The sequence below is a fragment of the Pelobates fuscus genome, chromosome 6 (genome assembly GCF_036172605.1).
Source record: "Pelobates fuscus isolate aPelFus1 chromosome 6, aPelFus1.pri, whole genome shotgun sequence".
NCBI lineage: Eukaryota > Metazoa > Chordata > Amphibia > Anura > Pelobatidae > Pelobates > Pelobates fuscus.
In genome coordinates, this window is record NC_086322.1 from 144,480,103 (window position 1) to 144,624,281 (window position 144,179).

The 144,179-nt window shown below is 38.9% G+C and overlaps 1 protein-coding gene across 3 annotated transcripts; it reads left to right on the top strand.

The window, feature by feature from the left end:
- The first annotated feature begins 2,730 nt into the window (after positions 1 to 2,730).
- CXXC4 (CXXC finger protein 4) lies at positions 2,731 to 113,051 on the top strand. 3 transcript variants are annotated; one of them, XM_063458392.1, is made up of 3 exons: positions 2,731 to 2,776; positions 3,393 to 3,518; positions 5,898 to 7,530. In XM_063458392.1, exon 3 carries the CDS (start codon positions 6,151 to 6,153, stop codon positions 7,093 to 7,095), a length of 945 nt encoding a protein of 314 aa, XP_063314462.1. In that variant the 5' UTR covers positions 2,731 to 2,776; positions 3,393 to 3,518; positions 5,898 to 6,150; the 3' UTR covers positions 7,096 to 7,530. The 3 variants fall into 3 exon arrangements, with proteins under 3 accessions (XP_063314462.1, XP_063314464.1, XP_063314463.1); XM_063458394.1 differs by lacking the exon at positions 2,731 to 2,776 and adding an exon at positions 110,739 to 113,051 and having other exon boundaries at positions 3,318 to 3,518; positions 5,898 to 6,978; XM_063458393.1 differs by lacking the exons at positions 2,731 to 2,776; positions 3,393 to 3,518 and adding an exon at positions 5,670 to 5,708.
- The last annotated feature ends 31,128 nt before the right edge of the window (positions 113,052 to 144,179 follow it).

Here is a 144,179-nt window from a genome sequence, read left to right on the forward strand (position 1 = left end):
TCAATGGTGAGATCCAGGAGTCTTGGTTCAGGTAGGAGTATGTCTATAAACAGAGAGAACTCCAATGGTATAATACAATAGGTAAAATTGGAAATATTAAGGAAAATATCCTAGTTACAATACCCAGAGCATGGACCAGCTCTTCTATAATCAGGCTTGGGTGGAATAATCCCCACCTATGGATATACTAGATGTCCATGGAGCCAATATAAAAATTCAATAAAATTCCAAGGACTGGATATATAAAATTAAAAAAGTACTTTATTTAACAATGAATATAAAAAAGTGATAAAATTAGATAAAAAGTATCAGTCCACAATGGAATTGAGTAGTCTCTGGCTTCAGGTCCTCACTTTAAGCATTTCAATGTGGCTTTCTCAAAAGTCATCCCTAGACGGGGATTATACCGTCTATGCCTACAGAAATAGAGCTATATTGGCTCTGGAAAATGTGAATGTCCCATTGGCATTGCTAATATTATCTGCATATATTATCTAACTGTATTGCACTATTATGTTTTTTTGTTCTTTTTACTAAGACATATTGTACAGAATTTTCTTCAATCAACTTTATGTAATTATATACTTTCTTCATTACCTTTTGTATAACTTCAGCGCAGTCCACCACCATCACTTTTTTCTTTGCACCTACAAGCATTGAAGATGTTTTGGTTGCTTGGCAGTGATAGTCTCTATGACATATCTGGTGGGCATGGGGGACACATCCTACAAATGTATTTATTTATATATAAAAAAAAATCCCCCTGCCTAGGGGCCCGACTTCAGTGATATTAAGGGTGACTGGCGTTATTATTATTTAATTGTTCCAATGTGGGAAGCTGAGTGTCTATTATTGTTTTGATACAAGTTCAGGAATCAGGTCCTGCGAGACTGAAATTTCAACAATTGATAGAGACCTGTGTGTCTCATTATGTACTATTAAACAACTTTTCAGACATAAACAATAAAGACCAATATTCATACATGGAAGGCCTAAATGGAAAACAAAGTTACTTGTTTCAACTAATTTTTGCCTGGCTTCTTTGTTCTGAAATCTGTAATTATTTTGTAATGTTTGCACAATTTGCTGTGGGATAAAAGCTCTAGAAATCTGGACATATGATCCTGTAAGACAGGGGTAGCATTAAAAGTCAGACCCTTATGAATAATAGTATATATGTATGCCCTTAAGCAGCTACCACTGTTGAACTTATTGATCTACGATCACAGTAATTTAGATTTGATTTATACTGTAACATTTTTAACATTAGGGGATGTCCGTAATTTTAGCCCCAGAAAACACGATTAGTTGCCATAGCATTATTAGTGGGGTTAATAATGGCATTATGGTTTATTTTACAGAGAATCATCAATTCACTTGCTAGGAATGCATTGCTGGAAATTCAGCATCTTTCTGAGACAGGAGATAATCAGAAGGACGTGATGATCCAGAGCTAATTCATGTTGCATCAGAAACCACAGACGATCCTTTTTTCCTGTTTACTAAATGGTTAAAAACGGCAGACAACCTTTGAAATCTGCCTTTATACCTTTATACGCCACCTCTCTCTGGAAATAGGTTAAATCCTATATTAATAGGTAGGATTTGACAACCAATTTTAGTATGATCACGGATCTCATTACTCATGTTTACATACAGTAAGTATCTTCTTGTAAAGTCTCCTAACTTGGTAAAGTAACTGCAATACAAAAAAAAAAAAAAAATCTGGAAAAAAAATGTGCACTGCGTATTAATTGCATCTAGAAAAGAGGAGGATTTGGTGAGAAAGTGTGCGTTCTCAAATTGGAATGTGCATTAGCTGACCCATTCTGCCATGGTCAGAATGTTGCTATTATGTATCCTGGGTGACTAATTTTCTGCTCCAGTCTGTCAGGTCAATGCACTGAGATCTTCTATATATCTGTGCAGCAAGCATCAGGTTAGGAAGACCCAGCACACAAAGGCTAGTTAGTGCCTTTAGGTACTGTGCGTTTAATATTATGGCTACAGTGTTATTACAATCAAAGTCAGGCATTATTATCTAACATTTCCTCTAAAATAGCCGGTTATCACACTGGTCTAAGAGGATGCAACATGTATACGTTGTATTCAAGCACTCCGAACAAGAAAATTAGATCCTTTTTAACCCCTACCCCATGGATCATAACAGAATTAAAATGTAAAAAAAATCCTATCCAATAGATCAATTGTATATGTCTACCGAATTTTATTTTATTCATTTTTGTATGTGCCCAGCAGCATCATATAGCCCTTTGCACGTCATCTGTCATAAAGCAAATGCTTATTTATCTATAGGAAATACAATATCCTCCATCGACACCTCTGTAATAAGAATAGGGAGGTCGGATTAAATACATGTCATCAAGTGAGTAACTTGCTGGCAAGGCGAATGACCAGTGTGGGGAAGCTGGAAAGTTTATTATTATTATTTTTTATTATTATTATTATGATTGCGTGGTGGCTGCTTGGTTGGTATAAGGCAGTGTACCACCACCGCAGGACAAGGCAGTGTCACTCCCCTAATAATAATAAACATGCCAGCCGTGTCCCTGTGGAGGGCTGCAGGGGGAGCAGGAGACGTGGCTGCTGCCTCTGTGAAGCTGAGCAGAGGATTTGCTCTGGGAAGAGAAGGCAGAGCTTGGAGGGGGGTAAGGGGGATGTAATGGGAGGAGGAGGAGGAGGAGGGAAGGCTACAGAGAGAGCAGTGCCCGTGTGTGTGCCTCTGATTCCCGGTGTAATTTGCAGCCAATCATCAGTAGGTGTCCACATCCCTGCATCCTCCTCACCTCGGCGCCAATAACTCTCCACCTCTCCTCCTGCCTCCCTCCCTCCTCCTTTCTCTCTTTTCCTCACCCCATCCCCCCTCTTGCTCTCCCCCTCCGCCCCCCCTCACTTCTCACACAGCCCCCCCATGCCTCTCAGCCACACGCAGAGAAAGAGAGAGAGAGACTGACTGACTCCCAGGCTGCCTGCCTCCCTCCCTCACACACACACATCGACTGGAAACTGACTGGAGAGCAGCACAGGGAGAGAGAGACAGCTACAGACACACACACACAGCTACCTACCCACAGAGGGGAGATCAGGGACCACCGAGGGACCACAGCACAATCCACTCCCTCTCCCCCTCCTCCCTGCCTCTATTCTTTCTACCTCTACAGCCAGCATTTTACACTCAACATACCTACAAATCTGTCCCTATATAATATATATAATATTAAAAAAACAACATTTTGGTTTATTCTTTATTTTTTTTATTGTTATAATGTATTTAGATTAATTTTTTCAGTTTTTTATTATTATTATTATTATTTTTTTGTATGCAGGATTACAGTTATTTTATTTTTTATTTTTTTTACAACTATTTATAGTGGGTATCCCTGGACCTGTCACAGGGCTTTTGGACCTTGGACCTTTCTTTCTATGTAGGCTGTAATGTGTGAGTAATAAATGCAAGACCAAGCTGGGTGAAATCTTGTTTCATTCATCATATAGTGGTAAGTACAAATATTTTGGTGTTACCCTTGTCCTGTGCCCCCTCATCCCTCTCCCCCTTTGCCCTTAATAAGACTATGGAGATGATTTGCTGTAATGTGACTAATGTGAATTGGTGGCTGATTTCATTTATTAATTAATCTGCTCCCTCCCCTCCCCCTGGATGTTAAATATGACCTTTGATCTCCAGTAGCTGGAGCAGACATGAAATATTGAACAATTCACAGCCACATTAGGCTTGGAGTGTAATAACTGTGCTTGGGATAATTGTAGGAGGGCATCAACTGCTGATAGCATCTCATGTCAAGGTTTCTGTATTTGATACATATTTTATTTTAATTTTCTCAGCTGTTACATTTTTTTGTAGTGCCACTTTTAATATTCTTTGTCCTGTTTTGTTTTTTTCCCCCCCATTTTTCAGAAAGTACAATATTTAATCTTGGATAGTTATTTTCCTGCTTGTGTGGTTAAGGGTTACATGATGGATGATGATCTGGTGTGGTCTAGTTTCCATTAACATGGTAATATGCAGTTGTATTATTCAGTACACATGATTTTGACATAACTAGTTTTGTGTTTGCATGTGCAAGTTGTTGCTTTTGATTTGCTGCTTTATTTGTGGGAATGGAGAATGTCCCATATAATACCCCACTACTCGCCCCCCCCCCCCCCCCCCCCCCCCCAGCTTCTCTCTCTCGGATGCATTTAGCCTGGAGCCTTTTGGGGCAGCCTTTGTACTGCTATCAGACCTATGACTGTTAAGAGTCTCGCTTTCCTTGATAGAGGGCAGAATCAGTGATGCTTCCTTTTGGCAGAGAGAGTAGGGTCTTACTGGGATTTAAAATACGCATCAGTATACTCACATAATACGTGAAAGAAAAAGAAAAAAAACATGTGGTTTACAGATTTCTCCAAATCGCCTTTCTAGATGTATTTTCAGAAAACCATCTTTCTAAGCATTTTAGCATCTGCAGAAGATAGTCTTGTAAGTTGGACTCTAAACGGTTCATTAATGTAATTATGGTTCTAATTACTGTAATTGATATCCATTTCGAACTCTGAATATTAGAGACTGCAATTGCACTTGGCCTCATTCTTGTACCTGTGTCTAAAAATACATGGCCATATTCTAAGACAGGTAAATCTAGAATATAATTATTTATATTTTATCCCTTTTTTTGTGGCATATGATATCCGAATAAGAGAGTGGTAGCTTCATTCAGTCAGATCACCGTCCTATGCAAAACTTTCAACATATTTGGATTCATTGAACTAAACAAACAAAGATTAGCCCTTTGGGGGTCAGAACAGGAATGTTCTGAACATTCACCTCTTGCCCAGAGGGTTAACGGAGTACCTAAGTTTACCTGTCTCCAGGTTTCCACTGGCCAGCTATATAGGAAGACAATAAACCATCTTTATTTCCAACCATGTCCTGTTTGTGCAGGTGCCTTGCATTCACAATATGTGCTGCCACCAGGGTTCAGGGATGCAGAGGGCTCCTTATACTGTGATTGTAAAGAGCTCAGCCTCAGTACAGCTGCTGGCTCTTAGATAACACCAGACGAATATGAAATTGCCTGACTTATTTTTATCTGGCCCCTTTCTCATCCCTCTCCCCTTCCTTCCTTCCTCTCTCTCTCTCTCTCTCTCTCTTTCTCTCCCTCCCTTCCAGTGCAGGGGCCCACCTCCCCACTCCCCACCATTTAAATGGCTGCTCCAATTGAGACCTGTCCTTGGTACATTGAATTAAGACCCTAGCCGAGCCAGCTGTGCTGGGATTCAAACTAATGACCGTCAGACACAGAAGGACACTGTGGCAGCTGGTAGATCCTATTTTTCCTGCCTTTTTACTTCAAATTGTACACAGCCAAGGCACTCAGTTGCATTGTGCTTGCACACAGTTTATACTCTGATGCATTGTCGACTTTCTCAGCACTTAATTTGCTAATTTCCTGTTCATTTCTTTTTTTATTATTTTGCTCAAGACCATTCTGCTCTGAGGCTGCCCGCATTTCCCGTGCCTTGACAAGACTTTGTTCATGCATTCCTAATGTTAACTGCCCTCTAGTCAGAAGTACCATAACCCTTTCCCATCTCTGATTTACATGTCTTTAAATCTCCACTTTATCTCTCTCAGCCCTGGCATTTGCCAACACCCCCAATTTCATACTCCCCCCTGACACCTTCAGGTATTCCAACCAGCTATTAATGCTATTATGCAATTCAATTATGTATGGGGAGGAGGAGGAGGGGTGGGAGGGAAACCGTATTTATTAATGTGATAGAAATGATCTTGACAGTAAATTTATTTTTCTTTTTTTCCCCCCTCTTCTTCCTGCACCTTTTCGGAATGATTCCCTTTGTTTTACTTGGAACAGTTGGCATTTGTGACAATGCACAAGAAGATGCTCCATGACAAATTGCTGTCTGCTGAAAAATCATTGAAAAAGAAATAAAAAAACCAAAAAAAGAAAACAACACACCTCTCCTTCAAAACAAACACAATAAAGCAGCCAAATTTGATTGCACATAGAGGGGTTCATCCAATATACAAAGGTGACTGAGTTACCGTGCTTCAGTGCTTTCCCCTCCATCTCTCCCCCCACCCCCTTCCACCTGCCCTCCTCAGATATGTCCAATATGAACACTAATGTTTGTGTGGAGAATGGACAGAACCCAGAGGCTTCTGTCCTCCCTAAGGATAACCTGGTGGAGGGGGCTCTAAACAGCCTCATGGATTACAACTCGGAAATGGAAAGGTATAGGTCCTTTGCAACCTTTTACAAAACCAATGGAGGCTTCCCCCAAGCTGCTAAGATTGCCAGGATCACCACCCCTATTTTCCCCAGTGCCCGGATCGGCATGTCCCCTTGGAACTGCGATAATGCAATGCTCTGGGGCAGGAAATCAGCCCCTATCAATCCTAATAGGACCAGCATGCACAGAAACGACTCCCAGAGGCTGGGGAAGCCTGGCGGGGCGCCAGAGTCGTTGCAAATGGCAAATAATAATTTCCTTTCCACCTTATCCCCTGAACACTGCAGACCTTTGGCAGGGGAATGCATGAACAAGCTCAAATGCGGCGCCGCTGAAGCAGAGATAATGAATCTCCCTGAACGCGTTGGAACTTTTTCCGCTATTCCGGCTCTAGGGGGCATCTCATTACCTCCAGGGGTCATCGTCATGACAGCACTTCACTCCCCCGCAGCAGCCTCGGCAGCCGTCACAGACAGTGCGTTTCAAATTGCCAATCTGGCAGACTGCCCGCAGAATAATTCCTCGGGAGCCAGCGGGAACCCAGCCAAGAAGAAGAGGAAAAGGTGTGGGGTCTGTGTCCCTTGCAAGAGGCTCATCAACTGTGGAGTCTGCAGCAGTTGCAGGAACCGCAAAACAGGACACCAGATCTGCAAATTTAGGAAATGCGAAGAACTTAAGAAAAAACCTGGCACTTCACTAGAGGTCAGAGGAGATGAATCTTTTTTTCCCTGCCTTCCCCCAGTCCCTCCACCCCTCCAAAGCGTCTTGTCTGCCTTCAAGATGCAATATCCTTTTACTGACACCTCATTAGGGTGGTGAGGTTGTGGTGATGGTTAAATGTCTGGCCCTCCAGCTGTTGTGGACTACGTTTATCTTGGTGTTTGTGTGGACTGCTTTAACCATGATGCTCAGCCAGCTCTAAGGATGGCTAAGCGTCATGGTAAACATAATCCTCAAGAGCTGGAGCTGCAAAGGTTAGCCTATCACTGTCCAGAGCACTCATTTGTATGCACACCGTGGGAAAGCATGTGTGTGTGCGTGTAGTTGACACTGATATAGCTTCTACTAACACATATCAAATGTTAACCCTTTATTCTCATTTTAGAAAAAAAAAGAGGGATAGGATCTTTTGTGCATTTGTTAATGCTGATATTGTACAGGCTACAAATCTGAATATTTCTCATTGTATACAGAATAAATTTTTTAAGTGTTTTGGGGTTTGTGTTTTAACATGCTGTATCTTTAATTCTTGAAAATGGGCCCAATTAAATTGTACATTTGAAGGTTTGCTGAAATTATATTTATTGTCTGACAAAAATACACAACTCTATGGAGAGTCTTTACCACATGACAAAATAATATATATATATACACACACACACACACACACACACGAAGGTAAAAACAGGAGCACTCACTTGGATTTTTCAAACGTGTATTAACAGTCTTAACACAAATCTACATCAACGTTTCGACCCTGAAGGGTCGAAACGTTGATGTAGATTTGTGTTAAGACTGTTAATACACGTTTGAAAAATCCAAGTGAGTGCTCCTGTTTTTACCTTCATATCTACTGGCCTGGAGGCACCCTGGTAATATACTCATACACTATATATACTTTTTTTTGTGTTGAGTGCCAGAGTCTGGACTGTTATATATATCAAGGTAAGAGGACACATGGCTTTTAATTTATATTTATCAGCTTTTGTACACTGGTATACGAAAGATTTTGATTTATGACTTACAGGGCTAGCCACTAAACTCCTAATTAAAGCAAACTAAAAGCCAACTTGACAAATTAAGGCTCAAGTAATCTAGCTGTCATTGTAGTTGAGTTGGAATTTTTTTCCAGAACTGCTATTTTTACCTCAATTTTGCCATTCAGATTGCAATTCACTGTAATTTTGGAGTTTAGTGAACAAGCCCCTGCAGGTGAGGTTGGGGAGGTTATATTGATTATATTTTGTAGCACCTCAGAGCAAGGTCTAGATAACTTTTGGAATGACAACCAGTAACTTGCTTCAGTATGGACTTATGGTGGCAGACTTTACCTGGAACAGCAGCAGGGTTAGTCACTAAAGTGAGAATTGCTGGGAATTAAAAAATAATTTAAACATTTATGCCAAAATAGCCAAATTAGAAACATTATAAAAAAATGTTTTGGCTATTTTGACCTTAAATTTGAAATTCACCCTAAATTCCTGGCAATTCTAACTTTCTAACTCAAGAATAACCCTTCCTGTATTAATGTTACAGGCAGGGTAAAAAAAAAAAAAAATAATCTAGGGTTACCACTTTTCTTTGAAATCGGTTGAAGAAACATTATAGAATGTGATTGTTAAGTTTGCTAAAAGTGGGCAAACTGCTTGCTTGTTGTTTTAAGTGGGGTTTATTCGCTAAATTGCAGTACGTTGACAATAACTACATGGTAACAAGTAAGCCAAAGTAGCAGAGTTAGAACAATTTTTCAAGTCAGTCAGATTTGACATTTAATCTAACTTGGCTGTTTTAGATTACAAAGTTTATTCATAAAACAGTTGGAGTATTTTGTGAACCGACGTGCAAAATGTAGGTTGTAATACTAGAGTTTGAAAATCTCCATTCAGCCTAGATTTATTGTTTTTTTTTCGTTCCAACTCTGCATTTTTAGCTTTAATTTGACAAATTAGTCACCAGAGCTCCACTGCTTAGTGAACAGACCCCTAATGTTTGCAAGTCAGATTCCAACTCACCACAACTTGCTGTTTAATGACCCAATATGCAACATCTCTCCTCCTCAAAAGTTCCAACAGGTTGACCTACAAAATATAGAAACTTTTTACATGTAGCTTCTTAACCCTTAGACACACTGCTAGTACTCAAAGTTCTTGACAATTCAAGTGTTATTTGTCTTTGTTTTGTTTTAATCATCATTCATAAACCATTAAATGAGCAAACAGTCTATGTGATCATAACGATGTGTTCAGTGTAGACTATTCTGATGCAGAATATCCTTATCATTAAGTATTTGTTGGGACCTATAGTGCTGCTGATGCTAATAGTATGGTTTGTCACAGAACCTTAATGGGTTATTCCTCCTGTTTCTGGAGGCTGCACGCTCCAATGGTGATATTGAATGGAGGCACTGTATGTTCTTCCATAAAAGCTTTACACTAGAGAAATAGAGAAAATGTTTTATTAAATGCAGCGAAAATTGTGAAATATTGTTTAAAGCAAAAAAGAAATATGAAAACGTATGAAAAGAAAAAAGTTCCATTTGACTTTTGAATGTATCCTGGGAGGTTTGAGATTTGTTGCATTAATTCATTCATCCATTCATTCATAAATTAGCTGCCTTAGACTCATTCACTGAATCTAGATGATGGACATGTCTATTCCCTTTTCTTTTTACCTACTGTTTAAGAAGGTTGTTATTTAACCTTTTCAGGACCAATCCCAGGGCAGATCACCATAACAAAGAGATTTGCCTAACCTTGGACATGAAAGGGTTAGATAAAGTGGACCCAAAGGCCCAGTCCCTTAGGGATATGTCTTGTCTGCCATCATAGATCATTGATGTTTAATGGTTTTTGATATAATAGTGTGCAAATGGTAAATGCATTCTGATGCCAAAGCATGTACATGGTTAAATAACACGCTTCCCATATCATCTATTTAATGTGCAGAAAGCTGGATGAATTGAGATGAAAAAAAAAAAAAATTAAATAAATAAAACCGACTTTGCTTTTAATGTTTTAAACTAAGTGAACTGGTAATTGTTTTATTGATATTAATAAAGCCATTGAACTGCTTGAAATTTCATCTTTTCCCCACCCCACAAAATCAATATACAGTTGACAGGATGATTTATTGATAGTGGCCCTAGTTTAGTTTCTTTTCTTTTATTGTTTGAGCTGGTTTATTCACCGGAAATTTCACCTCAGCTGAAGCAATGTCCGTATGATTTGAGTTTGCTGTAGTTGTGAAAAAGTGATAAGCATATTAAAATGGTATTACGTTCACACATCCAAATAGCTGTTTAGAGAAGCCATGTTTTTTAGACCTCTGGTTTCACTTGACTTACACTGAAACTACAATACCACAGAATTTTTTTTTACAAACGTCCAGTCAAATGACTATAGTCTTCTGACTGGATCTTTGGGGAAAAAAAAAGCTCTAATGGTATCCGTGCCAAAATATATATTTTTTTTAAATCACAAAATTATACTTCAGATTTTTTTTTTACATTAAGGGGACACTCCAAATGCCATCATCATTTTGTATGATTGCAAATTTTATAATGCGTGAGTACCCAAAGCCAATTCAGCCCTGAAAGTGGCTTAGAACTGCATCTTTTTTTTTTTTTTTTTAAATCACTGTGGCGCTAAGTTGCTTGTCAGAGCTGTCAGTCAGTCAGCCAGGAACTAAAGTTTTGTGTTGCTTTTATTTATTTTGCCAATTTGTGCATGTGGCATACATCACACGTGCATGCATGGATCAGGGATTGCTATTAGCATCATATAGTGCAGTTGAATAACTGTGAATTCAATTATGTTAACACTGTTCCACAGTTTGTCTGTCATAAGTTTTCAGAACATTTCCACTGACCTTATGTGATGAGTAAAGCTACTTTTGGGGTATAAATGACAGAGGTTTATTTGATAAGGAAAGACTAAGGCCATATGCCACAATAATTAAAGTGTCCCTAGCTGGGGTTTATGAGAAGTTTGGAGACGTTAATATTTAAAAAAATATTTTTATTGCATTATCTATGTAAGGTAATCAATAAATGGGGTCAATTTCACCTGATAATATATATGGTTTTGTGTATAGAAAGTGGTGATTTATTCTAAAATGAGAGTTAATAGGAAAGCTTTATTGTATCAAGGTATTAGAGTGGCCAGATTATCTATATCTTCTAACGAGAATGTACAGAAAACATATTACATATGCCAGTGTTTATACTCTTGCTGTCCTCACAGATGCATGCTACATAATTGTCCTAGTTAAATGGTATGTATGGTTGTCTTTCACATTATTTTAACTTTTTCAGTAAAATGAAACAAAAACGTTATCTATATATTTGTTTTTGTTTCACAAATGCCATTTTAAACTTTTATTTTTTGCTTATTTATTTTACAGCATTAAAGCAGCACTGTCACAACGAACGTACCTGTCTCCTACTGTTTCTCTTCCTCTCTTCAGAATCGGTTGTTCTTTTATTTATTCCTGATCTAGTTATCTTTAAAACATAAGAAAAAGTAGGGATTATTTTGTCTGATGTATTTTTTTCCTACGCCTGACATTGTCTGACACAAGGAGTCAGCTCCATTTCCTGTGTCAGATAAAGTTTTCCCACAATACTTACCTTCCTCCTTGACTCAGGAAATAGATTTGACTTAAGCTCCTCCTTTGGTCAAAAAAAGCCAGGCTTCGAAAAATACACAAGACAAAGTAGTCCCTACTTTATCTTATGTTTTAAATAAAACTAGATCAGAAATGAAGATAAGACGTTCAGATTTTGAGAGAGGAAGTGAAGAAGAAACAATAAGTTCAGTGTGACAGTGCCACTTTAAGAATATAATATCCTAACAATCTTTTATACTCTATTCTGAAACAGAACACGTATATATTAGCTTGCATTTGTAAATACCCTTATAGCTCGCCATTCAGGCCATGTGGGCCTCTCTAATATTAATAAAGACTTTTCTTAGACAGTATTATGAACAGTATTCATTAGGTACTTATGCACAATATCTAATAAAAATTAATTTACTAAAATATTGTGTTGACCAGATTTCAACGAAATATTAAGCTCTATATTTTATTGATTTCCAATAAGTTATTAATTAAAATTACTGATGCTGTATAATTACATTATAAGACTTCTGAATACCAGTTAATTTGAAGGGATAGTGTCACTTCTGTGTAATTGTGTTGTCCATTATCCAGTAAAATGTGTTTTACTTATGTTATAGTGATAATTACTGCTATATGAATTCATAAGATGAGGTCATGTACACAATACTTAACTGTATGTATATATATTTTTTTTTATTATTTTCTTTACCATTATATTACTATTAGTCTTCTATTTTGTTTCTGAGTAATAGCCAAGTGTGAATTTGATATTATGGGTTATAAATCAAGCATTTGGGTAAAAACTACTGAAATGGCCTTTTTATTTGTATTTTTGGCCTGATCATTGAAAGCTATTAGCTCACTATAGCTGTTCTTTTAGTTGACAGATGTTGGGAAAATGGTGAGTCCATAATGATTTGTAAAATGTTTAGGTTAAACCTGTCATGGAAAAAATTGACAAGTTGGACAATATTTTCCACTTGGCTTTTTGTTCTTTTTTTAGGATCCGTTTTGTTCATTTTTTTTTGGATTGTCAATTCATGCCAATTTAATCATCTTCAGACCTTGCAGAATAATAGGGAAGTAAAGATCCATAATGAGGCTTGCAGGAAAATCTGTGTAACCATTGCAAAAACAAATATTACAATGGTAATATTTTACCTTTGTTTTCTGAGATTTGGATTCTGTAGACAATTTACTTTTCAGTAAATTTAGGTTTACCTGCAATAGTGAAAAATTAGTCAGACAGCATGTTCAAACCAGCGCACATCCTGCCTCCCAGACTGCGCCGATGTGATGTGTAACCCAGATGTTAAGTCTGCCCGGGTGGTCTTCAGCCATTTAGGGGTTGTTGTTTAAAGAAAACAGTTGTCCATGTGAAAAGGATTTTTACAACATTATTATGTGGCTTTAATACCTTATGGTGAGATGTCTTTTTATTTGTCTTTTTAAACATTGTGTGGGGTTTGTTACAATAAATTATGGAAATATATATTTTACTACTGAATGTTGTATGGTGTATAAGTAATTTTAATGTGTTCTTATGTAACAGAACTTTCAAAACATACAGTTATTCATTATGGCATCAGTCTTTCTATGACCAAAGTTTACATTGTAAACAAAGCAGTTTTTTTTTCTGATATAGTGTCTGTTTTGTTGTTTTTAGTAGTAAGAGTGTCTCTATGGTTATAGTATGTAAAGCTCTTATTAAAATCCCCGCATATATAGCAGAATACGCATTCTGTCTGTCGTGGCAAAATCTCTATCTGTGTGCCTGTCTATCATCATCATGTTTGTTGTTATCATATATTGTACTATTAGGGTGTATTTGTCAGCAAGATACTTATTATTAGTTTTGGCATTCATATAGTGCCAACTTATTCTGCAATTACAATATTATAAAGGGGGAATTTTAACAATAAATGAGACAATTACAGAGTGTAACAGGAATAATAGGTTAATGAGGACCCTTCTCAAATTAACTTAAAATCTAGAGCAGGTGGGATAAAAAAAATCACAAGAATGTTAAAAAATGTCCCCATTTTCTAAAGCGCTGCGGTATTTGTTGGCACTATATAAATGCTAATAGTAATAGTTAACATTTATGTATCTACAGAGACTTGTCATTGTACACCTACAGGTAGCTGTGTAAATATGTACGATGTTTTTCTCTCTACACACACACTTTATTTTTGATATATAGGCATCTACAGAGACTCATTGTACACTTGTAGAAAGCTATGTGACTTTTTCTATACATATGAAGGTGTCTTAATAAGCCCTTACTTTCACCGTAAGATCACAGGATCCTCCATAGACGATGTTTTTTTCTCTTCAGCCGGCGGAGATGACAAAACTTGACAGAGGTAGGTCCGCCATTTGTCAAGTTTTGTCAGGCATAGAGAACATACTAATGCATAGTGAAGACCACCCGGTCCTTTATATTGTGAGAATCACAAGACCCAGACATAGTATGTCTCTGAAATATTAACAATGAAGGCACAGTCGCAGTTTAGAAATTGCTCTTCAAATTTGAGGTGGCTAGAGTGGAGTTTCAATGAATGTCAATGGACGGCGTAAGTTGCAAACAAATGGTCATATTGTGAAAACTATCAGGACTATGGCTTAGCCGTGGACATTTCTAGTGGCAGCAGGGATAGCTGAATGTTTTGGTATAAGATTTGTGTAGGTGGGCTTGACAATGAGGGAGTGGTGGCAGTTTAGAAATCATGTCCTCATTTTTCAGCTTTTGCCAGCTCCCACTCTAGTTTTGAACATTTTGCCATTCATTCCTATGGGACCAATTTCGCCACAAAGACAATGATACTTCGTGAACCATTCGGCAAAACGTTCCACAAAGTAATAGCAATCCAATCGGGAACAATCCGCACGTTTTGGTATATTACTGTCTATGTAGTGTACAAACTGTGGGAGGAGTTAGGGTGGTAAACACTTAACAATTTTTATTCTTGGCGTTACTTCATATTTTGTTTTTTCATTTCTAACTTTGGCTCGATTTAATAAGCTTTCCAATTGATTCAATACTGTTAGGAAAACCAAATTCCAAATCAGTTGACTACAAAAATTCCCATAGACTTTAATGATGAATTCTGTAGATAGGGTTATTTCTGTAGATAAGTAATAATCAATCGTGGCATTTGTGGAAATCACCCAATAGAATGCTTCTTATTTGAAAGCATTTACTAATGCTTCCCAATAGAAGATCGCACCGTTCAAGCGGAATGAATTTGGAAGCCTGATTGACTGCCAGGGGTTGTTTCCAAATTAATTTATAAACATGCAAATTTATTTTGAAATTGGCACTTTAATGATTGAGTAAAAAAGGGGGCCAGACTATTAACCCCTATAGTACTTCCTCATGCTTAAATGCGTTATGGGTCTGGAGTGTCCCTTTAACTTACAAAGATATATTGTTGCATTAAATATCCAAAAACAATTGAAGGAACTTATTGTACTTAATGTATTGAACTTATTGTAATTGTCTTTCTTAGAATGAGTCAATTATGCATGAAGTGGTTTCACTAACTTGCTGACTGTCAAAATAAATTGCTTCCATTTTCTATATGTTTATGGAGTTCGTGTTTATTAACTACTTGTTTATGTGGTAGGCTAAATAAGGAATCTTAAAACCATATAGGCAGATATCTGGCAATGTGACTACACCAAATTGTATCAAGGTTTCCAAAACCCTATCTAATGGAAATTGTATTTTAACACATAGCAAAAGAAGCAAAACTGGTTATCCTGGATTTAAAAAATAGCTATAGCCCTTCAATTTTTCATCAAACTATGAACATCAATTTTGGAACACCAATTTTATTTTAAATAATGTCATGCATATATGTTTTTTCCCCTGCATCATGACATTTAATCATCTGAACTATGTATGCTGACCACATAAGAGCAGACATTAAAGGGACAGTGTTGGCACCAAAACTAGTACATAATGATGTAGTGGTTATTGTACCATTAGGCTACAGGTGCCATAACCAATTCGTGTTACAACTAATTTTGAGCAGTTTGACCAAAACCACAGGTCTCAACGTACCTACTGGTCTGCTGTTGTTAATGCAGAGGTTACACTTCCACAATAGAAATAGCAGTTTCACGTATATTTTAGGTCAGTTGATGTGATCAACCAATGAATGGCTTTAGAATATGGATGACATTAATGTTGCTAATGCAGAAATGGAACTGACGAAGTGGGACAACAGTGGGAGCATTTGCTGAAAGGAGATCTTGGAAGGAGTCACTCAGGGAGACTTGTTGGTGCATTGAACCACGGAATTAACCTTGGTGTGACAGAGATGCTTCACAGCAGCAGTGCAAGTAGATAAGTGCTTTGTCTTGCATGATTGTTTGTGAGTGCATTTTGTGTTTTATATGCCTTTCATGTAATAATTAGTAATTCACTATTAGAGGCTCCTATATGCCAGCTTATCTTGAAGTGTGAAGATTTCACAATAGCTATAAGGACACCGGGACATCCCACTCCCTATGCAATGGTACTGAGCCACTGGGGGAAGAAATGAGTCAGAGATTTGTACTGTTTTAATGTTATACACAAACCACCAAAAATGTATTTTACTTTAATAAAACCAGTATTAAAATGTAACATTATTTATTACATTCTTTATTAATTCATTATATTTTATTATACTATTGCTTCCTAAGTTCCTCTGCCTCTTTAAATCTCTTTCTCTTTCCTAATCTATGTGATCTAAAAATTGTGTATGCGACAATGATACTGTATCAATATGCAGGTGGAAAGAAATACATTTAGTATGGTACCTCTTATGGCAGGGCATTCCAAGCTGGCTATGACTATTTGTATCTGTTTTTTTTTTGTTGTTTTTTTTTTAAAACCCATTTATTTATTTATTTATTTTTATACGATGTGTTTATTTTGGTTTCCTTACTATATTTTTCTGGGTTTTTGTATTGTTTTATTTTTTTGGTATTATTTTTAAGGCTAATAACATGCAAATAGTATTGTTTCTTTTACTGGGACCATTCCCCAATGGGAACAGGAAGATGCTTGATCCTTGGAGACAAAGGGGTATTCCTGCACATAAAATTTTAACTTACTAAGACTGAGTTGGGGACATGTTTGGATCCTAAATATCTAGCTTTGCCTCCATCAGTCATTTTTTTTTTCAGATGTATGATGCTTCCACTAAGCACATTTGATGGGCATCTGAACAAAGAAGGACATGGAATAAGCCAACATGCTCTACTATACTAGTCCTGTGCTAAGCAGTCATTCAAGGAATGAATGAATGGCAGCATAGCACAGGACTAGCACTGTAGAGTGTTTGCTGACCTTTAGAATTGCACTTTTTGTGGATTGAGTTCTCTTTGGACAATGTATTGATCAGGCCATTGACAGGTGTAAACAAGGGCTAGTGGGACTTTATACAAAATATTAAAATATAAAATAATTAAATAGTCCAAATATCTCTTGAGTATTATATGGAAGGTGTAATAAAATGCAATTAGACCACAATTGCAAATCAACAGTGTTAGGTAATGTAAGATTGCAAGACCTAGGTTCGTGTCCACACTCTGCATAGAGACACTGTACAATACCCATAGAGATGCATTAATATCCAGAGGCCCGGAAGAGGTAGTATAATACTGAAGCATTAGGTATACATGTTTGTAATCTTAACGCTAGAGTATTCTTTTAGAATAGCTATAAAATACAGCAAGGCTATTGCTAGATAAACATGCATTCTCAAGAAATTTTCTCTTAGGATAAATACTAACAAAAGAAAAACTTTCCTTTTCAGTAGCTTAGGTTTGATAATTTAGCTATGATGAATCAATCAATGGGACTACAAAGAATAAAAACAAAAAAATATACAGTGTTTATGTTGTAAAAGTGTTTATGTTGTAGTCCCATACGAAATATGGGATGTGCAACTAGCACATACATGTTGGATAGAACAAAAACTTATTATAAAATATATAAAATATATATAAAATCTGCCAAATCATATAATATTTTATAAAAGCATGCAAGTAGAGGCTATCAATCTTTTCTCCCTCCTTACTGGCTGCCAGAAGGCAACTATCAATTTTGACCATAAAAGTGTGCAGAGCGTGTGGTGTGAAAAGAGAGGAGATTCCATTTACAGTCCCTCTGCAGAGATGTAGATAGCAAAAATTGGATCCTGACATATATTATTTTTTTGCAGTTTGAAATGCAGTGCTGTAGAATAGAGGAAAATAAGCTGGACTTTATTTTCATTTATTGTGCATTAGTGAGCATTGCGAATGTTGACGATGTCAGCCTTGATTGATTGATTGATTGCTGTTGAGAATGGGAGGGATGAGCAGCTGGAAAGGGTTGGAGAGCTTTTTGTTTGAAATAGCTATAATTTAGGCAAAATTGGCACACGTTTACGTTTTAATATAGAGTTCCATTTTATGAAAATCTTACAGATAATAGGCCCACTTTATGTAGATTTGTAGTTATGAGAACTCAAGGAATCAAATAATCTTATATTCATTTTCAAATGTTGCCTTTGTTCTTGAGATATGGTCTTACTTGTTTTAGAACTGGAGGACTGTAATATACTTTAGCAAACTGTATGTATTAGAACAGAGTTAAATCACCAGAAAACTTGTCAAGTTGCCAATGTGTCCAAGGGTAAAAATAGTTGTTGATTACTGTTGTAAATATTACTGGGATTTAAAAAGCACCAACATATTCTGCTGTGGTATACAATTGGGGAAATATTAAAATACTATATGTACATACTAGTTGAAGAAAGAAGGTCCGGGCACTCAAATACTTAAGGGCAAGCTTGACAAAGACCCAATTTTGGGTCGAAATGTTGCTATACTCAACTGGTTTCAATAAATGTGCCCTTAAGCATTGGATTGTCTGGACTTTCGTTCTTCATCTAGTATCTATGTTCTGATGGGTTAGTGCTGGCCCATGGTCTAGTTAAGTACCTGACTGGCTTGTGGATTGAGTGTAATTCCTGTTACCTGCTTGTGAAATTGAGTATAATATATACAAACCAATGCAAAATGTATTGAGAACCCTGCCTGTGAGCCAGAATCTATCATTTATACTTCTAATATACAAAGTGCTAAGCTAGAAGGCATGTGAGCCTACAATTTATAGGCAAAGCTAGCTAACATTACTCCCAGGCACATCCCTTAAGATGGATTTTTATTATTTTGCCGTAAAGAGCAATCTAATCAGAATAGTAGTTATCCTCTATGAATAGAAATATGTTTGGCAGGGGGATCTACATACAAATAGCTGAACAGTTTTAACACAGCTCTCAGTTTTTATGATTTACCGTATTTATCGGCGTATAACACGCACTTTTTTCCACTGAAAATAGGGGGAAAATCGTGGGTGCGTGTTATACGCCGATATCCCATAATTACTTACCTGTCCTGAAGCGTGGGCCGGCTTCACAGCTTGCACCGCGGTACAGGAACTTTAATTTCATGTTCCGGTTTCCGGCGGGACTGAAAGGAAGTGTGCACAATAGTGTGCACACTTCCTTTCAGTCCCGCCGGAAACCGGAACATGAAATTAAAGTTCCTGTACCGCGGTGCAAGCTGTGAAGCCGGCCCACGCTTCAGGACAGGTAAGTAATTATGGGAGGGGAAGTACACTATGGGAGGGGAGGGGGAAGTACACTATGGGAGGGGAAGTACACTATGGGAGGGGATGTACACTATGGGAGGGGAGGGGGGGAAGTACACTATGGGAGGGGAGGGGGGGAAGTACACTATGGGAGGGGAGGAGGGGGGAAGTACACTATGGGAGGGGAGGGGGGGAAGTACACTATGGGAGGGGAGGGGGGGAAGTACACTATGGGAGGGGAGGGGAGGGGGGGGAAGTACACTAGGGGAGGGGAGGGAGCGAAGTACACTATGGGAGGGGAGGGGGGAGAATACTATGGGAGGGGGGGAGAATGGGAGGGGAGGGGGAGAATACTATGGGAGGGGAGGGGGAAAATACTATGGGAGGGGAGGGGGGAGAATACTATGGGGGGGGAGAATGGGAGGGGAGGGGGAGAATACTATGGGAGGGGAGGGGAAAATACTATGGGAGGGGAGGGGGGGAGAATACTATGGGAGGGGAGGGGGGGAGAATACTATGGGAGGGGAGGGGGGGAGAATACTATGGGAGGGGAGGGGGGGAGAATACTATGGGAGGGGAGGGGGGAGATTACTATGGGAGGGGAGGGGGGAGAATACTATGGGAGGGGAGGGGGGAGAATACTATGGGAGGGGAGGGGGAGAATACTATGGGAGGGGAGGGGGAGAATACTATGGGAGGGGGGGAGAATACTATGGGAGGGGAAGGGAGAATACTATGGGAGGGGAGGGGGGGAGAATACTATGGGAGGTGGGGGAACACTATGGGATGAGGGGGGAATACTATGGGATGATGAGGGGGGAATACTATGGGATGAGGGGGGGGGGAATACTATGGGAAGGGGGGAAATTTCCTGGAATTTCTTTCTAAAAATGAGGTGCGTGTTATACGCCGGTGCGTGTTATACGCCGATAAATACGGTATTTTAATCTGACCTACACAAAAAAATAATATATATATATATATATATATATACATAAATATGTCAACTATTCCAAAACCTTGTTATAGAAAGTATATTGTCATATTAATAGTATTAATAGTAAAATGCTAAGCAGAAAAATGCATAGATATAAGCTTCATAGTGAACAAAGTTGGATAGATTGTTTATATATTTATTGCACCCCTATTCACTTTCACTTGCTGAATTGCTTTATGTGTGAAGAGTGTGTCCTCTTTTTCCATTTTACAAAAGAGCAGATTTCAATATAAATTGGCACTTTTATAAATTAACTTGGTTACACCCTCTTGTCTTTCAAGCAGAGAACAGGTCCTGTTGCTTCCTGATTTGGTTAGCTCAGTGGAGCTAAACTCAAGAGGCAGCAGCAATTGCCCAGATCATATGCCCTACAAAGACTTCTCATTGAGCTGCATTATGAAGTCTATGATTGGACAGCCACAGAATGTCTCGCCTGAAGAACAGGGCACATTTGTAGTTTATAACTAAAATAAGAAGAATGTAAAAGCTATTTACCTGTCAAATAAAACCACAAATCTTATAGTGGTAGAAAAAACACAAATTTTTGCACCTCTTTTTATACATTCGGAATTACAAATTTGTGAGAAAACAGAAGTGTAACAAAAAAATAAGGAAAGGCACAGGAATATTTTAATGCAAATATGTAAATAAATAGGCACAAACAGGAAAAGTGCCCCAAAAAAACAAAAAATAAGAGAACAAGATGCTTTTTATACAAAATCCTCATACACTAGACTAGACAACCTTCTGCTAGGTGCTATACCCAAAAGGCTACAGGTCAGGTCTTCATCCTGTGAAACATCAAAGCCCAGTTTCGTTGTAGAAAAAGAAGGAATGTTGAAAATATATAAATTATTATTATTATATTATTTATAAAGCGCCGTCAAATTCCACAGCGCTTTACAATGGGTGGACGAACAGACATGTAGTTGTAACCAGACAAGTTGGACACACAGGAACAGAGGGGTTAAGAGCCCTGCTCAATTACATGCTAGAGGGAGTGGGGTAAAATGACACAAAAGGTAAGGATAGTATTAGACTAGTAACAGTTGCAGAAGAGGAATCAGTTGGGAGCTATTAAGAGTTTAATTGATATGCTTTTATGAAGAAGTGGGTTTTTAATAATTGTTTGAAGGAGTGGAGACTGGATGAGCATCTAACGGAGGAGGGAAGCGAGTTCCACAGGAACGGTGCAGCCCTCGAGAAGTCTTGAAGGCGAGCATCAGAGGTGGGAGTACGGACAGAAGATAGATGTAAGTCTTCAGCAGATCATAAGGGCCTAGACGGGACATACTTGTGTATAAGGGAGGATAGATAGGTGGGAGCAGCATTATGTAGAGATTTGAAAGCAAGAACCAGAATTTTAAATTGAGCTCTATATTTCTCCTTTTTCATAGATAGATTTATCTATAAATCTCCTTTTTTCATGCGCAATGCATGCTGGAATGGTTACCAGGGATGGTACCCCCAGAAACATTCCCAGTATGAACTGGAGATGAAGAAATTAAGGTGATTTATATATTTTCAACATTCTGTTTCAGGTCTCCTTTTTTCACAAGGAAACCAGTTAAATGAATGTGTGCTTTGATGACGTACTACACTCTTTTTATATATGTCCATGTACTCTGGAGTTAAAGGGACACTCTACTGCCCAAATAAAAAAAAATAATAACTGTTTAGTAGATATACACTAAATGAAACACATGCATGCATTTAATTACACATATTTTTTTTTCATTGCGGCATAGCTAGAAACAGCTTAAAAAAAAGCTACAGTTCTTTTGTCTGCAGCATTTTTTTATGCAAAGCATTATGGAAGTTGTAGTTCTGCAACATCTAAGGATTTAAGTTTTGGGCATCCCTGATGCTTGCACCATACATACACTTGTACGGTCATGGGGAAGCATGTTGAAAGACTTATGAATAGAGTGTAGATGCTGGTAATTTGCTTTAATGCAGGATATATATATATATATATATATATATTTTGTCAGGTCTATGTGTAGTGTGGAAATCAGTGTAGTAAAATAGTTGTGTGAGAGTTATGTCTTCATAAGCCCTTTTCAGAACTCAATTTCTTTCTGAGGGCTAAATCACATGTTATTGAAAGAATCTTTAATGTCTTGCATTAAAGTATTCTTGTCTATAGCAAATTCTTAAGAGGATGGGACGAAACAGGGCTGATTCATTAAACCAGGAATTATTGTAAAATGACAAAGTATTTGCAAATTTTCGACCAAAGTAGCCGCTTGGAATAATAGCTAAGCTTTTTGTAGCTTCAATAAGAAGTGATCTTCAAAGGAATAATATCTTTAAACCACTGTAAAAAAAAGTACCCATTATTTTTTTTTTAATGCAGTTTCTAGATAATGCATTTAAATGACAAAAAGAAATACTCAACTGCAAAGATCATGTATCTGAACAGTTGAGAGAAGCTGACTAAAGCTTTAGATAGACCTCTCCTACACCTGGAAGGTGCTTCTCTAATTAGGAGCCTCCCTTACTGCTCTCTGGGTTTTGAAATCATCCCATAAAACCTGACCAGCACTTAGACTGCCTCTTCAAATGTATGCATGTGCTGGCCATTTCACCTGCACAATGTACAGATGAAATGTGCACCAATCCAAAAGTAAACTTGCCATCTACACAATTTGGAATGAGAGGTTTACTTAAAGGGACACTATAGATACCCAGACCATTTCATCTTATTGAAGTTGTCTGGGTGCAGTGTCCCTGTACCCAGAGGCGTAACTAGAAACTACAGGGCTCCGGTGCAAAAATTGCCCTGGGCGCCCACAGATACAAAGAATGACACTTCTACATACAGATACACATGCGGATACACAGACACACATACAGACAGATACACAAATAGACTCATGCAGATACACATACACATAATGACACACATACAGATACAAATAGTGACACACATACAGATACATAGGGGCACACACTGACAAACAGATACACATACAGACATGTGCAGAAAAACATACACATACAGACAAACAGACACACATACAGACACAGATACACATACAGACATACAGAACACAAAGACACACATGCAGATACACAGACAGACACAGAGACACAAATGCAGAGAAACACAAACACACTTAATGACAAACATTCAGATACACAGAATGACACGCATAAAAATATAAACTGTGACACACATACAGATACATAAAAATGTTAGTCACCCTCCTGTTTCCTACCTTTAAGTGCAGGAGACTTCCCTGGGGTCCAGTGGCTGCCTTCATCTGATGAGTGTCAGAGCTCCCACTCTGACTCTCTCCTCTCCTCCCCGGCGCTCTCTACCTGCGTGGCTCTCTTAGCTGGGAGGAAGTGACGGCTTCCTCCCAGCACCAGCGGGCGTTCTGACGTTATCGTGCTCTTAAAGCGCCCCAGCGCTGACCGGGCCCCAGGTAATTCATTGCCATATGGTGGCCCCTTCAGTGCAGCCCTGCGGTTGTTCTGCGTGACCGGGGCAGCACCACAATCTTGGCTGAGCCCCCCGGAGTGACGGACTGGTTGCAGCTGCGACCCTTGCGACCGCGGTAGTTACACCACTGCCTGAGAAACTACAATATGACAGCCAATCCAGCTCAGAGAAATCTCTGTGCTAGAAAGAGATAATTGGAAAAAAGTGTTTTTAGCACTTGTATCACCAGGTGTGGGAGCCGCATAGGCAGAGGGACACTATAGCGTTAGGAATATTATTCCTCACGCTATACTGTTCCATTACCTTGGAAATAGTTACAAGTCATAGCCCCCAGATCCTGTGATTTGTAAAGCCCTTTACTAGGGTATATGTAGGGTCATGGTGATTGGGGCGTTGGGTGGGAGAATAAATAAAATATGTTAATATTGACAAGTCTGTTAAACCTGACAGTAGAAGGTGTGTTTTTATTTTGTAATGACATCAGTCGAGTATGTGATCGATCATATACAGACCAAAAATAAATGTGCACAGTTGATATTGACAATGAAAAGGCAATTTTAAAGAGCAAAAAAATAATAAATCGTTGACTGTAAATTGAACGTCGGTTTCCAGATTGTCTGGGGGGTTATTCTCTTGTTTTATACTTTCCACCCAATTAGCCAAGTGCCTAAATTCTGTGACTGGGGACAGAAGCCTTTCCCTTTCTCCTGTAGCTGCAGACAGCTGTTAATTGCTCTGCAGAGATGAGCCTCGTTTTTCCACAGTCAGCTTCAAGCTGTCTTGCAAACCGAGAGCAAGGGAAAAAGGAACTTTCTCTGCAGGCTCACAAGAGGCATGAAAGAAGGTCAAGGCTGTAATCACAAGGCAAAACATGCTGTGTCAATGAGGAATACGCTTGACAAGATAATAAAAATGAATACAAATAAAGCTCCGTTTACCTTTCTCTTATTGAGATCCTACTAAGCCAATTTCTTAACATTGATTAAAACATTTTAATAAGGGTATTTGTATTTCCATTTTCTTTAGGGCTTAGAATTGTACTGGTGATTTGTTAAATTGAAAGAAATTTAAGTGTCACTGACTAGCCCAATTAGTTCCAATGTGAATTATTTTTTATTTGGACAATAATAAATACTTAATATGTACTTAGGAATCTCTAATAATTTTGTATATGCAGTTATTAATAATATAGATTACAATTTGATATATTACGCTTTATTAACCATTTAATTTTAAATCTGTGTACACAACTCCATCATTTAATGTTGCTAGGCCAAACCTGTGTAGATATTGGACTCTCCCCCATTCAATGTCAAAGGGGCAACTCGTTTTTATGTTATAAATTATGTTTATATTATTAGATCTTCCTGTCTTTACTGAGCATTGGATTCATTGTTGTGGTTTTTAGTCGTCACTTAATGACATTAAATTATCCCAACTCATAACTTCCAACTCCTTACATCCAAATTTCCTTTTGTAAATACCCAAATTAGATTTTGTTTATCCATTTATTTACTATTATATCCAAATTTTGCAATTGAAGTGCACATTTCTGGCTAAACAAATAGCCTGCTATGACTATTCACCACAGGAAATTTACTAAAATGTACACAGCCCCAGTTTGACAGCCATTCAAATATTCGTTTTATGGAATATGGTACTCTGCTATTTGATAATCCACTGTTCTGTGTTACTGAATTTGCAGAAAACTTAATGTTAACGTGGGGCTTGAAACACTGCACATAATGATATATTGGCAATTGTGTGCTCGGGCAAGTTGCACCCGTTGGCACACGTGTGCTGGCACACATGACTTTGGCAGTCTAAAACTCTGCTCCAGTCTGCCATATATCAATTCTGTGCATAAAATATTTCTGTCGTCAGCGTGCACTGCACTCTGCTAACAGACGTATTGAGTTGTGCCTGCAAGTTAAAGCCTGGATTTCTCCTCCTTCCCACCCTTCTTTTGTGTATCTATTTCTAGCAATAGGGAAGGGGTGGACCTAAAGAGTAATACAGGGTTGGAGTAACCCTTTAAGCATTACTTTGTAATGTAAAGTAAATGAAATCCATACTTACCTCCGGCATTGCTTTAATATTTGCTGTGAAACAAACTCTTGCCAGTCCATATGCATGATGGAGAACATCTGTAGAATATGTTTCCCTCACATCTTACAAATTTTAAGATCCTGTTAAAAGTTTACTGTTGCTAAATAGTAGATAGGGATAAAAAGAAAGTATAGGACATGTGACGCAAAGACAATTACAAGGCATATTCTTATTTTCCAGGAGCTGACTGTAATGTTCTTAGAAATGCAGATGCCCAGTATTACACATGCATAATAACCACTACAGCCCATAATGGGTCCCCGCTGTGTGTTAGGGCCCTCCAGTGGCCAGTGACAACATCCTACTGCTGCAGAAGCCAGAAGTTGATTCCAATGGCCAGTGAATGCAATTATGTGCATTGGAATATTCCGAGCTGGCTATGCCTTAATGATACTTCTGGAAGTAGAGCAACACCTTTGGCAGGAAAGGGTTAAACTCCTTATGTGCTGCGTTTCTAAGTAAAACACACACTGCACATTCAGATGGCAGGCACCATGACCACCTGAAGTGCTTGGAATAAACCTTTAATTTGTATGTAAAGTGTTTATATAATTACTTTGCTTTTATTGCATTAGCCAGAATATTATTCCTGGTCAATCCAAACAAAGCATTTTAATAGGGTTATCTCTGCCCAGTGCCCACTGAGCTGTTTAGGACAGGAAATCAGGAAATCTTTGTTCACCGACTCATTGTGAGGCCCATGTCCATTCTGTCAAGCCTTCCTTTGACTTAGAAAGGACTTTGAAAGGATCAAGAAGCAGAAGGTATTATTTTTGACAATAATACCAAATTGGCCAAGATGGCCGTGGTATTCTCTGTTTTGCAGATTCTCCATTGCTCCACCTTTGAGACTTGCACTAATTCCAAATCTTCTGTCTCATTGTGTATCAAGAGCTGCAGAAACTGCATTTGATAAGTTAGAAACTAAGAGGAAGTCAGGGCTAAGGGGAAAAGGTTCTTTGTTTCTTTCCCCCTCCATTGGTGAAGTTTTGAAATTCCTCCAGTCAGGTTTGGACAAGGGCCTTAGCCTGAGTATGTTAAGATTTCCAGTCTCTGCTTTATCGGCATTGAAAGGAGTACGTTGGGCAAATTATCCTATGGTTAAAATAATCTTTACATCTGTTAAGAAGGTTTTTATAGATAATTTATTTTAGCTTTTTGAGTCCAGCTTTTATATTCTGCTGACCTAGAAGAGTCTCCTTCTTGTGGCCATTACCTTGGGAAGGAGACTTCCATGGCCTTTTTGGGAACAAATCTTTGACTGTGTTTTATGCTGACAAAGTAATTCTTAGGACTATTCTGGAATTTTATTCTAAGATCATTTCTAGCTTTCTTCACAAATCTATCCTTTCCTGAAGAACACAGGTGGCATAATTTAGATGTGATGAGATGCTTGGAACATCTCTCAGCATTTGTTCCTTTTTCCAGCTGGTGGAAGAAAGGACAAGCTAAATCTATACAGACTTATATCATGTTTGCCAAGGCTCATGTCCCAGGGTCTTCAGATCCCAGGGTCTTCAGTTTTCAGAGCAGGTTGTAAGCCCACTCCACACGGTCGTGGCAGCGAATACCTGATCGACACCATTAGCTAGGTCATCATCGGCTAACACTTTTATTAAACATTATGCTTTGGATATTACAGTAACATTCTGTCAATTTGAGCATAACATTCTCTCTTCTGTTTCACTGTAACATATATGTGTTTGAATGTATTAAAACTTTGTATTGGGCATTTATTTTGTGGTTTCTTTGTCAGTTATTTCTCCTCCTTCGTTTTTTACCATGAGTATTAACCTATTGTAATGATGCTTGGAATGATCAGGAATTAAGAAAATGTACTTGTAATTTCTGGTGGATCCATGGCAGCATTGCATTTCCCACCGTATGATTGCTAAGATCATGTTACTAAGACTGAAGAGAGAGGTCCTTTAGTGGTGAATTTATAGTTATATTTCCTGTCCTTAACAGCCAAGTGGTCAGAGATAACCCTATTGTAATGCTGCCACACATCAACCAGGAGAAGAAAATTATGGGAAAATTGTGAAATTTTCCTTATTTTCTGATGACAAAATATTTAAAAACACTGTTTGTTAATAATTGATTGAACAACAATTAGAACACTATGACGTATAACAATGAAATTATCAACCAATCACTGTTTAGGGCAGGGGCCTAGAAAAGTACAAATGATTTGTATTGGGGTATTTATTCACTAAATGTTACATTCTTGTGAATAGCCAAAGGTTATAAAATACGATCTAAAATAGCCAACACTGAAAGTGTACTGGCTTGTAGATTTTTTGGTTTCTTTCTCCTCTATTTTGGCATTGATTTCACAATTCCCTTGTAAATTCACTACGTTTGCCTATTGAGGGAATGACTAATTTGGGGCATTAATTACTACATAGTGAATTGCGGTGAATGAAAGAATAGAAATGCAATATTTATACCGAAATAGCTGAGTTTTAAAAATTCTTTATTTCATCGAGTTTTCCAACTTGGCTGTTTCATCCTAGTTTGTGCAATTTGGTTTTCAATTCACATTAAAATGGTTTCGATCAGAAAAGGTGTATTTCATATTTCAGCAGTTCAACATCTTCAGTGCCTTTATCTAGCTTAAATTGTAATTTCATTTCCATTTGAGATTTCTTTGATTATATCAGAGAGCTAGAGTTCCGTCCATGTCACTAATAATTCCATGGAATCCCATGGATACAATACCATGACCTGCTATTTATTTTCCTCCTTCTGTATCCTAGTGATTTGCAGATTTATTTTTGACACTCAAGCGATTGGCACGGTTTTACTGCTGGTTCCCATTTACAGCTTTTTATTGATATACTTTTTTCTATATTGTAGAAAACATAACATTGATTTCTAATTAACTCTGTCAGGCTGTTATAATTATTATAAAAATGCATGCTCTCTACTGATATTTTGTATTTGGATATAGATATATTTTTTAATTAAATGGATACTATAATGAAGCAGTCTAGGTGTAAAAATTATGCCCCAGCAGCCTCACTTCTCAATTTTCTGCCATTTAGGAGTTAAATCACTTTTTTTAGAATTTTATACCCCCTGCTCTGTTAAAAGCCTGCAGGAGCCTCTTGTGTGTTATTAAAGTTTGATTTACAGAGAGTAAAGTAAGTTAAGATATGATTAAACATGAAACAATCTTTTTTAATGCAGACTATGTGAGTCACCGTCAGGGGAGGTTTGGCTAGGGCTGTATATATGGCAGAAAATTGAGCAGTGAGACTGCAGGGGCATGATCTATACACCCAAACTGCTATATTAAGTTAAAGACTATATTTAAAAGAAGAAAAACTACCACAACAAGAGGACATGGTCTTAAATTAGAGAGGCAAAGGTTTAAAAATTATATCAGGAAGTATTACTTTACTGAGAGGGTAGTGGATGCATGGAATAGCCTTCCAGCTGAAGTGCTAGTGGTTAACACAGTTAAGGAGCTTAAGAATGTGTGGGATAGGCATAAGGCTACCCTAACTATAAGATAAAGCCAGGGACTAATGAAATTATTTAGAAAATTGGGCAGACTAGATGGACCAAAGGGTTCTTATCTGCTGTCACATTCTATGTTTCTATGTTAAGTTGTTTTAATGTCTATAGTATTCCTTTAATAACATTGCTGGATCACAATGTTACAATGGCTTTAAAGCTAGGATCCATTCTTTTAACATCAGCATTCATTTGCCATGCCTTTTCACTTGTTTTGCAAAGCAGTGCAGCAGTAGGAAACTGTGGTGCAGATATATATTGCTAGAGGGCCTTTTTGCACATTAATCTATACCAGGCCTGCACAACCCGTAGTCCCCCATGTGTATTGAACTACAACTCCCATGATTCCCTGGCTATCAGTCGTGATTCTCTGGCTGTTTCATTCAAAGGAACTTGGGCGTTGCAGTTCAAAACATCTGGGGGGCCCGCAGGTTCTGCAGACCTGATCTTTACAATTCAGGTACAGTGATTTTTATGATATCTGGAGTTCTATTTAAAATGTAGTGTTAAGACCACTACATGCATGAAAAGGTAATAGATGCAAGGGCAATCAACTTTCTGTAATCTCAAACGTTTTTCATGCCTGCTTGTAATCTGTACCAAGGGATCAATTTAGCGCTAATTTTCACATGTAGATAAATGTAGTTGTGATTATTTTAAAAAGCTGTAAAATGCACAGCTCATTAAACAATTCGCTCGTTGAGACTCATGGTTGTGCTTCTGAACAATTACAAATTAAGGAATACATATATGTGCTTTGATAGTATCTAAAACATAACTCTAGTAGCTATGTAACTATCCAAGCACTAGATGATTCAATAGGACCTTTTTTAAATATGCACTGCAGTAAAGAGTTTGCTCACTAACTTTTTGGGAGAATGCATAACGGAATGAAATATATTGGCAAAACAGAGAAGCTGAAGAAGTATCTTAATTTAAGAACTTTTGTGTTTCAACTATTTTTTTTTTTAGCAATTTTGAAATGAAAATTTGTGGAACTCATTGTATTATATCACTGATAAACCAACTAGTAATGTGCAACATTTACCCAGGAGGCTACAGGTAGAATAGCTAATTGACAGATCTCTGGGACTAGTCTAGGGCAGTTCTCTGGGTGGAGTAAATGGCATTTAATGTGTGTACCACAGAGAAAAAAAGTCTATATATTTTTTTTCTTATGAACATCTAATTGTGTTGAAATTTCAATTTTCAAGAATGCTCCAATGCAGTCTACCTTTATGAAAAAAACTCAAAAGTGCAGTTTAAGCCACTTTATGTCTAAACTGCTCTATTTTGAACTATCCCTACTTTCAGGCCATCTTCCCTTACAGGAAAAAAAATGGGTGATCAATTTCCTCTTCCTTGTTTCTCTGTGCATATCATGCTTAGGGAAATTACTATTGACTTATAACATACCCACTAGGGGAAGCTTGCTTTCAGCACTTATAATGTGTCTTTTTGTGTTTAAATAGGCTGATGGGAAGAGGCAAGTACTTGGAGCTTTGGCCAGTGTCCTCTGTAGTCCAGTAAGCCTTCATAGCAAAGCTATAGGACTAGTTTTAGAGGGAACAAAACACAGTGCTGTCCTGCAACTGTCATCAATCTGACTCGTCTACAGAAAATATAGGAGATCGAGTATTTTGCAAATAAACATTCAAACTCCAATCAGTGGTAAATATGGAAGACAGATAAAACAAGAAAAGCATGATATATTTATTTTGCAGAGTCTTCTAAAAACATTGATCATAAAATGGATTAACGAGTTGCTGGTAACCTTTCATCCCTTAGGGATTTTGGATCATGCGAAGCGGTTTGTAGCATTAATGGGAATGGAACCAGGGGACTCTTGGCATCATAACCACTACAGTGGGTTGTAGTCATCATGATGCTTGGGGTAACCTTTTAAGGCTAAAATAGTCAAGCCAATCTATAACTATAGGTGAGTTAGCAAACTTCTTCAAGCCAGCTATTTTAGCTTAAAATGTGTCATTCCCATTTCAATTCTCAACAGTTAGTATGGTGAGTAACTCTGTAGATACTTTCATTTCAAATGAGAATTACTGGGAATTAAAATTGACTTTCAACATTTAGGCCAAAATAGTCAAATTAGAAACACTTTCCAAGCCGATTCTTTTGCCAGCTTTGCTATTTTTGGCCTTAAATTTTATTTCCCAACAATTCTCACTTTAGTGCAGGCCCGGACTGGCCATCGGGCACACCGGGCAAATGCCCGGTGGGCCGCGGTGGCCAGGGGCCGAGGCCGGCAGGGAGATCACAGGATCTCCCCTGCCGGTCTATGCAGGGCCGGCACTATCCTATCGCCGGCCCTGCAGTAGTCCATGGCGGGCCGGTGGGGAGATCAAAGATCTCCCTCACCGGCCCACCTGCAGTCCAACGCGGCCGCCAGCTGGGGAGAGAGAGGGAAGGAGCCAGCCTGCCAGCAGAGGAACCCGGCGGAGCTCTAACTTGCAGCTCCGCCGGGTTCCTCTCGCGAGATCCGGAGCGTTGCCATGGCAACGACCGGATCTCGCGAGAGTGAACTCTAGCCCGAAGGCTAGAGTTCACTCACCACTGGACCACCAGGGATGAAAGAGTGCCGGTCCCCCCCTCCCAGATACCACAATGCCGGTCCCCCCTCCCAGGCTAAAAGGTAAGAAGGGAGGGACATAATGCATGTTATTTTATTTGTTTATTTACCCCCCCACACACACAATCCATTCTAACATTTATACAAAGCAGCATTCTCACACACATCACACTCAGCACTCTCACACACATCACACTCAGCACTCTCACACACATCACACTCAGCACTCGCACACACATCACACTCGGCACTCTCACACCCATCACACTCGGCACTCTCACACCCATCACACTCGGCACTCTCACACCCATCACACTCGGCACTCTAACACCCATCACACTCGGCACTCTGACACACATCACACTCAGCACTCTAACACCCATCACACTCAGCACTCTCACACGCAGCACACTCAGCACTCTGACACACATCACACTCAGCACTCTCACACGCAGCACACTCAGCACTCTCACACGCAGCACACACAGCACTCTCACACACCCATCACACTCAGCACTCTCACACACACATCACACACAGCACTCTCACACACACATCACACACAGCACTGTCACACGCAGCACACACAGCACTCTCACACACAGCACACACAGCACACACAGCACTCTCACACACCCATCACACTCAGCACTCTCACACACACATCACACTCAGCACTCTCACACACAGCACTGTCACACGCAGCACACACAGCACTGTCACACACATCATACACAGCACTCTCACACACAGCACTCTCACACACAGCACTCTCACACACAGCACTCACACAGACTGCACCGTCACACACCGCACATACAGCATCCATCACACACACATACTGCACCCCTTACATACACACTACTTCCAAATATATCTATATATATATATATATATATATATATATATATATATATATATATATATATATATATACACACATACATACATACATACATACATACACACGCACACAGCACCCCTCACACACATACTGCACCCCAAACACATTACATTCCAGACACACACTAGATCCCTTACCCAACTCTGGATCATATACACACACTAGATCCCTATATACACTCTGAATCCGTTATAAATACACACTCACTAGATCTCCTATACACATTCTGGGTCCTTCAAACACACACTAGACTATATATATACACACACACACACTACACTCTTAACACACACACTCTGGATCCCCTATACACACACTAGATTCCTTGTAAGCAAAGACATACTACACCCCTAAACACATACTTTCTACAAACACTACATCACCTATACACACACACACACTATAGCCTGTATGCACACACTTGCTATATCCCCTATACACACACACACACACATTCTCTACAGCCCCTAGCTACATATGCATCACATTACACCACAAACACAACATGACTAAAACCAACCTTATTACACAATACCACACCACAATCCGCTCACTCTACACACACGCAATACCACAAGCAGGCTCCAAACACATGCACAGTACTCTTTAATGGCATTTTTGTCTCCTGGTATCCATTTATAGAGACACCAGAGACAAATTGCAAGGAAACACAGTGCAAGCATGTTATTAAATTTGCTTGCGCTGTGCAGAACAAATACAGGGCTTTTTTTCTCCTGCTAGAGCTCTTCAGCAGAGCTCTGTGCATGGTCTGCCCTGGAAGAGCATTGAACCAACATGCTCACTTTGAGAGGGGGCGTGTTTGTCATTGGTGATGACAAAACACACCTCCTCTGCCCCGCCCCCTTCTTAGTGGGCCGCTGTGCTAAAAAATGCCCGGGCCGAATTTTTCTCCCAGTCCGGCCCTGCTTTAGTGAATACATGTTTGTTGCATTGAAATGATGCCTGGTCAGTTTGTAAAAAACTGGAATCACCCCGTCTAATAACAATATAAATACTGTGGGCGAAGTTGTCTAGATCACCAGTAGTTATTCTAATAAATGGTCATATAACAACTGCAACTTCGGACCTTGTCTGTATGCTTAATATACTGAGTTGCAGCACCATTATTCACAGTTTGGCTTTCGATTTAACAAGCACATGCATGTAGTTACATATAAACACTAACAAATTAAAAGCCAATTTTGTAATTTTTAAATTTTTACTGTGTAAAATAATTAAAGCAGGGGGGCGTGGCCGACTGAGAGACCGAGCGGACGTATCTCTGCAAGGCTCCGTAACAGAAACGGGATAAACATAATTTTGGCGGCAAATATAAGAGACTTTCCCAACAGAAAGTTCACCCCCCACCAGAGAATACAATGGGGCGCAAGATTAAAAAGACTCAGCGCCCGGAAACCCCTCACTTGCAAGATATCCGGCTCTCCTTTGAAAGGCCTGTGTCGGACGACTCCCCTGAGGAGGAAGAACCTCTCATGTCGCAACAGTCGGGCAGTAAGTGCAACTCAGCGGAATCAGAGAAGGATTCAGCCCCCTCCACGAATGGAGATATAAAGAAAGTCCTGCTGGACCTCAGAAGAGTGTGGAAAACGGACCTTCAGGTGGTCCAGGTTGAAGTGGGGATAGTCCACAAAAAATGCAAGCTGTGGAGGCGAATGAGGCTGTCAGGGATACCCAGCTACTGGAGGCCAAGACCCAAATAGAAGGACTGGCCTCGCAAGTACAGAGGCTAAACCGAACAGTGACAGCGCTGGAAACACGCCACAGGTGCAGGAACGTACATCTCGGTGGGATCCCTGCGATAATTGGAAAAAAGAGGCTACTACACTTCACACAGAGCCTTATCAATGGGAATCAGAGGAGGGTCTACCCCACCACAGATTGCCTCGGTATTCAGAGTCCGCGAGTCCACGGCGGCACCAGAGTGAGCTACCAGGGACATCATAGCTGTGACACGCGATGTGACAGTAAGAAACGCCATAATGAGCTTCTCTAGAACACAAGGGACTATAACCTTTGAGGGATGTAAAGTGGCTATATATGGAAACATTCCGTTTTCAGTGCTGGTGGAAAAAAGAAAATATGCACCGTGTGGCTAGGAAACTCAGAGACTGTTCTATGAACTATCGATGGGGAATGGAAGGGTCCCTTGAGGTGACCGTTGGAGACACATCCCACACCCTGACTTTGGCAGAGGACCCCCGAAGAGTTTTACAAGCACCTTGGCATGCAACCCCAGACCCCGCCGGAGTCATCCTCCAGGCTGCATCAAGCGGGCAGATCGAAGACCGGCACCAACACGGTGCAGAGACTGACCAGGTTATCGGGAGGATCTGCCTCCTGGCGCAGAATCCCAGAGCACAACACACAATCCCGAACCCAAGTTGAGACCCACCCAGCCCAAATGAACAGGGATTGGACAGCTCCAGAGTCAGACTGAGACTAGACATTCACCCCAGTACGTAGAGATGAATACCGTTAGCAATTAGACACCGACAGTTTCCCACTGATTTATCTCTGCATAATGGCCTTATGCTAGTGGTTGTTAAATGTCCGTATGTATATTACTTATATATATTTGAAAAGTTGTGCATTAATCACAATAACTCAAATAAAATACAAATTTAAATAAATTAATTAAAAAATAAAATAATTAAAGCAACAATCAATACTGTATACAACTATTAAAATAATAGAAAATTTCACTTCTAAAAAAGTGCATGAGCTTCTAGGAATAGCATACTGCAGCTTAAATTAATAATGCTAAGCACAATAAAATAAGTAATGATAAGAATAACAAATGATTGCTGCTTACATCACAGAAACTCTGATCATGAGACAGCGATCATGAAACATCCACAGGCATCTGCCCTACATTGCTTGTCAAGTACATTATAAGGATCTTTGTTAAATGTTCCTGACCCGAGGGGAGGAACTCAGTAGTCTGCTATGATTAAATGTTAAACTCATTGACTAATTATTTCATGTTGGCATAGTGCAGGTGTAGACCACGTGTGGGTTATCGCCTTTACTGTTACTTGGCCCTGGGATGTGTTTAATATAATTTCTGCTTTTCCATATGTCAAATCAGGACATCCTTCTTTAAATGCAAATGCAGTTTAGAAGAAAAATAGATGTAGTTAAGAGGCATTTAGTTAAAGTGGCACCGTCACTTTACCAATCTAATTTTTTTATAAAAATATATTTTTTGTCCTTCTTTTTACTCTTGTGTATATATACATAAGCAAGGGTAAAAAGCACAGCTGATATATATAAATAAATATATATATATATATAAATAAATAAATAAATAAATACATATATATATATATATATATATATATATATATATATATATATATATATATATATATATATATATATATTTATTTTTTGTAATTTTTAAATGCACATTAACTAGATATATATGTATGTAAGATCTTGTGGGGGCATGATCTTTGGCAATTTGTGACAATGGCTGGAGCATGAGTACTATAGCCACTACAGTGAATTGTAATATTTATTGTGCTTGCAGTGTTCATTTAGGATGCATGTGGCATAAAGAAAGGAAAGCTATGCAGCTTAAATATAACCTTTTAAAACATATTTCATGAAAAATGTTGTTAATCTCATAATGCCTTTTTAGTGCCTTACAGAAAACCTGTTTTAATGCATTACATAAATAGAGCCTTGAAAATATAATTATATATATATCATGTGCAAAAGATTTACATTCGAAGTTCCTGCGTTTACTACAAATCTGCAATATTTGCACCCTCTGCAGTGACTTACCAAACCAGGAAGTGGCTCATGGTAGTCACTTAAAGGTCCACTAAAAGTACCCAGAAAGCATTATGTCAATGAAGTGGTCTGGGTGCAGTGGCCCTTTAGTTTTAACCCTGCAATCTAGAACATTGCCATTTAGAAGATAAGGCAATGTTATGATTGCAGCATTAACACACCTCTCTAATGGCTATTTTCGTGACAGCCACTAGAGAGTGCTTCCGCTGGATAGCTGAATCAGACTCTGTAGTTCAATCAAATGACTCTCACAGCGAGCATTTGATTGGCGCAGCGTGGCTTTTTGCTGCGCATGCTCACCAGCTTTCCAATAATTCCTTATATTCACATAAAAGAACACTATAGCATTAGCAATACAAACCTGTATTCCTAACACATTTTTGTCCATGTCCCTAGTTTTGTAGATCTATCGCCTCCTTTGGTGATTAAAGTGTTAAAAAAAATTACCAATGGTTTACTTACCTCTTACCATTGCAGTGGCTAGGTTGCCTTTTCCTGTGAAGTTATGCCGGTGATGAGATGTAATGCGCATGGGCTTTCTTACCTTTGTTTCCAGTGCCAAGTCCCCTTCGGCTCTGCTGACTTCTCCTCCCTGCCGACATCACAGAGGAGGCCATCACAGATAGAGACCTAATGCGCATGCGCTGCATTCACATTTAGACTTTCCCATAGGAAAGCATTGACTGTTTTTTTTACTTGATCTGTGCCGTGGAAGCACCTCAGTAACAGCAACTAGAGGAAGAGATGACCTCAAAAAACATTAAATTTCAGAGTTAAGGGGACAGGGACAATGTACAATGAGGGACATTGAGATGAAGTGGGAAACTGGGTTACTATAGTGTTCCTCTAACTTTCTATAGCATTGCTGAGTTTATCCTTTAAGCTGTACTTTATAGGCAAATCAGTTTGTTTCTGGATGTTGTAACTGTCTCCTGTAGGAAGCTAACAGCTGAAATAGAACTTTCAAAATCTTAAATTGTGATGTCATACACAGCAGTATTTTTGGAGAAACAAAGATAGGAGCAGAAAGGTGGGCTAATTTGGGAGAACTAATAATGAAAAAAAAAAAAAGCAAACAAGTCAATAAATAAATATTGAATATTAATAATAAAGCACCCACAATAACTAAATGTAAGTTAATACACACATTGCACCTAAAATACTTTGTTGCCAAAAGAGCCATTTTATTTGCTTATTCTTACAAATTTCCATATAATGCCATTTATGTAGTTTGAATATTGTCTTGGATATATTTGCTATTATTAGCCAGTGGTGCACGGGTGACCACATGCATTTGTATAGCTGATGAGAATCTCAAAATGGAAATATAAGATGTTCAATGAACACTAAGCAGAATGCTAAATGATTTACTTTACTGCAGGATTTGGATTCTAGTGTCTTTCTTATTCTTGATTTTTAAAGTGCACTTTTCATCCACCAAATGTCTTCAGTCAATTGCAGTTGGTCACTTTGCATGCAAGTTGCCAACTTGCTATAAAGTGGAACTGTCACTAGTGAGATATTTGCTCAAGCCTCAATCAAATAGCTTGCTAAAGTTAAGTGATCTTTTTAAAATTCTCATTGATTTCTATTGTTTTAACTTGCATTGGCTTGCCCTGATGTTGGCAGAGGAGCTTACACTTTGACTATCACAGTTTTCTAAGACTGTGCATTGTTTTTTTTTGGTTAGAGCTAAGTAAACCTTTTTGTTTGTTTTGGTTTTACATATTGTACACCAGGCTTTTCTAGCACTTGAAGAGCATACCATGTAAATCAATTCAGCCCCAAGTGCTGCACATGTGAGCAAATGTACAGGTATACCACCATAAAATAAATGTTTGAGCACTAAGGTTATATAGCATGTATTTGTATTCTGTGTCTCTTTCACCCCCAGCCCCTTTGTATTTCCACCACCAGGTCCTTCTATGTGTTGCTTTCATCCCCAGCCCCTCTGTACATCTTTCTAATCCCCAGGCCCATCTGTGTGTCTTTCTCCCCCCTCATTTCCCTCTGTGTGTCTTTCTCCCCACTCAGGCCCCCCTGTGTGCCACTCTCCCCTCCCTGTCCCTTAGTGTTCCTCTCTCCTCTCCTCCATGTCCATTAGTGGTCCTCTCCTCTCCCCTCCCCTTCCTGTCCATTAGTGGTCCTCTTCTCTTTTCCTTTAGTGTTCCTCTACCCCCCTCCACTGTCCTTTAGTGTTCCTCTCACCTCCCTTCCCTGTCCCTTAGTGATCCTCTCCCCTCCTTCCCGTGTCTCTTAGTGCCCCCCCATTCCTCTTAATGTTCCTCCCCCCTTCTCTTAGTGTTCCTCTCCTTTCTCTTTTAGTGGTCTTTTTATTTTACCTTCCCTCCCCTGTACCTTAGTCCCCCCCTTAATGTTCCTCTCTCTCCTCCCCTAGTGCCCCCTCTCCCCTTTCCCATAGTGTTCTTTCTCTCCCCCTAAGTGTCCCCATGTGTGTCTGTGTCCCCATGTCTCAGTGTCCCCATGTGTGTCTGTTTCCTCGTGTATCCAAGTGTCTGAGCGTCCCCAGAGGTCTCCCTGTGTCTCCATGTCTCACAGTGTCCCCTACTGTCTCAGTGTTCCCATGTCTCCCTGCAGCCTTTACCCCATCCCTCACTTCCCTGAACTGTAGGCTGTCTCTGCAGGCTGGGAGCTGCTGTCTGCACTCTCTGTAATGTGTAGCTGCTCCCCCGTGGATCAGTGAGTAGAGAGATGCCTGAGATGTGTGGAGAGATTCCCTGCCTCTCTCCACACATACACACACAGCGACCCCTACTGGCCGGTGATGGTATTTCAGAGTAATCTCTGTTTATACTGAGAAAAATACTGGCATTTAATTTATTATTACTGCATATCAATGGGCCTATTCCATGGGCCTGGGCCTGGAGCTGCAGCTCCATCAGCCCCTATGCTAATCTGGCCCTGGGTGAGACACTTAAGGCAATTCGCAAAACTCAGAATTTTTGCAGAATAAATACATTTTATAAATACCCTCATTTTATATTGTCCAAAATCCCCAAAATAAAATACTTGTTATCCGTGAGTGTGGGATGGATGGGCCACCGGGGCGAGGACAAAAAATGGGCATGTTCACTTTGCATGCATGCTCACCATGGTGACTAGCGGGTTTTGTGACTGACTCCACTCAGGGTCACCTTAGAGTGGTTCTTAAGCACTCTAGATGTGCTTAATGCCTTGAGTTTAAATAGAGTAGTGTATCTAATGATGAGTTTGCATTGCACTGAATGGAGACAGTTCTCTGGTGTCCACAGCACAGCAGGACCCTGATTTCAGGACAGTCCCTCCAGAACTGAGATAATTCGGAGTTATGACATCTTACTTCACCTTTGTGAATCTCATGTTGTTGTTAGTCAAATTTCCATAATTATCAGCATCCTAGTGACTGAAATGTACAGATTTATTTAATGCTGCTTAGTGAATTTCAAATCACTATTCACATCAATTAGAAGATACTGAAGAGTGCATGAAACATTTTGCCCCTCTTATTACGAGACTACTGCAGTCTTTAATAAATGCATTCTTTTTTTAGCTTGTAAAGTCGTAACTTTGTTGCCAAAGGCAGAGGCTTAACTAGAAACCAATAATTACCCTGGAGCCCCTCCATGTGTCTCATCCCCACCCAGTCCTTCCATGTGTCTCATTCATCCACCCCCACAGTCCCTCCATGTGTCAGTTTTACCCCCAGACCCTTCTATGTGTCAATTTACCCCCAGCCCCTCCATGTATCTTAATTTCCCTCTATCCCTTCAATCTATCAATTTCCCCTCATTCCAACCAGGTGTCTCCATATCCCCCACGGTCCAGTCTTTTGTGTCAATTTCCCAGAGTCCCTCCATATGACTCAATTCCACCTCTGTCCCTTCCATGTGTCAATTTCCACCTCTGTCCCTTCCATGTGTCTCAATTTTTTCCCGTCCCTTCCATGTGTCAAATTCACCCCCAGTCCCTCCGCATGTCTCAATCCCCCCGAGTCCCTTCCACTTGTGACAATTCTCCCCCAGTCTCTTCCATGTGTCTCAGTTCCCCTCTCCTATCCCTTCCATGTGTCAGTCCCTTCATATGTCAATTCTTCACAGTCCCTCCATGTGTCAATTCTCTCCCCCGTCCCTTCCAGGTGTCTCAATTAACCCCCCCAGTCCCTTCCATGTGTTGCAATTTCCCCTCCAGCACCCCCTAGTGCCTCCATGTGTCAATTCCCCCCCCCATGTGTCAATCCCACCCTCAGTCCCTCCATGTGTTAAACCCCCCCATCCATGTGTCAATCTCCCCTAAGTCCCTCCAGGTGTCAATTCTATCCTCCCCATCCCTCCATGTGTCAATTCCATCCTCCCCATCGCTACATGTGTTAATTCCATCCTCCCCTGTCCCGTCATATGCTAATTCCATCCTCCACCGTTCCTCCATGTGTCAATCCACCACATTGGGCCCAGTCTGACAGGAAATGATCTCTCAGTGAACACTTCCTGTTAGACTTGGTAGAGGGAAACAGAGGCCCCTCTGCCCCAGTTCGGTCACCCACGCTACTTGTTATGACTGGCAGGGAGCGGGAGCAGTGATCTGTATTCTCCCCTCCTGCTGGTCTCCCGGCAACTGTGGGGTCCGGACCGGTGCAGCTGTGCACTGGCCCTGAAAAATGATGGTGACCCATAGTCACAGGGGTCCCCTGAAATGACGGGCCTGGTCATAGCGACCGTGGTAGTTACGCCACTGGCCAAAGGCATAAAATAATTAAGACAAACAATTTGTTTTCCATTTTATTTTTAAAAAGCATTTCTTAATGCTTCATAAATATATTTCTATTATATGCATTCATTCTAACATACACTGCATTAAAAAAACAGATTTGTGAATATTTCACAATTGACAAACTGTTGTTTACCACTAATGACAAATGTGTGGTAAAAATATGTTGAAACTGCATTAAGCTTGTCTGCCAAATGGTGTGTGATCGCACTCACAGTTAAAAGTGTTATATATCAATGAGAGGAAAGCACAGAAAGTAAGCTTTATCCTTTAAATTCATCTGTTTTCACTGTAGGACATTGGAAAAATCCACCCCTTTCAACCATGCAGTTGAAAACGTTGCCATGCTGCAGAAATGACAATGTTTTCTTTACAGTGTTAACCTGCCTATCTTAGCTGTCAATATGACAGACACCATATATGGTTCCATAAAAATAGCATCTGACTGGCGTAGTGCAGTGTTTTGCAGCACATGCGCACTAGCCTTCCAATGCCTTTCTATGGGAAAGCATTGGATTGGCTGAGATCATTTAGTTATGAGCTTGAGCGAGGAGACCGGTGCATATTTGTATTCTTAACGCTACAGTGTTCCTTTAAATCAGTTTTGTTTCTGTCTGTGCAGCACAAAACACTCCTTCCCTGATCGTGATTCATGAAAAAAAAAGGTTTCATTTTCAGCCAGATCTTAACTTACTTTAGAAGTGTTTGTCTACTGCTTTATAAATTGAACTTTAATCACACACACGCTCCTCTAGGGTCTAGAAGGATGTTAACAGAGCAAGGTATAAGACCTGCTAAGTTAAATAAACTGTACAGCAAGTGTTTAGGAAAGCTGAGAAAGTCACATGCAGGAAATTGTGACTAGGGCTGTAAACAAACAAAGTGATTTACCTCCTAAATGACAGAGGATTGAGCAGGGAGACGGTGGCAGTGGCATGATCTATACACCAAAACTGCTTATTATTCGGCATGAGATTATGATGATTTGCTAAAATGCAGTTCTTTTTTTTTTTTTATCTTTAAAAGAAAGTAAGGTGCATCAATTGTTCTACCTGGGGAAAACCTTTTTGCGCATTCACTTTTTCCTTAGTGTCTTTTAGTTTTACAAATTTGCTCAATTAAATTCACATAAATGTGACCTCAAGAATAAATCTTGGGAAAATCAAATGAAGATTAAGTTTTACTTTTTGGTAGTGCAGGAACGTGCATAACTTCCTGGAATTATAACTTGTGCCTCACATGTCCTGTGTTTTAATTATATTTATTAACTTGTTTTGTTTCCCCTTTTTGGGACACTAGAAAGAAAGTAATTTCCAATTCTGCTCTCTTCAGTCGGGATGTCATACACCCTGATGTTGAAACGTATGATGTGGGGATGTTGAATTTTTCTAGGTTGTCCTTTGCAAGCTGCTAAAGGTTACATTTAATCCCTGACAGATTTAGCAGATGACAATTACAAATGGGTGACTCTCCTTTAAGGAAACAATGAGACAGGCAGACAATGGTAATAATGTATAAACATATTTAATAAAAGTTAAATTAAATATAGTACAACATGTATCTTTAGAAATCCTCTGCCTTTTATATGTCTTGCACAATATATGCATGGTATGACATTGTAATTGTTTGCACTTTGGTTCCACAAAAGCATTCATCCATAGATAGACTATGAATTCTGATTATTTAAATTGAAACAGAAAATATCTTCACTCTGTGAATATGTTAAATCTGTTGCAGGCGTATGTCTGTACAAATAGTTAATGTCTTGGATTTTAAAATTCTTTAAAATTAGACCTCTCTGAACTTCTAATGAATTAAAGGATCTCCCTGATTACACAATCATTAGTTATTCCGATCTCAACCTAGGCTTGTCTACTATTTGAGTCTACTAATGGAGTTTTAGAATCCCAGGTTTTAGAAACTAATAACATAAGCAAAATTTCCAACTGACCTTGTCACTATATGAACATGTCCTTTTAAAAATCTTTAATTGACACCTAATTAATAATGTATATTTTGTTTAGTTAATGAAATAATGGATTTTCATGAAAGTGATAGCTGTCATATATAGCTCGAATGACTCAATGTTTCTTTGTTTGTTTTCTACTACACACACATCACATTCACCCCACACACACTGCATCCTTATGGGCATACTCAGGATGGGCCTTGTGAATGGGCTGGAGATGGGTTCCGGGTGGCCAAGACCTTGAACTGTGTAAGGGGTTCCAAATTTTTTGATGGCAGCCCTGGCGGTGACTCTTTTCTAAGAGGATATTTTTCTAGATCACCTGTTTTTGCCTCAGTTTTGCAACTTGCATTTATGAAAATTTGAAGTTTAGGTAATTCCTGAAGGCAAGGACAATTTTATGTGAAATGTACAAAACAGCAAGCATAATGGAACCCGTACCTATAAAGTATGCATTTCATCGGATAAAAAAATAAACTCTAGGGTTTATTTTAGCAAATTGAAAACCGAGTAGCCAGATTTAAGATAAAAAAGGGGAGCTAGAAAAATGATCAAGCTTCACTGGATAAAAAAATAAACTGTAGGGTTTATTCACTAAACACTAAATGGTAGCAAATTCAAAACTGGCCACTGTTCATGCGTCTTTATACATTTCACAATTGTTAAAAATGAAATTTAACTTTCTGTTCATCTTCTGCTTTTGTATACTTACTGTTTCACATTGAATGCCTGTCCTTGTAACCTGACAGCTGATCAGGCAGCCACCACCAATGAGCAATGACTACATCAATGTGCACCAGCCAATCAGTGTCAGTTGTCAGCAAGGTAGTAGGTGGACATTATCTGTCTGTTATTGCAATTGTAGCAAGAGATCTTTTATTTTATTATTAAATCAAAAGCAGAAACCAAGCTAGGGCTACTTTAGGTGATTCCTTATACAAATTTAGATAGTAGTGACTATTGTTTTTGTTTCTCCTCCTCTACTTATGATGTTCAGTTACCTAAATGACAGATTGTATAACAACATGATTGACAGAGAGTCAAGATAAAAGCACTCAGTTTTATGATAGAGCTAAATGTAATGGTGTAGATTTCTACAAATGGTTTTAAATATAAACTTAAAAAATCATATTTGTTAAATATAAGGGATAAGTAAAGCTAATATTAAAAATCCTCTGAGGTGATGGTTCCCTTTTAAAACGTACATGTGGTTTTATCTTTAAACGAAATAAACGTGTTTTTCAACTGTGGCTTCTTATAAAGAAATCAGGATAGAAAAACATATTGCGACACGTTACATGGTTACTCCAAGCATTATGTGTTATAAAAATGAAAAGAGGACTCGACCCTGGTAAACACCAGGTGTACTGGAGCAGGATCCGCAATCCCACAACAACTAGGCACTCAAGTGAAAAGAGCAGCTTGACAAAGACCTCTTAGTAGGTCGAAACGTTGCTGCTCATTCACTTTTTTCCAACCAATAAATCTGCCTGTGGTTTGAACACCTTGAGTGCCTGGAGATTTTCTTTTTAACACCAAACATCATAACCACTGTAGCCTACTGTAGTGGTTATGATGTTAGTAGTACTCTGGCCTCATTCCCTCGGTATTTGGGCAATTGATTTCCTTCTTACCTGGCTCCCCACCATGCCCCAAGCTTCCTTGCTCTTCTATGATGTGCATCTGGTATCTGCTGGTCCTCTATACATTGACTGAGAACATCAGCTGATCTCTCTCCAATGACGGACATTCTATGCAGCAAAAGGGGTTAAACTTAGTATGTGCAGCTTTTCATAGAGAAGAGGTCATAGTGTGTGTAATAATCCTTTAACTTTTGAATGATGTAATAGATTTACCATATCTAATATTTGTTAGACTTAATGCAATCTGTTTGAAAATTAACCTTAGAGATGGCATCACTCTTTCAGCTTGTGCATTATGTGGAGTGTGTTCCAGTTCAATGGTAAATGGTCACTATAGGAAGGATGAAATTCCATAGCTTATAACGCTGATTTAAAACAAACACATTTGGTAGTCCCTACTTTTTAATGTATAACTAAAAAACTAAGATGAGAAGGGATTCATTTAAAAGCAAAATATGCAAGTGGGAGATGCTGTGTTAGAGTGTCAAAATTATTGATATAAGCATCTTGCAGATATGTGAGGTTGTGTAAGTGAGAGTGACAGAGCTGGGGCAGGAAAGGAATGTTGATTTTGATATTTATAATGACCTTTTATATTGTTAAAAATTGTCACTTTCTAATTAATTTAAATAAAATTACTCAAATTTTAGATGTACAAACATGACACAGGCTTTATTACAGGGATGGTAGGAGAAATTATTTTCAATACGTACTAAGGTTTGATTGTATGATTTTTGTTTTACCCCTTACTATGTGAATCATATAACGATTCTCAAGGTATGCATCCATACCCTGGAATAATGTATACTCAATTTGGGCAATTTCACATAACATGCATTTTTTGCAAGCAAATCTTATTTGCAATGATGTCCCCTAAAGATAGCTTGCGCACAGCAGCACTGGGAGCCATGATGATGCAAGTTTTTCTAAAAGCTTTTCTGTCCAATTCAAATTTTCATTTCTATTTCCATTAAATAATGTGTATCATATTCTAATGAAACATTATTTAATCACCACTTTCCAGGACACTCAAAGTACTTCACCACTGGAACACTTTGGGGTTACCATTTTGATCAAGTTGTTATGGTGCCCGGAGTGTTTCTTTACTAGTTTGTTTAGCCATTAAAGTACAGCTTTCCCTCTTTCTTCAATATTGTTTTACAAACTGCAGGGAGACAAATGTATTTGCCATGGTTCAGCTTTGTCCCTCTGCATCAGTGCAGAGGAACAGTAAGCGGCAACCTCTTCTATTCTCTCTACAGGAACTGTTGTAGTTTAAAATTCATGGAAAAGGAAGTAATGTGGGATATGGAAATACTGGGCATTCAACAGGGATTATTTGCACGTTACAACAGTAATGTCTTACATTGTACAAAGGCTTGGTACAGATGTAAGTACCGCTTGTGGATACTATATCTTTGTACAACTTTATTTTTGCATTCTTTTATTAGAAAGCTGCATTCATTGAAATGCCATTGGGATTTTACAAACACCAATACGCATGCTTGACAAGTTACCATTTATATGTATCTATTTTATTCACATCTAATGTATACAAATGTGATGAAACATAGTATTTCTGCCCTTCAGAAAAATTGAAAAATAAGAGATGGTGAAAAAATGAATTTGTGAAAATTTACATAGTTAATTTTTTTTGTATTATCCCCAAATGGCAAGATGTGTGTTTTTTTTTATCAAGCATTTATGAACTAGGTATTTATTCAATCTTTCAAATAGATGCTATTCTGATGTTTTAAAACAAAAATAGCTTGGCAGTGAAAAGGTTAAAACACAATTTATGCAGTTTTGTTAAAGGGACACTTTAGTCACCAGAACAACTACAGCTTATTGTATTTGCTCTGGTGAGTAGAATCATTCAATCATGGACTTGTAGGCGTGCCTTGAGGACTGGTTTGGAAATCACTGCTCTAGCCACATCACCTTTCTTCTTCTGGGAGATCATCACTTCTGTTGATCTCCTGGCCAATACAAAAAGCATTGTGATGCAGGGTGCATGTCGGGCAATTGTCTTGCAGAGCTCACAATTTATTTTCTTAGAGAAGATTTGAAACCAGTACTTCCCTATGAGAGGCATCATTTTTGGGAGGAAACCCCTTAGACAGGAGTGAAGGAGGCCCTTGCACATGTTTATTGATGTTTTTGCACAAATAAGAAGTACTTTAAAATAATTATATAGCGGTTTTGCACTTTAAAGTGAATAACATTTGCATGTATTATATATATATATATATATATATAATAGCATTTTACAATAAGTATTCTAATTCAAGATTATATTAGTGTTTTAATACCTTAAATATAAGCCAAATATAAGTGCTAATTTTTTTCATATATGCTTAACTTGATGGGCAAGTGGGAAATAACACTAGAAGCCAATTCCAGCACTAAGCACTAATCTTAGCAGCACCAGAGCAGGCACTCAGCATCAGATCAATAGAAGCAAGGGTCTACCACACCAGACAGGACCCAAATTATGGTCTGTGCAGAGAGGCCTCCGAGACAATCCAGCACATAGTAGCCAGGTGCAAAATGTTTGCAGGGATAGCATACACTGAGAAGTACATTCAAGTTGTTGGTATTGTGTGCCAAAATATCTGCACAAGTTCAGATGGGAGGCACCACAAATGGTAGTTGAGAATAACAGGACTGAGATCCTGTGGGTCAGACAAGCAACTACAGGCCAACCAACCCAACATTGTGGTGGCAGACAAGGAATAGAAGACTGCCATGGTGGTGGATGTGGCAATACACAGTGACCTAAAGTTTCATGAAAAAAGAAACAAAAGACGGTTGACAAATAACAGGGCTGACAGAAATGCTAAGAACGATGAGGAATATAAAGGCAATAATGGGACTATTCTGATAGGAGCACTTAGGGTTATAACAGAATGGCTTCAACAGATAACAGATCTCTGTCCAGAAGAGTGCAGTTGAAGGAACAACTGAGATACTTTGCATAACCCTCAGACACCCAGGTGCAGGCACGCGTGTGTGAAACAATAATAAAACAAATTATCAGTAAATTAAGGGGTCCCTCAAATATATTATTCCCAAGACCCCATAAATGCAAAGGATTGCCATGCTCATTGCATTCTGGCCTTGGGCTCTCTCCTGGTCATGAATTTTTTTTTTATAGGGTATACATACTTATTTGAATTGCATAATAGCTGTAAAAGTGTTTCACTAGAAAACCAACATTTAGACTTTTTTTCTTACTTTTCATTAAGTCTTAGGTATAAATGTTATTATTACCTTTTATTGACTTATCGGAAGGCAATGTTGAACTTGCAGGTAATAGGCCTAAAACCTGCAGGTTTAATCAGCTACTACAAACATACGTAAACTTCATAGTTCCTTTACATTAACACTGTTGCCCAGACATCTTAACACTGCGCTTAATAAAGTAACCATATCTACTACCATCTTTCCCAAAACTACTGAATATTTGCCAACCTTATGCAATAAATAATAATAACAAAATAAATTATTTACTTATAAATAGACAGAGTGTTGAAATGACAAGTGAATAGAATCACTGTCTTCTGAATTCATGTGTTAAAAAAAACAAAAAAACAGATATGAATGAGCAATAGTTGATACCATTGAACTGGCAGCAGTTTAACGGGGATCCCAGGGTCCCTTACATTTTAACAGCTCCCTCACTTCCCATACTTGCATGTTAAAGCATTTGTGAACCTATCCCTAAATGAATCACATCTAAAAATCAAATTTGGAGGCAGCTTGGTTACTTTTCTATTGATTATAAATATTTTTTAGGAATCTGGATTATAAATTAATTGAAATGACAAATTCATTGGTGTAGCCATCTATATTTTCTACTCCGCATGTGAATGTCTGTAATGATGAGGTTCTTCTCTAGAAAAGTTTATTTGATTTTTTTTTTCCCGAAGAATTCTATAGAACATTCACATTACAGGCTTCCACCCTTCTTGATGATAGTACATGAACCCTGTCAATTGGAAAAGGAGGTCACATTAGCATGTATGCATGAATAAGGTTTATTGTCATTTGAATCAACCAGATTTATTGGTGTGAATAAGCATCACTTTGAGCGGTTGTTCTGAATCATGATTCCTTGTATGTGTTCCCCCTAGACCTGATTAACAGATGTAAAAACGAAGAGAAAGTTACCTGTGCCCTGGCTCAAATCCCTATATACATTTGAACAAAATGGAGGCTCTTTAGTTTCATTCCAATGGCCACTTGAATATAAGCTCACCTGCCGCGTCAAGGCAAGCCTCAAAAGGTGAGTCCTACACTAGCCATTAGATTTGCTGATTTCAGCCAAAAATCTCCAATAAGACAGGAAGGGGTATTTTATAAACCCTATCACTTTTAACCCTTTATAGGGCTTCTACACACACAATAAACTTTGCATAAAGGGGCGATTAACAGAAGCAATATATCAGGGATTGTTTTTAGAAAGGACTGTCTGGTGCAAAACACGCCTTTCAGACCATATTTTTGTCATGTGACAAGTGTAAATGAAGATCTTTTTATTCATTCAGTCATTCTGTGTGCTGCTGCTGCATATATTTGCATATTTATAGTCTTTTGGGATCCCTGGCACAAAGGACCTGGCAGCTTGCACCTTAATTACTCTTAAAGCCACAGACTCAGCTGATGTGTTTGCAAATGCACTGGCATGTTTGAATAATTTTCTGCAGTAAAGCAGTGGCTGGATGGCACTGTGACAGAGTGGTGGTGGTCAGATTTACCAGGCTGGTGGTTGTACTTCAGAACTGTTTCAATAAATAAAAATGCACCCAAAGGCACATTGTGTCAACATTGTTTGCCACCATGCATTATTTAGCTCAGGAAAACTCAAGGTCTCCAACGCTTTTTGGTTTTCAATTTCCATCATTCTTGATACAATCTTCTGTTCTATAGTGTCCAAGGTTTATCACTTTAAGACTAAACCTTGAGACTGTTAACAGAGTTGATCTGTCTGCGATAATTTTATCATGTTCCATTTTAACACTGCGTAATACTGAACCCGCAATTCTGCTTTTTTCTGTCTTCTTATCTTGTTCTACAATAAGCAAACACCGGTCCTGAAACTGAATTATTCTGCAGGCTAATCTACAGGCTCCCCTCTATTCAGCATCATATGCTTTCTGTTGTTTATTGAGTTATGTTGCACCATACTTCAGATGCGACAGACATTTAATAATGTTGAATTCTCAGCTCTGCAGGGGCTTAAAAGATCCCAGCAGGCTTGTTAACTTCTACTCTTGAATATTATGGGAATACTTTTTTTCACTTCCACCTCGACTTCTGCTTAATTTATTTCATAGCTATAAAAAGCTCCTCTATGGTTTCAGTGTTTTGCATTTTCGCATTTGTTCAATACTGTATTTCTCGAGTGAATGACACACAAGGTGCCACTTGGAAACCATTCCAAGCTATTAACTTTGAACCATACTCTGCTAAGCTCGTACTGTGTCATTTTTTTTCTTCAAGATCTGCATTTATATGGTGACATTTTTTTTAAAGGTTTGGCTTGTTCAAAGAGCTTATAGAATCATGTGTATCTTTAAAAAAAAAAAATAATAATAATTTTAATATATCATGTCTGCTGTTTTATTTTGGTATCAATAAAAATTAAAAATCAATTGCAATACCAGGAGGAAGATAATATTGTATCCACAATGATGTGACTAGGATGGGTCTTTTTTGAAAGGGGGGTAGCATCCTTATCTGTCAAGATTCTATACGAAAAGTCCAAAGGAAACTGTGTATAGTGGAAGATGTGCTAATTCATATGCATTTTTAATCTGCATTAAACTTGTTGTGCTATATTCTTAAAGAGACAATGTAATTTAAAATTACTGAACAATTTTCATACTATAATATATAGTTTCACCATACTGTATATAGGTTACTCCAAGCTTCATAACCACTGCAGCTTACTGTACTTGTTATGATGCCCGGAGTACCCTGGCTCCATCACATGGTAAGTTGGCAACGCTTCCAATGCTTTGACACTTTTCTGTTTCTGGTTAAGAGGGCAAACCCCGGTAAAAGCTATATATGGAAAAATAAAATAAAAATCAACATTAGCTGATAAAAGCTGCATACAGCAGCATACAGAAAAACAACACATATAGGGGTTATTGCATCATTACGTCAAAAAACATTGTAGTGGTCATAGTATTTATAAATCAAATTAATAAATGTGTGGAGGTTGAAACATTTTGCAGTATTAAACATTAAACCCAAACCACTATACTTGTCATTTTATGGTATTTCCAAAAGTAATTAGCACTTTAGGTGTCGACTTGTAAAATATTTGTAAGGCAGATCTTAAATATGCACAAATGAAGTCATGTTACTTATTTAAGTGAAGCATAACTTACAATCTATAATATTTCAATGGTAACTTCATTCTTTAATTTATATTACATTTTTTTTTTTTTAAATGGAGGTTTTATAGAAAACTCTGCTATACATTTACAATTAACACAGCCTTTTAATCATTATTCAGAGATGGTTAGCAATTAATACTATTAATTGCACTCTACAAATATTATGAATGATAAAAGTGGGCAAAGGCAATATAAAATGAACTATTATTTGTATACTTTATTTTTAATTACTCTTTTTAAAACTGTAAATTTTTACAAGGCAACAGAAGACAAGGAAGCAGTTAAAATCTACAGCTGATTCCCATATCTGCTGTCTGCACAAGGAACAAGCCCACACACTGTTCTGTAGTCCTTTTCCTGCTATAGCCAAGTAGGAGGTCTAGGTTCTGTTTAGCCACAGGCCATGTTTCAGAAACAAAGGTGTAAATCCTTCTGCTTGATCCCATCTCCTATCAACACATAGAAAGCAGCTGAATGTTTACCTTTCACATTTCCTAGAAGCAGGGGTAGGCAACCTTCGGCACTCCAGATGTTGTGGACTACATCTCCCATAATGCTCTTACATTCATAATGCTGACAAAGCATCATGGGACAAGTAGTCCACAACACCTGGAGTGCCGAAGGTTGCCTATCCCTGTCCTAGAGACTTGTAAACATATTTAAGTAAATTTTCATGTCTAGCTATTGACTTGGTTATAAATGCGAGTTCACATGCTTCCCCTGACTTAAATTCATATGTTATATTTTAGAAGAAACAACACTTTATGTATAAAAAAAAATACTTTTTTTAAATAGGATAATGAATGAATATTGATGAAATAAATCACGTGATTTTATTCATTACACAATGAATTGTTGGGAACTGAAAAAAATCCAGACCTGGAACCCGTGCTCACTGTGCCTAGAGAGATACTGGCTACACCTCACTGACGTGGCCCACACAAGGCCGAAACGATTGTTTGAGGTCGCTGTATCTCTTGTACAGTGAAAGCTGGCCAGCATTTTGGTTCTGGACTGCCCTTATGGGTGGGATTAGTCTGATATGCAAGTAGTATATATATTCTCTTTGTAATGACACAAGTGAGCAAAAAAATTTTTGAGACCTGAGCAGGTACTAACTGAAGGGCAAGCTATTGAGGGTTCTCTGAGTTTTTGCCCATTCTCAGAGTTCTCATATGTTTTGTTTTTGTTGCTGTTTCTTAGTTTGATTAGGCCAAAATATCTTAACCTGAAATACAGTACTAGTAGTAGTAGAGTTGAAGATTTTTTTCCAGTTCAGTATTTTGCCCTAAAATGTGTAACACAATGGTGTTTTCCTAACAATTTCTGGTTAAGTAAATATTCGCGAACGTTTTTATTAAAATATGACCTGTGCTGTAAAGTTCTCATATTCCATTGCTTATATGGCTTAATTGGTCTTTCATCATTTCAAGCTCAATAACATGACAACCATTGAGTTTGTAATTAGTAACATATATTTGTCATCAACCAATTTGAATGAGACTCAAATCGTCCAAGTGGCTTGAGTCTTATTCGATAAAACGTTAATAAACACATAGAGTATCATGATTGTTAATCTACTGATAATTGTTAACGACTAGTTAATTGCTAAAGTATGTTGGATTATATTACCGGGAATATCATGAGAGCTTTAGGAAATACAGTTTTATATATTTAGCAGTTTATTTTTTTTTTTGTATTTCATCAGAACTTTACAAAATTATATTGATCCCCAATATTCTTTTAATTGTTTTTTGTAGTTTACATAAAGAATTACAGCTATTAACAGTGGCTATTATGGATAATTGAACTGTACAAACCAGTCCCCTCATTGGGCATGGACTAATCATAGTAGCAGTACCATTTATTTATTCGTGTGCAACACTTGCTACTAGATGTTAGCATCTTTATCAGAGCCATACCAAACAATACACTCTGCTGGCTATTTGTAAGGATGGAAGCACATTACCCGGCCACTTATGTCTGCAGTTTTCTTTCCCCTGGTTCTCTAACCAATTGCCCTGTTTCCTAGTTTTAAATCTTCCCTAGGCAATGTCTATTTCCATCTAAAATTGAAAAATCCACGAATAAAAGGCTTTAAGTATCTTGCTACTAGATTCAGCACATCTATTAATATTCTAAAATCAATATCACCTCAATTTATTAACATTTCAAATATTCTGCATTGTAGACAAAGGGAGAGGTTGTATCATCCATATTTAAAGGGAAACTATCACAGATTTCTTCTTATTTTTCTTTTCTTTAACCCCTTAAGGACCAAACGTTTGGAATAAAAGGGAATCATGACATGTCAAACATGTCATGTGTCCTTAAGGGGTTAATCACGATTTTTGTTTTTACTTGCCTTCATTACCTGACACTCTTCCCCACTTTTCCCTTGTCTGCACTGACCCAGATCAGCTGTTATCTGACCCATCTCCTCTCTACCTGAGTCCACAGTGGAAGATAATGGAAGCAAATTAGAAATATCAGCATAAGTGAATGCTTTCAATGCTTTCCTATGGACGTTCTGCGTGCTCAATGTGATTTTCACATTGAGCTTCTGGGAAGCGCCTCTAGCGGCTGCCAGGAAGACAGCCACTAGAGGCTGGATTAACCCTGCAATGTAAACATAGCAGTTTCTCTGGGTGACTATAGTGGTCCTTTAAGTTCATCAAAATGCTAAAAAATAAGAGAGAGCAAAATTTGTGACTATTTATGATATAAATAGAATAATAATAATTAAGAACACCTTAATGGTAAACAGTTTAAGCAAACCTGCAGAATCTGCTTCTCCGTAACAGACTATTCAGCCAGTCCTGGTCCTACAGTTGGTTTCAGTAGAAGAACCTTAGGTATATAAACCCCATACTGAAAGTACAAATGTACAACATATGTAGTTACAGGATTGTCGTTCATGAGTAAAATAAATGAATGGAACCTAATACAAGTGGAGAGATTGGGTTTATTGCTCCTGTGCTTTTGTTCAGTGCAGCAGTTGAAAGGCTGGCAAGTGGGGCAGCTGTCCTTTGGGTCACAGAGAACGATTCTTCTGAAAACTAACCTCAATAGCTGAAGTTGTGTTGAGATGTCTACAGGAGAGAAAAAAACAGGTCGCAAGAGTATTCTGAGAACAGACAGCAGCTGAAATAGCCTGCCCTTCGGTGGGTCCCCGCTCAGAACTCAAGCTGGTTTTAGCTCATCTTGTGCCATTACAGAGAGAACATATCTGAAGCATATCAGACTGGTCCCACCCATACGGGCAGTCCAGATCCGAAATGCCAGCAAGTTCTCTCTGCACGAGAGATACAGCAACCCCAGACGATCATTTCAGCCTTGTAAGGCATCATCAGTGAGGCATAGCTGATATCTCTCTAGGCACTGTGAGCAAGGGGTCCACGTCTGGATTACCCTTTAAACTTTTGGAGAGAAAAAAACAGGTCGCAAGAGTATTCTGAGAACGGACAGCAGCTGAAATAGCCTGCCCTTTGGTGGGTCCCCGCTCAGAACTCAAACTGGTTTTAGCTCATCTTGTGTCTACAGGACTTAGACAGCAGGCAGGCATTGTGCAGGGTCTTTGCTAGCCCGATGCTGTGTGGGTTTGTGCATGGGCTGGTGGCGTGTGTTCTCAGTGCTTGCCCAGGCCTGGACTGGTCCCCTGGGATATTTACGGTGGACTGCAGTGCCTGAGGCTGACCAGGCTGGCAGACTATAATGAGAATGTATGATGTCCCTGGAGATGTTTGCCAGTAACCACAGGATGAGATGTAGCAGTCATAAGAAACTTGAGTTGTCGCAAGTGACAAAGGAGTCTGTGGGAAACAATCTGTGTCTCCTAGGCATGCACAGATCTCTGTGAATATTCCTTCAAACTGTACAGGTCATACTGATGGAAGTTATGAGGATATTTGATTGTACACTCTGTAAATCCAGAAGCCTCCATAAAAAAAAAAGCCATTTATTCATACTTGCCTCCCAGTCATCCATTGAGTGCAGCTTTGTATAGAAATTTATTTGCAAGAGCTATTAATCTGGCATCATAATAACTACTGCAGGATAATTTGTAACTTGATAATCTATAAAATGCCTTCTTGCACCTGGAGTGGCTCATTAACTACTGGCGATACCTCAATCCCCCCATTTGCTCACGGGAAAGAATCAGGGGGCGTTACAGTACCAGGAGAAGACTATTCTAAGGCATGGCAATGATCACCAACGCTAGCTGTGCTTTAGCTGCATAGTCATCATTAGTACCGAATTTACATTATTATGTCCTCGGTGCAGACACTTGCACAGATGCGGTGTTTAAATATAAGGCTTCATGGCTGACAGCTAAGCAGGTCTCTATAAGTGCCAGAATTGGAGGTAAATAAGAGGTTGGAGCTGATATCTTAATGGACCCAATAGATTTAGTGACGGGTAGGTGAATGTATAAAACTGTCACTGAGACTGTCAGGGTTCCTTTTGTGAAAATGAGACTGAAACTGCAGTTACAAATGATTGAACTTAATAATGCATATTTTTACTGCAGCTCAACGATACCACCATATGGATATGACGGTTCATTGAGACACAGATGTAAGGGACACAATTAGAGTCTGCGTTAATAAATGGAGCGTGTCATGGCCCAGTGCTTCTCTTCTGATTGTATCCTAATTTTTTTTTTCAATTTTATTGCTACTTGCACAAAAACATTGTAAAACAGAGACTAGAAATGTGTCAATAGTATTTTGTTGTCTTGTTGCGGGCTTAAAGACCACCCACATTCTAGTTACTAAGGATCTATCCACTAAATAGTGCATTACTGGGACATATCTAATTTGTCATCACGTTTGCAAGTTGTCAACCAACCAACAACTAATTTTCCCATCACGTATTGTTTCGATAATGATCACAGAGAACACAAGAGATTGCAACAGATCCTCTAAAATCGCTTATAAGGCAAAGTGGACAAAAAGGTCTTGCTTAACCCCTTAAGGACCAAACTTCTGGAATAAAAGGGAATCATGACATGTCACACACGTCATGTGTCCTTAAGGGGTTAAATTGTGTTGTTTTAAAAATAGACAAATCCTTTATTTTCTAGTTAAAAAGAGAGACCTTTAATATGTATGATGTAATTTCCTAGTTATTAATACTGTTATACACTCCTACTCGTTTTTTTTCATGACGTGTACTATGTATTTTGTATCTAATGTATGCCGCAGATCTTCCAGACTTTCTCTTTTAAATAATTTTTTTTTTTTTTTTTTTTTTAAGATACGAAACCGTAGACCATATAGCAATTAATTCACAGAAGTTAATAAATACAAGGGGAACAGTTAACAATCACCCATGTTATTCAAGGAAAAATCTAGATGATTTATTCCAAAGGTCTGGATCTACCATGTCATTTAAAGAAAGTATCAAACTGTAATGCACTTCTAATTTTACTTTGTTTCTTACTATAGAAATTGTTTATATATGTTTAAATGCACTGAGGAAGTGTTAGCTTGTTCTGGTCAAATCCTAAAATGTATATAAAGGAAATTAAATTAAATATAAGTATGAATTCTCACATTTTGATCTGTAGACTTAGACAGGCTTAATTAATTGACTGACAACTGAACATGAATTCAAAGTAAATTTCAAATTTAAGGCCAAAGTAGCCCAACTTAAAACATATCTGACTCACTTTGTATCTCTTTGAACAACCATTCTTATCTCTTTCTGTAAGCTTATTGTTAGATATCTAAACCATTTATCTGTTCTCCGAGTTAGTGGAATGAAATCTAGCTTTGCCTACATCTTGGTCTGACTCTGCCCCAAACATTTAAATGATCTGTTTATGCCCTCCTATTTCCCTCTCTCCATGTCGGATGGCAACTTGCCTTAGTGGCTGTTGCACCTTTCTAGCATATTCACATTTGCATATTATGCATGATGATTTTAGTGGATACCCAGTAGCTAAATTTACTTTATTTTTTTATTTGTTTCTTTATATAACTCCTCAAGCCAATATTAGCTTTGGATTAAGTAGCAATATTTTCTGTATGTATCCAATGAAATTTACTATTATCCAGTTCATTGTAATATTTGTTTATTTGCTTCATGATGTGCTATTTAAATTAATAGAAGTCAACTGTTTTATCTTGGCTTACGTTTACAAAATAGTTTGAGAACATTACTTTTTATTACATAATTGTTCCTAGTCATGGATGTTTTAAAATAGTAATTTTACATGTTTTTTTGTTGAGGTCTGAAAATGGGCGAAAACCCAATAATTCAGCTGTTATTACTATTATCTATTTAAGCTATTAAAGCTATTAAATGGAGAGCGGTCACATGTCCATCTACAGTAGTCTGTAGTGGCTATGGTTACAGGAAACCCCTTGTGAATCAAACGGAATGTTTAATGCTTGAGGTTCTCTGGGTGCTTAATGTCTGCCTACTCTTCACAGAACAGTTAGTTCCTGTTCGGCATTGGCATATCAATTTCTTCCATCTTTAAATGGAATTAATTGGCTAAACCATCAGCTTGTGCTTTGAGCCAATTAATTGAGTCCTAATAAGGACCAGATTGACATTGCTAAAATGGAAGAAGAACTTACTCTATAGCTATATCTGACACCATGTGAGAATGGTTTTACTATTGACTGTGGGCCAGCGGATTCCTGGCACCATAACCACTACAGAATGCTGGTGCTTTGACAGCCTCTTTGAGTCACATAATAACAAGATGAGATGATTAATTAATGGAAATTATGTGTGTGGTAAGACGTGTGTACCAGTTAAACATGTGGATGACTACTTCCCTTTCAGGTGAGCATAGATTTATCTTTATTACTTAACATATAATCCCTTCATTCACCTCTGTGATGGCATCTAGAAATGATGGCATGCCATTCCAGTATGCACAGCATGAGTGCATTTGATGGAAGATGTTGGATGCAGCTGTTGGAATAGCAATATAATTTATCATAAATAATGAGTGTGAATATGTTTGGCAGAGTGGGCATTAGGTGAAGCTGTAGCAAGCTGTTATGGAAGTTAAAGGAGAAAACTGTTTTTTTTCCATTTCCCCTTTTTTTTTTCTCCTTGATTTGGACTTTGTTTCTGATTTTGTTTGTTATGTTTTGATCTATCTAATGTTTGAGTTTACCAGTAAATATACTATTTAGCGTTCATTTCAGCAAGTGTAACTACCAGCTGTTACAAAACCTCTATTAGGTCTATATTTTAGTGTACTAGAAATTTGACTAATACAAGACAGAGATGAATTATTATTTCATGCATAAGGCTTACCTAGGTTACATGTCACCAAGGATCGAAATCTATTTTGGCGCTCCCCCACCCAGAAATGTCGTTTTTTTTCTTTTTTATGTCTCAATCTGCATCTCCCTTAACCAATTTTTCTAATGAAAATAATATGCATACACTCACCTTCATATACATACACACTCATTTACACACCAACACATACATTGATAAACAAGCATATGCAAAAACACACGCAGACACAGTAACACACACACATACACATTGATATACATACACACATTAATATAAACTGTAACAAACCACCTCTTTTGCAGGTAGGGCTGTCACAGATCTTGCAGTAACCACCGCCTTCTAGGGTATATAAAGTCCAGGACACAGTCAGCTCGATTTTCCTTTTTCTTTATTCAGTAAGAAAACAGGTGCTTTAAATAAAAAACAAACAAAATCCCTTGCTCTTACTTGAGCTCTTACTAGACAGGAAATTGCTATCTGCAATTGGGTGGCTTTCCCACTTACCAATTTCCAAACAAAAGAAATGTCTTTGCAATGAACACAGTTGTCATTCACTCTCCTAGCTGTCTTTTTCTCCCTCCCCTGCAGCAGGCTGCCCTCTTCATTTTAAAGGCCTGTCTACTAATTGACTAGCTACAGGTGAGTGTCAATTAGTTAACTCTTAAGTCAAATCTAAATTGTGGTTTGTTACACAGCAACTAGTGCTGTTGGAGCATTGGCCCATCCTACTCTCCAAATACTCTGCCCCAGGGATCCATACCATGTTTTTCAGAACCTCAGCAATGTAGATTGCAAACGCTAACATCTTTCCTGGGGCATTTAACTGAAAATTCTCAGGTCGCAGTTTAGCAAATCAGGCCTGATGTATCTTCCATCAACCACAATGCCACTTTTACGCTCACATATCCTCCCCCCCAGCTCATACCTATTGGTTTGAGCGACCATGGAAATCAGAGAGTGTACCCTCGACAGCCCATCAGCATTACCCTGTCGCAGACCAGCCCTGTGTTCCACAGTGAAATTAAAAGATTGTAAACTCAAAAACCACCTGGTTACTCTGGAGTTATTTTCTTTGTTCTGATACATCCAGGTCAGAGGTGCATGGTCCGTTATCAAGCGGAACTTTCTTCCCAGCAGGTAGTATTTTAGAGAGTCTAATGCCCACTTAATAGCAAGACACTCTTTCTCAACAATAGAGTAGTTCTTCTCGTGCGGGTTTAACTTCCTGCTCAAATAAAATATAGGGTGTTCTTCACCCTGGTATTCCTGTGAAAGAACAGCCCCCAAGCCAATATCAGAAGCATCTGTCTGAACTATAAAGTCCCTGGAAAAATCTGGGGTCACCAAGACAGGGTGGCTACAGATAGCTTCCTTCAAACTCTTAAAAGACTCTTCCGCCTCAGGGCACCACTTAACTATGACCGGGGATTTGGCTTTAATAAGGTCTGTTAGAGGTGCAGCCATGGTAGCAAAATCTGGGATGAACCGCCTATAATATCCAATCAAACCCAGAAATGCCTTTACTTGTTTCTTTGTAAGGGGCTGTGGCCATTTTTGTATGGCTTCTACTTTGGCTTCCTGTGGTTTAACCAAACCCCTCCCAATAGAATAACCTAAGTACTTTGCTTCCTCTAAACCAATTGTACACTTGGAAGGGTTGGCAGTTAAGCCCGCTGAGCGGACAGCATCAAGCACCGCTTGAACTTTGGGAAGGTGGGATTCCCAGTCTGTACTGTGGATGACGACATCGTCCAAATATGCTGCAGCATAACGAACATGAGGTCTAAGAATTCTGTCCATCATTCGTTGGAATGTGGCAGGTGCCCCATGTAACCCAAATGGCAATACAGTGTACTGAAATAGGCCACTGGGTGTTGAAAAGGCTGTCTTTTCTTTGGCTCTTTCGGTGAGAGGGACCTGCCAGTAACCCTTGGTTAAGTCCAAGGTTGTTAGATAACGAGCTTTACCCAGTCTTTCTATTAACTCATCAACTCTGGGCATTGGGTAGGCATCAAATTTTGAGATGGCATTTAACTTGCGGTAGTCATTACAGAACCTCCATGTGCCATCAGGTTTTGGCACCAATACAATAGGGCTACTCCAGTTACTCTGGGATTCTTCAATGACTCCAAGTTTTAACATGCTCTCAACTTCTAAGTTTATAACCTCCCTCCGGGCCTCAGGAATTCTATAGGGCTTGAGATTAACTCTTTTCCCCGGTTCGGTTATTATATCATGTTTGATCACTTTAGTCTTTCCTGGAACTACCGAGAAAACATCCCTATTTCTTCTGATGAAATCTCTGACCTCATGCTTTTGATGCACAGACAGAGTCTCAGATATGTTCACCTCTGGCTCTGCTATAGGGGGGTCTGTAGGTTTTAAAGCAATCAGGATCTCCCTGTCCTTCCATGGCTTTAACAGATTTATATGATACAACTGTTCAGGCTTCCTTCTCCCTGGTTGTCTAACTTTATAATTGACATCACTCACTTTTTCTATTATTTCATAGGGTCCATGCCAAGTCGCAAGGAACTTATTCTCCACAGTAGGGACCAGAACCAATACCCTGTCTCCAGGTTGGAACACTCTGACTCTAGCATTTCGGTTATAGCTGCTTTTCTGAGCCTGCTGGGCTTCTAGCATGTGTTCCCTGACAATAGGCATGATGGTGGCCATTCTATCCTGCATTTGAGCTATATGCTCAATTACACTCCTGTGGGGAGTAGTCTCCTGTTCCCAGGTCTCCTTAGCAATATCTAATATTCCCCTGGGATGTCTTCCGTATAACAATTCAAAAGGAGAGAAGCCCGTGGAGGCCTGTGGAACTTCCCTAATGGAAAACAGTAGATATGGCAATAAAAAATCCCAGTTCCTTCCATCTGCATCAATTACCTTGCGTAGCATACTCTTAAGGGTTTTGTTGAACCTCTCTACTAAACCATCAGTCTGTGGGTGATATACTGAGGTCTTAAGATGTTTAACCTGTAAGAGCCTGCACAACTCTTTTGTGACTCTGGACATGAACGGGGTCCCCTGATCTGTCAGGATTTCTTTAGGGATACCCACCCTACTGAACATCAACATAAGTTCCTTAGCTATTACCTTTGAAGAGGTATTACGCAAGGGAATGGCCTCAGGGTAGCGAGTTGCATAGTCCAAGACGACTAATATATATTGGTGTCCCCTAGCAGACCTTACCAGTGGCCCCACTAAGTCCATAGCGATCCTTTCAAAAGGCACATCAATTATGGGTAAGGGTACAAGTGGACTACGAAAAGTCTTGAAAGGAGCCCTGTACTGGCACTCGGGGCAGGAAGAGCAGTAGTGTGTAATAGCAGTAAACACTCCAGGCCAGTAAAACCTTCTAAGGACTCTCTCTCTAGTCTTTTCGACTCCCAAATGTCCCCCTAATACGTGGCTGTGAGCCAACTTTAGTACTATATTTTGGTAAGTCTGAGGAACCAACAGCTGCTTAATAACGTCTGAATCCCTTTTTTCTACACGGTACATTAGGTCGTTTTGTACTTCAAAATAGGGGAACGGTAGGGCTTCTCCTGGCTGATTAGCAACCCCGTTCACAACTTTAATATCATTTCTAGCTGTCACTAAAGTGGGATCTTCCCACTGAGCACTTTTAAAATTACCTGGACTAATTCCAATATCAATTAGGTCCTTATCCTTGTCTGTAGTATTGGTAGACTCCTCACTAGTTTGAGCTGGGTTATCTCCTATTAATACTGGTTTAGGGCAGTACTTTCTCCTTTTTCTCATTTTTCCGTCACAGTGGTCAAAACCCAAGTCAATATCGGAAAAAGGGAACACATTATCCTCGGCCGATTGACTAATTTCTGATAAATTTTGTTTCCTCTTTTGTACAGCTGCCCATAATTCTAGAAAATGAGGAAAGTCTCTACCGATCACTACCTCATGGGCTAATCTAGGTACAACACCCACTCGGTACTTTAAATCCCCATACTGGGTTCCAATATTTACTTCCGCAGTGGGGTATTCTTTTTTATCACCATGAACACAGATAATGCCTATTTTCTGTACATGATCGGGTTTTACCCGAGGTATTATAGACTCTGTTACCAACGTTACCATACTGCCTGAATCAAGTAATGCTTTAGACATTTTTCCGTTCACAGTTACACAGCATTTATGCGGGTTATCATCATAGTCATTGGTAATAGTACCATAACAGTTAAACAAACATGAACGGGCTCCCTCATCTTTGCCCATATTGCATTCCATAGGTTCATCCCCCAATGGACAGTCTTTGGCCATATGACCAGCCTCTTTGCACCTGAAACATTTGACAGTGAAATCTGTCCACCAATCAGTTCCTCTCCCAGGCCTATTAGACCTGGATGCCCCCCTGGTGTTTTGTGTATAGAGCTGCCGCTCTTCAGCTCCCCTTAAACCTTGAACAGTCTTACCAGGTCTTGCCGAATCATGGGACTTAGGATTGCGCGGGTTTTCCTTTGAAGTAGGAGATAGCAGTTCTCCTGCAGCCACATATCTTTCTACCAAGGCAATCAGTTGGTCAGCGGTATGGGGGTCACTTTGGCTGACCCAGCGACGTAGGGCAGCTGGTAAACCACGCAAAAAACGGTCCATAACTAGGGTTTCCACAATGTGGCTAGCTGAATGGATTTCAGGTTGTAGCCATTTCCGTGCAAGGTGTATGAGGTCAAACATTTGGGAGCGTGCGGCTTTGTCTGAACAATATGACCATGAGTGGAACCTTTGGGCACGTACTGCAGAGGTTACACCCAGTCGTGCCAAGATTTCAGCTTTCAATTTGCTGTAGTTACTTGCCTCGGCTGGTTCTAGGTCATAATATGCTTTCTGTGGCTCTCCACTTAGGAACGGTGCCAATATGCTTGCCCACTCACCAGCCGGCCATCCCTCTCTCTCAGCAGTGCGTTCAAATGCCAGAAGGTACGCCTCTACATCATCGGATGTGGTCATTTTCTGAAGATAGTGGCTCGCCCGAATCGCCTTTGGCTGACCCTGGTATCCTCCATCAGGGTCTCCATTCAATTTTCCAAAGATAGCTTGGATTTCCTGTTGTAGCCCCTGGGTGACTTTTTGCTGCTCCTCACGGGCTACTTTAAACATCTCCGCTTGTGTCACAACAAGCTGTTTCACCAAGGACTCAGTGCACTCCATTTGTGTTTTAGCCAGGACTTTAGCACCATCTGCCTGGGCCAGCACCAGTTGCTGCAGGGCTGCACTGTTTTCTGCAGCTCTCCTGTTAGTCTCCTGTTGCACAGAGGTGGACTGGATCAGAGCCTTGATAACATCCTCCATGTTGAGCTTTAACTGACTCCTACCCTCAGGCTTACGTGGTTATGCCCGCATTCTCCACCATATGTAACAAACCACCTCTTTTACAGGTAGGGCTGTCACAGATCTTGCAGTAACCACCGCCTTCTAGGGTATATAAAGTCCAGGACACAGTCAGCTCGATTTTCCTTTTTCTTTATTCAGTAAGAAAACAGGTGCTTTAAATAAAAAACAAACAAAATCCCTTGCTCTTACTTGAGCTCTTACTAGACAGGAAATTGCTATCTGCAATTGGGTGGCTTTCCCACTTACCAATTTCCAAACAAAAGAAATGTCTTTGCAATGAACACAGTTGTCATTCACTCTCCTAGCTGTCTTTTTCTCCCTCCCCTGCAGCAGGCTGCCCTCTTCATTTTAAAGGCCTGTCTACTAATTGACTAGCTACAGGTGAGTGTCAATTAGTTAACTCTTAAGTCAAATCTAAATTGTGGTTTGTTACACAGCAACTAGTGCTGTTGGAGCATTGGCCCATCCTACTCTCCAAATACTCTGCCCCAGGGATCCATACCATGTTTTTCAGAACCTCAGCAATGTAGATTGCAAACGCTAACATCTTTCCTGGGGCATTTAACTGAAAATTCTCAGGTCGCAGTTTAGCAAATCAGGCCTGATGTATCTTCCATCAACCACAATGCCACTTTTACGCTCACAAAACACACAGACTCATACACACGGATTGATATACACACACACACACATTAATATACACTCACAGACTCATACACACGCATTCACACATATTCATGCATAACAACTCATACCTTGAAAGGGAGCTGGACTGGATTCTCATCCCTGATGTCCAATGTTTTACTGTTGGGATCTTTCTTCAGCTCCCTGTGGTTTTTTAGTGATGCCGGGCTGGGTTAATGTCTCGTCCTGACTCCTAGCATCAGTACAGGGTGATATAGAAAAGACTTAGAGAAGTATTAGAGAAACTTCAATGTTTACACTGCACGGTTAAGACAGTCTCTATATACCAGACAGCCACTAGCGGTGCTTCCTGCAATTTCACAGAGTTTGACTCAGTGAAATGACGCTGAACACTTTGCATGAGGATGTCCAGCGTCTTGATAAACCCCACAGCAAAGCATTAAGTCAATACTTTCCTACGGGGGAGGCCTAATGCGTGCACAGCTTTCCCCTCATACGCATTAGGTTTCCAAATCGCTGTGACGGTGGGATATCGGCGCTGGAGTGGGGAGTGGGGTGGCAGAGGGCACTATCACTTTTAAAGGAACTATATGTTCCTTTAATGTGACTGGCAAAAATTAAAGCTACTGGGATTGTATTGTACTTATGGAATTTTAAAGTCAAAATATGATTTGGATGATTTAAATCAAAAGACAAATATTTTGGTCTTCAGTTGTTTCTTCTTAGTTATAGTCACTAGTGGCATTTGAGAAAACTATACTAGTTGGTTGTAGTTTTTTTAACGAAAGCGCCTGCATTTTCTTCAATGTGTTGAATGTATTTTACGTGTGTATGTTTGACAGCTCTTTGATTTTAAGACAATTGTATGTTTACTTATATCAAAAGTGTTTTACCAGGAAACTTACTGAGATATGCAAAGCAAGTAGTTAAACATTATCAACTGAGGTTTGCTTTCACACTGCTGGAATGTTTGATGCTTCCTGGAAGAGTATTTTGCAGTTGTGATGCTTTATGTGAAAATGCTGCACGACCAGCTTCCTTGAAATAACAAGGAAACCAAGACTTATAACAAAAAAAAAAAAAATGCCAACATTTGACTGATGGCTACCGAGGGTGAGGAAACTTGAAGCAGAACTGTCAATTCTATTGAAATAACTGTTCCTAGTTCTTTCACCCCAGTAAACACTATTCCTGGTTTTACTAGAAGAAAACAGCAGCAGAGGTGAGTAAATAAAACACTTATTCCTGCTGCACATGTGGGTGAATGTGATGCCCTATGATGCCTTAGGCTTACTCACACGAGTGCCTTGGCATCTAGGCAGAAATGTTGTATGTGTGCATGCACGCTCAGGCCTTACTTATGTAGTGCAATATGTGCTAGTGAGATGAGTGGACAGCACCTCAATGGTTACATTCATTCCCATGCCCCATAGACTGTGTAATTGAAATATACTGTAATGAATGAGATTTTTTAAATGATCAAAATCTCCACTTTTAGTATGCATGTTTTTCTATACAGGGTAAATAAATTATGTATTTTAAAAGACCAATACAGGAATGAGATTGCTGATATGATGTCTGGAGGTTCTGGGTGCAATATTACTATATGGAGTTAAAATATTTTCAAACAGTTTAACCCCAAAGTTCTATTGTTGGTGCCCATCTGCACGTTCATTCTGCCTCTTCCTCTGGCTCCAGCTCCACTGTGGAAGATAGTCCCTTGTACATTACCTGGTATGTATCTTTCTAAAGAATGCATCTCAGTAAGGGGCCCTGGATAGACGGAAAGCACCAGCTGATTCTTTCAGACTATGACTGGTACCCAGAAGAAGGCTTCCACACAGGAGCTGAAGGAAGAGGAAGAGGGGCCAAGCGAACGGCCACTGTCAATAAGACTTTAGGGTTAAACCATATGAAAACAGTTTTACCCTAGTAGGTATGATGACAACCAGAATCTTCAGACACCATAACAACTTAATTCAGATGAGGTTTTTATGGCACCCACAGTAGTCCTTTAACCCCTTAAGGACACATGACATGTGTGACATGTCATGATTCCCTTTTATTCCAGAAGTTTGGTCCTTAAGGGGTTAAATATAATTTATCAATATCAAAATTACTTTTTGGTGAAGCATATTGAACCACTTAAAGAAATATTCTAACATTAAGAATACATTTATTTTTTGTGTAACTTGCATGTCCAGCATCTACAAGGGATCACTGGTGTATGTGAATAAGGGATCTATATCTGTGATTTAGGATCTGAGCCATGTGTGTGTGGTTTACTTAGCATATTATCTTTATTTTCCATTGAAAATTTGTTAAAATTGTTCTAGGTCTAACATTGAAAATCACCAATAACTGGTGTTAACTATTTTTCGTAGGATGCCCAGTTATCTTTTAAATTTGTAATAAATATATGGCAAATTACATCACAATACAGTTCAGACAAGGCAAAAACCAGGTCAGAAATTGCCAATGGAATGGAGAAATAGAAACATTGTTTAATTTCTTCACTTCTCAGTTTGCTTTATCTATGCTGATTGCCAGATGCAAAGGACAGAGTTCGGACTGTGATTGACAGGGAGATAAGGTGGAAGCACCCAGTTAGAAGATCAAGAGGTGTGGATTATTACTTTTAATTGAATTTTTTACATCTTACAAATACATTTTTGTTAAATATTTGTAAACATAATATATTGATATGTTAATTCTGCTGAGTGATATTTCGTCTTTAATTTGAACTTTGTGTATTAGACTATTTATTTTTTTGTTTATTTTTGTGCTTATTTTTTTAATACATAGCATCTCACACTATATTATGGCATATATTATAGCATAGTAAACTATACTATGGCATAGTAAACTATTGATTAATCCACAATTCGTACTATGTAATATATAGGAGGGGAGTTTTATTGTTTTATTTCGTACATGTTCAATTCATAAATCGCCTTATATGTTTCACTATTATCAGCTGAACGGAAGAAAGGGATCAGCGCTCTCTATCTATACAAGATACAACAGAAACAATAATAAATAAGTAAAAAGTGGCAGCAAACCTAAAAAGTAGGGCTCCCTCACAGGCCTTACAACAGAAATGGTATAGAAAAAAGAAAGTAAGGCAGCGCCACTAAAAAACACATAAATTAAAAGAGCATAGAATAGGCAGACTAAAATGCAATATATATAATAGATAATAAGCAAATAGAAGTCCAGAATAAATAGTCTGACTGGTAGATGAATCAAACAAAGAGGTATATCTCTGTAGAGGTGAATACAGTCTTTAGTAGTAGGGGATTCTTCAGAGTGCCTGTAGATGCGTCTTTGTACATCATATGAAATAAAAAAAATAACAACTGATGGTGTAGTATGTCTCGAAAGGGGTAGAAGCAATAAAAGAGTATATGGTCCTACTCACGTTTTCAAGAGCTATGGACTTAGCTCTAGTGTTGATAACATACAATGGTATAATCCCCACTCATGGGATACGTGAGGGAACCATATGTGGAAATAAAAGCGGGAACAGCAATAGTGCTCAAAGTATAAAATGCCAGAGGTGAGAAGATAAAAAAAACAAGTGGTTACTCACGTTTAGTTGAACAGACTAACTGTTCAATGAATACAGCTTGAGTGGTATAATCCCCACCTAGGATTCTTGGGAGTAATATACTCACTGTAAAGTAAAAACACTTCTAGTGCCAGATAAAAGGATGGTAGTAATAAAGTGTCTGATCTCCACTTGATAAAGCCTAAGGGCAAAACGCGTTGTGGTTTCTAAACTATGTTGTTTTAAATAAAGGTATTTTGGCCACTTTCTTACTGTGAGTTAGCCATCTTACTTTGTATTACTATTATCAGCTACCTGGTATTCCTGATATTAACAATGTAAATATGATTTGAATAAAACATGTTTATGCTTTTTTTTTGTTGTTGTTCTTATATTGTTTAATTTGGATTTTTTTTGTTCATTTATTATAATGTATAGCTCCAGATAGATCATTTGAACAATCTCAGTCAATACCTAGTTTCATACTTATTTGGTTTGTGAGAGGTTTGTTAGGTTAAACGATCAAACACTGGCAAATGCCATTATTTTTTTAGTTTGATTTGAATCAAGGTACCGGTATGTATTTTGCTCACAATACGTTTTGCATTAATATAGACAAGAGGGCAGGGCCGGTGCAAGGATTTTTGGGCACATTGTTTGAAGATGCATTTTTCTGTCCCTCCCTCCCCCCAAAAATACCATCTTCACCTAAATGCCTCCTAACCAGCCCCTCTCCCCTCCCTGTCCATTAGTGGTCCCCTTTTTACGCTGTCTCTTAGTGTTCTTCTCCCCTCCAGCAGATCCCCTACAGGAGCTTCAGTTTTCTGTACCTGGCTGGACTGACAGGGAGTGCTCTCTCAGTGAGCACCTCCTGTCAGTCTGGCCAGGTACAGGAAACTAAAGCTCCTGTACTGCGTTCCGCTCCGTCATACTACACTGAGTGGTGTATACACATTGACAGTCACACACACTTAATGACAAACACACAGATGTCACTGACAACCACAGACTCACTGATCTGACACACACTCATTCATTATGAATAGAGTAAGGAGCACAACCAAATCTTTATATATACAAAAAATCTTTATTAATATGGGTATATACTATAGGAATGTCTCTGTAGATATTCACAACAAGAATACAAAGTCATATTATTCTAAAGTATATAAATAAATATAAATATAAATTTCTAACTGGTGTAAAGCATCAGTTTTCTGTAGGATTGATTTTCAGGATTCTTTCCTGTATTTCTTCATTGTTTGCTTATTTATTTACTTTGTTCATTCATTCATTTATTTTTTATTATTTTTTCTCATACTTTATTATTTTTTTATATACTTTTGATTTAGATTTGTTTATTTCATATATGAGCTTTACTGGGCTCTTTGGACATATATATTTTTTTATATATCCATAATTATATCTGGTTTGCCCTGCTATACATTTATGTAATAGTTTTGTCTCAGGGCTTCAAACATCTCGTCTCGCGCATGCGCACTATGCTGACCGGCTTTGATTCGCCGGATATGGTGGAACGCATACGCGTTCCACTTCTTTTGATCTATTTCCGGGTTTGGCATTTTGGAACGCACGTTGCTGCTCGCGCCTCGGTTTCATTTAGGACGGATCGAAGTTAAGTTTTCCAGTAATCGGATCGTTTGGTTTCTTGTTTATTTGGGATGGCCTCATCTATATGTATGTACTTTATGCTTTATTTGGTTACTTAATAAGACTTAAGGTCAGATTAATTGATAATATTTCAATTTGCAATGGGATTCATTTCTAATAATATTACTCATGCTTCTATGATGTTCTGTTACACATTATTTGTTCAGGATATTATATTTTTTGATGCATACATATATGGAAGATGCTGTTCTGATTTATACTATTATATTGGTTTGTAATACATTTGATTAATGTTATGTGTATATGAGATATGTGTGTATATACTATTAAATTGGTTTCCTTGACAACCATAAACAGGTGTTGGATGGTTGGTAGGATCTCAATCACCTTGGGTGGCCACCCATTAATAACAGGTGTTTTTAATTGTGGTGTTTCCTGTGGTTATATAAGGGGAGAACTCAGTTTCTCAACATACTCCCTTGATAAAGGCTTCTTAGCCGAAACGTTGCGGGTTTTTTGATTGACTCTGTCCCTGCTACTCACTGAACTTGGTATGCTTTTTTGTATTTTGTTATATGTCTGGGTTTTGTTTATACTAGGATTACAGTGGTCTTTTTGCTTGTCATTTCTTTCATCTACATATCACGCATTGCGTGTTTATATATGCTCATAATTGTTCTCTATATACTTTAGAATAATATGACTTTGTATTCTTGTTGTGAATATCTACAGAGACATTCCTATAGTATATACCCATATTAATAAAGATTTTTTGTATATATAAAGATTTGGTTGTGCTCCTTACTCTATTCATATTGTTATGTATTTTGGGCTCATTAGGGGATAGAGCCTCATGTGGGTGAGCACCCAGTACTTGTTTAGTTTAGCCTCTTTTTTGGGGCCAGTTTGTCGTTTAGTGAGTGTGCCCACCTTATCTCATTTTACACACTCATTCATTGACACACACACACACACATTTATTGACACTTATTGACAGACACACTGATAGTCACACACAGACTCAATGACAAACACTCTCACTGATTTCACAGACACTCCCAAACACACACTGACAGACACACACTCATACACTGAGAAACACACTTATACACTCACATATACTCACATGCACACACATACACTCACATCACACACACTCATACAATCACTCACAGACACACACACTCATACAATCACTCACAGACACACACACACACTCACTCACATACACACACACTCACTCACATACACACACACTCACTCACACATACACACACACTCACTCACACATACACATCACATACACTCACTAATTATTATTTTTAAAAATAAAATTTTTCCACCCAGCCTCCCTACCTGGAGAGCTGGCGTGGATCTGTGCCTGGGGTCCAGTGTGGCTGCTGGGCGGCATGTGGCTGTGGTATAATCAGAGACGGTGAGGAGCTCTAATCTAATATGACATCCTATTCCATCTCCCGCGGCATCAGCAAGCAGCGCACGAGGGAGCAGAGCAGAGAGATTAGAGCTCCCTCACCCACCTCTGATTATTCCACAGCTGCGCCAGGGGTCCAGAAGGTGGCATGGCAGGAGGGAGAGCTTCCCTTCTGCCAGTCACTGGAATCTTGCGCCCCCAGAACCGGTGTGCCCTAAGACGGCCGCCTGTGCTGCCTTATGGATGCGCCGGCCCTGCAAGAGGGTCTTTGTTCACAATATATTTCTTTCTATAATTTTTTATGTATTTTCAATAACTATCATTTTTTTTTTTAATTTGATCTTACCGGTCTGTAATGCTGGTGGCATTTGATATTGTGCATTAAGCATGTGCATGGGAAAAATTTTCGGTTCGGTTAGGTTGGCATTCCGAAATTCGGGATTTCGGCAATTCGGCTCTTCGGCAATTAGGCACTTCAACACTTCGGAACTTCGGCAACTTCGACACTTCGGAACTTTGACACTTCGGAAATTCGGTAATTTCGGAACTTCGGCACTTCGGAACTTCAGAACTTCAGAATTTCGGAACTTCTCTTGCAGCCGCTTGGTAGATAACTCCCTAATTCCCACGGTATTAGGGAGTTATCTACCAAAAGGCTGAAAGACCTAAATTGGTCTTTCAGCCAAATTTACTAATACTAAGTAAAAATTACTTAGTATTAGTAAATTGTGCCCCTATTCGCTATACCGCGAGGGGCATGTCTATTAAACAGTGAGCAGCCAGTGGCTGCTCACTGTTAAAAAAAAAATGGGTCCCCCCTTCCGAGACCCCACACGCGACGCTCGAGTGGGGTCTTTTAAACTAAAGGGGGGGGGCGCGGTTGGAGGCCCTAAAGTAAAATAATGGGGGGACCTATTGCCCCCCCTCTCGGCCCCCACCCTTGAGCAGCAGGTGGGGGCCCTAAAGTAAAATAATGGGGGGACCTATTGTCCTCCCCCCGGCCCCCACACCTGAGCGGCTGGTGGGGGCCCTAAAGAAAAATAATGGGGGGAACCTATTGTCCTCCCCCCGGGCCCACCCCTGAGCGGCGGGTGGGGCCCTAAAGTAAAATAATGGGGGGACCTATTGTCCTCCCCCCGGCCCCCACCCCTGAGCGGTGGGTGGGAGCCCTAAATTAGAATAGGGGGGACTTAATGTCCTCCCCCCGGCCACCACCCCTGAGCGGTGGGTGGGGGCAATAAAAACTAATTGGGGGGACCTAATGTCCTCCCCCTGGCCCCCACCCCAGAGCGGTGGGTGAGGGTCCTAAATACTAATCAAGGGGGACCTAATGTTCTCCCCCCTGGCCCCACCCCTGAGCGGTGGGTGGGGGCCCTAAAATACTAATTAGGGGGGGACCTAATGTCCTCCCCCCAGGCCCCCACACCTGAGCTGTGGGTGGGGGCCCTAAATAAAAAAAATAACCCCCCCGGCTGACTAGGGGTCCCCAAACCCCACTCCCCCAAAAAATTATCCCCTACCTACCCCCTCACCCTAAAAATAATGAGGGGGGCCATTTAACTAAGTACCTGAAAAGAAAAGAAAACTTACCATTTGATGTTTTCTTTCTTCTAAAATCTTTTTTTTTCAACCCCAAAAAAGGGCAAATAAAAAGCCATAATAACCGACGCACTTAAAAAATAAATAAAATAAAAATAATAATCTATCTTCACCTGGCGAGAACTCCGTGCAGACTGAGCCCCCACCCGCCGCTCATGGGTGGGGGCCGGGGGGGAGGCAATAGGTCCCCCCTTCAGGTTAGGAGGGGAGGGGGGACGTTTTTTTTTTTTTTACAGTGAGCAGCCTGTGTTTAATAGACATGCCCCTACTAGCGGTATAGCGAGTAGGGGCATAATTTACTAATACTAAGTAATCTTTACTTAGTATTAGTAAATTTGGCTGAAATACCAATTCAGGTCTTTCAGTCTCTTAGTAGATAGCTCCCTAATACCGTGGGTTATCTACTTATTCATTCCTGTCATTACACTGACTGGCTAAGTAACTTACATTTCATATGAATGTATGTTACTTGATTGTTGTAAGTGTTGCAAATGCTTACAGCTGAATACTGGCTATGTTTGTATACTTTTTATTTAAAATTGTATACAGTGTAACATTCTTCTTCTTCCACTGGGTAAGTATATTAGTGCTTAGGCAATACTGTGCTTTGGAACTTCGGCAATTCGGCAAATTCGGGACTTCGGCACTTCGACACTTCGGAAATTTGGTAATTTCGGAACTTCGGGACCTCGGTAATTCGGCAATTCGGCAATTCGGAAGTACTCGAATGTCCTAATTGCCCGAAATTCATCCGAATTCATATTCGTCCCGAAACTAATTGCACATGTCTATTGTGCATCTATATTATAATAGGCCATATATTAATAGTATTTTTAACCCCTTAATGACATAACTACTGGAATAAAAGGGAATCATGACGGAATATATCCGTCGTCTGTCCTTAAGGGGTTAATATTCTGCCTGGAATGTCCGTGCACCTGTTTTCGAATCATCTATTGACATATTGTTCATTTTTGCCTGTTATTAACAATGTAAATATGGTGTAGTGTATTATGTTATTGTTCCTTGCTTCTTACATGATAGAACTAACCTGTTTGTGGTCTATTAATTTTGGTAACTGAGTTGGAATCTTTCTAGCAATTACCTTTCATAAGATTGTTAGATTGACATTAAAGAAAGAAAGAAATATGTCAGTACGCTGCAAATTTGTCGGTATTTCCCCTTTTTATGTATTAGTGTTATAATTGGGATTTAAATTTTGTTTGGCAGTAGGCCATTTTTTTCTAAGGAAACTCATCCAAGTCAAGTACATTACCAAAGTGTTTAACACTTTCTGCAATTCTTTGTCTGATATCTGCTATTCAATAAAAAAGGGAGATGCACAATAAACAGTGACTTGGCGAGGAAATTTTTTACTATATTTAAGGATGTCAGGGGCGATAGATGGTGTTTTTAAACACTATAGGGTCAGGAATACATGTTTGTGTCCCTGACCCTATAGTGTTGCTTTAAGTGTACACAAACAAATAAATATTAATTCTACTTATCAACACAAATTGTAAAATTGACTTTGGATATTGGTGACCTAAGATCATCTAATATCCTCAATATTACTTGTATACTGATGATACCCAGATCAACCTCTCCTCACCAGATTTGTTTTCTCCATGTGCTGGATCGTGTCACCAACTGCCTTCCCTCTATTTCTTACTGGTTCATTCATGGTTCCTAAAACACAACCTCTCCAATACCAATTTTCCTCCATCTACATCTATCCTTTTTCCCATTTAGGTCAATGGGACCTAACCTCTATCCTGCAGGCATGTTGCCTTTGTGGGCTGTTTGACTCTGATCTTTCCTAACATAAAATCTATCACCAAGTCCTGTCACTTTCATCTTGAAATAATTTCTTGCATTGGCTCCTTTCTGACTCAGGACGCAACCAAAATGCTGATTATTTTAACCTTCTGCCTATTGGCCCAAGGAAGTGCCCAGACTGTCCATCTAAATTCCATAATGAACCCTTGTGCCAGGCTCATCTACAGTACCTTACGTTTTAGAACTCTCAAATCTCACTCCACTGGCAGTCTTTTTTCTGGCTAACTGTTACATTTACAATTTGTTTCAAAGTACTCATGCTTACCTACAAAGCTCTCCATTACTGTGCCCCACTCATATCTCCTCCCTCATTATCAGATAAGTTCCAGCCTAGTCTATTTGCTTTGCCAACAACCTGTTACTATCCTGTTCTTGTACCTGCATCCCACAGTCTCACATGCATGACTTTTTCAGTGGCACCCATACCACAATTGACTCTCCCCAACTCTACAGTCCTTTAAAAAGTCCTTAAAAAACACTTCTTTAGGGATGCCTATCAGCTTGTTGCTTAACTCATCATCCTTTGAAACCTTCCTTTGCTCTCTACCATGTACTTTGCTCCATCTTCCCCAAAACAGATCCTTTAACTCCCTTACCTTCTTCTGTGTATTTGTCGCTCATCCTTTATGATTGTAAGCTTGTTTATGCAGGACCCTATTCACCTACTGTTCCTGTGTGTTTTGTTAGGATTGTTTGTCTTGTTTTACGTATTGTACAACACTGTGGAAAATGTTGGCACTATATAGATAATTGTCATTTTACTTTTGTTTGCTTTCCTTTCATGTTGGTGCAATTTCCTTCTATTTGTTTTATGGTTTCTTCTAATGGACTCCTAATATTAAGAGAAATTAGTTGCAATTAGTATATAATATAATGCATAGTGGATGCAATTAATTTGAATGTGTGACTTAAAATTATTTACTATGTATAACAAATGTTTTAGCTCTTGACTCTGTTTTAAATAGTTCATCAGGTTAGGCTACTTTAACTATATATTCACATTTTGATGGCAATTGCTAAGTTGGGAATTCCAAACAACATCTACAACCTAGTCAATGTTCTGCAGTGGATCCTCTTGGTAATGATGTTGAAATAAGCATTTTATTACTGGTTATTTTTGAAGAATAGCTGTGGGAAAATATCTAAAAGTGCAGTGGTTAGCAGAAAAAGATACCCTAATGATGCTCGACTGTCAGAAATAAAACTCTGGCAGAATTATTTACTTAAGTGAGAATTCAATGTAAATTTAAAATCTAAGGTTAAAATAGCCAAACTGGAAAAATTCTCTAACTCAGCTATGTTTCCATTACGACTACTTTGCCGTTAAGTTTGAAATTCACTTGGAATTCTCTCTTTATAGAATAACCCTGTGGGTGTTTCAACCTGATATACATATTATGCTGTTTGTTTAGATTTGTTTGACTGGTGCTTAAAGAAAAACCCCAAGCACCATAACCACTGCGGCCATGTGACTCAAGGCAGCACACCGGCACATACAAACACAGATGCACACACTGGGACACATAGATACACACACCTTGACATACAGATGCATACACACACACACACACACACACAGATTTGCACTGTGTCAAGGTGTGTGTATCTGTTTGTCAAGGTGTGTGTATCTGTGTGTCAGTGTGTGTATCTGTGTGCCACTATGTGCCAGTGTGTGTGGATCTGTGTGTCAGATACAAACGCACACACAGGTACACAGTGACACACAGATACACACACTGGCACATACAAACACAGATACACACACTTTGACACACAGATACACACACTTTGACACACAGATACATAAACACACACATGCAGATACACACTGTATGTCAAGGTGTGTATCTGTGTGTCAAGGTGTGTGTATCTGTCTGCCACTATATGCCAGTGTGTGTATCTGTGTGTCAGATTCATACACACTGACACACAGATACACACACTGGCACATACAAACACAGATACACACACCTTGATTTAACAATGTTGATACACTATGTCAATGGGTTCCACAGGAAAACTTAATTGGGAACCTCTGATCTAAAGTGTCCCTATAATGATTTAAAATTACATATGTAAACCTGAGGTTCATGAATTGTATAAAAACAGAAAGATATCCAGTTACAAAATGAGATTGTGAAACTTAGTTATATAATATACTGTATACTGCAAATATGTGTATTACACTTTACTATATACTGCAAATATACTATATACTGTATACAATTAACTTGCAATTTTAAAATTGTGAAAGCTTTTAATTGTAGGGAGAAACAGAATCTAAACCACTCTGTGGACAGTTAGCTACTTGTCTGACATATCCTATTTTTACAAAATTATGATATTCTGAGCAAACTTGAATATGCAACCAATTAACAATTACACCAATGCTAATTTCTTTAAATGTTGCTACCCAGTTATTGACAAATAGGATTCCCATATGAATAAATTAATACATTTGGTGTAAATTATTTAAGTGCCTGGGTCTGGTGTAGAGCAAATTTATACAATTGTTACATGCAAACGCACAAAAGGCCAATCAAATAAATACAATTGTTAGAGTATCATGGATTGGTTAATGACAACATTAAATGAGCATTATAAGCGAGATAACTGCTACAGGTTTATGTAGTTTGTGTCCTAGAATCTCAACGTTCCTAGATACTTCTTAAAGTTTTGCATAATGTTTGTTTTATTATACATATGTGATAAGTAATAAAATATGAAAAGTTACAGTGTCATGAATTCAGTGTAGATAGTTTTTTTTTTTGTTCTACATGGTGTAACCAAAAGAGTCTCATCATCAGCTTACACCGAGCTTCTAAGATTATCAAAATATGTCATGGATTTAGAGTAGACCCTTAACAGTTCCCTGGTATGTTTATTGTGTGACTTATCCCTCATAATGACAGCAGTAAAACCTGAGCTATCCTGTAGGCTGCATTTTCTTTATAGTTATTTGGTGCAATATTATGACTAGTTATTATCACTAGAAAAGGGAGATAGGAAGAGGAGAGTCAAGTGTCTAGTTAAAAGGGAAGCATTTGGAGGGAGAGAGAGGAAAGTTAAAAAGGCAATTAAAGAAAAGATTAAAGGTAATGGAGTCCAGGGAATACAAATGAGTGTGGGTACTGGACATGTACTATGAACTGTCAAGAAGTAAGTTAGTTAGTTTAAAGCTTTTCTATACTTAACATGACTTTACGAGAAAATAACATTTTTGTTGCGATCACATATTTAACAACAGTTAGTATTATAGAAATACTGTGTATAATTGTGGCTTATAAATTCCACAAAGCGTACATAGCAGTCAAATATATTTTTCTATTAACATTCTATAACCCTCAGATTTATAAAGCAGCAGGGATCTACTTTGTAGCAAAATATGCTGTGCTATTGAACTTGCTCTAGGCAGGTAAATTCTGCTACAAATATTGTTACTTCACGGATATATGCTCCTTTTGTTATATTCTAGTCTAGTGTATAGCAAAAAAAAAAAAAAATAAACATTTTTAAACATGATCTTTAGGAACCAGATTGTAATGATAACATCAAATGTCAAGGCGTAAATAATGAGTATGTATTTTGTAGTTTAAATGAAGAAAGAGTGTGACACACAGGTTTCTTCCAGTTATGCTACTTTTGCCTTAAATTTAATTCTTACTTTGGTAAATAACACCAATAGCATGATAGGCACCCAGACCACATCATCTCTTTGAAGTGGTCTGGGTGCAATGTCCCTGTCCCATTTAGTCCTGCAATGTAAATCATTGCAGTTTTGAGAAACTGCAATAATTACATTGCAGGACTAAGACTGCCTCCATAGACAGCCACCAGAGGCGCTTCCGGGATTCCAAGAGACTCTAAGTCCCTTATAACTAAGCTGGACGTCCTCACGCTCTGCACGACGACATCCAGCGTCAGTTAAAGCCCCATATGAAAGCATTGACCAAGTGCTTTCCTATGGGAAGTGCCTAAAGCGCTCACCACGCATGCGAATTAGGTCCCCCTGTCGGATGACATCAGTGGAGGCGGAGCGCCAACTCAGTGCTGGAATCGGGTGAGTTAATAACGTATTTTTAAACCTTTATCTGCCGGGGAGAGGTGGTGCGAGGGAAGGGGGAAACAGAGGGCACTATAGTGTTAGGCACTAACACTATAATATCCCTTTAAGGCTTTGTAAATCTTTGTAAGACATTAAAGATGGGGTATAGAAAATGGGGGAAGGAAAAACTAGAGTAAAAAAGTAAATGAGAAATTAAATAATATGAGTTTGTCTAAATAGTTGGAAGAGTAAATAAAAAGGGCAAATTGAATAAGTAAGAGGGAAGAAATAAGTAACAGAAGAAGCAATGGGGGCAGACTAAGCAAAATTATATTTTTGTGTACTATTATTCATTATTATGATCCAGCACTTAATCGTATCAATCCAACAAAATATACCCCCACACCAAAGATGTTGGACAACACTGAACTGAGGGTCATAAATGATGGGAAATTCAGTCCTATAACATGTAGTTGTCCATAGCATCAGTCACCGCGCATTTAACCCACAGTCCATGACATCAGTCACGAGGCAGTTAGCCCCACAGTTACCTCAAGAGTCCATGGCATCAGTCACCAGGCAGTTAGCCTAACAGTTAGCTCAACAGTCCATGGGATCAGTCACCAGGCAGTTAGTCCCACAGTCCATGACATCAGTCACGAGGCAGTTAGCCCCACAGTTAGCTCAACAGTCCATGGGATCAGTCACCAGGCAGTTAGCCTAACAGTTAGCTCAACATTCCATGGGATCAGTCACCAGGCAGTTAGTCCCACAGTCCATGGCATTAGTCACCAGGCAGTTAGCCCCACAGCTGGCTCAACAGTCCATGGCATCAGTCACCATTTTGTTTGTTCTTAACTTACAGTCATATTGGGAAGATAAAAAGGTATGGTTTAGTCACTAAAGTGTTATGTGGTTGGGTGGGAAATCAAAGCAAGCTGAAGTGCTTTAGGGGCCTGGAGTTTATGTTTAAGGATTACTAATCCAATAATAATTGTTTATTACTTGGTCCATAACAACATACCTGTGAAGTTTCCACATTACCGGAACATGTAGTAATTAGCATACTCACTACAGCATACCTTCCAACATTGGAAGGTATGCAATCAGGACAAGGGGAGTGGGTCCTGAAGGGTTGCCAGGGACAGTGCACATGTCATGGTGATGCCCAAAATGGGTAGGTCTGCCTTAGTGATAAGGCCATACAGGGAGCATTGCTGAATTGCCCTCTACATGGTTCTAGTACCCACTTCAGAGGCGAGCATGTCTAAAAATATTCAAGGACACTTCCCTGGTATCTCCGGAAGAACACCAGATAATTCAATTGTGATGGTGGGACAGGGTCCCCGAAATCAGGACTGTCCTCACTGAAAGCAGGGCTCTTGAGAGATATGTTCCATCTCCTGGTACCCTATATAGCCTCTGTTTCTCTCCTTTGCCTACTGCTCCCTTTTACATCAAGGAAGCTGGTTGCGCAGCCTTGTAAACCAGTGCTATGCAATTGTGGAATACCTTTACAAATAATATAAAATCTTCCATTTGTTTAAAATCTCTGTAAAGATTTGCAATTTTGCATGTGCAATCAAATTCTGCCTGCAATAACTGCTAATGGTTTACTTACATTTACATATGTATCTGTATTGTATTTGCTCCCAGGGGCATTCTGAACATGATGCAACAAGATCCATTGCCATATATTAATCCATCTAAAACACTTTTTTTTACATAAATCATTTTGTCATGTTTTATTTGTAATTAAAGTGCATTAATACATAAACCTATTGCTTAGAATGTTTGACTGAAAAGAAAATAGACCTCAGAGCCCATGGACTTACCTTCTCTAGAGCAGTATTATTTCCGCATGACAGAAATCCTGTTTCACTGATACTGGAATAGTGCAGGAAGAGTTACATTCAACTAACCACTTGCTGAACACCAGCCGGCAGCTCTCCATTATCTGCCAATTGGAAGCAGATTAAGTCACTATTAATCAACCCATTCTCAGTCCTAGTTGAATTTTTTTCCGTTTTCATAGACCTGCATGGATAATATGGGACAAGGACAGTGAATAGGGGTATAAACTGACTCTCTTGCTAGTTCACCTTGGGTGATTAAGAGTATTTCCCGAGTATTTCCGGACTAAGCTGGGTGGCTAATGTCTGTTCTCTTTTGCCCTCCTCGCCCTCGATTTAATATTTTTGGACATGTTTTTCAAATGATTTAATATGATTGTATACGCTTTTCAAATTATTTAATATTTTTAGTTAAACTTTTAAAAGCATCTAACTGAGGGGGGAAGTGAGTTCCACAGGAATGGTGCAGCCCTCGAGAAATCTTGAAGGCGAGCATCAGAAGTGGGAGTACGGACAGAAGATAGACGTAAGTCTTCAGCAGATCGTAAGGGCCTAGACGGGACATACTTGTGTATAAGGGAGGATAGATAGGTCGGAGCAGCATTATGTAGAGATTTGAAAGCAAGAACCATAATTTTAAATTGAGCTCTATATTTTATAGGAAGCCAATGTAGGGACTGACGGAAGGGTGAGGCATAGGAGTCATCAATGATTTATGGGGGACTTCTCTGTTACTACTATACAAACACATACAGCTCATATATAAAATGTTTTGGAGCGATGTTATAAAGTCGAGCAGCTGCTGAGAACATTCCAATGGTTCCCATGGTGGTTGCTTTGTGGTGGTATAGCTTTTCTCCATGTTGCTTCCTATACGCCTCCTTCGATAGACTTTGGTGCAACATGTAATAACAGTATACTTTTGACATTGCTGCATACATTGTTTTAGCAGCCATAACCTTTTTTGAATCATATTCAGAAATTCTGTTATCTAAACCATATAAAAGTTTTCAGTGTGTATAGTTGACGAAATAAATAAACTTATAAAATAATATAGTTGTAACTTAATGGATGTTTTTTTTTTCAGCTGAAACCTACAGTGTGGAATAGTCCGTATTACTGAATTTGAAGATGGAATAGCCTTTAAGTGTAATTTTTGTGGAAAATTTTACCATTTTGGAATAATCAAAATAAATAAAACTTTCTACTTGAGTCATAAGCAAATATTACATCTTAAAAAAGCACATTTTTACTCTTACTAAACATCATTCTCTAAAGCCATACTTGTATTCTATATTCTTGAAACACACATATTGTTGAACAACATTGTGTTTCAGGAATGAAATCATACAGGTTTTACAGCCTCCCATGTAATTTTCAGAACTCAAAATAAGATTGTTCCATCCTTACCTCTGTAGAACAACAAACACATTTCGCTTTATTGAAAAAAGAGCCCATTCATTATGGATGTACATATTTTAAAGATCACTTGAACATATAACAATGACCAATAGAACAGACTGTGTTTACCAAGCATAAAACGAAAAAACAACAGCATCTGTACCTCAAAGTTTTAGATGATGTCAGAGTATCTCACAATTACATTGTAGGGATAGTCAAGTGGTTTTCTTGTATCTTTGCTTAGCTGCCAAGTGATGGATACTGAGTTTCCATCAGTGTTTCACTCACCTTTATGACATACTCTCATTGAAATACTCATTTAATGAATGAACCTACTGCCAGAGGATACGCAAATTATGGATATAAGACTGGATATTCATTTGTAGAACTTGTGAATTCAATTACTATAAATAAAATTGAACCCATTCTAGAACAGTTGCGTACAGCATGCCACTAAAGCCAGGTTAGAATGTGAAGTTATGGACTCCCATGAATCTTCTTGCAAAAAATATAATTTTAATTATTCACCTCTTAGGGTATTAAAAACAAATTCACCAAAAATCGAACCATATAAATATTACAGTTATCAGTGTTTATCCATAATCACTGTCAAACACTTTATACTCTATGGTTAAATTTTGTGGGTGAATTTGTTTCTAATAGCCCAACAGGTGAATAAATACAATTGTATTTGTATAAAATGTTTCATGTAGGTGCATAACTTTGTATTCTAGTTAGGATTTTTGAGAGTATAGTTATTTAAGTAATTTATTCCGATGCCCTAATTGATGGGGTGTATCACTAGCAGTATTGAATTTACTGAAGCCAGGTGCCAAGTCACAGAATGGGAAGGAGCAAAGCACAAGATATTTAACTTCTTAGCCCCATATAGTACACTAAAATTATTATGAACTTATCTGATAGATTCATACAAATTCATATTGCTTGAAATGTCATTATAAACCAAGGGTATTCCTGACTTATTTTTATTATTTAATTTTTATGTTTAAAATAGTGAAGGTTATTCTAACAAGAAGGAGAAAAGGGCCTGTGGCAACTTAGTTGTTGTCAGTAAAGTAATCAATATCCTTGTCATGGCTTGAATAAACTATATACAACGAGACAGAGCTGCATCCATAATTTAAGATAAATCATCAGAACTCACATGCATTGTAGACAAGAGGAAGGCTGTGTGTAGTGACTATAATCCAGTTGCCACGAAACAAAGAAACATTAATCTTGATGGCAGATGTTATCAAATTCCAACGTATCTGCCCTTTTCTGAATCACTGGCCCATAGTTATATACATACTTGGTCCTTGATGATCAGATGACCTACTAGAAGGTGTGTTTTGTCATTTTTAAAATTCCCTGTTAGCCCAATTGTTTTCCATTCAAATTGGGGGGGATATATGTATTAAATAGGAGGAGAGACAAGATTTGACATCCATTATATAGCAAAATACTATAATACTAGAGCCACTACGTTTCTCCTTCTTCATCATTTTTCAATAGATATTCATTACATTTCCAAATAAACATATACTGACATGACAAGAAATTGCACTAATTGTTAATCTAAAGACATAACAAGTCTGATAAGGAACTATTGCTGACATTAGAACAAAATATCATCAGCAATAGGAATTGAAAGTGTAGACTTTAAATATTACAAAAAAGAGGTCAACATAGATGTGCACTGAATGTATTTCCTCATAGGATTTTCTATTTTTGAAATGCAAATTATATACCATCCTGTATTTTTGATTCTCAAAGCAGGGTAAGAGTTTACTCTCTTTACCGAATAGCAGTTCTACCTTTGAAATCCATGGATAAACTGCTATTTAGTAAGTAGAATACATCCCTACGCTGCTAACAGAGTCTAACCCTTAGCATGCAGAATTCATCTCCCTTGACAGTGAGGAGATTTTTATTGTATATATCATGTCCCTGCAGTCTCACTGCTCAATACTTTGCTGTTTAGGAGTTAAATTGCTTTGTTTATGAACCCTAGTCACACCTCCCTGCATGTGACTTGCACAGCCTTTCTAAACACTTCATGTAAACAGTCCTCTAAAGTTTATCCTTCATTTATTGCAAGTTCTATTTAATCTAGATGTTCCTATCCCCTGCTATGTTAATAGCATGCTAGACCCTGAAAGAGCCTACTGAATGTGATTAAAGTTCATTTTACAGAGAAAGAGATACAATTGTTTAACCCCTTAAGGACCAAACTTCTGGAATAAAAGGGAATCATGACATGTCACACATGTCATGCGTCCTTAAGGGGTTAAGGTAAATTACATCTGATTGAAAGTGAAACCATTTTTTTTTTCATGCAGGCTGTGTCAGTCACAGCCAGGGGAGCTGTGGCAAGGACTGCATAAACAGAAACAAAGTGATTTAACTCCTAAATGACAGGGCATTGAGCAGTGAAACCTGAGAAGCATGATCTATACACTAAAACTGCTTCATTAAGCTAAAGTTGTTTAGGTGACTATAGTGTTCCTATAATATCTATACATACATATTATAAACATATACAAAATATGTGAATACTTTTTATAATTATTTTTTCCCTTGCCTAGTTCTTTAACATCTACATCCAATTGCTTCATGTATCTCTGTTATTTATATAGTTATTCTAGGATAAAGTTGGCCAAAAAAAGTATTACATTGTGTCTAGGATCAAGAAAATAATAAGCTTGTTACCAGTTGAACTCATGTTGGTATTCTGTAATGTCCTAGCGATTTCACAGTGGAGTACTATTAGGTAAATAAATACCATTAAACTTGCATTTTAACTAACAGTTAAAATTAGGTTAGTTAAGTCATACTGGAAGTATATATGGTCAGTATGAGCGTGAAGATTTATCCAATTAGCAGCAACTGTTTGCAAGGCGGTGGCCTTGGTTAGTAAAATGAGAGTATTTCACTTCTACCAGTTTGTGAGACCCTCATTTTGTTGTGGAATTTGTACAGAGTGTATAACGAGTCACTTATTGCTGGATGATACAATTGACTTCCAGAGACCTCAGCAGCCCACATGCTTTCAGAGTCCAGCACGTTGTTGGATCTTTATGCTTTAAACCATTGCTTCTATGATTTGGTTGACCTACTTACATAGGAATGCCTACAGTCGGAATACTTACCTTGTATAAAATGAATGCTGCAGTATGTCCAAATTTTTAAAATTAATTAATAAATTCTGCAGGTAAAACATGCGATATTCACCATCCCCTTCCAACTGGAATTGAATGCACTTTCCTAAGTATTGTCATGCACAGTAGTGTGAAGAGTGCTTGCATTGCTGTGCATACCTCTTTGCTTTTCATACTTAAAGGAACAATATAGAGTCAGGAACACAAACATGTATTCCTCACCCTATAGAGTTAAAACCACCATCTAGCTCCCCCCCCCCCCCACCACCACCACATACGTGTCCCCTAAATATAGTAAAGTTTTACTTGTATTCAAGTCTGCAGCTGCTGGGTCTGCCTCTGATCTGCCTGCTTGGCTGACATCATTAGAAGTGATTCTCTGAGCCAATCACAATGCTTTCCCATAGAATTGGCTAAGACTGTCAAAAAGGCAGATCAGGGGAAGAGCCAGCACAAGTCAAACACAGCCCTGACCAATCAGCATCTCTTCATAGAGATGCATTGAATCAATGCATTTCTATGAGGAAAGTTCACTGTCTCCATGCAGAGGGTGGAGATACTGAATGGCAGTACTGCACACTGTGCAGCACTGCCTCAGGAAGCACCTCTAGTAGCTACTGGATGTATCCCTAGGCTGTAATGTAAACACTGCATTGTCTCTGAAAACACAGTGTTTACAGCAAGAAGGCTGAATGCAATGATTATACTCACTAGAACAAATATAATAGTCTGTAGTTAGTTTAATGACTATAGTGTCCATTTAAGTTTTGGAATATACTGCACATGTATGTGATTGTGATTTCACTACTGAATCCAGATGCACAAGTATGTGAAATTTCTCTTGCAAATGCTTACTGTTACCTCCATACATATTATTGTTACCTGACAGTTAATCAGATTGGAACCTAACTGCAATACTATTGCCGCTGAATGAGTTTGGAAGTTTGAGACTTTTTAAAAATCATTCTGTGCACAATAACACACATCTAGTCTTATAGTGTACCTTTAGAGGAGAAAAGTATATAAATACATATATAAATAAAGAGTAGTTGAGGTTAAAAATCTAAAAAAAAACAGTTTAAATGTTTAAATGTGAGACTTTTGGTTATGTGATTTGATTATTCTTGTCCTCTAGAATTCAAGCTAGTCATGTAAACTCATAAAAAAATAAAAATAAATAAATATATATGTATATATAAAATAGAAAAAATACCGGCACTCTAGTTCTTCCAAAAGACCTAGAGTGCTGGTATTTTTTTCTATTTTATATTACATTGTTACTGAGCACCAGGCTGTATATTTTGAGAGTTGGAGTGCAGGAATTCCTATTAAAAAAATAATTATATATATATAAAATTATTTTTTAATGCTATGTAGTCACCAATTTATCAGGTACACATATCTACAGATGGTTTGACACTTGTTTGCCTGCAAACTGTTGACTCAATAGTATCTTTCAGTTTCTGCAGGTTTTTCGGCTACACAGTCATGCTGCAAACGTCATGTTCTGCTCCATGTCCTTGATAATTTATTTAATTGAGATCTGGCACCATGCATGCCATGTGGAACTAGCTTGAGATCATTTGTGTTTTGTGTCATTGTGCTTTATCGTGCCAGAAATATAATTTTTTTTTGGATAAGATGGAAAAAATATCCAATTTTTTTCAGGTGTTCACATTTAACGTCATAATGATGAGAGGTGATATTCTCTTTATTATTTATTTAGTAAATTAAATATGGTATATGTATAATGTTAGAATGCTCCTTTAATATTCATCAGATCATACAGTATTTTTCCATTATAATTATTCTAATGATGGTGATCATTTACCCACTGTAACCTCAACCTTCTCTTAATTGACAGACATGGAACTCCATGTTGCTGTAGTCTATCCACATAAAGATCTAATATGTGTTTTAAAATATACCCTATTGCATGTCTCTATTGTAAACAATAGTTATTTGAATAATTACTCTTTCTGACAGCTTTATGTTTCCTCTCTTGTATCACAAAGCTGCTTACTGGAAGTGTTGTGTTTATCACACCATTTTATAGGATCTGGAGACCATAGTGCAAAAAGTCCCAGTAGATCAACTGTTTCTGAGTCACTAGAAAATCCATACCTGAAACTAACTGTAATTCTATGGTCAGAGTACTTTTGATCAATTGTTCGCTATTGTAAGGTTTGGTTAAACAAAACCTACCTTAACATGTTGGTGCCTAATACAGATTTTTAGAGGTCCTGGGTACAAGTTAGAACATGGCTTCCATGCTGCTATACAGATAATGTTTTGAACTTCCACATTATCCATACAAGCTTGGGGTGTGCCCACCATCTATCAAAGCCCAGTTTTTCCACCTTTACATTGCTGATCAATTTTAGCTGATCAATGTAGGGGTCACTTACACATTATCTGTTCTGTCAATTAAAACATTGGATTTGGTTGTTGGAGATTTTTTTTAAATCTCATATATATATATATATATATATATATATATATATATATATATATATACAGTGGGACCTGTACAAACGACTCGGCTAACATAATTTTCGGTTTACAAATGAAAATCCATTGAAAATAATGCCTCGTTTTAAATTTTTTTTTCTCAATACAAAGCAAATTTCCCCAGGATGCATTGCACCTGGGAGGTTTATAGCACGGCCTCCTGCATGCTGGAGCTTGTGGGTAGCATATGGCATCGAATGTGGAGGTTTTGCATCGAGTTTTGGAGCCATTTTGGAAATTGTTTACAGTTGTTGTGGGACTTTTTGGTGTGTTTCTCAAGTTGTGGAAAGGTAGGGAGTTGAGCTTTGTTGCTTGCATGCCTTTTATTGTGTGTTCTGCATTGTGGGTTGGTTACCATGCCAGCTCATTTTGACTTTTTTCTGACCTCCAGAACGGATTAATTGTTTTTCAATGCATTCCTATGGGAAAACGCGTTTCGGTTCACAAATTTTTCGCAATAAGAAACGTCCCGGAGAACGCATTAAATTCATAAACCAAGGTCCCACTGTATAAAAAATCTCGAAATAACAACGAGTTGTAGAAAGTAAACAATGAAGGTCCCACACCTCGATTTGTATCTGTTCTCTTAGTAAAGTGTTTTATATCTATTATTAGTTTTATAAAGTGTGGGATACCAAGTACTATCTCTTAATTGAAACTTTAGCATAAGTTATCATGAAGAAAAAAACACACTAAAGGGTCACTCCAAGGTTCACTAGCTTCATCTTGTTCTACTATATTGTAAAACACCTAATCTAGGCAGAACTCGAGATGGAAGGATTTCCCCAAGTGAGTAGCTCATTTAGTAGACAGTTGGAAGTGAGAGTAGGACCTGCCAAAGATGGGGTACATTGATGTTGTGGCAGGCTTATGCAATGTATGATCATATAATGTAACTAAACCCCCATTATTTTTTGCCTAGATTAGGTGTTTTTAATAAAACTAGTCAAATCTGTCAGTATCAAAGTAGCTGTTTAGTAGATAAGGGAGTGCACTGGATTTCTATTTTTACTGTACCATTTGGCCCCCAGCAGCACCCCATTTAGGCATGTTTAGGTGAGTGCAGCCAGCCCTTGTTTATATATATATATATATATATATATATATATATATATATATATATATATATATATAAAAAGCGAGAGAGAATACCAGACAATAGCCTATGAAATGAATAAAGGGTGCTACTCTAAAGAGATACTCCCCGAGTGTCAAAAACAATATGTATAAATACAAATGGATGCACACTAAAGCAAACGCACTGTTTTGTGCTGAAATTTGGGGGGGAGGGGGGTTATTTTCATGTGTCCAGCTCAGGTAGGCTCAGTGTAACACTATTACTTAGTTGTTTTGTATTTAGTCTATTCTCTTTTTAATTTATTGCCTTACCACGATAATCGTATGTATAATTTGCAAGTAATAAGGAGTGTTTGGGGATTGAGTAAACTTTTGATTTGTACCCTTTTATATTTTTATATACACAAACATAACATTAAACATAAACAATGGCATATAAAATAACACTGATTTAAATTCCTTGTTCATCACGGCAGACCAAGCTTTGACCAGATTTCTAGATCTTCTAGACAAGAGTGTAGGATAAATAGAGAGACAGAAACATAAGCTAGATGAAAAAGTTTACCTCACTATAGCAAGGACTAATCTTTTGTCTCTTCCCTTTTTATAAGGACTCAACAGAAAGATGCATACCTTGCTCCCTAATTCATTATATTATGGAGGACCTGAGCTTTTTTCTCCCTCTCACATGCGTATTGTCACGACAAGTGACCCTAACACGCAGAATTTAACCCAAATTAGAAAACGTATTACCGGACCTTAGAATGGCCGGGTTTAACGTAGATAGAATAGTCGAGGTATAGCCAAAGTCAAGGAAAACCATAGATCAGGATAACGATAAGTAGTAGCCGAGTCAGGAAACCAGAAAACAGGATAAATGTAAAAATGAGCTGAGCCAGTATACCAGAAAGCAGAATAGTCAATATAACACAAGCCAAGTCAAATACCAAAATACACAGATAGAAATCAGTATAGCGCTTGAGGGAACAACCAGTGAACCACAATAGGGCACTGAACAAAAGCAAAAGGCTCTCTTTTATAATGGAGCATATTTTGCTTTAAATCCACGCCCCCAAAACATCAAGGAGTGTGGAATATTTCAAATTTTAACGGCATAGCATGGGACACATCATATAAGGGAGCATGCGTAGAATGGCCGGCCCCCCGACATGCCGTGCCATCGCCAGGAGGGTCCATCTCCTTGCGGGTCTGCCGAAGTAAGCTAAGGTATCATGACAGTACCCCCTCCTCCAAAACTGCCCACCAGGCGGGAAGGCCCAGGCCTAGCAGGATAACGGACATGAAAAGAACAGAGCAAACAAGGAGCATGAACATCCGAAGCTTCGACCCATGATATCTCCTCAGGACCATACCCTTTCCAATCTATCAAATACTGCAGTTTAACCCTAGAATACCTGGAATCTAGTATAGATTTAATTTCATATTCCTCCTGTACTTCTAGTTGTATAGAGGATGGCTTGGAAACCATTTTCGTAAACCGGTTACATACCAAAGGCTTCAATAGAGAGACATGGAAGGTGTTCAGAATCCTCAAAGTTGAAGGTAAGAGAAGTTTGTAGGACACAGGGTTGATCCTTCGGGGAATCTTGAATGATCCGATATAACGGGTGCAAACTTCATAGAAGGAATCTTTAATTTTATGATCTGTGTGCTCAACAACACCCTATCACCTACCACGTAAGTAGGATTAGCACTACGGTGTCTATCCTCATTGCACTTTTGGAGCTTAGCCCTTTGTATAAGGATTTATTGAACTCCTAACCAAGTCTCTTGTAATTTCTCCAAATGCCTTTCTATACTTGGCATACCAGTAGGAGAGAAAGAACTTGGAAGCACAACAGGGTCAAACCCATAGTTTACATAAAAAGGACTGTGTTGCATAGACTTGTGTACTTAGATGTTGTGAGCAAACTCAGCCCAAGGCCCAAAGCCCAAGCCCAAGCCCAAGCCCAAGTAAACCAAACCAAACGTCTTGATGTTCAGAAATAAAACATCAAAGGTATTGTTCAAGGGGTTGGCTCATCCTCTCAGCAGCACCATTAGACTGAGGATGATATGAGGAAGAAAAATTAAATTATATGCCTAAAAGGTTACAGAATGCCTTCCAGAATTAGGAAACGAATTGTGGACCCCTGTCACAAACAATATCACTAGGTAACCCGTGTAACTGAATGACCTCTGTTATGAACAATGTGGCTAGTTCAGAGGAGGAAGGTAACTTAGCCAATGGTATGAGATGAGTCATCCTAGAGAACCTGTCAATGATGGTCAACACAACTGTTTTGTTTTCCGAAGTCGGTAAGGCAACCACAAAATCCACTGCTAGACTAGACCATGGTTTAGTCGGAATAGGCAATGGCATACGTAAACCACATGTTTTTTTTTGTGTGGGGTTTTATTTGCAGAACGTGTGCTACAAGCGAGCACATATTATCGAACATCTTTTTTGTAGGATGGCCACCAGAAACACTTAGCCAGAAGAGACTCGGTCTTGTGTATACCAGGATGACCAGCCGTCTTGGCATCATGCATAAGCGAAAGGACTTTTCCCTGTGATTTGGAGGTACGTATAATTTATCAGAAGGTATAGGTAAGATGTCTGATCCTGAAGCTTTTATAGGGTTTTTATCAGATCTGAACTGATTACTGTTTTAGCTGTGGATAATATGCATTCAGCAGGTATTATTGGCCAAAACACAGTGAGGAGGGTGCAAATAAAACAATAAATAATACTTATAACTGTGAGACCTCTTGATCAATCTGTAAAAGATAATATAACAGCATAGACATAGCGTAATATTGCATAAAAAACAAGTTGATCTATAACAGAGGTATTGGGTCACTCACAATCTTCAGAGCCTTAGGAAGCAGGCTCTGACTGTAACTGCATTCGAATAATAAGCTTATTCAGGCTTTCAGCATGATATCTCTATCTCCTCCTTTCCAGATGAGTATAAATAAATCAATATCAATGTCGAATGAGGAAGATAAGAAGTTTTTACTTCAAAATAAAACATTGAAAAAAAACAGCAATAAAAATGTGATTAAAAATAGAATAGCAAAGTCCAAGTACACTAACGCTTTTCGACTCTTCAGTCTTTTTCAAAGTGCATAAATTAACATCGCCTGGCGTTGGTTTAAATCCTTACATTCCGGAAATTGATTTTCCCGTCTCTTCCTATTCCATGCTTGAGTCTTGATGTAGTGTATACAGGCGGAGTCTTCTATTTTCACTAACCCGGAAATGTGGTAATCGGAAGTCCCAAAACTGCCATACCAGTGACGGGCACAATGAGTCCATATATAAAATGTTCATAAAGGATTAAGCTGGACAAAATGAAAACTTAAAAAAAGGCAAAAATAATTCAAAATGACAATTCTAGTAAAAGAGAAACTATTTAATAACAGCATTAGTTAAAAACACATATACGTAATATATAATATGAGGCAGATATATAAATTCTTATAATAAAAGGAGAACTCATTAAAAAAAAGGGTCAAATATAAAATACTAACATTGGTAAAAAAATATACCTATATAAAAAAAAAATGGTTAAATAAGGGATGCCATCTCAAAGTCCATGTTAAGCCCACTAGGGGACAAGGTGTCAAGATTGAATATCCACCTCATCTCATAGCGGCCCAAATGTGGACTCCAAATGCCCTCCTCTCCAGTGATTGTTAATAAACTGGATACCATAAAATTTGAGTCCAGTAGGATCTCCACCATGGGAATTTTATAAAGTGTAAAGAAACATTATGATTTAAAAAACCTCTCCTTATATTATAAATATGCTCACGTATCCTTGTCTTTAGACATCTGGATGTCTTACCAACATACTGTAATCCACAAGGACATGTGGACAAATATACCACATTTTTAGAATGACACGTAATAAGGGAATCTATTTTAAAATATTTTAATCCTATCCTAGATTTAAACACTTCTATTTTTGGGGTTTGGTTTTCAAATTCTTACATCCCATACATTCTCCACAGTAATGAAACCCTTTATTAGTATCTCTATACCTACCCACAAAAATCTTATCCTTAAGTACATCAAGATAACTTTAAGTAAGTCTCTGATAGACAGTCACTAGAGGTGGAGTTAACCCTGCAAGGTAATGATTGCAGTTTATAAAAACTGCAATCATTACACTTGCAGGGTTAAGGGTGGTGGGAGTTGGCACCCAGACCACTCCAATGGGCAGAAGTGGTCTGGGTGCCTGGAGTGTCCCTTTAATGTGAGCCTTCATACATTGTTGTATACCCTCTTATGATTTCATTGGAATTATGCTTAATAGAAATCACAGTGGTGGTAAATTCATATATTATATTAAAAGGCTTAATCTTAAACTCACACAGCACTTTTAGCATTTTTACAATCAATGTCAGTAGTAATATTCAACAACTGGGCAGATTGCAAGGTTTTTAATTTTGGAGAAAAGCTGGTTATGTCTGTCAAGTCTGTGAAGGTCAAGCCTGCTCAGGTTTTCATAGCATAATATATTCATTGACCCTGCTTCACAGCATTACCTCTTAGTGTGAGCCATGCCTGCAGGTCTCATATGTTTTCTCCCAAGGGAGCAACGCTGCTGTTGCTGGTATTTGCACCTATGTGAGCAGCAAAGCCTGATTCAGACAATGCCGATCTGCTTGAATCCTATAACTCCCCTTCTCCCTCACTTTTATTTCCAGAGGAATCCGTCTTCGCTGTCACTCAGTATAATGATTCCCTGCAAGCATAACCGAGATCCAGAAATTCACCGTAATCTCATCAATAGCTTGATTCCCCAGCTGGGTCTCGTGATTTTATGCCGCTTGAAAGGAGATGGCCAACACATATAAGCTAATGTACTGTAGCTTGCTCTGGCTGTGAGATCTCTTACATGGATAACAGCTTCCATTTTTAAAGAAGAGACACAGGGAATATTGGTCAGCAAAACATTCTATCCTCATCCACTACGTTCTTCATTCAAAAGGTTCTTATTTTATTGAATAGAGGCAAAATCAATAAAATGCAATTTTCAGCTATCTGTTTTATCACATTAGGGAAGAAGAGAAATAATGTCATATTAGTTCAGTCTTTACTCTAGGGAGACAAAGGCCATTGTGATGGCTTGGGAAAAATGTCACACAAAAAAGCTTTGACAATGGATTGCTTTTTATTTTTTGTATTTTTGCTTTGTTTCCTTTTTGTCTTTGGCTTCATGTTTTCTTCACGATTTATTTTTAAACAAAATGATGTTTCAGATTTCTGCTTAATTTTTCATTATTTCTTTAGCACCAAGTGACACAATGAAAGAATATCTTTAAGGGGAATTTTGTGGATTTTTTCTCTATGCAAAAGTCACAAGATTTACATATTATAGTGATACAACTTACAGGGTTATTCACTAAGGTGTGGATTGTTGGAGATTTAAAGTGATTTTAAAATTTTAGGCCAAGTTAGCTGTGTTACGAGTTGTATTTCATCCCAATGCTTTTTTAACCCCTTAAGGACCAAACTTCTGGAATGAAAGGGAATCATGATATAAGGGGTTGAAGCAACACATGTCTAAGTACAGCTCTAGTGGAACTTATGTGATTAATTATGTAGTATTAATTACAAATAGTAGTCCAATGGAGTCTAAGTGAAAGTTCAAGAAGAAAAAACTCACAGGCACTCCAACTTCAAACCGCAGGCAGATTTATTATGACAGAATGCAACGCAACGTTTCGACCGGAAAGGTCTTTTTCAAGCTTGAAAAATACCTTTCGGGTCGAAACGTTGCGTTGCATTCTGTCATAATAAATCTGCCTGCGGCTTGAAGTTGGAGTGCCTGTGAGTTTTTTCTTCTTGGATTATTGTACTGGGATTGCTGGTCCTGCTCTGGAACACCCTTGGCCGTTGGGACTGAGTGCGGTTCTCATCACTTACTCTGCTTAAGTGAAAGTTCAAAACCAATTACCTGAATGTGAGTTGAATGTGAGCTGAATACACTCATAGTATTTGGGTGAAACCAACTCTGACCAAAAACTTGGCTTAACATTAGTTATGTGTGGGCCAAAACGTATTAGATAAATGCAAAAGAGTTATGTGTAATTTAAACTACCAGTCAGCATTCTAGAGGCGTCTAAGTATAGATGATAGCAAATGACAAGTAGAATAAAGCATAGCCTGAATAAAAAACAAACAAAAAAAAAATATATATATATATATCTAAAAACAAATTTACCTTGCACTCAGGCTTCAGTTATATGATCGGGTACATCACCGAGGCTCCAGTATCCAAATAGTTGTAAGGGTTGGCTGCACTCACGGATTCTTTAAAACTTAACTTTTATTTGTAATATTAAGAGCAGATCAACGTTTCAGTCCCTCTTGTGGACTTTCATCAGGATTCAGTGCAGTCAACCATTACACTATATATATATATATCCTATTTAATTTCTGTGTTTTTATATTTTTTTAATATTGGGATATTGTCTAGGGTAAAGTCATACAGAGACCATGGTAGACCGCTGTAGCATCTTATGATTGGATAGACATTTAGCAGGCTATGATGATAATTTGGCATGCCCACCATTTCTTGGTATAGGTTAGCTGGTGTTTTTTCACGCATGCCCAAGGACATGAACAGGTCTGAGTTTAATTAAAGTCATTCTATTAGGAGGCAGGTGGGTTTTGATTGTACGGGTATGGAATAAGATGATTGAGTTTAATTATTGGTATATTATAAGGAGGAAAATGAGTATGAAAAATAAAATGTGATCTTTTAGATTCTTTAATGTTCTTTTAACGGTATATTTGCTGAACACTGGCATAATTTGTAGCCAAATAATTCAGCAGGTATATGTAGTCTTTTGTGTTTTCCAAGATTGTATTTATGACACTCCTAAATAGTGACAAACTGTAGAGTTTTTTTAGGATCTGGTGAAATAAGTGTTCCATTTTAAAAACTCACTAATTAGTGTTGCACTTTATACTTGACAAAGTGAGAAGAAAATCTTCCTCCATTGTAATAAAGCCACCAATATGATATTTATTTTAGCAAGGAGATTTTTGGTCAGAATCACACATTATCTGTAGGTATGGCCAAAACGGGCCTGGAATAGAAATCTAATATAGAAATAAGCTGTCACAAAGCATAAGTTGGCAAAGTTCAGCGGTTTTTAGCGGTTGTGGTTCATTGTAGCACCAAGATTAGTCCTTCTGTCTGTCAATCGCTCTGTAAAAATGCAGACAATCTTCTGCAAATTAGCCTTAGTGCTGATATTTTATCAATGCAATGAGAAATGCTGTTTGCCAGGACCTTATAACTTGGGTTCTCTTTATGAATTCATTAAGTAACAAATTATGGCTAAAAGCTAAACCTCTTCATTGTTTGCAGTCATATACTACCAGCAATTTAAACGCTGGGGTATATTCATGTAACAAGAGAGTATCAATAGGCTCTCATATGTTCCTAAAATCAACACTAAAGCATGGGATATGATAGGGCCTGCTATGAAACAGAGGAGACCTGTAGAATGGCTTCCCCAAATTCATGTGTGAGGGTAAAGGATTAACCCCTTAAGACCGCAGGACGTACCATGCCGTCCTTAATTGGCCGGCTCTAAACGCCGCAGGACGGCATGGAACGTCCTGGGCGGTCTTACCCCCCACGTGGCCGGCGGCACATGGCCAGTGGCGTACATACCGGGGTCGCAGGGGTCGCGGCTGCGACCGGGCCCGGCCCACCAGGGGGCCCGGCCGCCCTGCGACCCGGTATGTATGTCACTGGGCCAGCCTCTTCTCCTGGGGGGCCCAGGAGCCGGCCACCTCCGGGCCCCCCGAGGCTGGCCCTGCTGTCATCCGGGTGGCCGGTACTGCGGGCGCGCGAGGGAGCACTGTCTCCTGGGTGCTTCCTCTTCAGCTCCCTCGCGCACCGCACTGATACCGGAGCCGGAAGATGACGTCATCTTCCGGCTCCGGCATCAGTACGCGGCGCGCGAGGGAGCTGAAGAGGAAGCACTCAGGAGACCGTGCTCCCTCGCGCGCCCGCCAGCCTGCCTGCCCGCCGGGTGACCGGCCCCCCAGGAGCCCAGCAGCACCACTGGACCCCAGGGAATCCCTTCAGCTCTCCCACAGGTAAGGAGGCTGGGGGGATTTAAAAAAAAATGTGTTTGTGAGTGTTAGTGTTAGTGAGTGTGTGTTAGAGTGTGAGTGTGTGTTAGTGTGTGTTTGTGAGTGTGAGTGTATGTTAGTGTTAGTGAGTATGTGTTAGAGTGTGAGTGTGTGTTAGAGTGTGTTAGTGAGTGTGTGTTAGGGTGTGAGTGTGTGTTTGTGAGTGTGAGTGTATGTTAGTGTTAGTGAGTGTGTGTTAGAGTGTGAGTGTGTGTGTGTTTGTGAGTGTGAGTGTATGTTAGTGAGTGTGTGTTTGTGAGTGTATGTTAGTGTTAGTGAGTGTATGTTAGTGTGTGTTTGTGAGTGTGAGTGTATGTTAGTGTTAGCGAGTGTGTGTTTGTGAGTGTGAGTGTATGTTAGTGTGTGTGAGTGTATGTTAGTGTGTGTGAGTGTGTGTTAGAGTGTGAGTGTGTGTTAGTGAGTGTGTTTGTGTGTGTGTGAGTGTGAGTTAGTGTGTGTGAGTGTATGTTAGTGTGTGTTTGTGAGTGTGAGTGTATGTTAGTGTATGTTAGTGTGTGTGAGTGTATGTTAGTGTGTGTGAGTGTATGTTAGTGTGTGTTTGTGAGTGTTAGTGTGTGAGTGTATGTTAGTGTGTGAGTGTGTGTTAGTGAGTGTGTTAGTGTGTGTGAGTGTATGTTAGTGTGTGTTTGTGAGTGTGAGTGTATGTTGGTGTGTGTGAGTGTGTGTTAGCGTGTGTGTGTTAGTCTTAGAGTGTGTGTGTGAGTGTATGTTAGTGTGTGTGTGTTAGAGTGTGTGTTAGTGTGTGTGTCTGTTACTGAGTATGTTTGTGTGCATCGGTTAGTGAGTGTGTATGTATGTCTGTCACTGAGTGTGTGTCTGTCAGTAAATGTGTGCGTCTGTTCATGAGAGTGTGTGTGTGTCTTAAGCACTTACCTTTCTCCAGCGCCGGACTCCCTTGGCGCTGGGAATCTCTCCGCCTCTCAGCTCCGAATACACATGCGTGGCAAGAGCCACGCGCGCATTCAAACCGCCCATAGGAAAGCATTATTCAATGCTTTCCTATGGACGTTCAGCGTCTTCTCACTGTGATTTTCACAGTGAGAATCGCAGAAAATCCTCTAGCGGCTGTCAATGAGACAGCCACTAGAGGCTGGATTAACCCTCAGTGAAACATAGCCGTTTCTCTGAAACGGCTATGTTTTCAGCTGCAGGGTTAAAACTAGAGACCTGGCACCCAGACCACTTCATTGAGCTGATGTGATCTGGGTGTCTGTAGTGGTCCTTAAAGTGTATGTGTTTATGCATGCACTGGCGTACATACCGCGGTCACACAGGTCGCAGCCCTGCGACCCGGTGCCCGCCGCCATGTGTTGCGGCCCCTGCCCGCGCAGCGTAAGCGCGCACGCGGGGGGGCCCACGGATCAGTTTTCGCACCGGGGCCCCATGGGTTGTGTGTACGCCACTGCACATGGCCGCTGCAGATCGCGGTCGGGCGGCATGCCTGGCCCCCCAGGCAGTCCCCCTGTGCCTGGGGACCGTGGTCTGCAGCTTCAGGCTGTCACTGCGATCGGTATTTACCATGTGTCAGCCAATTTTAAAATCGGCTGACACATGGAGCCAGCCGCATTTTCACTCGGGGGAGTCCCAGGCAGTCCCCCTGCGGTCAGTGATCGCGATCTGCAGAGTATGATCGCAGGGAGAGGCTGTCTCTGCGATCTGAATGCAGAGACAGCCTCTCCCTGCGATCTGATCGCAGTGACAGCCTGTCACTGCGATCAGAGTTACTATGTGTCAGCCTATTGGCTGACCCATAGTAACTGCAGGCAGGATCTGCAGGAGGTGATCACAGTGACAGGCAGTCACAGGCAGTCACTGTGATCACTGATCCTGTGTGTCAGCCAGTGATGTAAAATCACTGGCTGACACTGTCTCTGCCCCTCTCCTCCCCATGGGGGGTACTGTTTTACTCGGGAGACATCGCTGAACACAAATATTTGTGTTTCAAAATCGTAAAATGTATTACAACAATGATATCGTCAGGGAAAGTGAAATTTATTGAATTTTTCGCACACAAACGGCACTTACACTGATGATATTTTTGCTGTAATACTTTTTACTGTTTTGAAACACAAATATTTGTGTTCAGCAAAGTCTCCTAAGTATAACAGTACCCCTCATGTACAGGTTTTATGGTGTTTTCAAAAGTTACAGAGTCAAATACAAGGCTTGCGTTTCAGTTTTTTCACAATGAAATTCGCCAGATTGGTTACGTTGGCTTTGAGACCGTATAGTAGCCCAGAAATAAGAATTACCTCCATAATGACATACCATTTGCAAAAGTAGACAACCCAATGTATTGCAAATGGGGTATGTTCAGTCTTTTTTAGTAGCCACTTAGTCACAAACACTGGCCAAAATTGGCTTTCAAATTAGTTTTTTGCATTTTTCACACACAAACAAATATTAACGTTAACTTTGGCTAGTGTTTGTGACCAAGTGGCTACTAAAAAAGACTGGACATACCCCATTTGCAATACCTTGGGTTGTCTACTTTTGCAAATGGTATGCCATCATGGGGGTAATTCTCATTCCTGGGCTACCATACAGTCTCAAAGGCAACGTAACCAACTGGCAAATTTCAATGTGAAAAAACTGAAAAGTGTAACATGCTATATTTGACCCTGTAACTTCCCAAAACACCATAAAACCTGTACATAGGGGGGTACTGTTTTACACGTGAGACATCGCTGAATACAAATATGTGTATTTTATTGCAGTAAAAGCAAACAGTATTATGACATTCACAGTTAGAATGTCACATAGAACTAAGAAAATTTTTAAAAATCGTATTTTCTCATTTTTTTATATTGTATTCATATTACGTTATGTTCCATACCTAAATATTTGATGTTAAATGAAAGCCCTGTTTCCCCTGAATAAAATGATATATAATAAGTGTGGGTGCATTTAATATGAAAGAGGTAAATTATTGTTGAACAGACATATAGTCAAAATCTGTGGTTTGTTTACATTTTTTGGGGTTCACAACTTGTACATTTGGCTGCGGTCTTAAGGGGTTAACCAGTGGGGCGTCTGGAGACCAATTAATATGATAGGTGGTCATCATGTCTCTAGTTGCCTCTCATGGTACATACCCTACATTCTATAATCACTAACACATAGAGCAAAATCCTAATACAATTAAAAATATAATTATACATATGTTAACCTTATCTTTTAAAGTAAAAGATCTTAATACTTCTATTTTGTTGTAACTATAAAAACAAAAACAAAAAGAGATGACCGAAAAACCTCACAGAAAAACTCCACAAAAAGTAATAATCTGTAGCTGAAGGGCACAAGGCTGAACTGCTCTTCATCTGGTTCTCCAAGTTGAAGGACCTCAGGGCGATTGAGGAACTTATAGCACCTCAGGCTATACTCAAATGTATATGGCAATTTGAGCACAATGGATAACCACTATAGAAACTTCTGAATTTCAGGCACTTCTTAATGTGCCATAGACACTCCTTTGAGTTGGCAGGATGGTTTGATTTTCTACGTAAAGCTAGTTGGATGATAACGGGACCTGTCCCCATTATTCAATCTTTTCCCCTCCTTCTCCTCTCTACTCCTGTCACATATTCATCCTCACCTTGTGGTATCTCTGGGGATAACTACCTTCCGGGCATTGGTGGAGATGCTGGTCGGCAGCACTGTGCCATGGTGTCTGACTCCTGCGGCATACTGAAGAACATCAGCCACTGTGGACCCATACCAATTTGTAACCCCACGTCCACCCGCGTGGATGTCAACATGCATATGACGTCATGCAAAAGACGCGCATGCACGTTTCGGGGGTCAGAGGCCGGGTACGACCAATCGGATTTAAAGGAGACGTATTTAAACTCCTTTCTTGCCTTTCCTCATTGCCCTGTCATGTATTCCCTTAGTGGTTGTCCGAGAGTGTGTTCCTGAGCGTTTATTTCTGGTTATTGACTTTGGCTTTGTTTGACTTCCCTGTTTTTTGGTACCCTTGACTTTTGGCTTTCCCTCATCATTGTGCCTCATTCTGTGTCCCCAACCTCGGCAAGTATTCTGACTATTCTCGGGTATGTTCAGTCCGGCCATTCTAAGGCCCGGTAAGACGTTACTTTTAGTCCTAGGTATGATACAGTTCTGCGTGCTTGATCAACTAGTATCCTGACAACTCCCTCTCTCTCTCTATTTTTTCCTCTCACTTTGCAATGCTGTCTACTTTCTATCTTCTTCGACACAACATTTGGAAATTACTTTGTGAATGGGACATTATGTGAACCTGGGTTATTCCTTGTTTTTTTCTTGGACGAGTCTCGAAATGTTCGATTTTTGAAACTTGATTATGCCATTGTTAGTCTGCATGATAAGATGGAGACCTGCAAGACTGACTGTTTCTACCTAGGCATTACGGCTTGTCTTCTTTAAGGGGCATGTAAGTCCTTCTCTATATATATTATATATAATATATTCTTCCTGGAAAATTTCTCTCAGTGAAAAATATATATTTACAAAAAATGAACTGTTCTTCAAGTGACAAAAGTCTTTATTCACCTTTGTAGCTTGAAAGGTCTTTAGTAGACTATGATTTTTGTAAACCAGCCCATTACAATGCACTCTCAGACAGATTTCTAATACCATAAAGCTAGTGTAATATTTATAATGACATAACCAAGGCTTGCGGCTTTGCTGCTCTCTCTCCACTGTGGCACTGTAAGGGTTGATTACACTGGCGTCATATGTCTGGTGGGACCTTACGCTTGGAGTAAGATCACCTTAGCATTTACGTCACAAATGTCTTTATACTTCTGTGAAATTGCTACGCCATCTAATAAATAGCTAATAGTGTTGCTGTGTCTATAGTTTCCTATTACCGGTCTGCTGCCTTTTTTTTTTATTAGGGTATGTTACACCCACCAGTAAATAGATTTTTGGCAACACTATGCATTGGTGTCAAAACCTAAAGCTTTGGGCTCTAGTAAATTGACCTTTATTTCTTGTAAAAATCTAGCACAGTTGTTAACACAATATTCTTTAGTGAAGATTGAAAATAAAATGTTTTATCTAGGTTTTGGACTTTAAAGAGCAAGAATCCTGCTTGCTGTTTGTCTCGTAGCTTGATGTTGTGAAGCTGTGTTAAAACACCAAGGTTAATGTTTTATATGCTTAAATATTAATAATCTATTTACTGCTGGAAGACTCTGAAGGTAACCTTATAATGGAAAGTTGTATTAATCCATTATCTATTTTGTGTGCCAGAATAGCATGTAATGTGGTACTTTGTAGTGAGGGTTAACAGCATTCTTAACCAAAAATTATGAAGAAGGAAAAACATGAGAAAAGTATATATGCAGCTAAATACCCTAAGAACAAATTACAAGACAGCTCTCCAAAAGAAAACCATTCTAATCCAGGCATCCAGTTGTATTGCAGCATTTTGCATACTCAGTTATAGTTACTACTACAAAAAAAAGTATATATTTATGTAACGAATGGTTAGCAACATTTTACTTCCATTTAAGGAACACTTCAAGTAATTAAACAGTTTTTAATAGTTTCACTTCTTACCTGTGTCACCTCTCACTGCACCATTAATGACGATGGAGAGCCCATAGCTCTCTGCACTGGTTTGACTTCTTACTATGGAGGGCGCCAGGGCACTCCTGGGACCATAACCACTAAAGCAAACTGTAATAGTTATGGTGCTTGGATTGTTCATTTAACCCTACCCCCATTGCCACACATCACCCATTCTAAAATATTTCCTTGTGGTTGATTAAAGTAAATCAACAGCGCTGTTTGCAGTGATCTGCTGATGTGCTACTGGCGCATGCAGTGGAGGAGGAGAAATTTGTACTTTCTAGTTGTGAATGGGGATTATACAATCTTCATGGACTAAAATGGATAGACCTCACATGCATTGAAGTGAGATTTTCTTCTTTTGATGTCAGAAGCTGGGCAGAACATCTCATAACATCAACAAAGTTAAAGGGTTACTCTAAGCACCATGACTACTTCAGTGATTACAAGTGCTTGTGGTGCCTAGAGTCTATATTGTGCAGAGATTCGCTATGATATGCTTTACATATGGAGATAAAACCCTCTGCTGCTCACTGAAGTGTAACTGTAACTCCAGGAAGCATCATTAGTAAGAGTTCCGGGCTTGCCATTATAAATTACATGCAGATTTAGCATCTGACACCAGTACACACAGCATACTGGCAGAAGACAGCAAATAGCAGCATGACGCTCCCTCTGTACCACCCATATCCTCCACTCAGCCCACACTCTCTGATTTCCCTTCCCCGTCAGTAATGAAGATTGGACTGCAGGGGGAATGTGCCCTTGGTGCTGGAACAGATGGTTAATTTTTTATTGTATTTATTTATTTTACGTTTGGGGTGGGGATGACCAGGCGAGGAACCAGGCTAGGGTTGCTCTGACCAAATCCAATGTTTTCTTAAAACACATTTCTTTGGGATAGCGTATCCCTTTAAACAAGACAAAGTCATTCTGGTATTTAGTGATCCGTAAAACTTGCATCCATACTTTACATTAACATTTTAGCTTGGTTCCCAATTAAATGTTGTGATAAGGAAACAGATTGTGCAACAAATGTTAATCCCAATCATCAAATATGGGAGTATAAGGTCTGCACTGTAAATCCATCTCAATGAACTGAAAACTGCTAAATTCTACCCTTATTGAAAGCATAGGAAAAATGTGTCTGGTTGGGAAATGTGGCGGTATTGTCAAGTGCCCAAATTTGTAATCTCCGTTTGATCTGGCATCTATTCAAATGCCAGTACAATAACTGCTCTATTAAAAGTTTACAGTAGTATTCAGAACAGTTTGGTCATTTTCTGTAATTTCACAATGGATTTTACATTATTGCCCATAATATGTCAGCTCAATACATCATGTGTAAGTGAACATTCACTGTGAACGATTTGCTAGAGCAGTGTAGAAGTGAGTTACAGCCCAAACCAGAAAGTATTGTCACTTTTTGAAACCTTAAACCTCTCAAAAAATATACAATGAAACCTCTGAGACCCCCGATTGTAACCTGCTCTTTCTCCCACCTAATGTGTGCTAGGTGTTGGCAGATATTTAAAAACTGACATAGGTAGGATTTCCTGGGCCTCAACATGAAACTACCCACAGTATTGCTTTCCCTCCAACCAATGCACAAAAGGAGGAAAAACAGGGAAAATCACTTGGTCCTTCTGCTTAATATTGAGGGAGAGGGGGCTCTATAGTTAATAGTAGAGTCTCATAAACCCTATTCTTTGTATTTAACTAATTTTGCCCTATAAACACCACAGAAGAGAGAAAAGCATCACTCTGAAAGGGCACTCATTTAACTAATACATGCTAGGTAATCTTGCTGACAGCGCACAGTTAGTGGTTAACATTGTCTTAATAACCATGAGGATTTTCTGCTGAAAATAGGTTATTTTACGGACAAGGAACCATAGTGTCACACAGTTAATGTGTTATGGCTTTGCAGTTTCTGTTCTTTCCTAAGGAGTGGCTTTGTTGGTGCTGCCTGAGGCTTTCTTGCAGCACTGCTTACGTTTTGCTCCTAGTAAATGCCATTTTGGCCAGCAAACCAAAATAAAACAAAAGCTGGTTTAGTAAATCATCTCCAATGTTTGTGCCAAATGTACTCTCTACCCGTTTAAAGTATTTGTGTGTGTAAATTGTGCATGTGTGATGACACAGATGTCACTATATACTATAATGAATAAAATAAAATATATCACAGCTTTGCAAATACATTGTAAGAAACTACAAGAAGCCAATATCCTTCCTCCCTATGTTACAATGAACAAGTTTTAAAAACTATTCAACTATCCAACTCCACTTCAGTCCATCTTTCATTAAAATTACTCTTCAATAATGACCTATTTTATGATTCATTATGGAGCTTTGTCCTGTGAAGTGATTATGATATCTGTCACTGTGATATGTTCAGAAACTAAGCTGGATGAAGACTGTATCCAGGTGAATCCTTTGTCTTCCTTGTCTGGTGCATTATCCAATGTATGGAAATTGCCAGCACTGCCCAAGTTGAACACTTGTACCAGCTCCCACATCTTCCATAATCTCATGGGACCTTTTGTCACTTTTTCACTTACTATTCATTGTTACAAAATGGAGGTGGGTCAATCATTCTTTTCAGAGATTTGCAATAGTGATATATTACTATAGTGACTGATTATGTTTAGGTATGTGTTTGGGATACACTATGTGGCTACTTCATTAGGCACTCAAATACTCCTGCTCATCAATGCCAGGCATGTGCCAGTTGTTTTGTTGTTCAGACAAATAAGTCAGAATTAGGTAAATGTGATATGATAAGTTATGTGGACTGTGTAATGATAGGGGAGCCAGTTGTGGTAGTTTGATTAGTTTTATTATTTTCACACCAACCAATCTCTACAGTTTAGTGGTGGAAAACAAAACAGATAAATAAAATGCACTGAACAGCTGTTTTATGGGCAAAATTACTTATGAATAACTGAGGTCAGGTTAGTACGGCTTGACTGTTGGGGGTTTAAGAAGGTGACAGTAGCTGAAGTAGCCACATATTATAACAGTGCTATAAAGAAAAACACCTATACATTCTCAGAATGTGCTTCAGGAACAGAAAACTCACAGGCACAGGTGCCCCATACTAGGACTGTATAAGACAGGAAAGCCTGGCCTGTCTTATGTGGTGGGATAAATCATGAATTTTGCTGACTTGAAAAGTGTAGGCAATAAAATTTTCAGAAAATGACATAAATCCATGGACCCATCCCGCCTTGTGTAAACATCTCACCCTGGTATGATAATAGTTTGAGAACATTTTCTCAATTGAGCATTTGTTATTACCTTAGTATTCTTGCACTGACCTCAGCAGACACCAGATAGCTATCTTGTAGACTACCTTTGGGATATAGTGGAATGATGGATTAAGAACATGACTATGTAGCCAACAAATCTGCTACAACAACTGTGTAATGCTATCATGTAAACATGGACCAGAATTTTTAAGAAATGTTCCCAGCATCTAGCCTAATTGTTGCCTTAAAGGGACACTATAGCTCAATGTAGTTGTTCTGGTGTTTATAGTATCTCCCTGCAGGTAATTTAATGTAAACACTGCCTTTTCAGAGAAATGCCAGTGTTTACATTGCTGCTTAGGGACACCTCCAGTGACAGTCACTCAGACAGCCACTAGAGGTGTTCGCAATCTCCATGCCCTGTATGGAGGTGCTGAATGTTTCTCATAGAGATGCATTGTTTCAATGCATCTCTATGTGGAGATGCTGATTGGCACATCACAGTGTTTTGACACATGTGCACATTAGCCTCCCAGTGCTTTCCTATGGGGAAGCATTGGATTTGCTGAGATCATCAAGATTGATGATTTAGGAGGTGGAGCATGAGCAGGGCCAGCCACTAAGACATATGTGCAGTGCTGGAAAGGGGTAAAAAAAATCACCTTTTTTTCACAGGGGCTGGGACACAAATCAAGTTTTAAACATATAGTGTCAGGAATATGTTTATATATGCCTGACAGTATGGTGTTCCTTTAACTAAATCAGGCTCTACTGTGGACAAAAGGGGTGCACCAAAATAGCAGTGTTAGAAGGGTGCACCAAACAGGCCATTGACTGTATGATGCAAATTTGTTACCTTGTACCTACAATGTATGGTTCATGCTTCCCGGGGCAGGGCGTGTTTAAAATGGTAAAAATCTAAATATGTTCCTGCTTATGAAAAAAACTAACAAAAAAATGTATTTATTTATAATATATAGATATAGAAGTAAATAATTGCTTCCTTGTTCATATTTCTTTGTCAGTGCCTGTCTCTTGGGTTTAACTGTGCATTTTTTAATTTCCGCTGTTATTTTATATGCCAACGTATATATGCATAGAACGGAAGAAATAAAATAGCTGCATAACCTACATTAAAATGAAATTATTTAAGAATTAAACAATGCTACTGGAATGATTATGGTGAAAGGATAATAAGCATGCAATTTAACCACAATGCACTGAAATTACACTCCATTTACCAATATAGTACATGTGATACTGTGCGGTGTAGATAAGAATAGTGTAAATTAAAGATTTATATCGCTCTAAGGATGCTTCCTTCTGTTAAGTGAAGTAAGCCCTGCTTCCTTTTTTAAGCCTTATGTCATCATAAAAAGAATGGCATGGCTGATATAACCCTGTAAGCGCCCAAATCATTGAGCAACACAACCATGCCGCATTCTAATTGTTAATTAAAACAATATTATGAAAAATGTTGCACTGGTAGTCATGGTGCATTGTATAAATAAATCAAGTGTCCGGCATTAAAGCTGAGAGATAGACATGTTGCCAGATAATTAGAGGTTGCCTTTAGGCACATTGGTGACAAAGTCACCAAATCACACTGTTTTTGTCAGCTATAGTTGAAAATGGATTTTAAAATATCCAACCTGCTATTGTTAGAATGGCCAATTACCTATTTACTATTTAGTAAGAATCAACTTGAGCCTGTAGTTATGGACTTTCTTGACTTGAACAGATCCACAAAAATGTATTTATGGTTATAGTGCTCATTTTGTCACATATTTAAGTAATAAGTAATAATGATATTGTTTGGTGTGATAGAAATTATGCTATTATTTTGGGAAAACTGTTCTTAACTGATTTTTTGAATTATTTAATGAACATGCATCCTTAATTTGTTTTATTTGTTTGGTGCTCAGCCTGTTACTTGACTTGGGATTGTTGACTTGTTTAATGCCATGGGAACTTGGTACACCTCCGCATGTGATTTAAAGATTTTGGACACAATAAGTACCAAGATGTCTGTACACTATACAATACCCTATTCTGAGTATTAATAAGGAATATACTTGTGTTTTGGGGACAATAGAATTACAAAACTCCAGCAGAATGTAAAACTTCTTTCATAACACCACATACAGCAAGTACAGTTGCCTGTATAAAACCAGATGTCTGTATTCCAAGTGACTTTGGAAGCTACTAACATGCCCTGATGATATGGATACATTTCCGTGACCATAGCTCTTATATTTTCCTCATTACACATTGAGCCCTGCAGGCTTTTGTACAGCGTTGCACTGTGTGGGACTAGTACTGTATGCAGTCCGTCTGTGCAAAGCATTGACAATGGTATTCTATGATTCAGACTGTCTTAGAACCATACGTTGCATTCCTAACTAACAGTTTGGGGGACTTCTAGCACTGGTCACATTAAAAAAAAAAAAAAAAAAAAAAATACACATAAAGAAAGCAACAGTGCACTTCAACTAATGAGAGCACATATGTTATTGGACATGACAGATATTTTGCATTTTCTAGAGTTGCATATATATGATTTCAGCGTACACTTTTGTGAATGTGTATGACTTAAGACTGTTTTAGCACTTGGATTGCAATAACTTCACTGAAAGAAAATCATTTATATTTGAATTTCCTTTATTGCTGTATTATTTAAGGAGGCTTTTTCAGCAGATATGGTCATTGCAGCATCATTTAGCACTTTAACAAATACGTATACAGTGTATCGACAATTCCTTGGCCAATTTCATTTATATGTAATTGTTACTTGTTGGTTCCCCCCACCCCCAATAAAAAATGATTAAACTATTCTTACCTATTCAAGTCCTAGAATTCCCCCTGGGACCATGAGCATCAGCATTATCAGCAAGTTCAAAACACATTTCCTTTTCCTTACATAGGGGATTGCTGGGAATTTATTTGCCTAGTTATGCAAATCCCCGATTCAGATCACATACTATTACATTTTTTTCCTCTTAGCTTTCTGTGACAGTTTATAAATTGTGATGCAGTTCCAAGACTATCACCTCCACACTAAAAAAACAGTTATCATCAAGTGATAATTGCAGATAACTACATGATAGTTGTCATGTAAGAGGGACACTTTATGTTTAAATCTCATGTTATACTCCTTTATGAGGTCTTCAGAAAAGTATATATTTTTCACAGACGTTTAAAGCATTGACTCCAAGTTATATATAAGCCAATATTTCCTGCCGAAAAGGGATGTATATCAATTCATTAAATTAGACCAACATCCATTTAGCATGGAGAAGAATGAGGCAACAGACATCAGCCATTGTGGAGGGGTGGGCTACTGGACAGACATGCTGTCTACTCCCCATGATTACTTGGAGAAAATTATCCAGAAAATTAAATCATTAGAGGTTTCGCTGAAATGATGCCTGAAGGGGCTTAGATTTTGATCATGTCATAGAATGCTGCAGCTTTTGGACTGCACTTGTAAATTGAACACTAAACATTACAAAACTAAAACAATAAAAATATTCAAGGTGGAGGCAAAGAAGCGTTGGTATAAATTGTTAGTTTTCTGTGTAATGAAAGTAAAAAAAAAGAAAGAGTTATCTGTTTACCACATGCATTTTTATTGTGACTAATTTGTAATTGAATTTTAAACTTAACTGCTGCTAGCGTCCTATTACTGATTGAAACAAGTTCAGTTTGTGGGCTTTTTTTTTACATTTGTAGCCCAGGTGACCAATATTTGGCAGTGTGTTCAGTGTATTTAACTTAAGATACATCAGTCAATGGGATCAGCAGCATTATATTGGCAGGTGTTCCTTAATCTGAATATGTTGTTTAAAATGAAGTCCAAAGTGTAGTGCTGAAAGTTTGAAATATCATGTTTGTAATTGTTTCTCAAGTATATTTTAGCTGTGGCGTAGGTGAACCTAATTGCTTTGTTATCTTAAAATGCATATTTCTTGCTCTATATTGACATATTGACAACACAAAAATAGTGTATATGATTTCCTATTCCTGCTACGCCATTTTGTGTTATTTATTTTTAAGTTGGATGCTCTATTTCTAATAATATTGGCTGTTTGTGAGCACACTCGGGTGTAACTGGAAATAGAAATACCCCTCTGTGTAAAGAGAAAGTACATATGACATCAAATACAATGTGTACACTTGATGTATGCCAGCTTTTCTATTTTATAATATTGATGTCCCAGATCCAAACTGGGGCTGAAGTTGTGGTATAAATAATAGACAACCAAACAAATGGGTGGAGAAATTACACTTTTGGTTTTGGGTGTTGGCAAGCTGGGGCTTACCAAAATATGAAGGCAATGTGCCCTTACATCCACTTTTAAGTGCCCTTCCTGAGAACCCCCACCCCCCCGCAACCCATTTTTGTGTCTTTCTTAGTAACTCCCCTAATAAGTCTCCCCTGTTTTGCTGTTATGTCCTCATCCCTGTTTCTTTTTCCCCTTTGGGTGCACCCTGCTGTTTTTTGTGCTCCTTAATCCCCTATTCCAATTTTTTTGTGGCTCCTTAACTCCATTCTTGTCTTTTTTGTGGCTCCTTAGAATCTTCTCTGATTTTATTTTCTCCTTATTTTCTCCCTTCTCCCTTTTGTGGGGTCAGGGTTTGTCATAGTGCCCAATTAACATGGTCTTCTGAATGGCTGGACCCCTTATAGTTAGCTGCTTGTTGAGTGTTTTTTTTAAATTCTGCAGCAGGTTTGTTGCTAAGTGAGTCCTTAATCGATTGCTCAAGTGCCTAGTCCACCCCTGGGGTGGGCTTAAATTACTTCACAGCGGCCACCTTTTCAAGGCAACCCTGCCAAAGTTTCCACATTTACATATCACGTATGAAATTAGTTGATTATTATTATCTTGTAATTAAATAATACATTTAACAAGGTATTCTTTTCTTTATTTGCAGAGAACACCGGTCCCAAGCGCTGAAGCATTCCGATGGTTCTTTTAAGCAGATATATATTTTACTTTCAAGACATTATGAAGTGAATGACAAGCACTGGTCTTGTTTTGGGAACTGCAAAGTCCACAACTGGAGATTATACTTAGACACTATTTTCACTGATGTACAGGGGTTTCCTCAATGAAGTCTGAATATAAAAAAAAAAAGAAAAGAAAAAAAAAAAGAAAAGAAAAGAAACATTCACCTGAGCCTAGGGGTGGCTGGTTTACTTACGTTTAATACACAGGTTCTTTCTTTAATGTAATCTAGCTATAATTAACAGTGAACTTGTTGTCTACCTGAAAGTAACTGGTACAGGAACCATTTTGGGTGAACCCCTGCTGTAATATGATGTAACTTTGAAAAAAAAAATGAATAACATATCTATACTTCATTTCCAAATATGTGTTTTGGTACTGTAAACTGTACAGATAGCAGCTTGTATTTTGTGCGTTTAGACACAAGGAGACAATCATGTCTGAGCACCTATATGAAGAGTAACAGTTTGTACGCAGCAGTGTGGTTCTGCAACCTAACCATTGAGTGCCAGGGTAGTGATCAGCTTGTTACAAAGCAATGTGTTGCTCACTGCCCATCTGCACTCATGCAGGTTAAATCTGGAGCAATAAATTCTAGCTTTAAACATTATTTTGCCAGCTGGCTAGCCACAACAGCAACAGCACTGTTTTACCTTGCATCAAATCCGCTCAACAACTCAATTCATAATTCCACTAAAGTTAAAGATTGAGATCAATTTGTTTATTATTGTCACCTGACGGTAGGAGAATTGGCCATATTTGATAAACGTCCCATGACTCCCCTTTTTAAGAGGAGAAATCCAACCAAAAAGTGTAATCTTTCATTGGGTGGACGCTTTTAGCAGTTTAAAAATCTTAAAAAATCTCAATATATCTTTGGAGCATTTTCCACTGCTTTATCCCCTAGTCTTTTTTGAATTAGTTGTTCAAGGACTCATCATTGTTCATTGATAGTGATAATGAGTACACACCTTCTGATTAGTTATACTCTAAAATATATGTAATACAAAAAGTATTCCATAATGGAATGACCTGAGTGATACATGGCCAATACACAACATGTAAAATTTGTTTCTAAAAAAAAAAGGGTAGGCAAATCCAGACTTTCATGGTGTTAAATTCAGAATCTTATCTTCTAAATGGAAAATGTTATACACTTATAGCAATACTGTTTTCTAGATATAGACCCAAGTCCAGACTATACTACATAATCTTAAAATGCACTTAATATATTGTTTTATTATATTACTCTCTAGAGTAAATGTCAGTGGTGTACCGTGTCAATTTGCACCACTGTTTGCCTGGTAAATGCCTGGAATCTTGTATAGGTTTTTGGACAATGAGTCAAGTACCCCATGCAGACTGGGAGCTAGATGGTCAATACATTAGTAGCCCAGAAAAAGCTGAAGGGTCAAACATGACGACCCTTGCTTTGGACCAATCCATTAACAGAGGCTTCCTATTGTCTACCATGAAAGAAGTTTACACAACATTTCTGAGTGTGTAACGTTAACCCAACAATAAAGAGTATTATTATTACTATTGTTATTTTATCATTGCCTAGTAGTCGTTTTTCAGGGAAAATGTGTGCAACAAAATGAGTCTCGTCCATTATTATTTTGTGTTTGGTAACAAATGTTCTTAAAGGACCATAGATAGCTCTAAAGCACTTTTATGGGGTATTTGTTTTTAAAAAAAAGTCTTAATTGTGTATGCGTCTTACAAAACTGAATAGGATTTCTCTAGCAAAAATGCTTAACCATCAACAACTATATATTTTTCTGAATAAAAAATAAACCCAGTAAAGCCTTATTTGCACATCGGCTGGTTATAATCGTTCTTCTCCTTTTGGAAAAACAAAACAAAACAAATTGCTCTTTCAGAAATAAAAAATGTCAGTTCAGGCTACATTAGGTGTATGATATCTACAAAGATATTGCTGTCAATGAACTCGCTGTCTTATACCCTAATGTTGCATGTCTTGATGTGTTATTGTTTTTGTTTTAAAGATCTGATGAATCTATATATTGTAATCGTGGTGTTTTCCATGTCAAAAATCCATATGTTTAGAAACATAGGGAGATGAAGGTAAAAATATAGTCACTTTTTTTCTAGACCTTTTTCCTTTCTACATTATGTTTAGATTTTGGTGAAGCCAAATTCATAGAAAATTGTTTTAAAAAAAAAAAAAGAATGTTTTAACAGTATTGTTTTTTTTTTCTTTTGAAATGTATTTGTTAAAAAAAAAAAAAATCAGTTTCCCGATGTGTTATATTGGACACATTATGGGGATTTTCAAATTGAAATGTCCTCTGATTTTTAAGTTAAATTTTATAGTTTCTTTTGAAACAAGAAGTTATGTACAATGTTTGAGTAGAATGTATGTTAAGAGTAGAGGGCAAGCAAAAACAAACAAATATATATATTATTTTCACTGGGCACTAGAAGAAATAATGATGTAATAATTAAAAAATGCACGCACTTGGTGTGTAAAATTCCATTTCACATCCTGTATTAGAAAAGCAGTGACTTGTGTTTCCAAATCCTTGGCATGTAACTCTTACAATTAATTCAAAATAATAAAAATATTTGCATTGGTTATATCTATAATCCGACAATGGGGAAATATATGTGTTGAATGAACATACCATTTAGGGTCAAATATCTTAAGCAAGAAAACAGTAGTAGGTCTTTGATCATGTTTAGATGAATAGTGATTTCAAACAGTCGGTACCCTGTAACAGCTAAAAGTTCCAGATTTTGTTTGTCATTACATTTGGCAGTCTCACACTGAGATCTACTATGTTCCTAGTGAATAAAAGACAGCTCCTACTGGATGTTAGAAAGATTACACTTTCATAAAAACAAGAGAACGAAGATATTTTTTATTATTATTAAGAAACATTTTATGGCCCATGAAGATGTATTCCCGTCACATTGTTCTCCTATTTCTGAACTGTGCTGTTATCTATCCATTTTCGAACAGATATATGTGTAAGGTGTATGTATGCTTGTGCAATTATGGAAAAAATGCAGTTTTGGAAAACAGTGTATTTATGAGGAAAAGAAAATCACCTATAGGGCATGTACAAAACTGTAAAAAATACACATTAAAGTTGCCCGGTAAAGTTGTTTTTGTGACATTTATGTGTTGTTAAATAAAGGACTTTAGTATTCAAAATATTTGCATTTATGTATAAAATTGCATTTTTTGAGCCTAATTTTTGTCCTTTGCTATTCTGACATAAAAACTCACACAAAGAAAATAAAATAGAATCACACTAAAAACTAGTATTAGTATTATAATATTTATTTATTGTATACAATGCTAAACTTAAAAAAAAATAAAAAATTATCTGACATCAGTTTTCTTATCTAGAAAATGTTGTAAGCAAAAAGGCACAAAACCAGAAAAAAATGCATCACCTGATATGCTCAGCCAATTAATTCCATACAAATGTAAATGAAATTAATATTGCTAATGTGGAAGTGGATGTGGTGAGATGGGGCCAGACTGCAGGGGACTCAGGCAACCCCCAATTTTGGTCAAACCACTTGAATACAGTCTGACCAAAAACCAAGGGATTGTGCCGGCAGTCTAATAGCACAATATCCATTGGATAAACATGTACTGGTTATGGTACTTAGACTGCCCCAGTGACGAACTTAGGTTACTTGGCACCCTGGGAAAAACTTGGCACCCATTCTAGTGAGTTGATATTTTTTGTATGTTGTTCAGCTTTGGTCCTCACCTGTATATATTTCTTGAGTCTTCTTGTGTGTCTCTCCTAATTCCCTCTCTTACAGGGATCTCCTAATTCTCTTGCAGTTCTGTTAACACCTTTTACCACCTATTTTCTCTTAACCCCTAGTACGTCTATTATGTTTCTTACCTACGTTTGTCCCTCTTAAAGGACCACTCTAGTGCCAGGAAAGCATACCCGTTTTCCTGGCACTAGAGTGCCCTGAGGGTGCCCCCACCCTCAGGGACCCCCTCCCGCCCGGCTCTGGAAAGGGGAAAGGGGTAAAAACTTACCTTTTTCCAGCGCTGGGCGGAGAGATCTCCTCCTGCTCTCCTCCTCTTCTCCTCCCCGTCGGCTGAATGCGCACGCGCGGCAAGAGCTGCGCGCGCATTCAGCCGGTCACATAGGAAAGCATTCACAATGCTTTCCTATGGACGCTTGCGTGCTCTCACTGTGAAAATCACAGTGAGAAGCACGCAAGCGCCTCTAGCGGCTGTCAATGAGACAGCCACTAGAGGACATAGGGGGAAGGCTTAACCCATTCATAAACATAGCAGTTTCTCTGAAACTGCTATGTTTATGAAAAAATGGGTTAACCCTAGAAGGACCTGGCACCCAGACCACCTCATTAAGCTGAAGTGGTCTGGGTGCCTAGAGTGGTCCTTTAAGCACCTTTTTGTGTCTCATTTACCTCTTTCGTATCCCCCCCTTTAGTTGTATTTCTGACTCCCCTTTAAAAATTCAGTTTAGAAGAAACATACTTGGTAAAGGATGTGCTACCCTTTATAATCAATGTAAACACGTTTGTTAAAAAAGTCTTCATTATTAATTCTTCAAAACATGTATGCATTCAATATGTGACTGTTCATTTCATTAAAAAATATATATATTTAAAAGACCCTTACAATGACGTTTCTCACACATCTAGATCAACAGAAGCAATTAGCTGTGTCTACTTTTTAATAAAAAAGGAAAAACATCAGAATGGAAAAGTGAAGATACTTTATTGTAATAATGTGTTCGTTTTCTGAACCTCTAATGAGTTGACATAAAGTTTGAAATCCCAACTGTGCCATAAAAATAATCATCGTGGACACCTGAAGGTCTTAAAGATCTTAGAATGTCCCTGGGTCACTGACACTAGACTATGAGTTATTAGCTGTAGTACAGTTTTCATTCTACAAACGAGCTCAATATTAACACAGACTGGAAAACATTTTATTTAGTTAATTGCACTTCTGACTCCAGGTTCCAAAACTCCATAAAACAGCATCATCATAACAGAGTCTTGAATGGCCTACTATTGTTACAAAAAAAGAGACTCTTCACAGGAAGGCTAGCGGCTCACCATAAGCATGGTGTACATGCATACTTCAAAGGTGTCTCCTGATCTAAGCTCTGAATGTCGGGGCTAATTCTGTTGGCATTTTTTAGTCAACTGAGAATTATGGAGAACCGGCAATAGAATTTAAACTTTAAAAATGTAAACATTTTTTCCTTGTAAGTTCTCCACATTCCCCTAAATAAATCTTTCCATTAACCATTTTCTCTGAAACCTCTGGCTCAACTAGCTTAAAAGGCTCTGGTACACATATACCACATACACGTGATACTCGAAAAATTTGAATATCGTGCAAACGTTTATTTATTTCAGTAATGCAACATAAAAGGGGAAACTAATATATGAGATAGACACATTACATGCAAAGCAAGATAGTTCAAGCCGTGATTTGTCATAAGTGCAATGATTATGGCTTACAGCTCATGAAAACCCCAAATCCACAATCTCAGTAAATTAGAATATTACATGCAATCAATAAAACAAGGAGTGTACATAGAACAATATCGGACCTCTGAAAAAGTATAAGCATCCATATGGACTCAGTACTTGGTTTGGGCCCTTTTTGCAGCAATTACTGCCTCAATGCGGCGTGGCATGGAAGCTATCAGCACTACTGAGGTGTTATGAAAGACCAGGATGCTTCAATAGCGGCCTTCAGCTCTCAGTAAATTAGAATATTGTGAAAAGGTGCAATATTCTAGGCTTACAGTGTCCCACTCTAATCAGCTAAGTAAGCCATAACACCTTTCTGAGCCTTTAAATGGTCTCTCAGTTTGGTTCAGTAGGAATCACAATCATGGGGAAGACTGCTAACCTGACAGCTGTGCAGAAAACCATCATTGACACCCTCCATAAGGATGGAAAGCCTCAAAAGGTAATTGCGAAGTTGGATGTTCCCAAAGTGCTGTATCAAAGCACATTAATATAAAGTGCTTTATATTACGTTGCATTACTGAAATAAACAAACTTTTGCACAATATTCTAATTTTGCAATTATCACCTGAATGTGACAGTAATCCAATGATATTTTTGGGAATGCAAATTCACATTTCAGCATAATATGTAAAATGTCTCATGTACTCAAATAGAGTTCATGTGCAAAAACACAGACACTGTATGTCTCTGACCCACAGTCTGACCCACAGACTGACATTTTAACTAGTATACAGGTTGCCTCTACTATTTCCTCTCCGAAACAACCGTTTCAACGTGTTGGTGGTGATATCACCCTACTCTCAATCTAAAATTCTGTTCAGACTGGATTTCAGATGATGGTTTTCAGACCGTGGAAGATTCATTTTTTAAAAAACGTTTTTTTGAATGTCACAAAAGCATTACATGTAGTGTTGATTTTCTCATGTAGGAGACATCTTCAATCAAAGGCATAGGTAGTAGAAGACATTATAATAAAAACAGCAATTCAAAAAATTTGTAAATTTACAGATATTTTATTTTCGATGTATGCTTATTTTGCTATCTATAGTTTTATATTGCTCCCTCGACCTGTTAAAAAACTGTCAGCACAGGTGAGCAAATAGCATTTTAGAATCTGTAGTTGGTATAAAATTAAATGAAAAACATGATCAAGTACACTACATATGAGCATTTCTAAGGAATCTGCTAGTAGTTTTATGAATGCAGATGCCTAGAGGATCATAAGAATGTTAACATGTATACATTGAGTTTAATGTCCCTATACAGTTAATACATATCCCTGGCTAAGACCTATTGCACAGTGTATATATGTGCTTATAGCACTCCATGCTTCTTTCTCCCATCAGGTGCTTCCAGGAGTGAGTATATTAAACAAGCTCATGAAATTTACAGTGGGTTTAAAAGGAACGATCCAAGCACCATAACCACTACACATGATGTAATATGTCATTTTATTTAACCTTTTCTTTAGACATTTAAGATATCTTATACAAATAGTTAAGACCGCAACTAAAGTGTCTCCTTGTAATAACCTCTGATAGGACTAAGAAGTTACAGATAAATCTTAAAACCTCAAAATACTTTAATCCAGTACTTATCGCACCATATACTCTTTGGACCAGTATACGTAAATGGGTTGAACTGTCCAGGGTATGTGTATTGTGCCAAAGTGACTGTAAAGAAGCAACACTGAAATTGTGGAATGATGTATGTTAGAAATATTAAAAATCAAAATAATCTCATGGGATTCCTTTGTTTACCCAGAACTCAAAGTAAAAACATAGATTGCATTAATCTTAAAAATGCTCGTGTTACAGATATGGCTTTTTTTGTAGGAAATTACTATGTTTCACTTCCTTTAATGAATTTGTCAACATTACTTCCCTCTGCAGAGGAGTTTGTACATTTTAGTTTGCTGGTTTGTTGCTTATAACAAAGGAAATAAGCACTGCTTGACAAAATTATGATTTCAACCTAGCATGCGGTTAAGGTGTGTTGTTTGAATAAAAGCTAAAAATGCACATGAGGAGCTTGATATAGATTAATGATATTGATTTGGATATGCGGGTGCAATAAATAATAGTAATAAACCATAATATTCTAAAACTATCCAGCTGGGTTAATTGCTTAATGTAACATGCCAGAAAAAAGGAATGGGAGAACTATATCTTCAGTTAATTTTGATGAATTAGAGAATTAGCATGTTGCAGAACCTGCTGGGCAAACCATCTTGTTGCCCACGTGAAGACCATAATGGGAAATGGGGACTCTCCTTATAAACTGCTCATATGTCATCTTTAATCTTTAATACTTACATTTTTCTTATCAATTTGTTTTTTTTCTCCTAAGGATATGAAGAGTGAATTCATGCAATTAATACATGCATGAAATACAGAAGAACAGTTTAAAGGGAATGAAGGTAATGGCAGGGGATGTTTCTGGAGATACAGGGTCATAGTCCGGTAAGCATTCAGTCAATAAGAGAGAATATTGAATCATTTAGGAGTGGTAGCTTCATATAGATTATTACTATGTTCTACAATTTAATATGTTTAAAAAAAAATTAAAAAAAATTAAGCCACATACATTAGTCAGTGTGGATCATTTAAAATCACTAACACCCATTAATCCCTGTAATTTTTTTAATGTCATTAGAAAGGTTAGAAGATGACTGTTATATCATATACCCAGTATCCAAGTATATCCAGTATCTTTGCCAATAAGATAAAACATAAACATATACACTGATCCTTTAAGTCCTGCAAGTGTCAAGGTGGAGCCTCCATGGATCAGATTTATTGTTCCAGCACATCCCACATATGCTCAAATGAATTGAGATCTTTGGAACTTGGAAGCCAAGGCAACACCTTGAATGCTTTGTAATGCTCCTCAAACCATTCCTGAACAATTTTTGCAGTGTGGCAGGTCTGCTTAAATAGGTATCTGCCACCAGGGAACACCATTGCTATGAAGGAGTGTATGTGGTCTGCAACAATCTCTAGGTACGTTGTATGTGTCAAAGTAACATCCACAAGAACATCCACATGAATGCCAGAACCCAAGGTTTCCAGGGAGAACATTGCCCAAAGCATAATACTGTGTATGCCACTCTCCCTTCCCATAGTGCATCCTGCTACCACCTCTTCCCCAGGTGAACAATGCATGTACACTCGGCCATTTATGTGAAGTGAAATAAAACATGATTCAGACCAGGCAACCTACTTCCATTGCTCCATGGTCCAGTTCTTAAACTCCATTGGAGGTGCTTTCAGAGGTGGACAGGGGTCAACAGGGAACAGGGTCTGACCAGTCTGCGGCTTCACAACACATATGCAGCAAACTGTGATGCACTGTGTGTACTTTCACCTTTCTGTCATGGCCAGCATTAAGTTTCTCAGCAATTTGAGCTACAGTAGATCTTCTGTGTGAGCAAAACAGACAGGCTATCTTTTGCTTCCCATGTGCATCAATGAACCTTGGGCACCAATGACCCTGACTTCGGTTCACCGGTTGTCCTTCCTTGCACAACTTTTGATAGGTACTAAATACTGCAACCTGGGAACATATCCTGCCATTTTGGAGGTGCTCTGACCAGATATATAGCCACCACTAATTGACTGTTCACTTGCTGACTAACATATCCCACCCATTGATAGGTGCCATTGTAACAATATAATTAATGTTACTCAGTTTGCCTGTAAGTTGTTTTAATGTTTTGGCTGATCAGGTTATGACATAAACCATAAACGTGGAGATTTAGACACCCAAGGAAGTATTAAATTGTCAAATTTGGGGAGTGGACAATGGCATGTCTATCCATCACTTGAATATTTAATTAGAGCCCCAGCCACTGCCCATTAGAGGGGGTTGTGGGAATCTAGTATCATCCCTCTTGTATGGTAATTAAGGCCCAACTCACCATATACCCAGTTTTTTTTTATTAAAGTGAACTTCTGTCTAGTAGGTGTGCTCCACCTGCAGCATGGGAGGTTTATAACCTACAATATACTATTATGGGGTTCATGATGTCCACCATAGGCTCTTTTATTTATTTATTTTTACTTTAATGTGGCAATTAACCCACAACCTCAAAGGGTTTTTAACTACATTAAAAAAAAAAAAACTATTTGGCAAATAGTTCAGATTTTTTAAATCCAGGTCTGGATTTGAAGCACCCATCCTGAATCTCAACTGTTGAAACTGAAAATGACTATGAAGCCAGTTCACTACTTGCTATGGGTCTCTGACAGGAATTTTTTACCAGGTTCTGGACAGGGCCGGCGCGTCTATAAGGCGGCACCGGCGGCCGGCATTGGGCGCAAGATTTCAGTGACCAGCAGGAGGGAAGCGCTCCCTCCTGCCAGACCACCTTCTGGACCCCCCAGCGTAGCTGTGGTATAATCAGAGGTGGCAAGGGAGCTCTAATCTCTCTGCTCTGCTCCCTCGCGCGCCGTTTGGTGATGCCACGAGAGCTGGCATATGACATCCTATTCCAGTTCCCGGCATCAGTAGACAACCCGTGAGGGAGCAGAGCAGGGAGATTAGAGCTTCCTTGCCGCCTCTGATTATACCACAGCCGCACGCATTCCAGCATCCACACTGGACCCCAGGGACAGATCCAAACCAGCTCTCCAGGTGGAGGGTGGGGTGGAAAAATGTTTAATTGTAATGTTTAAAATGTTTAATTATAAAAATAATAATTAGTTAGTGTATGTCTGTGTGTGAGTGTATGTGTATGTGTGTCTGTGAGTGAGTGTGTCTGTCAGTGATTGTATGAGTGTGTGTGTCAGTGTATGAGTGTGTGTCAGTGTGTGTGTTTGCGAGTGTCTGTCAAAATAGTGAGAGTATGTTTGTCATTGAGTCTGTGTGTGACTATCAGTGTGTCTGTCAGTGAGTGTCAATCAGTGTGTGTCTGTCAGTGTGTGTGTGTCAGAGAGGAGACGATTGCAAGGGTTATTGGTTAAAACTTTATTTGTCGTATTAGACATAACAAATTTACTGAAAATAAAAGAATAAAGGGCAGTCTGCCACAAACAGGATACTTTGTGAGAAAAAACAGGGTTTAGGCTATATGCCACAAACAAGATCTTTAGAAAGTAAATGAATAAAGTATTTTGTATACAAGCAAGGTTGAAGTTATACGAAGTAGTTAAGGATTTCCAGGATACTTTGCAATGCAGCTAGTTATAGGTAAATACCTTTTAGGATAAGACAATACAGGATCATGCAGAGTAGCAGAGGTTGAAACAGGTAGGTATATTCCAAAATAATATAATGCAGGTTGCTTACGAGATCATGCAGTGATGCAGCAATTGAAGCAGTTAAGATTCTTCAATGAAGGCAATACGCCACAAATCAGGATTCTTGGAAGCTGGTAAGGAAAGTCTTTCGGTAAGATGTAATTTAGGCAAGTTCAGGATGAAGTAATGCAGGTTAGTGCCTTTCAGTATGAGGAAATGCAGATGAGTACAGGATGAGGCACTGCAGGTAAGTTTTCTACAGAATGAAATAATGTAGATAAAATACAGGATATTACCAGGAACAGAGATTCTTTATCAGAGCATAGACTTCAATGTCAAGGCACTGTTGTGTGCCAGGAGTAGACTTATTAAGCCTCCTAATTAGTTAATCCAGGTGAGGTTATTAAGGTGAGTGAATATATTAGTGGCTAGGAAGGCCACTAGAGGAGAAAATCATGAAGTTCACTTAAAGGGCCAGTAATAAACTAAAAAGTCTTACATGTCAGTTTTGAAACCTGACAGTGTGTCTGTCAATAAAAGAGTGTGTGTCAGATCAGTGAGTCTGTGTCTGTCAGTGACATCTGTGTGTTTGTCATTGAATGTGTGTGACTGTCATTGTGTATACACCACTGAGTGTAGAATGGCGGAGCGGAGTGCGGTACAGGAGCTTCTGTTACCTGTACCCGGCCAGACTGACAGGAAGTGCTCACTGAGAGAGAACAGAAATCTGAAGCTCCTGTAGAAGATCTGCTCCGCTCGGCAATGCTACAAGAGAGGTAGGAGGCACCCCAGGAAGGGGAGTGTGACCACTAAGGGGGTGGGGAGTGCAACAAGAGACAGGGGAGGAGGGGAGAGAAACACCAAGGGACAGGGAAAAGAGGGGGGAGAGGAACACTAGGAGACAGGGGGAGGGGCTGGTTAAGAGGCACATAGGTGAAAATGTTATTTTTGGGGGTGGGCAGAAAAATGCATCTTCACCTATGTACCCAAAAATCCTTGCACCAGCCCTTGTTCTGGGCAGGAACCTCAGCCAATAGCAAGCCAGGGACAGCCGGCAGCTCAATGCTGCTCAGTGATTAAGGAGTGGGAGGTGCTGTGTTCCAAGAGCAGGCTGGCATAGTGGTTTGCAGTGTGAGGGAAGAGCTGCTTTGACTGTCATAAGGGCTGCTATAATGATGAGTGATGTAAGGGAGCAAGGGTAGTATAATTTGGAAACAGGGTATGCTGATATCAAAGGTCAGCAGGTAGTGGTCAGATAGAGGAACAAAACATTAGAGACATTAGAGGCGGTACAGAGATTGGTAAAGACAAAATCAAGTGTTTCCCACTATATGAGTTGCGTTAAACCAAAGGAGGAGGTTACACAGAGCAGACAAGAGGCATTTTTGCAGTTTGGGTTGTTGATTTGGATATTAAAATCTTCAAGTATAAGGGAAGCATTGCTAGAGGAGAGGAAGTGGGGCAAACAAGAAGAAAAGTGTTCAACGAATAGCCTAGGATGACTGGAGGGCATTTCGTAAAGGAGTGGGTTTAAATAGGTGGACAGCGTGAATTTCAAATGAAAGGAAAAGATTAGGCAGAGGCAGGGAGGATTGGTTTAAAGGTACATTAAGGGGAGAGAAGGATGCCTACACTGCCTCCTTTACCGTTGGGTCTAGGAGTATGGGAGAATTGTAGCTCCCTGAAGCATAAATAAGCAGTTGTAGTGCTGTCAGAGAAGGACAACCAGGTCTCAGTGAGTGCTAGTGTGAGAGAATTTGAGATGAAGAGGCCATGCATGGCTATTGATTTCAGATTGCTGCAGATGGAGTGGGCCTTCCAGAGCACACTGGAATATTGGTAGGTGTAGGTATAAATGAGATAGTTAGGTGTGAGTGTTTTTGTATGGAAGAGGTTTAGAATGAGATGTTTTGGCAGTAGGAAAGAGGATAGAGAAAAGGGTGCAGGGCATGAGATGAGAAAATTGTGCAGTGTAGCAGAGAGGAGGGATTGTGGACCTTGTAGGAAGGTTGAGGGAAGTAGGTGTAAGGAATTTTTAATACTGTATTGTAACTCCAGTAATAAAATCCTACTCAGCTCATTGTGTTCAGTGAAAAGGAGGAGGGCCCTAAACACCAGTGATATATCCCCTCTAAATTCTACTGTCTTTCTAGGGAGTCTCTGTCTTAAAATGTGTTTGTGAGGCTCTTGAATGTTCATGCCTGTTTGAGTGTGTTTTTGCTTGTGTTTCGGTATGTATATTAATTCATACAGAAAAACGTACACCTACACGCAAATTACACTGCAAAGTATTTTTCTTTCCAGCAAACTGTAGCTGACCACCGTCGGAAGCAGTTACAAGGAGTGACAACTCTGCTCCATGAAGGCCCATAACAACAATTATAGTGTGCAAATTTGCTACTTGCTGTAGTTACCCAGTCTGCAAGTTACCCAGTCCTGCACACAGGAAAAATAAGAAAAAAACACTCATACAACTTATGTTACTTTGCCTCTTTGCCTCCTTTTAAGCTACAAAACGATCATTGGACTTTCTGATTTCTAAACCACCATGAAGAAAAAAAGATTTAGACACCCAAGGAAGTATTAATTGTCAAAAACAAAATTCTGCAATGGCTCCTTCTAAATTGTTTAAAGCAGGCTTACCCAAACTCCGGCCCTCCAGATGTTGCTAAACTACAACTCTCATGATGCTATGAATGAAATATATAGGCTGAGATTCATAGGAGTTGTAGTTTAACAACATCTGGAGGGCCGGAGTTTGGGGAAACCTGGGGGATCAACATTAAACAGTTTTATTATTATTATTATTATTATTATTATTATTATTATTATTACCATTTATATAGCGCCAACAGATTCCGTAGCGCTTTACAATATTTTGAGAGGGGGGATGTAACAATAAATAAGACAATTACAAGAAAACTTACAGGAATAATAGGTTGAAGAGGACCCTGCTCAAATGAGCATACAGTCTATAGGAGGTGGGGTAGTAGAAACATTAGGATAGGAAATATCAAGAAGGAGTGAAGCAGAGCTGGAGGAGAGAGCAAAGCACTATCCCATAGGAGAGCAAGAGACAGGTATGTAAGGGAGAGATTACTCTGGGAGGCCATACGCTTTCCTGAAGAGATGGGATTTAAGGCCCTTCTTAAATGATTGAAGACTAGGGGAGAGTCTGATGGCAGTAGGCAAGTTATTCCATAGGAGAGGAGCCGCCCGTGAGAGGTCCTGCAAGCGTGAGTTGGCCGTACGGGTGCGAGCAGCGGTCAGGAGGTGGTCGCGGGCAGAGCGGAGGGTACGAGGAGGGGCATACCTCTGGATCAGTGAAGAGATATAAGAGGGGCTGGAATTGTTCAGTGCTTTAAATGTATGGGTTAGCACTTTGAATTGACTCCCATAGGATACAGGGAGCCAATGTAAGGACTGGCAGAGGGGCGAGGTGTGAGAGGACCGACTGGATAGGAAAATCAGTCTAGCTGCAGCATTCATTACAGACTGTAGCGGGGCAGTACGGCTTTTGGGGAGACCAATCAGGAGAGGGTTACAGTAATCCATGCGGGAAATTACTAGAGCATGAACAAGCTCCTTGGTAGCATCTTGCGTAAGAAAGGGGCGGATGCGGGCTATGTTTTTGAGTTGGAACCTACAGGACTTGGCAACAAACTGGATGTGAGACTCAAAGGTGAGACCAGAGTCAAGTATGACGCCAAGACAGCGCGCTTGTAGGGATGGACTCATGTGGATATCACTGACTTGAAGGGAGAGTGAGAGAGGAGGATCAGTATTAGGAGGAGGAAAGACAAGGAGTTCAGTTTTAGAGAGGTTACGTTTGAAAAAGCGTGACGACATCCAGTCAGAGATGGAAGAGAGGCAAGCAGTGACACGTTTAATGCTAAACTGCCAGACACCAAAAAAAAATCCCAGTCCCTCTTTTTGCCAAATGAGCTTCAAAGCAGTAAAAACCTTTGTGACGGACCGCCAATCAATGCTCCTAGTGCTCACCGAGTACTTCCAGCACTCCACCAGACACCATCAGCACTGTAGTCCCCACTGTAACCCAGTGTTACAGCTTGGTTGGAGACTCGCTCTCCTCCACCCACCCTGGACCCAAGACGAGGTTCAAGCTTCCAGTGGGTTGACCTCTCTTCCAAGAGAGTGTAGCAATATGCTCTTAAAAGAGCAAGTGATTATAATCCCAGGGGAGTATAGTGACATAGCAATCCCCAGGGTAGATACAGCCGTTTCCCCCACACATGAGATGAGACTCATGCAAGAACTCCTTTAATTGTAGCCACAACTCACCTTATTTGCAAGTCCCCATGCAAGGGGTTCTCCCACCTGGACCTGATGGAAGACTACAGTACAAAGTAACAGACCAATGACAACGTTGTACAAGTACATGCCACTCCCATAAATAATCATACAATCACTCCCCTCTGCCTGGGAGATAACTGAGTCAAGTACTGTATTAACTCAATTATCTCCAGACACAAAAACACACATTTTTATAAAAAAAAACAAATACCTTAAAAAGTGCATCCCCTGATAGCACTGATCTGGGTGACCAACATATCCAAAAATCACCCAGATCAGTTCAGGGGTTCAGGAATTTCCTGGAAGTCTTATTTTGACCGACCGCACGCATGGTCCCATGCCCAAAACAGTTCCAGAGCATCAGGACTTGCAGTTGGTCTAGTTCGGTAGTTTGGAAAATAAACAAACTGCCAATCATAGTCAATGTTCTTACCCTGGAGCTTGTTTCCCTCATCCAGATGATTGATTTCACTAAACAGTGCCCTTCTAAATTGTATAGAACCGAACGCAGGCGATGATGGAAGTCCAGCGGTGTTCGGGAGTATATGTGTCCAATTTTAGTTCCATGAAATTCATGCCCAAAAACCACTGCCTGCATTCATGCGAACAAGATGGCCGCCACCCAGACAAACAATTAGAACACTGCGGAGAGAACCGTTCCAAGGTGTTAATAAGTGTTAACAAGCTCCTGGGTGGTCCATGGTACTTGCGTCGTTTCGGTTCCTGAAAAGGATAGCAAAAAGGCACAAGCAAAGTCTTATATGAGCCTTTTTGCATGGCCTATAGTCCAGAGGCAGGAGGCTGGCAAACAGGCCCCTCCAAGAACCAGTGGCGAGGTTACTTTCGCCACAACATTTTCTAAAGGTTTCCCATATGTTTAATTCTCATTAGCACACACTGATCGGTTGGCTTGAAAGACAACCAATCAAAGCGTTCTGACAGGCATGTCTCACTTCTCTTGACCCTTGCATTATTGAGAATTTTTACCTGTAGGCAAATGCACTTTAAGGTATCACTTCTCTTGCTAAAAAGCAAATGAACAATACTTTTAGAATGTGTATCCTGCCAGATGCATATGGTTGTGAATTTTAAAATTCAGTTCCAATATATAATATTGGTGCATTGTGGAACTTCAGAATCCTATATTTTCTATAGAATTTGAATGTGAAAGTACTGATTTTATTCCAGACACTGAATGCCAGTGGCGTACACACAATCCATGGGACACACATGAGACACACACACATACAGACACATACATACAGAGACACATACAGACGCACACACACACATACAGACACATACATACAGACAGACAGACACACACACATACATACAGAGACGCACACATACAGACACATACACACAGGCAGACACACACATACACACATACCCTCCTGTTTCCTACCTTTTGCAGGAGGGTGACTTTCCCTGGGGTCCAGTGGGGGCTCAGCCTAATGAACTCTGACTCCCTTCTCTCCTTCCTCCCGCGTCGCTCTCTGATGACGGGCAGTCACTTCCTCACAGCGTGTGATGTCTTCACAGGGTCCCGGTCGCCTTGTTAGAGTCCGCAGCGCTGACCGGGCTCCTGAAAATCCATATCCATTGGGTGGCCCTAAGAGCATGGGCCACCCGATGGACCCCTTGAACGGCGGCCCCGGCGGGTTGCCGCATGGGTCGAGGCCGCAAAACATGACGGCGGCTACCGGTCGCAGGGGTCCACAGAGCGGCCGTGCCCCCTGGAGTGACGTGCCCGGTCGCAGCTGAGACTCCTGCGACCGCGGTATGTACACCAGTGCTGAATGCATCTGCCCTATTGGTGTAAATTCACTATGATAAACTATATGACTTTAAAAAGTATGAGAATTGTCATTACAGTTGGAATTCTGTAATTTTCACCAGATTGTGTCCATTATGATAAAATCTGGTGTTTAGTGAATAACCCTGATAGTACTGTAAAATTGACATTTATTCCTGTTCTTATATTTTGGGCAAGTTATCTGTGTAAAAGTATTGCTGTATGTTATCTATTTTGTGTTAGCAACAGCCTATATAAACCCACCTGAAGGTTTATGCATGAGTTTGTATTCCATTATAGTATCCTAATCTTTTAATCTTGTCTCAGATGTTAAGACAATCTGAAGTGATGACGGACACAAACACAAAGGGAAATGACAAATCACTATGTCAAAATGTACCGGAGAATGGGTGGGGTGTTTAAGAAAATGGAGCACAGGAGATTGGAGGAAGGTTGTAAAGAACAAGAAATGAACTGGAGAGCCAATAGGTTTCTCTAAAGAAGAAGGTTTCTAGGGATCTTTTGAAGGACAATAGAGACTTGTAGAGTCAAAAGTGCTGCGAAAGGGCAACCAAAATGAGAGCAACCTTTAATAGGTCCAGCAGGTGAGAGAACGAGACATTAACAGGTGGCCAACTAAACAAAGAGACCTGCCTGGAACATATCTGCCAATGAGGAAGTTGATGTAAGCATGGGCACTGTTATAAAGAGCTTTGTAGGTAATCACAAGAACTTTGAATTGAATAACACAAAAAGGCAGTGTAGAGACTGACAGATGTATATGGGCTGATCCACCCCTCAAATTCACTTCCCAAAAAAAGCAGTGGGACTTTGTGCTCCATAGAAAGTCCATCTTTCCTCTTGGGTCACTTCATGTTTCCTTTATCTCATCCTACTCACAGATTACACTAATGACTGCCGTATATAAAATGTTATCAGCAAATGGTAAAGGATTGAACAGTCCACATAAGAGATGGATGCTTTCCAAGTTGCAGTAATCTGCTTCCAGGAAACTCACTTTTCTTTTCCTCCTTAGTTCACAATGCCATATCACACTAAGGCCATCACTAAAGCTAGTGGTGTCACAATATTGTTTCCTTAGAATCTGTGTGTTTCCATTAACTGCACAATTCAATGACGACCATGGCAGGCTCCTTATATTTGTGGGGTCCTTGAACTGTATGCGTATTACCGTGGTATATATATATATGTAAGACCCTAATGAAGATCGCATACAATTTTTTTCTGGTAGTTTTAATAAAATCTCAAGATCTGGTTATTTAATAGTCTGTTGGATTGCCATTGTGTGCTGAATGACCAGTAGAAAATACATTGGACAGTGCTCTGACCTGCCCATAAAACCTGTAATAGTTTGGATGAAACATTATCTAAATTATTACATGTCCAAAGCTTGTATGATACCAGGAAGTTATTTTGCACATCTTTAAGAGATCATACTTTGTATGTATCTCCTCACTCTACCTGGATGGATTTTAGTCTTGTAGATGGCTCCACATTACACATCTCCACATCTTATAAATGGTTCCAATATTCCAAGAGCTAGAGTCATTAGTCCAACAAAACAAATCACAGTTTTTCAAGGACAGAGCAACCCACATTTCACAACTCTTAAGGGAGTAAAATAAATTACAGTTGCAAAATACAGAAAGTGATCTCAGAAAAATAAAACTTACATTTTATAGGCAAAGTGACAAAGCAAGAAAGTTATTGGCCTCAACTTACATCTATATTTCTGCAGACCAAACTACCTAACGGTTTGTATCAAGTTGGTGTTAAACTGGTGAACATGCAACATATTGGAATCTCTGCCAAGGTAACACAATTCGTACTGCCATTGATGCTGAAATTACAACCTTTTAGACTTGTTTGTCTTACTATGTTATCAGAACAACAAAGATAGTATTTGCTTACCCTATTTACAGCAGAAGTTACAAAAGCCACAGCACAGTTACCTAAATATAAACCACCAGGACCTGATGGGTTCACTAATTATTGTTATCATACGTTTGCAAACATTTTGGCCACCCACCTGATAATCTTATTTAATCACATTATGGAATCTGGTGACATTCCTGTGGAGCTGTTGGAAGCCAACATCATTACCTTAGCAAGGTCAGGAAATTCCCTTCCTTCAGCCGAACGTTAACCATGTAAAGTGTAAAGAGCCCCATTTTCCCTCAGTAACTGGATGAGATACAGTTCTGGAGGTACAACAACATTTTATTTGCCACACTCGGCTTTTATGTAAAACCCTGACCATGTGCTTCAAAGTGCATAAAGATGGCCACCGGCCATGTGTCCTGGTATAAAACACACCTCCTAATTACAGTAACAATAGACATCAGCAGAGTTACTAGAAGCCCACATACATTTGCAAGGACACCTAAATCCAATCCTGTAATTTTGTACAGCTATAATTTAGATTATTATCTGCATCAGGTATTCTGGCAGAATCATATCCTAGCAGTTCTCCCAAAATCACTCATTTGCTGCAGCAAAATGTAACATTTAATAAAAAAAGATGTTAGAGAAAATTTAACAAACATTAATATTAAACATATTTTAGCTAAACACTTGTAATACCAGCTAGACAATTATCTTTTGTAGTACTGATCATATAATTCACATGATCACAGTTAAGACATAGGCTATCCAAGCCATTTAATCCAAGCACAAGTATAAAAAAAATATAAAGAAATATACAATTTTATACTTAGCATCCCAGTATCTTAGATGAAATGTAGATATGGGTTCCCACTACTCTGGTTAAATCAACCATCATGCCCCTGGATAACAAATATGTGCCTATAGCAAACACAGTCATAGCCCAAGACTAAATTAGTAAGGTTGCCAGGACCTGTCAACAGGACAGTGCATTTCCATTCTTATATGAAGGTGAACCAACTTTTGAGGCAAGAGCAATTTAAAGAGGGCTTCCCACACACTATCTACAACAGTCAGGGTGTGGTGGATCAACAGAGGGCAATCCATAGTCTATCTGCCTACAATTCTATGGGTGTTAACCCCTTAACCTCAGGAGTGGACAATAATAGTGCAGCTAATGTCAGTTCTTACTCCATTTAGGGATGTGACAGAAACTTTGACCCACAATAATGCCAGTTTGTTCATACATCTCGTAAACAAAATGGATGCCTTCCTGGAAAACCGGAAAAAAAAAAATCTTGGTGGCACAATCTGCACAAATGAAGCAGCAGGGATCAGGAAGCTGAAAGATCTACTCAATATTTGTGTAAGCAAACTGTGATGAGACCAATTTCGCCACATTGCATTGGAGAAGCCTGGTTGCCCGCCTGTTGCCTCTGGACTATGGCCCCATTTTAAAAAGCTTGATTTTCCCCTGCAAAGACATGAAAGCCTGGTCCTTCGGTACTTGCCCTATTTGAATAGTGATACCCCAGATAGTTTTGCCATGGAGCCCGTTCGTATAATGAAAGACTATGTGAAAGACTTTGGCTCCATGGCAATTGAACTGTATGTATGAGATCTGAGCGCCATTCAGTAATAATGTACGCTCAGATCTAAGCTATCTGGGGATATGTTGAATGTACCTGTTTTATGCAAAGGCTGCAGTTATATATTTTTATGTATTTTATTGTCTTTTGCTGCCATGTGGTCAATGGAGTTTTGCCTCTGTCCTTGGAGATAATTTGATTACTTCCCAATTATCTCCAGGATAGAAGACTCTGTGGAACTGGTTTTGGGCAGAAAAGCCATGCTTCATTTGGTCACAAAGGACTACGATTTATCTTTTGAACCACTGGACCAATTTGTATGATTTTGACATATGTTTGTATTTGGAGTATGCTGATTCTGAAAATGTAAGTGAATGTGATGCATACTTTTAAAGTTATGAATAATGTGGAAAAACTGTTTTCTCTGCCTGTTTTAATTACATTACCCATTGTGTAAGGTAATTGTATCACAGGCAGAGGGGAGGATTTTGTGTGGGAGTGTCTGAGTGTATTGTATGTGTTTATTGGTTGTTTTCCAAAACCCTGTGGGTGGTACTAATGTTTATATAAGAACAATAAACCCACAGCTCTGTCTGTTCACTGCTTGACCCTCAACACGGAGCCTTGTCTCGTTCTTGGGGGGATTTATGGTATGCTGTTCCAGTTTGACTGCTAGAAGTATAAACCTATTCGCATGGTTTTTCCTATTCGGCTGTTTACAGCATTCATATGGTTCCGGTTCAGCTGTTTACGGCATTTATATGCTTCTCCGGTTCAGTGGATTGAGGTCTACAGTAGCTGCCTGTATATCTGGAAGAGAATATCTACTAAACGGCTATTAACCCCTTGTATGCCTGGGGGTGCCGTTACACAAACAAATTACATATTGCCCTGAACTGATACTAGTTTCCCTGTGAAATCCTAGGATTAAAGTGAAAGTGAACACTCCAATACAACAGCCTGAGGAACAGACTTATTAAGCAGTATTTGATTTGCAATGAAAGATAGGCATGTTTGTCCACAGAAGCAGTTAGTATAAGCTGATAGGTTACTGTGTTTTTTCCATAATAAAGGACCTTCATGGACACTATGGACTTGATGTGTTGGAAAGTTGTGTTCTTATCAGGGAGGAAGGGGTGAGTGATTAATCATTTGCCCACTGACTTTTCCCCTTGTTTTCTTTTTCTTTGTATAAATCCTATTTTTTCAACTTAAATTTGACTCCTGCTCCCTAATTTTTCATTACAAGTAAGCAAAAGGAAAAAAGATGACAATCAGCCATTATAAAACTTCTCTCACTATTTTTTTTTTAAAATCCAGATGTATAATAACCTAATTGTAACAATACTGTATTGGCATTGCAAAAATGCATGATATTATCTTTGGCTCTGACTTCTCCTTCACCCCTTATGTTTAATCCATCACCAAATACTGCTGCTTCAATCTCAAAAACATAACACGCGTTCGCCCATATTTAACGCCTGATATAGCTATGTTGCTTGTCCATGCAACTGTCCTTTCTTGCCTTGACTACTGTAATCCGCTTCTCAGTGGTCTTATGAGCTCCCAACTCGCTCTGTTACAGTCCATAATGAATGTTGTGGTGAGTCTCATCTTCCTGTCCGCCCACACCTCCCACGTCTCCCCCCTCTGTCAGTCCCTACATTTGCTTCCCGAAAGATATAGGGCTCAATTTAAGATCCTGGTATTTAGTTACAAATCTCTACACAATGCTGCTTTGACCTACCTATACACAATATGTCCCGTCTATACCCCTATGCTCTGCCGAAGACCTATGTCTACATAGAAACATAGAATGTGACGGCAGATAAGAACCATTCGGCCCATCTAGTCTGCCCAATTTTCTAAATACTTTTATTAGTCCCTGGCGTTATCTTATAGTTAGGATAGCCTTATGCCTATCCCACGCATGCTTAAACTCCTTTACTGTGTTAACCTCTACCACTTCAGCTGGAAGGCTATTCCTTGCATCCACTACCCTCTCAGTAAAGTAATACTTCCTGATATTATTTTTAAACCTTTGCCCCTCTAATTTAAGACTACGTCCTCTTGTTGTGGATTGAATTTCTTCTTTTAAATATAGTCTCCTCCTTTACTGTGTTAATTCCCTTTATTTATTTAAATGTTTCTATCATATCCCCCCTGTCTCATCTTTCCTCCAAGCTATACATGTTAAGTTCCTATAACATTTCCTTGTAAGTTTTATCCTGCAATCCATGAACCAGTTTAGTAGGCCTTCTCTGAACGCTCTCTAAAGTATCAATATACTTCTGGAGATACAGTCTCCAGTACTGCGTACAATACTCCAAGTGAGGTCTCACCAGTGTTCTGTAAAATGGCATGTAAGCTCATTGAGCAGGGTCTTCAATCCCTCTGTTCATGTGTGTCCAACTCGTCTGGTTACAAATGCATGTCTGTTAGTCCACCCATTGCACAGTGCTGCAGAATTTATTGGCACTTAATAAATAATAATAATAACAATAATAACAATTAAGCAGTTTTTGCATGTCAGCACAGTAATAGGCATAATTTTTGTATGTTCTCGGAGCTGAATTTATTTCCTAAATTTTTTTTACCAGTGAAATTCTGCCATCCAAAAACTTAATTTTTTTTGGACGAAGTGAAACAACTTTTTTAGCCATACAATAGTCTAATTTTATCTTAACCCTGGACTTTTAAGGTCAGGATAGGAGGTAACCACAGCTTTTTGATTTGTATTATTTTGATCTCATATAATATATGTCCGTACTGCCTTTGTAAAAAATAAAGCTAGCTAAAATGGTATGTCTGGATTCTGCCTTTGATATACATTTCCCGGGCTTTGATTAAGATAATTCTGCAATATATTTGGTAATACACTGCTTTGTTGCAATGTAGTGGCATCTATGTACTGCAGGCGACACCCTAATTAATATCTTTTATATCAGGATGGCAGGGTTCATCTTGACCATGCTGTATACAGTAGAAAGTTCTAATTAAATTTCTATTTAATAAATAAAACCCATTTTATGACTATCCTAAATGTGCCCCTGAAAAAGTAAACCATTTTCTATTGACATGTAGACATCTACATAACTGCCAAAGTGTTTTGTCTAAAACAACCATCTTGTATATTTATTTTCATTCATACAAGTTGCTTTTGGATTTTCTTAATATCCTTCATAGCATTTTTTTTCCCGTTATCACAGCTTATCTTGTGTTTTTGATTAAAGTGGCGCTCATATTGTACAACAGAATTATTCCATGTGTTCTAGAATAACACTACAATAGTAAATCGAAAGATAAAGAAGATAATTAAACTGTCAGCAGAATAATATAAAAGATCCTAGAACAACAGCAAGCATGGCCATTCCATCAATGATTTTCTACACTAAATACAGGAATTTAAAGAATTTTTTTTTTATAATAACACAAAATATTTGCCTGTTAAATATTCTGTTTGTTTTTTTTAAAATTATATATTTTTTTGGCATGTGTGGAGTTTGCATTGAATGACAGGTTGTGCTAGGAAATCCTTGCTGTTGATGAATATTAACAATTTATATACACTGATCAGCCACAACATTAAAACCACCGGCAGCTGAAGTAAATAACATTGCTTATCACCTGTTAAGGGTTGGAATATATTAGGCAGCAAGTGGACAGTAAGTTCTTGAATTTCATGTGTTGGAAGCAGGAAAAATGAGCAAGTGAAAAGATCTGAGTATCTTTGACAAAAGCCAAATAGTGATGGCTAGACGCCAAAACGGACAGTCTTGTGGGGTGTTCTCAGTATGCAGTATTTAGTACCTACCAAAAGTGTTACAAGGAAGGACGACTATTGAAAAGGCATCAGGATCATGGGCTTCCAAGGCTCACGGATGCATGTGGGGAGCAAAGGCTAGCTTGTCTGATTCAAACACATAAGGGCTACTGTAGCTCAAATTGCTGAAAAACTTAATGCTGGCCATGATAGAAAGGTGCAAGAACACACAGTGCATCACAATGTGCTGTACAATAGAAAACAGTGAGAGCACACTATGTTAAAAGTTACCATAGGCTTTAAAATAAAGACACCTGTAATGAAGATATAAGAAAAAAAGACCATAGAGTAGTACAGTTAATAACAGATATTATATAATAATCTCTAAATCATTGGTCCTAAAACCTTTTAAACAGGGGGGCAGTTGACTGTCCCTCAGACACTGTTGGGGGCTAGACTATAGTTTGAACGAATTCCTATACATACTGAAACATATGCAGACACACAGACACATACACACATACACATACACACTGACATACACATACTGAAACATGCACACAGACACATACACACTGACATACACATACTGAAACATACACACAGACACATACACACTGACATACACATACTGAAACATACACACAGACACATACACACTGACATACACATACTGAAACATACACACAGACACATACACACTGACATACACATACTGAAACATACACACAGACACACATATTGACATATTGACATACATACATACACACACATACACACTGACATACATACATACTGAAATACTGAAAGACATACACACAGACATACATACATACACATACATACACATACAGACACACACACACAGAGACACACACAGACAGACAGACAGACATACACACAGACAGACAGACACAGACAGACATACACACACAGAGACATACATACATACACACACAGACAGACACACAGACATACATACATACACAGACAGACACACAGACAGACACACACAGACAGACACACAGACAGACATACACACACAGACACATACATACAGATAGACACATACTGACATACATACACACACATACACACTGACATACATACATACTGAAATACTGAAATACATACACACAGACATACATACATATACATACACATACATACAGACAGACACATTCTGACATACATACATACACACAGAGACATACACACAGACATACATACTGACATACATACACAGACACACATACTGACATACATACATACAGATAGACACATACTGACATACATACAGATACATACATACATACATAAATACACATACTGACATACATACAAACACGGACATTCTTACATACACACATACACATACCTAATTTTTCTTACTTTTTTTGCAGGAGGGTGGCTGTGGCTGATGGGAGTCGGAGTAGCTCTTCCGTCCTTGTGACCTATCTTTCTTTCCTCCCACGCGGAGGGAGCTGGGAGGAAGTTACCGGGCATCACTTCCTCCCAGCACTACTTTGCGGCTGCAATTTTTTAAAGGGGCCCGGTTGCACTGTTGCACGGCCTCAGCGCTTATCGGGCCTCAGCGCTTACCGGGCCCCTAAAGATATAGGGCCCATCAAGTGGCCCTAAATGCTTGGGCTGGGTCAGGACCCTGGAGGGACGGATCCGGCCTGCGGGCCGTAGTTTGAGGACCCCTGCTCTAGATGGTCCCACTCACATGGTGCTGAGCCCCTTCGTTATCAAGCTTAGACTTTAGAAGCCTTGAAAAATAGAAGGATGAGGTAGATGGTCCTTTAGAGATAAACAATAAACAGTTGGTGAGAGCACACTACACACAATGACACTTTACCCTTAACATTCAGAAATTCTGTAATTTTATCATTGCTTGATTTACTCCTGTATATAAAATATAAAAAACTGGAAAAAAACCGCACATAGAGTAGTAACGTTTAAGTCTAATATGTAACTCAGACTTAAAAAGGTTTCACTCACATGGTTTTGAGCCACTTAACATAAGCTGGCTCAAATTTCAGGTATGGATAATATCAACAACTGGCCTCCACACACCAGGCTGCTCCCCCTCCGTGGTTCTTTCGTTATATTCAAGTATTCCAGGATGCAAGGAATTGAAATAACAATTTTATTGGAACAAAGAGAGAGAACACTGTCCTAAAGAATGAAAACACAATAGTGAATATTGGTATCACAAGGGACGTTCCCAACGTCAAGTGTCACAATTATTCAAAATAATGTGCTCTAGAATATAAAACGTTTAAAAATCAATATTTTAATGAGAAACAGAAAAACGTTCCTAAGGTAAACTGTCCCCAGTGTATTTAATCCAGTGTATCGTGGCTAACTAGTAGCTGGTAGCCAGAGTAATGGATATAACACCTATGGAGGCGTGTACCTAGGGGGTGAGGTGGGAAACAGGAAAACAAATGGGGGAGGGTTGGGAGGACAAAAAGACACAAAGTGTAGCAGAAGATGTGTTGCCACGATAAGTGTGATCCACTACACCAATACTCCCATAATAGTTAAATCTCTCACTAAAATGGTAAGCTTGTAGTGACAACCATTCAAATAATTTGTCGGTTCCAGTACAGGTAGTCTGGATGGACCGGGATGAGGATATACCTCTGAGAATCCCTGTGGTCCAGACCTTATAGCCAAACTATTAGCCAGTGTCAAAGCCTCAGTAGGAAATCACTTAGTGAATCTCTAGCGCTACAGGAAGTGTCCAAGCCTCAGAAGTTAACCAAGTTATCCTGAGGTGGTCACTGTAATAATGTATCGTTATAGATACTGTGTTACAATGGGGATGATCCGTACAAGTGAGTCTAGCGGTCTCAGCAATTTCACTTTCAATTTCACTTTCAATTTCAAGGGCGGGATATATAACTCTGCCACTGGGGGGATTCATTTCTTTCCCCTGACGAGCCCCTAAACAGGGCGAAACGCGCGTCGGGTCTCTAGACATTCCGACAAAGCTCTTAGTACTTTCGTCAAGATACTCATCTATGACTGCCTCCTGGTTTTTTGAGCAAACCAATTTGTTCGCATTACTGACCGTGGTACCGGGAAGGTAGTACAGTGACGAGTAGTATTGAGTGCTATTCCGACCGGGGTTGTATATACATACACACTTTTACTAAGCTCCCTGCACTTTCGTCAGCATACTTACCTGATGGTAGTAAGTGACGAGCAGGATTGAGCTCCATACCGTTTGTGGTGCCAACCATCTGGTACTATAGCCACTCTCTGCCAGTACTTACTTTTTATACCAGCAAGTTCTTTCAAACCCTTTCTAAACCTCTCTTTCCTATGACTAAATGCCCATGAAGGCATTTTTTCCTACTTTGTAGCAATCCTAAGGCTTTGATTTGTATCTCTATGGCGCTCTCTCAGCTATCACCCTATGCTGGACTAGATATTACCACACTCCGTATCTAGCCAACAAAACTTCTGTAGCATTGAGAACTATCAGGATCAATAGGATTTCTATGATCCGTGCAATAGTTATCCCTCTATACGGACCCCCCAAAATATCTTGGTGTGGTGCCAAGGGCTACACTGCTTACCGTAGCACCTGTGAAATTGCTGAGACCGCTAGACTCACTTGTACGGATCATCCCCATTGTAACACAGTATCTATAACGATACATTATTACAGTGACCACCTCAGGATAACTTGGTTAACTTCCTGTAGCGCTAGAGATTCACTAAGTGATTTCCTACTGAGGCTTGGACACTTCCTGTAGCGCTAGAGATTCACTAAGTGATTTCCTACTGAGGCTTTGACACTGGCTAATAGTTTGGCTATAAGGTCTGGACCACAGGGATTCTCAGAGGTATATCCTCATCCCGGTCCATCCAGACTACCTGTACTGGAACCGACAAATTATTTTAATGGTTGTCACTACAAGCTTACCATTTTAGTGAGAGATTTAACTATTATGGGAGTATTGGTGTAGTGGATCACACTTATCGTGGCAACACATCTTCTGCTACACTTTGTGTCTTTTTGTCCTCCCAACCCTCCCCCATTCGTTTTCCTGTTTCCCACCTCACCCCCTAGGTACACGCCTCCATAGGTGTTATATGCATTACTCTGGCTACCAGCTACTAGTTAGCCACGATACACTGGATTAAATACACTGGGGACAGTTTACCTTAAGAAAGTTTTTCTGTTACTCATTAAAATATTGATTTTTAAACGTTTTATATTCTAGAGCACATTATTTTGAATAATTGTGACATTTGACGTTGGGAACGTCCCTTGTGATACCAATATTCACTATTGTGTTTTCATTCTTTAGGACAGTGTTCTCTCTCTTTGTTCTTGTTCAAACTTTTGAGGGTAACAATTTTATTGGACTCACTAAAAAATTGGGGTAAAAACAAACACTGGGTATAAATAAATTAGTCCACTGTGCAAATAGCAAAGACTTGATGCATTTCGGCCTGGGCCTTTATCAAAAGTCTAATCATCTTCCTCATTCCAAATCATTTAAATATATCCGGTTTTAGCGCCCTTTTCGGCTTTTGTGGCCATTTTCTTTCTACTTTCGGTATCAGGGCTGCATCCTATTCCCTGGCCTCCTTCCGATGTCACTTCTGGTTCGCACGGTGTAGCGTCTGACGCAACTTCCAGTCCCTGCGTCATGACGTACTTCCGGTTTAGACGTACTTCCGGTTCGAACTAAAAGCTCTGCAAATTTGCCAGTACTAAAAATGTTCTTTTCAGCAGTAGACACTGGCAATAGATATCCGTATAAATACAGCAATAAATATCAATTCTTTACTCAACATCCACACATTTACACTTAAGAATACATGTTTTCTTGGTTAACAAACAGATTATATTCTCATGTGGTCTAACAGAATGTGTATACAGTGGGACCTCGGTTTACAAACGCCTCGGTTAACATCATTTTCGGTTTACAAATGAAAATCCATTGAAAATAATGCATTGATTTACAAATTTGTTTTGCAATACAAAGCAAGTTTCCCCAGGATGCATTGCACCTAGGAGGTTTATAGTGCCGCCCCCTGCATGCCGGAGCCTGTGGGTAGTACGTGGCATAGAGTGTGGAGGTGTTGGAGCGGCTTTTGCATCAAGTTTTGGAGCCATTCTGGAAATTGTGTGCAGTTGTTTTGGGACTTTTTGGTGCATTTCTCAAGCTGTGGAAAGGTAGGGAGCTGAGCTTCGTCGTTTGCATGCCTTTTACTGTGTGTTCTGCATTGTGGGTTGGTTTCCATGCCAGCTCATTTTGACTTTTTTCTGACCTCCAGAACGGATTAATTGGTTTTCAATGCATTCCTATGGGAAACCGCGTTTCGGTTTACACATTTTTCGCAATAAGAAACGTCCCGGAGAACGCATTAAATTTGTAAACCGAGGTCCCACTGTATATCTTAAAACTTCATACACTAATAAATAGCCCTATCTAACTAACATAGTTAACAGAGGGGAGCACATAAATCATTCCCTCTTAATAGCAGCAGTATTACCATAAATTTAGAAACAGAAACAAAAAAGGGGAGAGAAAAAAAAAAAGGGAAAATAATTAATCTGTCAGACCCAAAAACGGTGTCAGATAAAACAGCATTTCAAATAACATATAATTCAAGTACTCTTTTGAAGATTAACCCATCCTTGTATAGATAAAATATTTTTCAAATGTTCAAAAAATTATTTTACATATTCCCTAATAAAATACCTTAAAATAATATAAGAAAAAATATGAAAACTTGAAATTCAAGAAAGCCCTAAAACTTCTTATTAAAAATATATTTAAAAAATATATACAAAAATTAAAATTTAAAAATAAAAAACAACCTTATATATATACATGGGGTGATCTCAAAGTCAGCATTCAGCCCTTGTGGTATTAAAGTATCAATGTTGAAAATCCATTTAATTTCATTCCTATTCAGGAAGCGCTCCTTATCTACCCTCTCCAGTGTACTTTTATTTGTTCTATTCCAATAAATTCTAGATTTTTTGGATCTGCATTATGGCATTCCAAAAAATGCTTCAATACACTATGATTTTCATATTTACGACTGATATTATAGATATGTTCCCTAATTCTAATTTTTTATTGTAACCCGCAGGGGCCAATAAGCATATATATGACATCCTTACTGTTACAAGAAATAAAAGATCTGATGTTATACTCTTTGTGGCATTGGATGTAAACGTTAAAACCTTTTTCCTGGCCATTCATGGCAGCATCACTAATGGGTTAGCTCCGCCCCTAACAGGAACAGGACAGGAAACAATTAATCAATTAATCAACCAGACTATAGGTATAAAATGTCCCTCCTCCTTCCTACCCACAGTCTTTTTTTCTGTCCTTAGCAGGACAAACAGGAATTATACCTTTAATAATTTTCTTTTGAGGCCACCTTCCCATGTGTACCATGGGTTCCTTCCAGATAAAGTTCAGCCTCTCTTTATCTGAAGAACTCTCTTTATCTGAAGAGCAGGACTAACTGAGTTAAGGTACATTATAGTATATGTACCTCTTTAAATGGAATAATAGGGCTGTTAAAAAAATATGATGTGGGGTCGGTGTATCCTTAAAAATTCCCCTTTAAGCATCAATAACCCCCTCAGAATTGTAGCAGAGGAGAAGCTGGGTAAGTGACTGATCTTAGCCTGAATGCTTGTTGGCAGTGAAGTGTTATTACTTTGCTCATGCTGGAGAAAAATCCTGCGTGTTACTTGTTTTGAATCTGTTCTGTCTTCAGTAGTTTGTGCTTTCCGTCTTTCTGAAGCCACGTCCGGGTTCGGAAGGCCGGGCATGCGCAATAGCACCGGACTCCGGGAAATTACTATTGCGCATGCGCGAACCGCCGCGGCTCTTAAAGCGATATCGCGCCAAATTTAAAAAAAACGGGAATCCTATAAATAAGCGTTTTTTGGAGGTTTCCAATGTTCTGTCTAAGTTGGGAACAGTTTTTTTGGTGTGTTTTAAGGCTGCCCTAGACTGAATTCTGGAGGATAAGGTAAAGATTTCTTCTTTCTTGAATTTCTTTGAAAAATTTTTTTTTTTGTGGCTTAGTTTGTAATATTGTTAGGATAACAAAAATATTTTTTTTTGTTTAAATAGATGGCTTCTCAAAAATATATTATTGTTAATATGGCCTTTTTTTACAGCCCGAGCAATCCAGAAGAGGATTCACCTAGAAAGCATAAAGAAAAAACTAATTGGTGTGTTAACTGCAATCAAAGTACACCCAGTGGAAGAAACTTTTGTCAGGATTGTTTGACAGAAGCCGCTGAAAGAAGGGAGAGAAGAAAGTCTCCACAAACAGAGTTGAAAAAATGGATTGCAGAGGCGATTGCAGAAGGGTTCAAATCCTCATTCAAGGTGTCCTCATCTAAATGCCTGAGAAGAGAAGAAATCTCCTCGGAGTCTAGTGATAATATGGAGATAGAGGAGATGTCAGACGAAGAGGGTGAAGCTGACTATGCCTCAAAAAGTCTGGATTCTAAATCAGTTGTTAAACTGATCAACATAATCAGAGAGACCCTGAGATTCTCAGAAGAAGAAACTGAAATGAAGGAATCCGATAGATATTTTGAGGATTTGAGAGCCAATAGGCCTTCTTTCCCAGTACACTCTACTATAAAAGAGATAATTTCTCAAGAATGGCAGAAACCAGAAAGAAAAGCGTCACTGAAAAACAAAATATTCAGATTATATCCATATGCTAAGGAGGATTGCAAAATCTGGAATTCTGTTCCCAAGATTGATGCCGCAGTCATTCATATGGCTAAAAAGACAGCCCTTCCTATTGACTCCATGGCTTATTTGAGAGAACCGATGGAAAAAAGACTAGATGCCAGCCTGATAAAATCGTACATGGCATTAGGATCAGTACTACATCCAGCAGTAGCAGTAACAACATTAACAAGAGCTTTTAAAGTATGACTGGACAACTTGGAAGAGGATATCACTAAAGGAGTTCGGAGAGAACATCTACTGGAAGGACTGAGAGATCTGAAGTTGGCAACTGAATTTTGCTCGGAAGCATCTCTGGATGTTACCAGAATGGTGGCTAAAAGCATGGGCCTCTCTATAGCAGCAAGAAGAGCATTATGGCTACACTCTTGGGGAGCAGACTACGCTTCAAAAGCATCCCTGTGCGCACTTCCATTTCAAGGTGATCTCCTATTTGGGAAGGTGTTGGATGAAGCGATTCATAAAGCTGCAGATGGGAAAAAAGCGTTTCTTCCTCAAGTCAGAAAATACGGCTCTACAACATGGAAAGATAGGCGATATAAAGACCGTGCCTTTCGAGAAAGCAGGGCATATAAACATGGGAAAGAATATTCCAGACCAAGTTGGAGAAACACTCAGCAAAAATCTTCCAGAGGAAGAGGAGCAAGACAGGGTAAAAATTTCTGAACGTGTGCCGGCCCAGCCAGGAATTACAGGGGGAAGACTGCATCTTTTTTATCCTGTCTGGGTCAGAAGTGTGACAGACGCCTGGGTCCTATCAATATTGGCAGAAGGATCAGGTTAGAATTCGAGACCATTCCAAAAAAAGATGTGTTTACCCAGTCTCGGGTAGCAAAAGGAGAAAAAGAGAAAGCTATGAAGAATTGCATCTCAAAACTCCTGAAAGATCATGTAATAGAATACGTTCCAAAAAGAGAACAAAAAAGGGGTCACTACTCTACTGTGTTTCTAGCCCCAAAACCACAAACGTGGAGACTTATCCTGGACTTGAAATTTAAAACTAAAAAGAAAATCATTCAAGATGGAATCTATTTCAACTATTATGCCAAACATCAGTGTGGGGAATTGGATGTCGTCAATCGATTTAAAAGATCCCAATCAACATAGGGCACCGAAAATTCCTCAGGTTTTGTGTATTTGGACGTCACTACCAGTTCCGGGGACTCCCATTTGGATTAAGCCTGGCTCCGAGAACATTCTCAAATGTGCTCATCGCATTAGTCGCTGTAATCAGAAAGAAAGAGATAGAGATATACCATTACTTGGACGATTTTCTGATTATAGGTCCATCCAGCCAGACGGTAGCACTCCACACCGAGTGGGTCATGACTATCCTTGTGAACCATGGTTGGAAACTAAACTTGGAAAAGAGTATGATGTTTCCTGGGGGCTACCATACCATAGATATGGTAATCGGGCAAGTGAATCTGTCGGTGGAAAGAATGGAGAGGATTCAGACGAAGATAAGG

Excerpts from the sequence above, each read along its gene's own strand:
- CXXC4 (XM_063458392.1), top strand. The coding sequence starts at position 6,151 with ATGTCCAATATGAACACTAATGTTTGTGTGGAGAATGGACAGAACCCA.